Source organism: Natator depressus, chromosome 14 (genome assembly GCF_965152275.1).
Source record: "Natator depressus isolate rNatDep1 chromosome 14, rNatDep2.hap1, whole genome shotgun sequence".
NCBI classification, from domain to species: Eukaryota; Metazoa; Chordata; order Testudines; family Cheloniidae; genus Natator; species Natator depressus.
Window position 1 is genome coordinate 16,853,024 of NC_134247.1, and position 143,294 is coordinate 16,996,317.

The 143,294-nt window shown below is 46.0% G+C and overlaps 4 protein-coding genes across 7 annotated transcripts; 2 read left to right on the forward strand and 2 right to left on the reverse strand.

The window, feature by feature from the left end:
- Nucleotides 1-219: 219 nt before the first annotated feature.
- Nucleotides 220-21,500, reverse strand: JMJD6 (jumonji domain containing 6, arginine demethylase and lysine hydroxylase). Its single transcript, XM_074970559.1, has 7 exons — nucleotides 21,130-21,500; nucleotides 18,055-18,443; nucleotides 15,856-16,142; nucleotides 14,438-14,573; nucleotides 12,949-13,087; nucleotides 5,786-5,913; nucleotides 220-3,989 (listed from the first exon to the last, which is right to left on the reverse strand). Exons 1-7 carry the CDS (start codon nucleotides 21,256-21,258, stop codon nucleotides 3,953-3,955), a joined length of 1,245 nt encoding a protein of 414 aa, XP_074826660.1. The 5' UTR covers nucleotides 21,259-21,500; the 3' UTR covers nucleotides 220-3,952.
- Nucleotides 21,501-23,060: 1,560 nt separating this feature from the next.
- On the forward strand, nucleotides 23,061-29,178 carry METTL23 (methyltransferase 23, arginine). The gene is given in 6 exon segments (XM_074970560.1): nucleotides 23,061-23,430; nucleotides 23,433-23,549; nucleotides 25,335-25,439; nucleotides 26,260-26,497; nucleotides 27,854-27,938; nucleotides 28,523-29,178. Coding segments are annotated over 6 exon segments (789 nt in total). The 5' UTR covers nucleotides 23,061-23,355; the 3' UTR covers nucleotides 28,692-29,178.
- Nucleotides 29,179-29,779: 601 nt separating this feature from the next.
- Nucleotides 29,780-33,319, reverse strand: SRSF2 (serine and arginine rich splicing factor 2). 3 transcript variants are annotated; one of them, XR_012641793.1, is made up of 4 exons: nucleotides 32,659-33,318; nucleotides 31,939-32,249; nucleotides 30,724-30,835; nucleotides 29,783-30,209 (listed from the first exon to the last, which is right to left on the reverse strand). XR_012641793.1 is itself a non-coding variant. In XM_074970561.1 (3 exons), the coding sequence occupies exons 1-2, from the start codon at nucleotides 33,018-33,020 to the stop codon at nucleotides 31,946-31,948; spliced, it is 666 nt and encodes a 221-aa protein (XP_074826662.1). In that variant the 5' UTR covers nucleotides 33,021-33,318; the 3' UTR covers nucleotides 29,780-30,835; nucleotides 31,939-31,945. The 3 variants fall into 3 exon arrangements, 2 of the variants coding, with proteins under 2 accessions (XP_074826662.1, XP_074826663.1); XM_074970561.1 differs by having other exon boundaries at nucleotides 29,780-30,835; XM_074970562.1 differs by lacking the exons at nucleotides 29,783-30,209; nucleotides 30,724-30,835 and adding an exon at nucleotides 30,891-31,630 and having other exon boundaries at nucleotides 32,659-33,319.
- A 7,319-nt stretch (nucleotides 33,320-40,638) lies between these two features.
- On the forward strand, nucleotides 40,639-69,772 carry MFSD11 (major facilitator superfamily domain containing 11). Of its 2 annotated transcripts, XM_074970557.1 has the most exons (14): nucleotides 40,639-40,805; nucleotides 41,171-41,341; nucleotides 43,403-43,458; nucleotides 44,344-44,451; nucleotides 44,926-45,005; nucleotides 45,116-45,212; nucleotides 45,666-45,724; nucleotides 50,075-50,219; nucleotides 51,616-51,656; nucleotides 52,814-52,879; nucleotides 58,718-58,843; nucleotides 60,488-60,662; nucleotides 62,106-62,241; nucleotides 63,685-69,772. In XM_074970557.1, exons 1-14 carry the CDS (start codon nucleotides 40,779-40,781, stop codon nucleotides 63,847-63,849), a joined length of 1,452 nt encoding a protein of 483 aa, XP_074826658.1. In that variant the 5' UTR covers nucleotides 40,639-40,778; the 3' UTR covers nucleotides 63,850-69,772. The 2 variants fall into 2 exon arrangements, with proteins under 2 accessions (XP_074826658.1, XP_074826659.1); XM_074970558.1 differs by lacking the exon at nucleotides 40,639-40,805 and having other exon boundaries at nucleotides 41,207-41,341; nucleotides 44,397-44,451; nucleotides 63,685-69,769.
- The last annotated feature ends 73,522 nt before the right edge of the window (nucleotides 69,773-143,294 follow it).

Here is a 143,294-nt window from a genome sequence, read left to right on the forward strand (position 1 = left end):
ACAGCACTGTCTCTGGGAGTCCAGCCTGCACAGAGGTTTCACAGTGCCACCCAAAAGGAAAAGGGCCTCTACATTAATCTTACCAGAGGCAGACATCTCTCTAGTAAGCAGCTGGGAGAAGAAGTTGGCATTAATCTGACCACAGTTAGAAAAAGGAGGAAGGGAAGCCACTACTAGCTTCTATGAAGCCACAGGCTTCCCCTGCCCTATGTTTATGGAGCAGGTATCTTCAAAGAAACATGCATCCTATGAACTGTAGTTATATTTCTGACAAGATTTCACCAGTCAGTCCCTTTAACCTGTAACAAGGGAAGAGGTGAACCTGGGATACAACTGATTCAGACCAGCTCCTAAACAGGGCTAGAAAAGCAGTGCCCTATCTCAGAAGAGAGGACAGCAAAGCTGACATGCAGTAGCAAACCTGGGATCTTAATTCACCAAGTTTAGGCACCAATACATTTTCATCTCAGAGCTCAATGAAACCTACCCCTACATTTGGCACAGTTCACGTAGGGTGAATTGGTTTTGAATTGGGTACTTCTGAAGTTATCGCTGAGCAGGTGCCCAGAAGCACTGAACCTTTGTGACTGTAGCACTTGTTAGTGGGAGGACCTAGTGCCAGTTTAGAAAGAAGTGTCTAGCCTGCTTAATAGGGGCTTAACCATAGTCAGTCATTTGTAACATCTTTTGCGGAAGAATCAAAGTGTTTTACAACCATTAATTCAAAGTAGCCTCACAACGCCCCTGCAAGGTACATATTATTGCCATTTTATAGCGAGGACACCAAACACAGAGAGGTTAAGCTATCTGGCCAAGGTCACACAGCATGAAAGTGGTGGACCTAAGAAGACAACCCAGCAGTCCTGAGTAAGGTTGGCTGGAAAACAAGAATTCTGTTTCACAAAAAATGCTGAGGTTCACATTCCAGCAGGCTAGTCAGTCCCTTTCGCTCTGCTGCTGAAGCTATTCCACTTTGTATAAATCATAAAATATTCAGCAGATTAGTGTCTGGTGCTATAGGCATGTGATTAGGGCACTTACCTGAGATGCAGGAGACCCAGGTTTAAGTCCCTATTATCAGGCATAGCAGGGATTTAAATCTGGGTCTCCTGCATCTCAGGTGAGTGCCTTGGCTATTCTGGGTCTGTCTCTCTGGTTTTGAGTAAAAATTCCACCCTAGACTTGAGGAACCTTCCCAATAAAGTTTTCATGAAACCCAGTATACCTCTATGCAAAGTCAACCTGTTCCGATAAAGAACATTCGAGCCGCTCTAGTTCAGAATCCCAGCCCTTGTACCAGACTGCCTGAACAGAGCCATTGCTTCTCAGGTGAGGCAAGGGATGGCTTTGTGGAAGTCATCTTATAGTTGCTGACATTACCTTTCCTATTGCTAGTTTCAAATGTTATCTTATAGACCATTCAATACAAGGAGACTGTGTCCATTTTAAATGACATCTTTATTGTCACACCACTGATACGTTCGTAGGCATGGAGAAATGCTCTGCCCTCTGGAGCATCAGACTGCTATTGCTAGAAAAGGAGCAGCTTTCTTGGCAGTGGGAGGCAGGTTGGTTTCCCCACAACAGATTTCAAGTGCTCAGGCCCAGACTTCTTTCATACAGTAAAATAATAAGATGAGGCACAGCTGTAACCATGCTGATGAAGGCAACGGCTAGCCACCTCAGAGCCAGGCAATGGTCCAAACCACAGCCCTGAGAGCCTTATAATCCAGGTTAACCCTTGCCATTAGGAGGGGGATACTCTAATCCTGTAGCCACCGCAGCCCCCTATCTCATTCTAAGTGATAGCAGCTGCAGCTTGCTCCATTTTATGAAGATAATGTGCAGCATGCAGGCTCTGGGCAAGCTGCCAATGTACCCCCTGAGCTAGGCAGACTACAGGCACCCTCGGCCAGGGAATCTGGATATTTTCACACAAAACCGTCTTTAGATCTAAGCAGCCTTAAGGAAGGGTTCCCCTGCAGGAAAGACTGCAGCAGTTTTGGAGAGAAGTCTGCGCATTTGTGTTCCATTGCCACAAATGCACCCCTTGGATTCCCTGCTTAGGGATGCACTGATGAGCCACCTGCCTCACACCTCCAAACTCCCTCCCATTTCTCTGCTACATAAAAGTGACTGGCACAAAGGAGACTTGGAAACAAAGGTCTGTACTGCTGATGAACCAAAATAAGTAGGGCTCGCTTTTACAACAGACTGAGTCATATCCTGAGACGGAAGAGGGAACACAAATAGTAAAGGACAAGTTAAAAACCAACATTCAGGGGATCTACTTGATACACTGTATACAGAAAATTCACAGTTAAGGTTGCCAATCTGCATTTTAATTCAGCCACTAGTGCAGTGATTCCCAAACTTTTTACCTCATGCCCCTTTCAGCCACGGCTGGGCCGGCAGCCAGGACCCCGGATGTGGGGCCGGCAGCTGTGTCTGGGAGCGTATCCCCAGGCACAGGGCTGGCAGCCAGGAGATCCCCAGGCACGGACCAGGAGCAGAGCTGGGCAGCACTCCCTCCACACCCCCTGTGAGGGTTGGACTGGGCCCCCACTGCACCCCCCGAAACATTACTCTGCATCCCCCCGCCCCCCAGAGGGCGTGCCCCATGACTGAAGACCTCTGCACTAATGCCTAGGCATTGCAGCTTATATGAGAGAAAGTGCACTGCCCCTCTGTTTTCAGTTCCCCCTCCCAAACAGCAAAACTGAAATGAGGGTGCAAAGAGAAACAGCCCAAGTAGCTGGCTCTTGGGTGTGGTGTTCTTTGTATCAGCGAAAGATGTTATTCCCCGCTCCCCCACAAGCACAGCCTCTAAGGTGGCTGGGAGCAGGCTATAGGAAAGCTTTAACGCACAGGCCCTGGTAAATTAATATCAACCATCCTAGTAGATTGCTTGGGGATGAGAGTTTATCTTGGCACAATACCACTGCAGCTGTGTGAACCCAAGCATCACGTGTTATTTTAAAATGTTTAAGACAAAATACTCACCCCTCCCGTACTCTTTTACAGATTCCAGAGCAAGTGCTGCTCAGCTCCTAAACACATGATCTCAAAGAGACAGCAGCTTTCTGGGGCTGAATGAAGTCTGTAATTCAGTTATGTAGTTTTCCCCCTACACCTAAGGTTCATGGGTAACTGCTGATAGATGGTGACTTTCAGTGGCTTCTACTATACAAGAAGCCACTCATCTCTTGTTCCCTCAAGCCCCAATACTACACCCAAGTGCCAGTTCATCTTTTTTATACTTAATATGGCAGGTACCAAGCAGAAGTATGTATGATCATTGCTGGTTAAGGTGTCACATCTTAGACTATTTGGATTTAGTCAGAGCGTACATAGATTAATATGACCACAAAAGATGCTTCTCACAGATAGCCATTTCTAGTCATTTGAAGTCACCTCGGTGTTTAGAGTACATAACAGAGTTAGTCTGCCTTCCAGCACTCTGGTATAATATACACTGGATGTTTGTGTAGAGCAAAGGTGCTGAGATCCTCTCCTAGTTTCAACATGTGCAGTACATGTAAATGTATGACAGTGTCAAAGCACGGTAGGTTTCTGGATGTAGCTGCTGGTTTTAAAACAGTTCTTTAAAAACAGGTATCAGACTGTTTTCCTTGCCAACTTCATGAACTGTAAGACACATGGCATGTCCTTGCCCAGAGCTGGGTTATTTTCTGATCATATAGTGCACTTTTTTTGGGGTACAGAAGGGCACTAAGCATTGCACAGTCATTTAGACTTGGGAATTCTCCCCAATAGTTAGCAAGGAGTCATCTTTAGTCAGCACATGATGGAAGATAGGAGTTTGGATCAAAGTAGCAGTGAAGACTTGAGAAGGATCATAAGAGTAGATAGGAGCTGAGAGGGGTAGAACAAAGCTGGCTGCTAACGGAGCTTCGAGTGGCAGCTGCCTCTAGACGGTTCTTGTTATCTCTCAGGGGTGAGTGCGGCTTCCGCAAGATTCCCTAATCCTGTCAAAAAAAGTACAACTGCCTGTCATGACAATAACCTTTCCTCCAGCAACACAATGCAAGACAGCAGGATGCTGCCAAAGCAAAGGACTACATTTTTTTTTTTTTTTAAATAAAGCTGCTGAGGTGCTTGACAAGGCTTAGAAACAATTCTGCTTATATTGATGGTATTCCTCAACACAACTGCAGCAGAAACCCCAGCCAGCACTACAATGTCATCTAAGGAGTTGGCAGACGTAACAAGCAAATCATGAGCTGCAACACAGAAAGGCCTGGAAGAGACATCTGGGAAACAGAGAGGGGCTTTTGGACAAGGTGCTAACTTATTAGTCTTTTGTAATATATACCAAATATTAAAATGAATGTTTTCACTGCAGGAGGCTGAAAAAAATGCAGAAAGGATGGAGCTCTGCAATATAGCTTGCATTTCTAAGAGATCAGGAAACCAGGATCTGTGTTCATTAGCTTCTGCTGCTCATTCTCAGCCTGAAGTCAGAACTGGCTGCTAGAACTGAAATGGACAGTATCATAAGAGGGGATTAGAACCTCAGCTGGGAAATAAGATGCTTGTTCAGTTAACTCCAAATGTTTAAGGATAGTTCGGTGTTTTGACTCTATTCAAAGACTGGAGAAATTGAGTGCTGTATCCCTTAAAGTTAGATAGCCATATATACACCAAAAGAGCAGACAGGGGCCTACATGGGCACATTACACTTGCGTCTCTGAAGCGAGGCTCCTCCAGCTGGGTCAGTACTATGTGCATCTTTTTGCTAATTCATCACAGAGATTACAACCAAAAGACAGATTCAGAGCAACCCAAGGTCTGTGATGAATTAGAGCATGCATAAATGAATGTGAGGGGGTTGATACAAGCAGCACTTTAGTGTGGTTAGCTTGTACCTTCTACCCAAGGGAATCAGGAACAACTGCTCAGAAGCAGGATGGTTTCTAAATCCAGCATTTTGCCACAGCTTCTTAGTAGTAAATATCTCCCAAATGCCTAACACTTTCCGATCCTCCTTACGTTAGAGCCCATGGATGGGAGAAAGGACCATGTCTCAATAAATTCACACCAAGTGAATTCTGTTGTCATTTATTTAAAGTGTCCCCCTCCACAAATCAGCTAAGATCTCAGTCTTGGGCACAGCTCCTCCCCCCCCCCCCCCTTTTTTTTTTAAAAAAAGTGTTAAAGCAACAAGGCCTTAGAATGAAGTTTATAATCTGTTAATCCTTACAAAAACAGAATAGTAGGCAGAACTGAAGTAGTCCAGGCAACAGTGAAGTAGGAAAAACTAAGTATATAGTTGCTTGAAGCTTTTCAGTTTGGACAATCAGGTGATCAAGACTTGTTCTACGCTGGTTATTCCTCCCTTTACCAATTTACCACACAATTATGCTCCTCAGTGGCACAGAATCGGACATTCCACTTTCTCCACAAAATGTCCCGCTACTCCCAAGGCCACCCCCAGCAATTGGAGCATTCCTTCTATATTAAAAAATGATTAGAAAAAAGTTATAAAAAACTGTTTATTAAATAATGTAAAATTTCTCCATGGCACTTTCTTTTTTAAAGAGAAGATCTTAGGTTCCTGTTTGGAGCAGGCCAATGTAATTAGAATTGGGGAAGGAGGGAGAGGAGAGAAGATATCACCAGTGGCAAGCTGTTTCACAATCTAGATAGTCCCCTCATCCTCCCCCCAATCCCATGCATGATGGAACAGCCTAACCTAACCCTACCATCTCTGCATTAAAATGTCTTTTGTTTGGAAAAAGAAAGAGCTGTCACATCTGGTCACCTGGAGGAGCTGCGCTCTTTGCTCACACAGTCATCTTGAGAGGTAGTGTCACCATTACCCATCATGCTGCAAGTCCTCCTCTTTTTCCGCCGATGCATCATCCCTTCGGTCTCAGAGCCAGAATCACACTAAATACAGAGAAAGATAAAATGAAAAAACTAATCAATATAGGGAAATACAAACCTTCAGTTATTACTCAGAAGATCTGACAGTGAACCACACCTGTGCTAGTACAGTCACCAGAGAAGTTATCGTGCATATTCTTCCCTGAAATATCAAAAATTCTGTCCAAGAGAGCATGTTTAGAGTAAGGGACTAAGAACTAGGACTTCCAGATCTGTTCCTTGCCCTGCAACTCACTGCAATACACTTAGGGTAAGATTTTCAGGTATTCCAATCAGGCACCCAAAAGCCCCTGATTTTCAGACTGACTGCTCAGAACTTTCTGAGAAGTCAAGTCACTTAAGGTGTCTCAAGCTGGGCAACCAAAATCACTAGTCACGTTTGAAAAAAAATCTTGGCCCTAACTCTGCGGCCTTGTTCCCCATTTATAAAATAAGGATAGTTTTACTTGTTTATTTAAGGCTAGATACATGTTTGTAAAGTGAATAAAGAACCTCAGGTGAAAGGTGCTGTGCAAGTACTAAACTAGTCAAATTTTCTCAAAGACTGTAAAGGTTGGTGGGAACTCAAACTCACCCTCCCTCCCAGTAAGGATTTTTGGACGAGAATCTCTCATTCAGTTTCCTTTGAACACCTGAGAGAATTAGTTATGACATTTAATAAGAGTCAGTTAATAGATATAGCTACTGAGTAGCAAAAGAAGAAAGTTTGAAGGATGGGAGAGAAAATGAGAAGAATGTTTCCAGGTGTCAGAACGTGACACTGTCTGGCCGGAGAGAGGCGGCAGGGCCTACACGAGTCCCTACTCATGGGAGTGACAAGGTCTCAAAGAAGTTGGGAGTACATCTGTGCAACTTAAAAGCAAGGGAAGAAGATCTGCAAGGAGCTGGATGCCAAAACAAATGGGAAGCCAGTGGAGCCATTGGAAGATGGTGAAAGCAGCAGCACAAAGTACATTAAGCATAAAAGCATAAAGAGTCTGTGGTCCCGAGAATCAGGAACATCTCATAGCCAAGTTTGTTTTGGCAAGAGGAGTGGACCACCCCTCACAGAAGACTAAAGCTTTCACCAAGATCCCCACTGGTCCAGTTCTTTGCTTTATACTTGCACACTATTAGCTTCCTCTGCAATTTCGGATTTAACTTTGGAGTCTAACATTTATTCAACAGTTATCTTCAAACCCACTTGAGAATTGTGAGTCAGGGAGATGTATGTATTTTTAGAAAAGAAACAGACATGACTCCTTCGACAACAGGTGTGACGCAGCAGGGAGGAGGGAGCGTTGACCTGGGAACGTGGCAGGGGAGTTTCACTGGGGATAGGAGACCTGAGATCCTGTAACCTGAGCCAGGAGGGGGAGGCAACACCTCTGCCCGGGAAACTGGACAAAGGCTGTAGGAGAGAGCCTGCTGGGGAGGGGAGAGTTTGGTTTCAGTTTGGTGCTGGGTGGTGGAACGCAGGGAACCCCAGGGCTGGGGTCTAAGCTCCCTGCCCCTCCAGAACGACTTGACTGAGGAGTCCTGGTTGTACCCAGGAGCTTTGTTTTAGCCTGTGTTCTTATTGTCCAATAAACCTTCCGCTTTACTGGCTGGCTGAGAGTCACGGTGAATCCTAGGAACAGGGGTGCAGGGCCCGGACTCCCCCACACTCCGTGACAACTGGTGGCAGAAGTGGGATGTACTGCACCCCGTGAATGGCGCTTCCTGCAGTAAGTGCCTGGGGAAGAGTAAAACAAAGGGGGATTGATGGGGACCAGGCGTGCTGAAGATTCAGAGAGAGACGGTTTCAGGGGGTGGTTAACCCCTGGGAGTGTGTGACCAGAGAGAAGGACTTTTGCAGTAACAGGGTCCGCTGGTGGATTGCAGCGAGCGGTCCCAGGGGCGGAGGAGTCTGCAGCTCGACCCTGGCAAAGAGGTGGTGACCTCAAGAAGGACTGGCACCCTAGGAGTTCTTCCTGGAAACCGTGGAAAGCTGCACAGGCCTGCGAGTGGCCAGCAGGGAGATGTATGCTAAATGCCTTAAGAGTGACCTGGTGGAGCTGTGCAGGCAGAGGGGGCTGCACACTGGGAGGTCCACCAAGGAACAGCTGATTGCCCAGTTGGAGGAGAAGGATCACTTGGATGACCCGATCCTTGTCCCTGAGGGAAGCCGCCCGGTGGACGCAGTGTGGGCCCTGGGGCCTGACCAGGCTGAGAGGGGTCAGACTGCTGCCAAGGACATCCCGAGACCCTTCCTACCTATGCCTAGGGGAGGGGTTATGGGAAACCCAGTGAATACCGAGGGCACCCTGACCCCAGCAGCCAGCAGGGGATCCTCCCGGCGGAGCTCCCCATCCCTGGAGCGGAGGCGGCTGGAATGGGAGAGGGAGATGAAAATGAGGGAGCTGGAGGATCATGAAAAACAGTGTCAGCAGGAATGGGAGGAGAAGGAGAAACAGGCAGCATGAAGAGAAGCAGAGACAGCATGAGCTGGACCTGGCCAGACAGGAGTAGTGGGGCCCCGGCTGCGGTGAGTGAGGGGGGACCCAAGACTGCAAGGAGCTTTAATAAGTGCTTCCTGGCCCAGCGTAAGGAGGGGGAGGACATAGATAGCTTCCTGACGGCCTTTGAGAATGCCTGCGAGATGCACAGGGTTGACCCTGCAGACAGGCTCCAGTTTTTCACCCCCTTACTGGACCCCAAATCCGTGGAGGTGTACAGCCAAATGAAAGGGGCAGATGCAGGGGACTACGAACTGTTCAAAAAGGCCCTGCTCCGTGAGTTTGGGTGGACCCCCGAGATTTACTGGAAAAGGTTCCGGAGTCAGCGTAAAACGCCTGAGGTCACATACCTACAACCGGTCAACTGAATGCAGGGATATGTCCGCAAGTAGACAGCTGGGGCCCAAGCTAAAGGGGACCTGCTTGACCTAATTGTACATATGAACAGTGCCCTCCCGATCTGAGGCTATGGTTGGTGGACAAAAAGCTAGAGAACCCACAGCATGCAGGGCAGCTGGCCGACGAGTTTGTGAACAGTCGGTCAGGGGGTAGCAGGGAGGAGTCCCAAAAGAACAGGCCCCCCACGATGTAGAGAGAGAGTCACCATGGGACCTCCCAGCGGGGAAATATGGAGAACCCCCTCCCAAGGGGAACGCATGGCGTCAGGACCATCCGACCCGCTCGAGGGGACCAACGTGACATGAGCTGCTATCACTGTGGCCAGAGAGGCCACGTATGGACCCAGTACCCCAGGCTCAGGGACAGACTGAGCAGACCCAACCTACACAGGATTAACTGGGTAGGGACCCAGCTGGACGAGGGGCAGACGGCCCAGGCAAGGGGGGCTGCCAGCTTACCATCTGCTCAGGAGGGAAGAGTACCCCAGGCCAGCTCCTCCAGAGGGCTGGATGCTCTGGACTCAGGGTTCTCAGTTTACAGGGTGGGCGAGGGGCTGACCCTCTGGAGAGAGTGCCTTGTTCCCCTGGAGGTGGATGGGAGGAAGGTCAATGGATAATGGCGCTGGCCCGGCCCGAGGTGGTGGCCCCAGATCGGGTGGTGCCCAATACCTAACTGACCCTGACAGGGGTGGGCGGGACCCCATTCAAGGTGCCCATGGCAAGGGTACACCTGAAATGGGGGGCCAAGGAGGGCCCCAAGGACGTGGCGGTGCACCACCATTTGCCCACTGAGGTTTAGATGGGGGGAGGGACCTAGAGGACTGGCCAAGCAATCCCCAGAATGCCCTAGTTGTGACCCGTAGCGAGAGCTGGTGAGGGGCACTTCGCCCCAACCTTGAGAAGGGTACCACACCGAAGGCGCAGGACTCTACACTGGTGGGGAGGAAGCACAGAGGGGCCTGGCTCAGAGAGGCTGTAGCCTCAGACCTGGCCAGCGAGAGGGAACCGGTCCCCATCCCTTCCCCAGCCGCTGAGTTCCAGGCCGAGGTGCAGAAAGATCCCTCCTTGCGGAAGCTCAGGGACCTGGCCGACCTCAGTGTGGTACGGACCATAAGGAGAGGTTGCCAGGCCCACGACATCCCCCTCTCAGGGCACCAGGGAATCCGGCACACCCGGCAGAGGTTGCTACAGAACTTTTACTGGCCTGGGGTCTTTACCACTGTCCGGCAGTATTGCCGATCCTGCGACCCCTGTCAGAGGGTGGGGAAGGCCTGGGACAAGGGGAAAGTGCCTTTGAGACCTTTGCCCATCATAGAGGAGCCTTTCCAGAAGGTGGCCATGGACATAGTGGGACCTCTCAGCAAGACGACCCGGTCGGGGAAGAAATACATTCTGGTGGTGGTAGATTTTGCCACCCGCTACCCCGAGGCAGTGCCCTTAGCTTCCATTGAAGCAGACACTGTGGCAGATGCGCTCCTGACCATTTTCAGCCGAGTGGGGTTCCCCAAGGAAGTCTTGACAGACCAAGGATCCAACTTCATGTCGGCCGTGCTCCGGTGCTTATGGGAGAAATGTGGGGTCTGGCACAACTGGGCCTCAGCTTATCACCCCCAGTCCAATGGGCTGGTGGAGAGGTTCAATGGGACGCTAAAGATGCTGCTGAAAACCTTTATGAACCAGCACCCGCAGGACTGGGACAAGTACTTACCTCACCTGCTGTTCGCGTACAGGGAGGTACCCCAGGAGTCTACCGGATTTTCGCCTTTCGAACTGTTATATGGAAGGAGGGTAAGGGGCCCCCTGGACCTGATGAGAGACGAATGGGAGGGGAAGGCCACTCCCAATGGAGAGTCAGTGGTGGAGTATGTCCTGATCTTCCGAGAGAGACTTGCTGAACTCATGGGCCTGGCCAGGGAGAATCTGGCCAGAGCCCAGAAGCAGCAGCAGGTCTGGTATGACCGCACGGCATGGGCCCATGCCTACGCCACCGGGGATCAGGTGATGGTTCTCATCCCCGTGAGAAAGAATAAACTACAGGCTGCCTGGGAAGGCCCTTTCAAGGTTGTCAAGCAGCTAAATGAAGTAAACTATGTGGTGGAGCTGTCTAACCGGGTACACACATTATCCCAGGGGGAATGTGGTTTTGGCCGTGTGTGGACATTGGGAGGAGCAGGGAGATGACCCGTTAGTAGATCTATTTCCTGGGACCAGAGCTGGTTCACCGTTGGAAACAATTCCTCTCTCGGATCAACTAACCCCTGCTCAGCAAGCTGAGATCAGGGGGGTGCTGCATCCGTACCGACAGCTGTTTTCCAACCAGCCTGGAGGCACTAATCTGACTGTCCACCAGGTGCAGACAGGATCGCACCCGCCGATAAGATGCTCCCCCTTCCGAGTCACAGGGAAAACTGCTCAGGACCTGGAAAGAGAGGTCAGGGACATGCTGGCTTTGGGGGTGATCCAGCCATCTGCCAGCCCTTGGGCCTCGCCGGTGGTGCTGGTCCGCAAAAAGGACAGGTCGATCTGGTTCTGTGTGGACTATCGGAAGCTCAATGCCATCACTGTATCTGATGCCTACCCCATGCCCAGGCCTGATGAGCTCCTAGACAAATTGGGAGGAGCTCGATACCTTACCACCATGGACCTTACAAAGGGATACTGGCAAGTGCCGCTGGATGCAGATGCCCGGCTGAAATCAGCCTTTATCACCCCTCTGGGGCTCTGTGAGTTCCTGACCCTGCCTTTCGGCCTCAAGGGAGCGCCGGACACCTTCCAGTGCCTGGTGGATCAGCTACTGAAGGGGATGGAGAGTTTTGCCGTGGCATATATTGATGACATCTGTGTCTTTAGCCAGACCTGGGAGGACCATGTGTCCCAGGTTAGACAAGTGCTGGACCGACTCCAGGAGGCTGGGCTGACCATAAAAGCTGAGAAGTGCAAGGTGGGGATGGCTGAAGTATCTTACCTGGGCCATCGGGTGGGTAGCGGCCACCTAATGCCAGAACCAGCTAAGGTGGAGGTGATCAGAGACTGGCCCGCTCCCCACACCAAAAAGCAGGTCCCAAGCCTTTATTGGGTTGGCAGGATACTAACAAAGGTTTGTGCCCCGCTTTAGCGCCATAGCCACCCCCATCACTGAGCTGTGCAAGAAGGGGAAGCCAGACAAGGTTGTCTGGACCGAGCAGTGCCAGGAGGCCTTCCGGGCGCTGAAGGAGGCTCTAGTCAGTGGCCCAGTTCTGGCAAACCCAGACTTTGACAAGCCCTTTATGGTGTTCACCGACACCTCAGACACGGGACTGGGGGCGGTGTTAATGCAGGAGGATCAAAAGGGGGAAGAGACACCCCATTGTGTACCTGAGCAAGAAGTTGCTACCCTGGAAGCAACACTACGCGGCCATCAAGAAGGAATGCCTGGACATGGTGTGGGCCTCAAGAAACTAGAGCCATATCTCTTTGGGCAACACTTCACCATGTACATCGACCACGCTCCCCTGACCTGGCTGCACCAGATGAAAGGAGCCAACGCCAAACTCCTGAGGTGGAGCCTGCTCCTGCAGGATTATGACATGGATGTGGTCCATGTGAAGGAAAGTGCCAACATGGTAGCGGATGCGTTGTCCCAGAGAGGGGGCCCTGAACTTCCCCAGGTCACTGGTCAGAGTGACCCCGCTCAGTTCAGTCTCGAAGAGGGGAGAGATGTGACGTAGCAGGAAGGATGGAGTGTTGACCTTTGAATGTGGCAGGAGAGTTTCACTGGGGATGGGAGACCTGAGAGCCTATAACCTGAGCCAGGAGAGGGAAGTAACACCTCTGCTTGGGAAACTGGACAAAGGCTGCAGGAGAGAGCCTGCTAGGGGGTGGGGTGGGATGTTGGTTTCAGTTTGGTGCTGGATGGTGGAACGCAGGGAACCCCAGGGCTGGGGTCTAAGCTCCCTGCCCCCCCAGAAGGACTTGACTGAGGGGTCCTGGTTGTACCCACGAGCTCTGTTTTAGACTGTGTTCATATTGTCCAATAAACCTTCCGCTTTACTGGCTGGCTGAGAGTCACGGTGAATCCCAGGAACAGGGGTGCAGGGCCCAGACTTCCCCACACTCTGTGACAACTGGTTGAAAAGGGTAGCGTAGTCATGGGATAAGGGTCATTTGCAGTGGCAAATCCTTACCTCTGAATCAGAGTCTGAGGAGCTGGAGCTGGAGGAACTGGAGGAATCACTGGAACTATCAGAAGCAATACCTGTTGATTCTTGTAGATCAACTGAATCAGCCAACACTGCCAGCTCAGGATGCTCTTGTTTTAGGATCCTAAACACAACCATCATGATTCGCATTTAGAACACATAATGAGAAACAAAAGAATGTTTTAATTTACACTAGCATACTCCACAAAATCTGTCCATTGCCACATTAGTAAAAAAGCAGCAGATAATGATTCGCTAGCAAGGTGCAACACCTAACATTGTGCAACTTCCTGCACTCTAGCTTTGATGGCTTTTTATATAGTTTCCATAGTTATTTTATCTCAATTTAATATTCTAACACAGAATATCAGAGTAGAGGACATTAACAAGGTTTTGATATCAATAAGGTCCTCCTGAAGGGAGGATAGAATTAGCAGTGGTAACGGAGTTGCTTTTTAAAAATTATTCTTAAAGTAGTTAGAAGTAAACTGTGCTTATATTCAGAGGTTACTGGGTGAGAAAAATACCTTGAATTTAAAGGTTTCCATAAGATGCTAGATCGGGCCACTAGACAGCTCTAGAGATCAGTAAGACATATGAAGCCTTTCACTTCTAGATTAAATGGATAAACATGAGTCACCTCAACAGTGATCTAAAGTTGTTGCTACCTGATGGCTAGTTAGCAGAATCTCAGCTCCTCCCACTAGAGCAGCGTCCATGTCACAAGAACCACATCACAATTAGCCTCATTGATGGTGGTCTCTGCAGAGCCAGAGAGCGAATGGAAAGGGAGAAGAAGATACTCTCACCATAGCAGTAATCTCTTCAGATCAGGGGAAAAGATGCATCCCTTCCAGGGGATAGCGGACTTCCATCTCCAAGGCAAACAACAGAACTCCCATCTCCACGCCCGCTAACGTAAATCCTTTCACCAGTACTACATTCCCCTTAAATGCTTAGAGCAGTAACTCCCAGTACATTGGATCACGTACCACCTTAAAAATTGTGAAGTAACTGATGGAACATCAAACACACGCAGCACCCGTGGAACATGAACCACACTTTGGGAATCCCTGACTTAGAGCATTAGTTTACTAACCTACTGCCTCTACAATTTATCATGCTTGGCAAAGAATTTTCAGATTGCATCGTCTGAGTTTCATGCATATCACTTGAATGCATCAAGTCAGCTCCATGAGAGGTGAAATCCAGATCAGATCCTTCCCCAAACAGCAAGACTAAGCTACCAACTCACAGGGGAGGGAGCCAAGAAAAGTTGCTCTAAAAAGCAGGGCACAGTTTAGAAAACATGTCTTTAAAATGACACAATGTGTTTTTCCCCCAAGAAAGTCACACGTGAGTATGTACTGTTAGTGTTATTCCAGCTGCATGTCTTGCTTTGAAAGAAGTGTTTGGACTATCCCTTCAACTACCTGGAAATTAGAAATAGGAACAGAATTTACTGCACCGTTACCTGTACCACTTCCTTGATAATTTCGGCCTCCCTCTTACTGTCTTGTGCCATACCACAGGGAAGTTGGTACAGCTGGCAAAGTTCTGTGTGATGGCAATGGTTGTATCGAGATTGAGAACTACGTGCCACCAGCCACCTACAAAATGCAATGCAAGAGCAACTTTTAAATACACTTTTTCTATTGTTTACCTAAAGTACTGTAGATACATCTATCTAAGATACTTAATATGGCTCCTATCGCCACAGTATCTGAGCATCTCGCAGTCTTTAATACATTTTCCCTCAACACCCCAGTGCTGTTATTTTACAGATGGAAAACTGATGCACCAAGAGACTAAGTGGCTTACCTAAAGTGACACATGATGTCTGTGGCAAAGCAGGGAACTGAACTTGATTCTCCCAAGTCACAGGCAAGGGCCTTAATCACTGAAATATCCTTCCTCTGCAGCTAGAATCAGCAATAGCTAATGGAGCCCATATTAAGAGGTGGGGTTGTATGTACATTAGACCTTTCTGTGGTTATGAATTTATGTGCACATTATAAAGTCATAACCACAGTTGTACACATCTCATGACAATCAAGTTCAGAACACTACAAGCCTCCATAAAAGGCCTTACTGACATACTTTTATAGTACAATAATACAGCATACAATCAGTTGGTTCAACCGCTCATTTTAGGGATTTAAACCTTCGGTTCTTCTTTTGAGTTTCTGAACCCTGATTGTCAAACCTTCATACTAGGGGGTCCCTCCACTCACACTCTGACATCTTCCCCATATGATGACCAAATACAGAAGACTGCCTGCAGGCTTTTTTCCTAGCTCTCTTATTCCAGAATTTCCCCCCATACATAAGCCCCTATTGGAAAGCTGTAATCCTTTGACTCAGTGCAGTATTCATAGAAATGCTATGCCCTTTTAATAGAGACACTTTTAGAAGCTACGGCATAATCTTTCATTTGAAATTAAAGTTGTGGAAAAAATAAGATGGATAGGGTCTGTCTGCATCTTTCCACAACTCTTTCCTCACACCTCACAAATCCTGTCATTTGTTACACTGTCAGTAACCCCAAGAAAACAAACAGAGAATAAGAGAAAGTTATTTGTCTTCAAAGGCCTCTATTCTTTCATGCTTTGATTACTTCCTCACTGTATAGTTTAGTTCAGGATCACTTTCCCAAACACACTGCATGTTGTGTGTCTCATGTCCTGCTTGTTATGCCATCAGTCCCCTGTAACAGGGGAACATACTTCACATTTATGTTTTGGATATTCAAAGAGCAACATGAAAATGGTTTGAAACAATGTACAGTTTGGAAAATGGAGGACAAGTGTGTATACTTTTTCAACAAGGATACATCTAAATATGTGTTCTCCCATACTACTACAGATTTCCATTGAAGACAGCCACACATACCTGGCACAAAGACGGTCTCGCCTGGTTTTTGCACAATTTCCAGAGGTTTGAATTCAGGGGGCCAGGTGGGGAGCTGCGTCCTAGGGTATATGATACTGAACCAAGTGATCGCCTCATCCTGCTGGTTCCCTCCTTCTTCCCGCGTCACTTTGATCAACTCTCTGGGAGTGCTGGTAGGGAAGAGGCACCAGCGCTTATGTCCGTGGACTAAGGCATTCCAAGCACTGGTTCCCAGAGGGTCAATATGAATTCCTGTTCCTGACCGAGGTGGGCCCATTACAAACCATCTGCACATGGGGGAAAAAAAACATCCAGGTGCATTACAAGAGATAATTACTTTCTTCTATGAACTTTCCTTTCCATTAAGCAAGCATGTTTCCCTTCCATTTCTACCACAGCCTGAAATTAACATGGCTCTCTATATATTTCTTTGTGCACCCGAAGCAGAGTTTGCAGCAAAGCATTGACTATAGGGATTGTTAGTTTAATACTGCAGCAAAAGGTGCATAACATTTTTGCCTAGGACCTATACAAACAATGGCAATTGTTTTCTTAGTTTCTTGGAGCAAGGGTTTGTTTATATTACAATAAAAATAGTTTAGAAACCAGAAACTGTTTCTCAGTAGATTAGGATTATATCTATTTTAAGGGCATAAACCACCTGGTGTATAAGATGGTAATTGTGTTTTTCTAAGCTTTTTCTTGGTTGTGAGTAGCATCTATAGATGTACTGTTCTACAATTCTTGTTCCAATGAGGAATAAACAAAAACCATCTTCAGGTAAGGGATAAGAAGATGAAGTTAAGACAGCTCCCATCACCCACACACTGTTCACTTTTGACTTTCTATTCACTACTGCATCATTTACCTGGTCATAGTTAATCCTCCAATAGCCTCATTGGGAGGATATGCAAGTGTGCAAGTCATTTTTCTCCATGCAGAGAACTATTGCTTCGAAGGCTTAAAGTTACACCCATCCTTAGTGATCTCAATTGGTCTGGGACAGTATATGAAAATGTACATAAGAATGTTATCATACTAGATACTGATATCTTAAGTGTGGTTAATTATTACTAGATGTCCACAAGAGAAGGAAATAAATGCAGGTATCTACTTCCTGTGTGGGCAGAAGAGAGATTATGAATTCAGCACTCAAACAAGGGAATTGTGAGGACTATTTCAATAAGATGCTTTGAGATCATCAATTATGACTAGCAAAAAGAAAAGGAGTACTTGCGGCACCTTAGAGACTAACAAATTTATTTGAGCATAAGCTTTCATGAGCTACAGCTCACCAGGTGACAGTGCTGGAAATGGCAAATACCCCCAACACAAGAATTGTTCACATCCCTGAGCTACATAGTTGGATCGATGTTAACTTTGTACTGCAGGCCAGTCCAAATGTGTGTGGGGCATCTAAATCAGCTTTCAGAAAGACTTTGCTACTTTGAGACAATTACAGTTAATTGATAGGCAGTTAAGGTAAAAACTCTAATGTAGAAGCCCATTGACTTTTCAGAGGCAGAGCTTATATGAAGTATGGAGCTAACATGAACTAGCTAAGTCTAACCTAAACCTGACACTTTCCTAGGACTGGTCTACATTGAAAACTTACATCCACAACCCTGAGACACAGTTATGCTGACCGAACCCCTGGTGTAGGCAGCATTAGGTTGATGGAAGAATTCTTCCATCAACCTACCTACTGCCTCTCAGGGGAGGGTGGATTACCTCTGCAGACAGATACTGTCTACATTGAAGAGCTACAACAGCACTGCTGCTGTAGAGTTTTAGCCCTAATCTATACATGACCTAAAATACTGCTTGCTTTAGCAGGGCTGGACTTAAGCACAACCAAAGTCTCATTGAAGACTAATAGTAAATTTGACCCCAGTAACATAATTTGAAAATTCAAAGGCACTTTACAGCCACAAAACATGGCTCTGGGGTAGGCATTATTTTCATTTTACAGATGAGGAAACTGAGGCACAGAGCAACTTGTCTAAAGTCACAAAGCAAGTCTGTACCAAGAGCTGTTAACAGAACTCAGGAGTCCTTATTCTGAGTTTTCTCCTCTCTGTTCTGTATTTGCATGATAATCTTGAGATATTTATAATCAAAGTAAATTTAGTCTGCTCATGAGCAAGTGACAGAAGAAATTGGAATCCCCATCTCATCGCCACCCCATAGATACTGTACCTATAAGGTGGTCTGCGCTTCTCTCCTGCATATTGGAATAGATCATCAGTGAAGAACGTGGGCACTTTGTAGTCTTCCAGAAGTTTCCTACGCTTAGGGTGCTCTCCATAGCTGCTGTCGAAGATGTAAAGGGGGCTGTCATCACGTGTGTTCTCCATATACTCTATGTAATATTTCATCTTCATCTTCACAGAGTACCCATCATTGTCCTCACCACACTTGAACTTCTGGTTCCTGTACTTGCGTTTCAGGCGTTCTAGAGTCCACTTCTCTTGGGCAGACCAGCCCATCTGAGCATTCAACAGGACTACAGGCTTATAAGGCTTTTCATACCGCTCAACAAATTCTTCCACCGATAAGTGGAGTGCATCTGCCCTTTCCACATTATCCTGTAAAATCAGAGAACAGTTGGGAAAAAAGAACTGCAATGCACCACAAACTGTCATCACCACCACAGGCCAAGTTTCTAAAGGTCGGTCCCTAAAATTATGTCTACGCTATAGCTGTAGTACCATAGTGTAAACACTTCCTACAGTGACAGAACAGGTTTTTTCCATTGCTGTAGGTAGTCCAGCACCCCAAGCAGCAGTAGCTAGGCTGATGGAAGCATTCTTCCATTGACCTAGTTGTGTCTTCACGGAGGTTAAGTTGGCATAGCTACAGCACTCTGAGATGTGAATTCTTCACACCCCTGAGTGCTGTAACTATGTCAACCTAACGTGTAAATTTACCAGATGCAGCTTAGGCCTGGCCTACGCTTACATGGGCAAATCTAGAGGATACACTTGCATTCAAATCTAGAGGATATGGAGACATTACACAGACTGCATGCCATTTTAGGCTTCGCCTGCACAATACTGCACTGTCAGCTCCCAACTGTAATAAGCCTCTGTCCCTGCTCCTACACACATCACTATCATGAGCTATATGAGCATATTTAAATTTTGCTTAATGCTCTTCACTGTAGAGGTGACGCAAGATGCACTAGAGGTAAGGAAATCCACAGCCTGCAGCCTGGCAAACAGTTCCCCTTGCACAGCATTTTACTCTGCTATTTGTGATGTGAGAATTTATTTTTTCCTCCCCCTGATACCATGGGGAAGGGATTTAGAAGCTACCTTTGAATTCAGTAGGCATGCCTGTGTTAAGTAAAAATACACAGCACTATAGAAAACAAGTTTTCCCAAGTCCCTTGTCAACAATCCTGTTTTTATTATTTTGTTTCATTTTGTATCATCCTCTGATTCCCCCATCCTGTCTTCGTCAGACGTTTCTATGTATCTCCCAGACTCTCCTTTCAAGTCACCTAGTTAAATATTGTAGGAGCAACAATCATGCAGCACTAGGGCAGTTAACCAAATGACAATAGCTTTTTTCCATTTCCAAGCATTTTCCTTTCCTTTAATGGGCAATATGTGGACTTATCTACAGTTCCTGCCCCCTTCCCCCACTCATATTCCAGCACCAAAAACGTGCTTGACGAGCTTCTGGGCAGGGGAGAGCTCCACCCCTGAATTCTAGGAGTCACACTAACTGAAGAGCAGCAGGAGGCGCTCTCTCCCTCTCTCAAGTAAGGAGGCAGCTACTTCTTGTAAGAAGGCAACACTGCCCTCTGCCATTATCTGGCCAGTCCACTGCTCTCCTACAGCTTGAACGATGCCCAATTTAGACTAAAGCTCTTTGGGCCAGGCACTGGCAATTTCTTAGCTGCCTGCAAAGTACCAGCTGTACCTCTGGCTGTGAATAATTTGCTGGCTTCACAGTACTAGACCACCGGTCCGACAGCACTGCGCTGCTCTCCCAGTACAACCTCCTGCCTCCAGGTCAGTGGTTCTCAAACTTTTTTACTGGTGACCCCTTTCACATAGCAAGCCTCTGAGTGAGATCCCCCCCAACCTTATATATTAAAACCACTTTTTAATATATTTAACACCATTATAAACGCTGGCGGCAAAGCAGGATTTGGGGTGGAGGCTGACAGCTCATGACCATCCATGTAATAACCTCGCAACCCCCTGAGGGGTCCCAACTCCCAGTTTGAGAACCCCTGCTCTAGGGAACCACAGAGCCATCTGTGCCCTCCCCCACTCCTCTTCATATGTGGGGCAGTTAAAGGGGACAGGGGGAGTCTCCCATCTTCCCCTTTGCGAGCTCCCACACACACCTTGGATGGTTGCTCTGGGGACACACCAAGCCCCTTGCTAGGTGCTTCTTCCTGGAGCATCTTGGAGGGGGGGGGGCACTCCACCATTCCTTTACCAGAGACTCTAGGCTCTTTACCCCAAGATCCGAGTTCAGCCTGGAGATCCCATTGCCAAGGAACCAACACCCCCGGGCCAGGCTGCACCGTAAAGCGCCCCCCTTCCCCCTTTTGGAGCTCAGCTCTGGAACTGAGCGTCCGCGCCCCCCCCCTTCCCCCTTTTGGAGCTCAGCTCTGGAACTGGGCGTCCGCGCCCCCCCTCCCCCCCCCTTTTGGAGCTCAGCTCTGGAACTGGCCGTCCGCGCCCCCCCTCCCCCCCCCCTTTTGGAGCTCAGCTCTGGAACTGGGCGTCCGCGCCCCCCCCTCCCTCCCCCTTTTGGAGCTCAGCTCTGGAACTGGGCGTCCGCGCCCCCCCTCCCCCTTTTGGAGCTCAGCTCTGGAACTGGGCGTCCGCGCCCCCCCCTCCCCCTTTTGGAGCTCAGCTCTGGAACTGGGCGTCCGCGCCCCCCCCTCCCCCTTTTGGAGCTCAGCTCTGGAACTGGGCGTCCGCGCCCCCCCCTCCCCCTTTTGGAGCTCAGCTCTGGAACTGGGCGTCCGCGCCCCCCCCTCCCCCTTTTGGAGCTCAGCTCTGGAACTGGGCGTCCACGCCCCCCCCCCCCCTTTTGGAGCTCAGCTCTGGAACTGGGCGTCCGCGCCCCTCCCCCCCCCCTTTTGGAGCTCAGCTCTGGAACTGGGCGTCCGCGCCCCTCCCCCCCCCCCTTTTGGAGCTCAGCTCTGGAACTGGGCGCCCCCTCCCGGCCGGCCCCCACGTGCACCTCCCCAGGCTCGGGTCTGGCAGGAGCCGACCCCCGGGCTCCCCCTAGCCTGGTCCGCACCGTGCAGGCCGCCGGGCTCAGCGGGAAGGTCTCGCAGTAGTTGTGCCGGGTCCAGTCCAGCGAGTCCTTCAGCTCGGGCCGGGCGCTGCGCTTCGCCTCCCGGATCCGCTTCTTGCTCTTGTGGTTCATACTCGGCGACCCGGGGCCGGGGCCCGCCGCCTCCTCCGCTCCCGGACGGGCCCCGACAGCCGCCTCCTCCGCTCCAGGCCCCAGGACCCTCTGCTGCTGCCACCGGCACCGCTAGGGAATCCCGGCCCCGTCGCCGGCTCCGTTCCTGGCCAGGGCCCAGGGCCGCCCGGGACTCCGCCAAACCTGCGGCCTGGAGGCTTCGAGAAATTTCACCCCTGCCGCTACCTCGACCTCAGCCAGACCGGAGCCCCGCCCACGAGCGCCGCGGCGCGATCCTATTGGTCATTGCCGTGTCTTCCGCCACGCGCCCCTGCCCATCCCCAGCAATGATTGGCCGTGGTGGACCCGGAGAGGTGGGGTCTTTGCCGCCATCTTGGGAAGGAAACGTCAGAGGTAGGGAGGGGACAAGAAGGGAGGCAGCTAGGGCTGAGCAGGGGAGCTCCCTCCTTCACCCATCCTCCTTTCTTGTGCTTCTCTTCTCCAGGTTCCCCCGCGCTCCACTTTCTCTGTGCTCTCCCTGATGTCCTTCCCTTCTTCTCTTCATCCTCCTCCACTTCCACTCACTCCCAGCCCCTTGACTTTTCAGACACTTAAATGTACAGAGCAGCACTCTCAGTCCCTTTCCTCTGACTCCTAGGGGAGCTCAGGTGACTCAGCTTATCATGGGTTGGGGCTCTGCAGGGTTAAAATGGGGGGGGGGTCTGTAGCCAGTGGAATCACCACAGTGACAGATTAGCTTTTACCTTTTGTAACAACTGTTCATCTGAGTTGGTCTCTATTGTATTGTTTTCATTGGTTCAATGACACAACACAGTCAGAAACATGGTAAAGAAACCCAAACTTTTTCAACAAGCCATCATCCCCATAAGAACAATATTGATTTGTGCAAAGCTCCCAAACACTGGGTTTTTGGAAATTGAGACTTCTAAAAAAGATGGAATGATGGAAACCAGGGTAGATCCTGAGATCATGGGTTGCAGGAGGGAATTCCAGACAGAGTTCCATTTAACATAAATTTCAAGAGATAGTTTTAAGTCCTACTAGATGGAAATTTAGGGTAAAATTGTACAGTGTTAAAACACTGCATTGGCAAAACTCCCACTGAAATCAGCATGAGTTTTAATGACAGCAAGAAAAGGCTTTCTGTCTTCCATATGATTCCACTAAGATCAGCAGTTTTCAATCTTTCCTATTTTGTGATCCCATGTTACAAGAGAAAATTTCGAGGTTCTCTCTCACCTACTCATGAAGAAAGGGAGGGTGGCCATGACCTTCAGTTTGAGTGAACATTTCTTAAACCTAATTTAAGGCTTGATCCTGCAAATTTGCTTATTGGACTAAAAGACTTCTCACGATTGTCATAGGATCAAACTTCTTAATTATTGTAACGTCCCACAAACTGAGACAGTAAACTCTTCAGGGCAGGTATTTAGCTAGGGAAGAGATCATCATACACTAATAGCTCATTCTACCTCTCTACGGTGCCTAGAAGAAATCAGGACCACAATTATGCAATAATCTATGGGTCAAATCCTGCATTCCGTATGCCTGCAAATCTTCTATTGACTTCAAAGGGAGCAGGATCAAAACTCAGAAGGTTTAGTCTGGAGTGGGAGTACAGGATTTGGACTTCAAATGCCCACTGCAATTTAAATCTTTGCTGTTTTCCTAAGGAAAGGAGAGGGTGGTGTGGGCCTGGATAATAGCCCAGAAATTTACTGTGCTTTATTCTCCTGCAAGGCATAGGGTGATCAGACCTCCGGATGTTATCGGGATCATCACCCAATATTAAGGTTTTGTCTTATATGGGCAACTACACCCCCCTCCCCAAAAAATCCCAATTTGTCATACTTGCTGTTGGTCACCCTAACTTCAGAGTCACGCTGCAGCAGCCGACTCAGAGCACGTGCGCTGCTGCTGGGGAGGAGCTAGGAGACTGTGGGAACGGATTAAGGGAAGGAAGGGGCTGGACCTTTGTGCCATTTTATCTTCCCGGGTCTCAGACTCCCCCCTCAGCCAGCTAATGGTGGTTGGATCTTGACAAGACGCTGCCTTAAACGTTCCTGCCTGTGATTGGTCTGTTATGGTGTCAGTCAGATGATGGGTGAAGTCAGCACAGGGGAAGAAAGAAGTGCGTGCATTATTGTGGCAGCAGCCGCCTGGCGGGAGAAGGGGTTCCAATGTGCGAGGAGGGCCTGCAGGTCAATATCAAGGCGTACAGGTTTGCGGAAGAGCAGGACAAGCGAGAAAGAGAAGAGTCGAGGCCAGAGTTGGTGGTGCTGATTCCTGAGGTGCTGATACATTTACACCTGTAGCCCTTCAGTTCGTTTGTGAAGCCTGATTTCCTTCCTCCCCTGATCGGGGCACAGAGGCCAGGAGGAACGCTGAACCATGTGGGAATGGAAAAGAGGGGCAGGATTTTTTTTTTTTTTTTTAGAACAACGAAAAGGCATAGATTTTGTATTCTTTCCCTGGATTTCTTTGTATCCTTTGTGCTTATCCAGTCCAATAAATTCAGACTCACAACATGCTCCTGTATAGCAGAATGACAGGTTTCAGAGTAACAGCCGTGTTAGTCTGTATTCGCAAAAAGAGAAGGAATACTTGTGGTACCTTAGAGACTAACCAATTTATTTGAGCATAAGCTTTCGTGAGCATCCGATGAAGTGAGCTGTAGCTCACGAAAGCTTATGCTCAAATAAATTGGTTAGTCTCTAAGGTGCCACAAGTCCTCCTTTTCTTTTTGTATAGCAGAAATCACTGTATGCCCTTAGCATAAGGAGGCTCCAGCCTAGACTGGGGCCTCTGGGCATTACTAGAAAAACTAAAGTGGGGGATGGGGATGGGACATTCTAGGAAAGTTGAAAGTAAATTTTACAAATTGTTTGGCTCATAACTGCAGGTGTAGTTCTAGCACAGAATTTACTATACTATTGTGCTGGATGCTTAAAGATGAAGTAGTAACAAATCTATGGAATGTAATGATCAAATAGTAGTTTTATTTTTGAATTTCTACATTCATTAAATTTGAACAAATAGTTCACATCTGAGGTTTCTAACTATTGCAAAATTTGAATTGGTTGAAAATACTTTTTAAAAAAATGTTATTTGTGAGAATGCATTAAGAAAACAAAAAACTATTTAGTGCTCACTTTTTTAGAAGCCCGGCAAGTGAGCTGCCTTTTTGACAATAAGTGCCTTAGGCCCTATCTCTACAACTCAGTCAAATTTAGCTGTTGCTGAAATGCACCATATAACCTGTTTGTTCTCACCTGTATAGACTCCTCAGGGCCATGTAATAATTAGGCTAAAACCATTATTCAATCCCAATCATTTGTAAATTCATTTCTTTCGACTGTGTAAACCCAGAGGGCCTTCATTTTCTTTAAATTGTGAAGAACTGATATAGACATAATTGGGTCTAAATGCACTGAATCACCAGATCTAGGCACAAATTGACTTTAAGAGGAATTTTGCCTGAATAAAGACTACAGGAGAGATCTTTCACCACAGAAAAATGGGATGAAATCAAGAAAAAGTAACTCTAGGCTAAATTTCAGGGGAAAAAAATGTAACAGATTCCCTTTGATCCTGAATTCCTTACTAATGTGTGCCCTGCCTATGCTCTTTTGCTGCAATAGGACTACTTAACTGAGTGAAGATTCCAGAACCAGACCATTAGATTGTGGAATAATATCCCAAAGCAAGATGACAGAAGTGTCATTGCTTGATGTATTTCAAATTTGTACTGATAAAGCACAAGACTGCATACTTAAATCTTTACTGATCTAGAAAAGTTAACCAGGAGTGTGAGGCAAGAGCCTTAGCTAATCAAGTGGGAAAGCTCTAGCCATATGCAAAATAGCTTACTTAGTTGTAGAGATGTGCAATTTGTTTGCAATTACATATGAGCAGAAAATAACAGGTCAATTGAAGTAGGGATAGCTCAGGATGAGGCTCAAAATGAGTGACTAAAGCAGGACTAGAGTAAAAATGCACATATGTAATATTTTTCTGCCTCTTTCAAAGTGTTTTGTGGTGCTGCCAAAGATCATAGAAGGGTCTTATTGTTTCAGGTCCTGGATTCCCAATATGGCATGTATGTTTGGCCCTGTGCTGTGGTTCTTGCTCAGTACCTATGGTTTCACAGAAGAATGCTACCTGGCAAGAGAATTTTGGAGGTAAAAATAGTCTTGAAAGATTTCTGATCATACAAACTTACCTTTAAAAAAATTAGTAGGCTCAGGGTTACTGTGTCTTAACTCTGTTTTAGTTTTGATTTCCTTTTTTATTTAGGTCAGCGGCAGGATGCTTTTTTCCTATTTCTGCTTCAGTATTATCATAATTCTAGATGATCCTCCTTAGTGATCTGCTTTTTGGTTTTTCTTATTTTCTGTTCTGCCCATGTGTCTTAAAATGGTGTAATCTCTGATCCAATTTATGTAAAAAAAAATTACTGTGGTAACTTTTTTTGTGGTTGGAGATTCATGAAGCAGTTTGCAAGTTCTTTTGGTCAAACATTAGAAAAGTTCCAAAATACTCAAAGGAGTGATAAAGTAAAACCATAATTAAAGGAGAGATTTTTGCAGGCTGATTTATGGAAGCAGCAGTTATGAGCCATTGAAAGGGCTTCCTGTTAAATATAAGTTTTACTCATCTATGAACTTCAGGATTTAGCACTGTGAATAACATGTTTCAGCAGGTAGGATTTCATCCAGTTCACTATATTTACAAGAACAGAAAGAGGTAAGATACATGACATTCTTAAATTTGTATCTGTGGTGTACCACTGCTGCTACAGATCAATTACAAATGTCTTATTCTTCTGAGGAGGGCAGTTCAGAGGTGAACATATAGTTTTAAAGTTACCATGAATTCAACTAAGGAATGGCATAATTAAACAGCTTGAGACAAGATACAGAATATACTCCCCCATCCTTCAGTTATCCTTTGCATTAAATATAATTTATGAATGAGATTAAAGTCTTTTATTTTGTTTAGATTGGAGCAGGCGTGAGCCTACCTGGTATAGTAGCTGCTAAATGTGGGGCTGAAGTTATACTGTCAGATACTGAAGAGCTGCCTCAGTGCTTGAAGAACTGTGAGCGAAGCTGTCGGATAAATAACCTTCTAGGGGTACACATTCTAGGACTCACATGGGGCCAAATATCTCCCAATCTGCTCTCTCTGCCTGAAGTAGACATTATTCTAGCCTCTGATGTATTTTTTGAACCAGAAGGTTAGTGACTATTCATAAACAAATAAAAGGGTCTTAAATGTATAACAATAAGCTCTAGAAAGTTAAGTGATAGTGGTATTTAATTTAGTCATGGCAGTGTCACCAACTCCACATAGCAGGAAGTCACCAGCCAAACCCTGAAGTTGCTAGATGTAGCTGTTTTAAGTACTCAAAAATGTCACTGAACAAAATTTCCAGAGTAATAATTTATATATGTATGTATGTGGTATAGTCACAATAAGTCACAAGTGGCTCAATAGTGTTAATAAAATCCATTCCATGCTCTTATTACACTCTGCACACCTGGAGCAACTGCCAACAGTATTCTGTCATCAGCAGGAGTGTGCCCTCTGCTCTCTGGGAAGGGCAGTCTGTACACTGCAGACCAGGCTGGCTAGGGTTAGTTAATTTCAGCTGAGCCTTGCTTTCTTGACAGCCTGGATTTGAGCCACAGGTTAGTCCTGTTGGTATCCAGGTGAGCAGCTAGAACCAGGGGGAAGAGGGCATTCACCTGACCTTGGTACTACCGTGAGTCAAGAAAATAGATTTAAAAACTAATCTACTAGCCAAACCCCTTTTCCCCCCATTTCTGAAAATAGCTGGGCAACTAACCCCAAGCCAGGGAAAGGAGTAAAGGGCAACTAAAAGCAAGACAGCTCCACCTGTGATCCTGTAGTAAGGGCTTCATTCCTGGAGGCACAAGGCCCTGGAATAGGATTTCTTCTAAGGATATGCTCAACTGGGCCATGACAGTGACTTTGTGTGTAACAGAATGTAATAGGAAGAGTCTGAAAGGGATTTTAACAACACTGTTGAGCTACTTGTGAATGATTGACTATAGATGTTGGTGACTTTCTCTGAATGTCACTGTAATTCAGAGTGAAAGTTGCTAGATTTGTCACTTTGACACTTATTTTCTTGCTAGGGAAACTAAAAAGTCACTCAATCTAGTGACAAAGTTACTAAATTGGTAACACTGGATTTCTGAGGAAGCAAAAAATTGTGACAGCACCAAGAAAACACACCCTAATCAACTGCAAATTAATGCATGCTTGAAGTCACTTCTGGGTGCTTAATTGACTTTAATAGTTCTGGGGGAACAAAACTCCATGGTCAAAAAAATCAAAATATTAAAGGGGATGAAAATTAAGTTAACAGCTAACCGAAAATTATCATTCCTAACTTTAAACTAAAACAGTTGTTCTAAGGCTTACTCTAGAACTATGTTCCAAACATAGCTCTCCTTAGACAATTGTAGCTTCCTGAAGGTATTCTAATCATTAGTGCAGTTAATCTGCCAACATATTTCAGCATGCACATAACCAGAAGATCAAATTGTTTAAAATCTATATGCAGATTTTGAAGATATTATAACTACAGTGTACTTCTTGATGAAAAGGAACCCAGATGCTCAGTTCTGGACTACGTATCAGGTCCGAAGGTAATCTCAGAAGAAATTGACTTGTTTGCATTTTGTTTTAAGGCTCTAAAGTCAACAAAATTAGTAATCCAAACTTGACACTCCTTTAAAAGTTATAGTACTAGATACTCCAGTCAGGTTCAGGGCTTCTCCTGTTAGATTGTGTTCGGACAGGTTTCCCCCTAACTTTCACAAGTTTACAAAGCAACACTGAGGTACAGCCTGTTACATTAGTTGTTTGCAGTTATATAAACTACCTCAACTCCCTTGCCTCCATACTGAACATTGGCCTCCTCTAGGCATCACAACAGAAGTGATATTAGAGGCATTATCAATTCATAGATGGCATCACTGGCAAAACAAAAGTGCAATGTAACAGTAGTTATGTAGGAAAGGGCAGAGTTTTGACCCAAAAAAGGCCTTAAGCCATTTAACTGAATAAGAGAAACACATGGGTAGATGTGCAGTTAAGGTTTTTGTATTTTAAGTTTGTCACTTCTGTAGTTACTGTACTTGTTCATGCACTATAGGTGAATGATAGAAGTACAATCATAGTTCAGTGCTTTTTCTGTCAAAACAGTACATCTGCCATTTCTTCCCTTCAGTTCTAACTGGTCTATTGAAGCTTTGCTGTACAAATGGAAGCTGAAGAATGTTCATGTTCCCTTACGGTCTTTTAATGCTGACAAGGAACAGTTGGCTAGCTCGCCTCTCCCAGGAAGACATACCATTGAAATGATGATCATCTCACTAGCAGGAGCAAGCTATACTTAAGTTTATTCCAGTTGCTGATTTAAGAAAGTACCTCAAAACTGACTGCACTCCACTTCAAGCAAGTTTTGGACAAACAGCATTTCTTTCCGTTGAGTAAATAAGTTTGGGGAAATTAATGCCACTTGATCAAGAAGCAGGGAAAATATTTGCTTACAAGCCAGAATGCATTTCCTCCACAGATCCATGCTATTAAGAAGTCATTTATCATACCCCTAATGGCTTTAGTGTAATTTTTGGGAAAGCAGGTATACTGATTACTACAGTAATCTTAATTATTTCATCTTATCTTACATTGAATGATACATTGAATGTTTGGTTGTGACTTCTAAAAAGTTGTGTTCATACCTAGAGAATAAAATTAAGAGGATTTTTACATCTACTTTAATTGCATCACAGGAATAGGAGAAAGACAAACTTGTGAAATTCTAGCAAAACAATCACATTTATAAATGGCCAAGTTGTGGTTTTCTTCAAAGTTCAAATTAGGGACTTAACTTTCAGGCTGAACATGTAATCATTTCTTACCTGTTTTCCAGTTTAAGATCTAAACATAGTGGCACTTTCAAGATTGCATTCACTTTAAAGTATAGACAAGTCCTGATATTCATATATCTCTTTTAAGTCTGAAGATTAGGTAATCAAGATCTCTAAAGTGCATTGAACCAGTATTTTGACAAACAGATTTTTTTTAATGTAATGTTTGCAGGTTGAAATTACAACTCCAGTGGTGTCTAGCTCAAAAATACTATTACTTCTCACATTATCTACCTTCACTTTTAAGCTGGCACAAAGGCAAATCCAACAAGTACTGTTGTTCATTGCTTGTTCTTTTAACAAACAGGACGTCAAGCAACCAGGTCTGACACTTGGCACCTTGCCTAAGCAATCAATATTTAAGGTTTGTATTGTTCAAAAAGAAACGTTTGTTACTAAGATGATATACTAAGATTAGTGTTGAAACAGCTACTCCCTACTGATACAATTTAAAAGCCGTAGACAGGAATAAGTTACTGAAGAGACCTTAAACATTCACAATATAATTGAGATTTACAGGCTAAAAATAAATGCTGACTCAGACATTGATTGAGAAAAGTTAACACCAAGAAAAATGTTTAATAGTAACTACAGGGACAGTGGTTATAGTACATAATGTCATAAGCAAAAGATACACCAATCAGTACTTACAAAGGAATGAAACATTTGCTCTTAACATTACATTTCTTATATGCAAGTTCATAAATGTAGATGGTAAGATTTTACCATTCTGGAAAAAATAAGGTGTGTATATCATCAGCTAGATGTGCTCACTGTATGCTCCATTATTTTTATGCAAGGCCCGGGTGACTGGAAGTGCAGTTGTCAGGCATTTTAATTAACTGGACAGCCATTTGTTTCTGCACGACAAGGCATCGTTACACAGGAGCAATCAGGAGAAAACAGGAAACAGCCAAGCACTCTGCACTGCAACACGCCACCTTAACAGCTAACCAGCATTACTCAACTGCTACACAACTGCGCCTAGTGCACAAAAATACATAAGAGAAGAGATTAGAATTTAGTCTGATAAAACAATCCTTTCAAAATCAATTGTCACCTGAAAAGTTTTATACAAATTTGGAATAGACAATACTATTTAAATTCAAAGTAAATAGCATTTACAAGAAGTTTACATTTGAAGTTTTGAAGAATTTTATTTAAGGAATGAAGGCAAATTGAGACCACTTCCTTGACAGTCAGCTACTCGGCATGTAATGGCTGCATGTTTCCTCAACATGAAACTGAGGCAACAAAGTAAGTTACCATCAGTTTTGTTTTATTTTTTAAAAAGTCAAACAAAAGTCAGTACTATATAAACAAAAATGAAAATTTACCTCAAATATCCAAGCCAATAATGAAATCGGTAGTCGTTCACTTCACTAAATTACAAGAAATTTGAATAACAGCAACAAAATGGCACATAAAATGTAAAGTCTGCCATTTGAGGCTCAACTTAAACAAGTAAAAAGTTAAAACAAAAATGTTACAAAATAACCTTTTCAACAGCTGGTTGCTTGCGCCTGGGGTCTCTCCAGTGGACTGAAGATGCATAGGATCTTTTCCCCCAGTGGTGTCCTTTATGTAGATTTCTCATTTATCTGATGCATCTAGGTTTGAAAAGAGTACAATTCAGCCACATTTCCACCATACACCTTCCCAATTACGTGGACGACTTCAAGTATGCTTCTGGTTGTGATTCAACTGGCCTTGCCTAGTTTAATTAAGTTTTATTAAGGATTATGTATAGTGCTTCACATGCCGCCCCCCCCCCCCTTTGTCACCACATTACCTCTATGTCAAAGGCCAAATTTGAAATTCGAAGGTGATAGTGAAGAAGCGTTTAATAGTCACATTAGTTTAAACTTTGAGTTAGTGAAGAGCAAGCATCAGGCTGCAAATCATACGCTTAACCTGAATTCAGCCCATATAAGAAACTAACATTTTTGTAATACTTTATAAAGACTTAATTTTATCTTCCAACTGGCATTCAATACAGTATCACTAATTTTAACATACAATTATTTAACCTTACAGCTATCTTAGGCCCATTTCCATTTTAAAAACAGGACCAAACAGTTTGAGGGGTTAAAGACACACTATCCTTTCCCCACCCAGTATATCCTTAGTCTCTAAAGTTCATTTGAGGAAAAACTAGTTTCCATTTTTATTGGATTGCATTTGCCACTTCTATAAGAACTTTATTTTATTTTTTTTTTTTACCTCCAGTCAGTACAATGACCACTGAACTGATTTTCCATTATAAAAAGGATAGTGTATCTTTAACTTTTAAAGACAAACCTGCTCCAAAACACGCCCACAGAAACTGGTCCCTGGAGGATCAGCCAAATCAGTTAAAATCTGCAATACTGGCCAATATTCTTTTAGCAAACAGGAGACCGCAGCTTTAAAGGGGAAAATGCAGATGTTGGATAAAAAACAGCAAGAAATAGTCATTTTCATTAATAGGATGCGTCTCATACAATATTTCATTAAAACCAAACCATTAATCTCTAAACATGAAAATATGTCCTTTCCAGAAATTTATTTCCCTAGCCAAATAACTGAAAAGTCTGCTCAAAAAGCTAACAGTGTGTCCCAATAGGATTCACTTGATTCAGGTTGTTAATATGGTAAGAACTACCCCTATACATCCCACTTAAGTGTTATCAGGAAGTAACATGCAAATTGCATAGAGTTCCAACTACATTACCATTTTCCTAAGAGGATACAGCTCCTTCCTCTTCAGGAGATTTGGGGGGACTCTTAGACCTGGATCTGGATTTAGATTCCCTCTTTGAGACTGGTGGGGGGCTTCTAGATCTGGATCTGGATCTGGACCTCGACCGGGATCTGGAGACGGATGACGACTTGGATTTGGATCTCCTGGCAGACCTAGACTTAGAGGTGGAGCGAGATCGGGAGCGTGTGCGGGATCTGGACTTGGACCGACTGTAGCGGGATCGACTGCGGGACCTAGAGCGGCTCCTGCTCCTGGATCGGCTACGGCGGCGTCTTCTGGGGCTAGAACGTTAAAGTCACTCGGTTAGACGCAAGAAAGTCGTGATGCGCTGGGCCGGGCAGGGTGGAAGTGGAACAGGTGTCCCCCCACCCCCGCGGCGGTTACAAGACGCCATTATTCCGAGGAAGCGGTCTGGGGCTGAGCCTGCCATCCGCCCCCGGACGCTCCCCGCCGCCATGGACACCACGTGGTTCTGTAAGCCTGCGTTTTCGCGCCGATCCTGCCTTCCCAACCAGGAAACACCCTTCCCCCGGCGCGTCACGTAGGGGCCACTGGTTCCCCCAGGCTGCACCTCCGCTGCCCCCTGAACCCATGGTTCCCACCCTCAGCCCTGCGCCTCCCAAGTCCTCTATGGCCCCGGGAGAGCAGCCCCTCCCCCCACCTAACCCTCCTGCCTTGCCGGTCTCCCACCTGCGGCTGCGACGTCCGTAGCCGCCACCTCCGTATCGGCGCGGCGGCGGCCCCCGGCGGCTGTGATGTGAGTCCGGGGGCCTCCCGTAGCGGGCCATCTGGACGCGGAGCTCCCGGCCGTCCAGCACTGCGCCGTCCATGGCGTCCATCGCATCCTCGGCATCGCGCTTGTCGTGGAAGCGGACGAAGGCAAAGCCGCGGCTCTCCTTGGTGTAGCGGTCCCGGGGGATGTAGACGTCCCCCACCCGCCCGTACTTCTCGAAGACCCGCCTTAGCGTGTCTGGAGACGTGCGGTAGGTCAGGTTATCCACCTTGAGGGAAGTCATGCCCTCCACATCAGGCGGGGGGCGCCCGTAGCTCATGGCGGGCAGAGGCCCCCGAGGGGCGGCGAGACCGAGAAGAGAAACCTGGCGAAGAGATCAGCAGAGTCGGGACGCTCACGCCAGGGAATGGACGCCGAAGTGGGCCCCGAACTTTAGGCCAGAAAGGTGGAAAGCTATAGGCCGTGTGATGAGTCCGCAGAGGCGACAGACGGGCACCCAGCCCGGGGAGGCGGCCCGGTGGAGATACGGTCGAAAAGGGCGAAGGGCAAATGCAGCGCAACGGTCACCCGCCACTTACCACCGCTACTAGCAAATGAGCGAGGTGGAGCCCGCGCCCTCCTACTTAACGCCACAAAATGGCCGCTTCTGACCCGGAAGCGAAGGTGGTCCGCGCGCGCCACCGCCGGGCCCTTTCCGTAACCGACATTTTCAGTTCATTATTTTTCATCCCTTTGCGCGTTTTACAGAAGCGGCCGCGAAACATCCGCGGCGAGTAGCCTCTAAATAGATATTTCGGCTATCCGAGAAAGTGGCCGTTGGGGCGGCCGGGCCGTGACCCCGGAAGGGATTGACTGAGGCGGGGAAATTTTGAACGAAATGTGTCCCGAAAATCGAGACAAAGATCGAGGGTGAATGTTCGCCTATTTGAGAAAGGAGAAAAAAACCCCTAAACGTGAATTTTCTGGGAGGAGCCTGCCGTGGCGAAGCAGGGGGAGCAGTTGAGGAAGGAAACGAGTCAAAATGGCGGACGATCAGCAGAAAGGGCTGGTGGGTGTGAGGGGGGAGGGAAAGTGTGAGCCAGGCTGTGTCATGTGTGAGTGACAGGGCCAGAAACACGGGCACTGGCGGGAGGGAGCTGTAACAACGTTAGATAGAAGCTGGGCACATGACATTCACCAGTATCGTGGACTAATCAGTGACGAACCTCTCACTTCAGAGATACTGGGGAGGGCACTTTCCCCTCCCCCCATGCACCGTGTAGGCTCCTGTTCACCCCCTCATGCGGGATGGGAACCACGTCGTATGACCCTCACAGGCACACACACATGCTGCTGTTGTGCTGGTCAGTCCCCATTAAAGTCCCATTTCTCCCTCACACCTACATCGCCACAATATGGGGTCCATGCATGAAGCCCCCCCACTCGCCCTGCCATGGTGCAGCAGATGCCACGTGAAGGTCCCTACATATATGTAGGCACTTCCTTTTCACCCTGCATTCACGCCCACCTAGATGCAAAAGGTGGCATTTAACTCCCCCCCCCCCCCCAGATCCACAGTGGGGGATACAACCTGAAGCCCTCAGCACATCCATGCACACCTGCTCTGTTGTTGTAAGGCCAGCATGAAGCCCTATGTCAAGCTGCCATGTGTTTCAAGTGTAGTGTTAGGGCATTATGTGAAACTCCTTCCCTTTCTCTCTCCCGCCAAACACACACTCCCTGCAATTATGCTGGGGTGTCCCATGCAAGTGGCACCCCCTCCTCCTGCCAAAGTGCTGGAGGCAGTTTGTGAAAGCAGCGCTCCCTCCCAAATACATCCTGCCACTTTGCTTGGGGTGCCACATGAAAGCGCCTCACATTTACACACATTTTTCATCCTGTGGTTGGGAATGCTGCACACAAGCTCCTCACACATATATACATTGCCACACTACTGGGGACATGGTGTGTAAAAGTGCCACAAACATTCATGCACTTCCATAGTGCTGGGAGTGCCATGTGAACTCTCCAGGCATGTATATACCCTCTCCGGCCATGTGAAAGCTCCCCAAGGATACCTCATATTGCTTGGATTGCTGTGGAAAAGCCCTTATAAGTGATCTGTGACAGTATTGCTGCTGTTGTGTGAAAGCTTACATGCACATTGCCAAGATTTTGGGATGCCATATGAAAGCTGCACAAGCACACGTATGCTGCCATGTTGCTGCTGGCATCGTATAAAAACCTCCCTGACCCCAAGGCATGGATATCACCTCTCAATAGGTTCCACATCTCCACTCCAAGGTGCTAGGACATCACATATACGCTTCAGTGGCACAAAAGACTGCTAGCATTTTTTTTCAGATTTCCCACTGCTGCACTGCCACAGTGTAGCTCCACTAGTGGGATTGTAGCAATAGTGGGAGTACTAGGGTAGACTGGGATTTGGAATTGTTACTTTTCTGTTGTCTACACCTGCTCAAATTGGTGCAGAGGAGATACAATCGGCAGGGACCGCTCTAGAATTTTTGCTGTCCCAAGCAGTGAAAAAAACCACCACCGCGGACGGCAAAAGGGAGAAGCTGCCGCCGAATTGCCGCCGTGGCCGGCGGGACAGAGGGACCACCGCCGAATTGCCGCCGCTGTGGAAACACTGCCGCCCCAAGCACCTGCTTGGAACGCTGGTGCCAGCCCTGACAATCAGCCTATCCATACTAGCGCTGTGACCATACTCCACTAACGAGTGGTGCACCACTCCTTATTTTAAATTAATATTAATATTAATTTAAATTTCCTTAATTTAGATTACTCATGCAAGGTATTTCCTGCATGAGTAATCTAAATTAAGGAAATAATGTCTCACTTCTTGTTTTTATGTCGGTTTTATTGCTTCTTGTTATTTATTCATTTCACATAGAACAGTGAGATTTAAAATTTCTCTTTGAATCACACCACAAAAATCATTCATATCAGGAGAGATTTAAAAATCTGCTTTACAGTGAATCCCTCAAAATGGTAGAGGGAGTCTCCCTCCTATGTCTCTTAGCTCTGGTCTACCCTACGAGTTTAGGTCGAATTTAGCAGCATTAGGTTGATTTAACCCTGCACCTGTCCACACAACGAAGCCTGTTTTGTTGACTTAAAGGGCTCTTAAAATCGATTTCTGTACTCCTCCCTGGAGAGGGGTTTAGTGCTAAAATCGACCTTGCTGGGTCGAATTTGGCATAGTGTGGATGCAATTTGACAGTACTGGCCTCCGGGAGCTATCCCAGAGTGCTCCATTGTGACTGCTCTGGACAGCACTTTCAACTCAGGTGCACTGGCCAGGTAGACAGGAAAAGCCCCGGGAACTTTTGAATTTCATTTCCTGTTTGGCCAGCATAATGAGCTGATCAGCACAGGTGACCATGCAGAGCTCATCAGCACAGGTGATCATGGAGTCTCAGAATCACAAAAGAGCTCCAGCATGGACTGAACAGGAGGTACTGGATCTGATCGCTGTATGGGGAGAAGAATCCGTCCAGGCAGAACTCCGTTCTAAAAGACGAAATGCCAATATATTTGCCAAAATCTCCAAGGGCACGATGGACAGATGCTACAATAGGGACACAGCAGTGCCGCCTGAAAGCTATGGAGCTGAGGCAAGCCTACCAAAAAACAAAGGATGGAAATGGTCGCTCCGGGTCAAAGCCCCATACATGCACTTCTATGATGAGCTACATGCAATTCTAGGAGGGGCCCCTACCACTACCCCACCACTGTCCGTGGACACCTGCAAGGGGGGAGTCTCACACAACAGGGATGAGGATTTTGTGGACGAGGAGGTTGAGGATAGCGCACAGCAAGCAAGCGGAGAATCCCTTCTCCCCGGCAGCCGGGAACTGTTCATCACCCTTGAGCCAATACGCTCCCAACCCTGTCAAGGCGGGCTCCCGAACCATGAAGCCGGAGGAGGCACCTCTGGTGAGTGTATCTTTGAAAATATAATACAGGGTTTAAAAGCAAGCATGTTTAATGATTAATTTGCCCTGAAGACTTGGGAAGCATTTGCGGCCAGCATAGCTACTGGAAAAGTCTGTTAACATGTCTGGGGATAGAGCGGAAATCCTCCAGGGACATCTCCATGAAGCTATCCTGGAGGTACTCTAAAAGCCTTTGCCATGCGGTGGCAGGAGGCCCGTTCATGTTGAGCTGTTCGCGTTTGGCTAAGAGGGATCTTCCCTGATAGTAGCCACGCGGGGGTGGGAGGTGCGGGGGGGGGGGTGAAGCACATGTGCTGTGTAATGTGAATCGCTTGATTCAGTGTAAAATAGTCTTCCCTTTGTTCTCTAAAATGTATCTTTTAAAATACTACTCTCCCTTTTTTTCCTCCCGCCGCTGCAAATGTTTCTACGCTCCCCCTATCATCTCCATCCCAGAGGCTAGCACAGATTAGAAGGCAAAAAAAAAAATGCACTCGCGATGACATGTTCTCAGAGCTCATGCAGTCCTCCCGCACTGAAAGAGCTCAGCAGAATGCATGGAGGCAAACAATGGCAGAGTCCAGGAAAGCGTTAAATGAAAGCAATGAGAGGAGGGAGGAGCACGCTGAGAGGAGGCAGGATGCAATGCTGAGCCTAATGGGGGAGCAAACTGACATGCTCAGGCGTCTGGTGGAGCTGCAGGAAAGGCAGCAGGAGCACAAACCGCCGCTGCAGCCCCTGTATAACCGCCTGCCCTCCTCCCCAAGTTCCATATCCTCCTCACCCAGACGCCCAAGAATGTGGATGGGGAGGCTACAGGCACCCAGCCACTCCACCCCAGAGGACTGCCCAAGCAACAGAAGGCTGGTATTCAATATGTTTTGAACTGTAGTGTGACCTTGTCCTTCCCTCCTCCCCTCATCCCCACCCCACCCAGTGCTTCCCTCCTCACTCACCCCTCCCGGGCTACCTTGTGAGTTTTCCCCCTATTTGTTTGATGAATTAATAAAGAATGCATGATTTTGAAACAATAATGACTTTATTGCCTCTGAAAGCGGTGATCAAAGTGGGGAGGTTAGTTGGTTTACAGGGAAGTAGAGTCAACCAAGGGGGCGGGTTTTCATCAAGGAGAAACAAACAGAACTGTCACGCCGTAGCCTGGCCAGTCATGAAACTGGTTTTCAAAGCTTCTCTGATGCGCGGGGCGCCCAGCTGTGCTCTTCTAATCACCCTGGTGTCTGGCTGTGCATAATCGGCCACCAGGTGATTTGCCTCAACCTCCCACCTCGCCATAAACGTCTCCCCCTTACTCTCACAGATATTGTGGAGCACACAGCAAGCAGCAATAACAATGGGAATATTGGTTTTGCTGAGGTCTAACCTAGTCAGTAAACTGCGCCAGCGAGCTTTTAAATGGCCAAATGCACACTCTACCACCATTCTGCACTTGCTCAGCCAATAGTTGAACTGCTCTTTACCACTGTCCAGGGTGCCTGTGTATGGCTTCATGAGCCATGGCATTAAGGGGTAGGCTGGGTCCCCAAGGATAACTGTAGGCATTTCAACATCCCCAACGGTAATTTTCTGGTCTGGGAAGTAAGTTCCTTCCTGCAGCTGTTCAAACAGACCAGAGTTCCTGAAGATGCGAGCATCGGGCACCTTTCCCGGCCATCCCACGATGTCGGTGAAACGTCCCTTGTGAACCACCAGTGCTTGCAGCACCATTGAAAAGTACCCCTTGCAGTTTATGTACTGGCTGTCAAGGTGGTCTGGTCCCAAGATAGGGATATGCCTTCCGTCTATTGCTCTACCACAGTTAGGGAACCCCATTGCAGCAAAGCCATCCACTATGACCTGCACTTTTCCCAGAGTCACTACCCTTGATAGCAGCAGCTCAGTGATTGCATTGGCTACGTGGATCACAGCAGCCCGCACAGTAGATTTACCCCTTCCAAATTGATTCCCGACTGACCATGAGCTGTCTGGCGTTGCAAGCTTTCAGAGGGCTATCTCCACTTGCTTCTCAACTGTGAGGGCTGCTCTCATCTTGGTATTCTTGCGCTTCAGGGCAGGGGAAAGCAAGTCACAAAGTTCCATGAAAGTGCCCTTACGCATGCAAAAGTTTCGCAGCCACTGGGAATCGTCCCAGACCTGCAACACTATGCGGTCCCACCAGTCTGTGCTTGTTTCCCGGGCCCAGAATCGGCGTTCCTGTTCCATGGCAGGAACCTCCCCATTACCACCATGATGTCCAAATTGTCAGGGCCCATGCTTTGAGAGAAGTCTGTGTCCATGTCCTCATCACTATCCTGATCGCGCTGTCGTCGCCTCCTCAACTGCTTTTGCAGGTTCTGCACATACTGCAGGATAATGCACGAGGTGTTTACAATGCTCACAACAGCAGCGGTGAGCTGAGTGGGCTCCATGCTTGCCGTGGTATGTCGTCTGCAGGGGAGCAGGAGAGCAGAGTTGCAGCGGAAGCGGTGGATGATGACGGATGCCACAAGAACAGATATTTATACAGAACGATGAGAGGACCTGCGAGGTGGATTCATGGCACCAGGAGAGCAGGAGAACAGAGTTGCAGCAGAAGCGGTGGATGACGACGGCGGTTAGCAGTCCTACTGCACTGTCTGCTGACAGGAGTGTGGTGTCTGCACGAAAAAGAAGCACGAAACGATTGTCTGTCATTGCTTTCACAGAGGGAGGGGCGACTGACAACATCCAAAACCATCCACGACAATGTTTTTGCCCCATCAGGCATTGGGAGCTCCACCCAGAATTCCAATGGGCAGCGGAGACTGCGAGAACTGTGGGTTAGCTACCCACAATGCAACACTTTGAAAGTTGACACTAGCGACGGTACTGTGGATGCACTCCGCCGACTTAATGCTCTTAGTGGGGACACACACAATCGACTGTATAAAATCGCTTCTTAAAAATTGACTTCTTTAAGTTCGACCTAATTTCGTAGTGTAGACATACCCTTAGAAATCTCCTGTTGTAAGTGTTCATAATGTAGAAATGGGGGGAAAGAGCTACTGTTCCCAAGTACGTAACCAAGGCTTTGCTCCTGCAATGTGATCCATGCAGGCATCCCCTTTGAGCCCTGGCTCTTATTCCAAGTCAATACTCATAAGAGTAGTGTTATTGACTAGCATAAGTAACAAGAAAGCTCTAGTTTCAAATAAAATGCTGTACAATTTTGCAAAATAATTGCTGAGAAATCTTTAAAATACTTAATAAGTAATACAGTGGTTTTGGCTGTTGTTGGAATGGTAGGTTGTGGATAAGCCTTTCAGGACAGGAAGAAATGCTGGGTGAAGCCATTGGACTTCAATGAAGTCCATGGGAGTTTTGTCACTGATTTCAACTTGGCCAGTTTTACCCTATGTCTTTGTATGTGTTTGTGCAGCAGTTAGCACAATCCTGATTGGCGCCTCTAGGTACTCTTGTAATACAAGTGCTAAATAATAATAGCAGGAAGTGGGGGTAGAGTTAACATGAGATGTCTGACTTTCTTTTTCTGCTTTACTCACTTTTTAAAATAGGGATCTTCTGATCTTGAGGATTACTTACTTTAATTTTTTTTTACAAAACTCAATACATAAATATATTAGCAATTAAACAGGTTTTTTGTTGGAAGGATTTCAAGGAAAAATATTGAATGATGGTAGAGGCAGCTATTTCATTTCCTTTTCAGAGTGAATGAGTGATGCACAGAAACAGTGAGAGAGACTGTGCATGTGTGTCAGTGACAATGAAATGTTTCCTTTCCTTTCTTTTCTGCTGTATTATTGAAAGGACGCCCTGAGCTTTTCAGTCTTCATTTATGAATGCTCTTTGCGTGACTGAAAGCAGTAGGTGACAGTTTTCTTAAAAGACTTTCTGAAAGATTTGGTTTCTTGCCCAAAGTATTATTGTCTAAAGGTTACAGAATATTATTTACAGTAACCACAAACATACTATTGTTATTTTAAGTAATATTCTAGATTTACTCTTTTTTTAAGTCAGAGAAATGCTGAAACTGCATTTCCCAGAGTGCATGAGGGTGTTCTAGCCTGATTAGTCAGCTGACCTGGATTGTGAAATATTCCTTATTTCCTGTTCAGCATTAATGGACATGGCTTGTGTGTATGAGTGTCCTTTCTTTCCTTTGTCAGGTGATTTAATGTCTTTTGACTAAAATCTTATTCAGAGCAATGGTGGCAAGGAAGTGAGCTGATTTACTAACTCAGCAGGTCGGAAACTACTTCTAGGGGGAAGGGATGTCATGAAGAAATAATATACTGCACTCTGCATATCTTCATATGAAAGGATCTAAATAATCTTCACAACGCCTACTAAACCGTTGACTTGGGTTTTTTTCAGTGTTATTGTTTTTTTAATTTTCTTTTCTTTACAGCGGAGACTAGACCTCTTGACTTGCCAGTAAATACAGTACTTCTTAACACTTAACAATTAGTTTTAAATAACCTGTTTGTGAAGGGTTTTTTCCTTGTGGTTTTTTTTTTTTTTTTTTTTACAGGACTTAAAAGGGAGCTTTAAAAGGAAAACAGAACTTCTTCAGACTGAAGAGGACAACTTCCTAAGAAAAAACAAAATGTCTCCTAAATCGAAAAAGCTTTTTAACATAATTATTTTAGGAATTGCTTTTATGTTTATCTTTACTGCCTTTCAAACGTGTGGAAATGTTGCGGTAAGTGCAAATATCAAAACACTCCACATCCTCACCTTTCTTTCTGACACCCCAATTTTAAGGATTATTTTGTTTTGGGATCTAAGAAGCATGATAGCATTACATTTTATCTTTTTGTGTTTCTCTTGATTTAGTATTTGCACAGGTACTTAAGTAATCTGTTTCTTTAAGAGAGTATAGCAATGAAATAATAATGGTATGGGACAACATATGGTTGCTTAGAAAAAAATTAAGTTAATTAAACACATTCATCTTAATAATATCTGCTCTGGCAATTATCTGTCTAGCAATTGAATTAAACTGGATCTTGTCATGTTTCTGAGCTTTTTTATAATTTCGCTGTAAAACACATGACCACAATGCTATTTTTTGTAACTTTGTCACCTAATTTCTCCTGGTTAATTAATCTTCCTTAATCTCACATTTTCTCTGTGTAATGACAAACTGGAGATTGAAGGGGTATGAATACAATATCTGGCAAGTGGTCATACTGTCACAACTGACAGAACTGCCAAGTCACTTTACATCTCACTAAATAATTTACTGCCAGTCTCTCTCTCCTTTACTGCAGGCAAATTGGACATAAAAATAATTCAATTTATCTTTAAAAGCAGACTGCCCTTTTATTACTTTTATTATTATAAACCGGTGTTTGCCATATTTAGAGACTCTCTTTTCTTATTTTCAGGAGGAATTCCCTGTTTGTAGGTGTATAAAGGTTGCTTTACAATGTTGTATGATTAATTTACGGTGGAGGAGTCTGATCTTGTGGTTAAAGCACAGAACAGAGCGTTTGCAAATAGAGGTTCAATTTGTGATTGCTACAGACCATGTCCATGTCTCAGTTTCCATTTCTGTAAAAATGGGGCTCATACTGTTTTACATTAAAGAGGTGTTGGGAGGCCTAATTTGTTAATGTCTGTTAAATTCTTTGAGATCTAAAGGCACTATAGAATCACAAAATACTAGTTATTGTTTCAAATGGACAACTTCACCCCAAGCATCTTTGTGGGGTGAACTTTTATAAATAAAAGCTGTATACAGTTTTGTTGTAGCCATGTTAGTCCCAGGATATTACACTAAAAGATGCACAGCATAGCCGCTCTTTGTTGGCAGGAGAGAGCTCTCCCACCGACAAAAAACTTCCACCCCCAATGAGCAGCGGTAGCTTTGTCAACAGGAGAGCTCTTCTGCCGATAAAGCACTGTTCACACCGGCCCTTTTTAGTCGGTAAACCTTTTGTCGTTCAGGGTGGTATTGTTTTTTTCACACCCCCGAACAACAAAAATTTTACCAACGAAAGTCCAGTGTAGACAAAGCCTTAGAGAGAGAGACAAGGTAAGTGAGGTAATATCTTTTATTGGACCAACTTCTGTTGGTGAGAGAGAGCTTGTCCAATAAAAGATACTACCTCACCCATCTTGTCTCTCATAAATAAAAGTGTCTGCAAGAAATATCCATTGTCTGGTAGTGAATGAATCAGGACTTAGGTTCCATTGTTCAAATTGCAGTTGCCCCGTGACCAAACCAGCATACCAGAAAACCAGTAGACAGAGGGAGAGTGTAGGAAGGAAGGCCTAGATCCACAAAGGGGCTTAGTCTCAGATCCCTCTAAGGTATGTAGGTGCCCTAACTTCTATTGAAATCAACAGAAGTTGGGAGCCTAAAAACCTTTGAGGTTCAGGGCATTAGGCTGTAATTAATAAATATGGTTTTCAAAGGCTTGCGTACTGCTCATTTGAAAAGAGAAGGGAGTGTAGAGTAATTAGAAAAGGGGGATGGAAGTCAAAATTTTGATGTCCAGTCCTTGACTCTGCCACTAAATCTGAACAAGTTGCAGTTCAGTTTCCCTAACTGTACAATGGGTGTAATAGTTACTTCCTCACATAGGTTTTACAAGGTTTAACGGCCATTTCTAAACTACTTTTAGTTCCTTGGGTGTTGTTATTAACAATCAGTTCTAACTTTGCTCTCTTATGCTAATCTGTCTGTAGTTTACAGATTTAAAAAAAACTATAAAATGTACTTTCTGTATTATTATTTATAATTTTCTCTACACAGCAAACCGTTATCACGAATTTAAACAACACAAATTTTCATGGCAGTGGCTATACCAGGTAAGTTACAGTGATATTTTTGTCCTTTTGTTACTTTAAGAGGCATAGCTAGTCTTAGTGAAATCTTATAGGGACATGCTTTTACGTGATTGTATTGTTCTGCTGAACTTACACATTAAAAACAAAATTATGTTATCATACTTAAACACAGCTTAATTTTGCATGTATATCTTTCTATTTAAATGAACCCCATTAATGTTTTGCACTTTTTCTGTGTAGGGAGAAACAATGCCGTACTTTGCTTTTTATCTTGGGTCATGCAGTCTGTGGTGAAATTATTGAAAAGTAAAGCAGCTAACTAAGGCGTTGATCCTACAAACTTATCTGCATGTGTGGACCTTTGTACAGGGTCTGCCTGTGCAGATCAGCTTGCAGGAGAGATTTCAACAGTCACATGGAAGGGAACACTCTGAAAGATAGGAGGAAAATCAGGGTATCAGAGCTGTGGAAACCAGTAAGTGAGCTGTAGCTCACGAAAGCTTATGCTCAAATAAATTTGTTAGTCTCTAAGGTGCCACAAGTACTCCTTTTCTTTTTGCAGTTTTTTAATGTTTATTATTTTGCCATAGCAACCAAAGTCCCTAATCATGATCAGGGTCCTGTTGTGCTGGGACTCTGCAATCATTTAGGAAGACTTGGTTGCTGCCCTGAAGAGTTTACAATCTAATTTAAGATAAGGTGCAACAAACAAGGGTAAATAACAATAGAAGGGAAAGAGAGGCTAGAATAATAAGATCATGCAGTTACATAGGCTAGCGATATGTTTGATGTAATAGTTTTGAATCATCTGAAAAATGTCCTTAAATAAATAAAATTGGCTACACTATCCAATACTCTTGAATTTCATTTGAAATGCTTATTTATCTTTATTATTTATTTGTGTAGCATGGCCATTATTTATGGGGTGTTCTCTGCATCAAATCTTATTTCACCTTCAGTGGTTGCTGTAGTGGGACCTCAGTTATCCATGTTTGTTAGCGGTCTATTTTACAGGTAAGTAATTCATTTAAATCTGTAGTTTCTGCTTCTTATGTATTTCCTCCCTTTACTTCAAAAGGTACCATGTCATGCATGAAGTTGTACTGGTTGAGGAAGGCAGGGTTTGGCTTCTTGCAATGATACTAGTGTTGCTCTTGAGTCACTTGGAATGTCACTTCAGAGCACTCCCTCCCCCAGAGACAGTGACCGTGTTATTTCCACAGCTTTGGCAGGCCTGGCTGACCTTGTAGTAAAGACCCAAGATCAGGCCTCAGTCTAATGACTGTATTAGAAAAATAGCATTAAATGTTTAAGGTAATAAAAAACTGTTTTGTTTCAAATCTTATTGACTTGGAGTCTTTTCAAAATGAGTTTAGGAATAAGTACTTGATTTAGAGGAAGCTAAGATGCAAATCTGATTGTTAAAAAGCATAATCAGCATAACATTGCGCACATTCAATTTGAATATAATACATTGTTATATTTTAGCATATACATTGCGGTTTTTATCCAGCCTTTCACATGGTCCTTCTACACTGCTTCTGTTTTCATTGGGATAGCAGCTGCTGGTAAGTATTGCACTTAGTGTGTATCTGCTTGTACTTCTTCACTACATTTGTCTCTCTCTCTCGAAACTATTTTTCCTCCTTTCTCAGCAACCTTTTTGCTTGAATTTCAGTACTTTGGACTGCGCAGGGAAATTGCCTGACAATAAATTCAGATGAAAACACTATTGGGAGAAACAGTGGAATTTTCTGGGCACTTTTACAGTCCAGGTAACTTTCCTTTATTAAGTCTTTCCCTGTGGTTACATGCACCTTGTACTTGCTGTGTTGTTCAATGAGAGAGCATGGAAGACTTTTGTCTCCAATACTTCAGAGTGATGCTCCACAGACTATGAAACGAAAGGAAAAGCTGGAGGTGACAATTGTTGCTGATACTGAGCAATGCTTAATGGTAAATAGGAGTTATATACTGCAGGTCTTTCCTCCTGATGGACTAAAGTTAATGTCATTTCTGATATCTTGGATCCCTTTGAAATGTAGAGCTGGCCTTATGAAGGTGAATCCTCAATTTTGTTTTACATTTCTATGGGGCTAGCAGTTTGACTTGGACAGTGTGAGGACAGGCACCCTCTCTCTCTTTAACATTTACACCATATTCTTTTATATATAATTTGTTACCATAATAAATACTATATTCCTGTGTTATCCCTCTTTTGTTTGCAGCTTGTTTTTTGGAAATCTTTATATATACTTTGCTTGGCGTGGGAAAATTCACATATCAGGTTTGTATTACTTGCTTTGTGTGTAGAATACTTTGATGTATCATAATGTATGAAAAAATGGATAAAACAATGAAGTAGGAAGCAGCCATAGCCTATGTCTACATTACGGACCTTACAGCGGCACAGCTGCACTGTGCTGCTGCAAGGTCTCCTGTGTAGTCCCTCTATGCTGGTGGGAGAGAGCTCCCCCACCGGCATAATTAAACCACCCCCAACCCAAGTGGCGATAGCTGTGTTGGCGGGAGATGCACAGTGGTGTTTTTGTCCGTGAAACTTTTGTCAGGGTGTTTTTTGCACATCCCGACTGACAAAAGTACTAGTGTAGACATAGCCATAGTTGTGACAGCTAGAAACATAGGGAACAGCAGGTAAAATTTGTGTTTGTTTTCTGGGGAGTATTTTAGTTTTAGGCTTTGTCTACACTAGCAATTGAAAGACAAAACGTTTGTTGTTCAGAGGTGTTAAAAAAACACCACCACACCCCTCCCCCCGAAAGAAAAAAGTTTTGTCGACGACACATGCTGGTGTGAACAGCGCTTTGTAGTCAGGAGTGGTCTCCTGCCAACAACACTAATGCCGCTCATTGGGGCTGGAAGTTATTTGTTGGTGGGAGAGCGCTCTCCTGCCGACAAACAGCGGCTACACTGTGCACCTTTTAGCGGCACGACTGTTGCTCCATAGCCGTGTCGCAAAAAGCTGCGTAGTATAGACATAACCTTAGTATGTAAAGCCATGTAATACAAGAGCTGTGAATATCTCCAGTGTTCCTGGCTGCTGTTCCCTTTGCCTTCTTTCAGGACTTGTGTACAGAGGGAAATTGATCAGAATAGTTGTCACGGAGTCCCAGGGCAATGCTCTGGAACTGCTCCCTACGAAGCCAGTCAGGACTCTGGGGAAGTCTCCTTTCTGTGAGCAGACTGTCTGCAGGACACACAGCTCACACAGCTTCCACCTTCCTGGGTCTGACCTTGGAGCATTCAGCATCCTCTCTGCTCCTCCGTGCGCTTCCCACAGCGAGTCCGCCCAGGCGGGGTCCTGGGGAAGCCAGAGCGTCCTGCACCCCAACTCCGCAGTGAGACGTGACTCTCAGCGAGCCAGTAAAACAGAGGTTTATTAGAAGACAGGAACATGGTCTAACACAGAGCTTGTAGGTGCAGAGAACAGGACCCCTCAGCTGGCTCCATTTTGGGGGGCAGTGAGCCAGACAACCACGTCTGCACTTCACTCCATGTCCCCAGCCAGCCCCAACTGACTCTCTCCAGCCCCTCCTCCTCTGGGCTTTGTCCCTTTCCCAGGCCAGGAGGCCACCGGATTCCTTTGTTCTCCAACCCTTTAGCTCTCACCTTGCAGGGGGGAAGGGCCAGGCCATCTGTTGCCAGGAAACAGGGTGTTGGCCATTCTCTGTGTCCAGACCGCTGCACACACCTGCCCTCTAGGGCTCTGCAAGGATCATACACCCTTATCCCACCACCTAGATACTTGAGAACTGCATTGGGGAAACTGAGGCACCCGCACACTATTCAGAGGAAACATTAAGAACAGTCCCGCTTCATCACAATAGTTTATTGCAGAATTCCATAATAGCTTCCCATGTGAAGACTCTTATTCTGAAATAAGAATGTCTAGATGGGGAGCTGTTCTGGAACAGCTATTACACTTTAAATTCACATCCTGCCTGTTCCAAAATAATATCCTGGTGCAGACAAACCCTCAGTGTCCCTGTCTTGATCCAGATAATCAAGGTTAATTTCCTGTTTGAATTATAATTAATATTGTGGCTGGAGCCTTCCAAATCTATTGCACTTGGAGCAAAGTGCACTCATATTCATAAAGAACTTGGAGCAAAGTGCACTCATATTCAGTGGAGAAAGTGACAGGTGGTCAAAGCTGTAGGGCTCCATACAGAGCATCTGGGACCTGAGTTGCTCTGAAAAGGGGGAGGCAGGGACTGATATGTGGGTAGTGGTTGTCAACTCAGGGCTTGGCTACACTTGTGAGTTACAGCGCAATAAAGGAGCCCCGGGCGCACTAGGTCACTACCCGTCCACACTGGCAAGGCATGTAGAGCGCTCTGACTCCGCGGCTACAGCGCTGCTGGTACTCCACCTTGGCAAGTGGAATAATGTTTGCTGCGCCCCCGGTGGAGCGCCGCGGCACCAGTGTGAACGAGGTGTTGCATTACTGCGCTCTGTTGACCTCTGGAAACGTCCCATAATCCCCTTAATTCAAGTGACCGCTCTTGTCATTGTTTTGAACTCGCTGTAGGAATGCGGATATGCCCTTTCAAAGCTTGGTTTCTGACAGCTGGCTGCTTATTTGCTCCGGGACAAAGGAACCATTACTGAGGAATGCTGCTTGCTTTGAGTGAGTTAGAGAGAGGCGGGGCGGGGGGGGGGAGGGAGGTCTGCTGCTGTCTGAATTTACAAGACAGCATGCTGACACGCTCTCAGCCCCCCAAAAATCCACTCTCTCTCCCTCCACATACACACAAAACACTCCCTGTCACACTCCACCCACCCCCTGCATTTGAAAAGCATGTTGCAGCCACTTGCATGCTGGGGTAGCTATCACAATGCACTGCTCTTTGTGGCGTTGCAAGAGCTGCTAATGTGGCCACGCCAGTGCGCGTCCAGCTGAGAGTGTAAACACTCGACAGCGTTTTCCCTGTTGCGGTCTCCGAAGGCTGGTTTAACTCCCAGCGCTCTACAACTGCAAGTGTAGCCATGCCCTAAGAAGCCAACTGATTTATATGGAAACTGTGACAAAGCTTGTGTTTTAATATAATCAGTCAGAAAACCCAGAAAAAAAACAGAATTGTAATATGAAATGGAGTTGATGATCCTGCTGTAAGGTGTATGTGAGGAGGAGGCTTTCCTATATTATGTACTAAAAAAGAACTCAAATATCTGATAGACCGTTCAACTATTCACATCTTTAAAACATGAAACCTTTTCCCTGTAGGACATCCTTCCAAATAAATGGAATTTTCAACCTCATTTGATAAACATTTTAGGAGGATGTTTCTGCTAAAGACAATTTGAAATGTTGACTTTTAAATGATCATCTCAAACTTTGCAGTTAGCACCCTCTTGTGCTGAAAAGGGCAGTTCACAGCTCTGTTACTGTACTATTGATTCAGGCTCTTTGCAGACTGAGTAGCACAGCCTACATATAAAAATAAAAAATTCAAACATCCAAGAATTAAAGTGAAAGCTTAAATTCTGCCAAAACCATAAATCTGTGGAATCTGAAATTCTGTGTTTCCTGATTTACATTGCTCCTGCTAATCACCTCGGATTACAGCATTTAGCAGAACTCACATTGAAGTTTTCCTTTAACTTTAAGTGAATTAAAGTCCCTTGAAGCATGTTGAAACAATTTAGGAGTCTCCTTCCATTTCATTAGAAGGTGAATGTTCCTACATTTGAACATCAGTCCCTCCTTGCCACACTTTATTTCAGGTTCTCACAAGAGCTGTTTGCACATGCACATAAAATACTATTTTTAAAATGACACACATACAGACACATTGTTATTGATTTGGAATCTTACACAGGTTTTTTTTAAAAATGTATTTAAAAAAAATTCTGTTCACCTTTAAGCCATTGGAGAAGTAAATATAAGTGTGTAGGCAGTATCTTTAGGGTTGAGAAGTGGGAGCCCAAAGGTTAGTTTGTCTCAGCACAACTCATGATTAGCTGCTTCTCAGCAATTTTTCTGCCTGATGAATAGGGGAAGCCTCTGCACAAAAGAGATTACTGTGCCAAGCAAGTTGGTTAGTGTAGAGGGACTGGTGCATGGAACATCAGGTACCTTTCCTCCAGATGCTCACTGTTATCTTTTGTCAAATTGTGAGATTTCATGAGCCTATGGCTTTTGAAATGTATAGGTCTACCAGTTTATAGTATCACATGATGTAACATTGGTTCCTGGGGCTGGAGAGGAAGGCAGTTTTTTCTAATTAGTGTAGGGAAGGTGATGTAGCCTCTGCCCTGCAAGCAATACTGGATACTGTTATTGAACAGACTCTGCACTTTCTCTTCCCTTTTATTTACCCCCACTTAGCCATAGCCGAAAGTGGTGGTGATATTCTTTGATCAGCCAGTATTCCACTGGCATATCAGCAATGACAAAGGAACTTGCCAAACCTGCGGGACACTTTGCCACACGGGTAGTAAGTCAGACAACACCACTGAAGTTAATATGTATTATATACACCTCTTTATAAACTATACCTTGCTTTAGCATGGGAACTTCTTAGCTATCTGCACCGTTATTTGTGGAGATAGTTTACTAGACTTGAATCGTTTTATGCAGACCTGTGTGTGACACCTTTTTGATTTTCCACAGAGAGTGATCGCAGGACTGTCTTCATTGCCCTAACTGTCTTCAGTCTCGTGGGCACATTTCTGTTCTTTCTGATTAGGAAATCAGAGGAGTCAAACACACTGGAGGAGGAAGTCTCCTCCACTGATGAAAGCACTGTAGACAACTCGTAAGTGCTTATGGCAATAACACATTACCATACAGCCAAGCATGTGTGTACCTAGTGCATAATGGAAAACTCCTTATTTGCTTCTCCCTCTGAACCAAAAGCATCTAGAATTTGAATAAAGTATAGGAGAGTCCCTGGAGCCATTAACTAGTTGATGCAATCCTTACATGTTCTCCTCATAGGTGGTACACTTGAGCATGGGATAGGGCATAACAAATAGTGTTTTTTCATGGTGAGTAAGGGTCTTTGGGGAGACTTCATTTATCTCCCTCCTCTCACTATTAAGCGTATGTATGTTCTTTCATATTTTTCCTTGCCCTTATCTCCAAACAGTTACTATTGGTCTCCAACCATGGAAGTGATTTGGGGATAGAAGCAAAACAGAGGGGGGTTTATGAAGGTAAAAAAAGACCTGGGGTCAGATTGGGATGAGACTGTTTACTTCCCTTCTAAAAGCACATTCTCAATTTGTGTCTCTGCAATAATTCTGCAAGAGAGGGCTGACTTCCTTATTGAGCAGCACAGAAAGAACCTTCAGAGCCTCTCCGAGAATTATAGGAAGCTTGATTCACTCTTATCAGAATTTGTATCTGGTAGTCAAGTGCCTTTGTAGTTCTAAGAGCTTTGTAGGTTTCTAAACCCTTTTATCCACACTCCTTACCTTAAACAATTCTTCCATTGTCCTTTATTAGTTATTTGAAGCTAAGTGGTTTGTAATTTTGGTTTGCTGGTGGAGATAAGGCTTAGAATTCTTATTACTTTGTCCTTTTGGCAGGTGCTTTGTGTATGGGTCTGGATTTTCAAAAGCATCGGCTCAACAAGGCCTGTCGTATCAGTGGCAATGTAGGCTGATTATCTGGCCAACAGTTTTAAAAAAATATCATGCCACAGTGGTAGGCAAGGGTTGTTTGGACAGATTTAATAACCTGTAGAGATCTGTTCAGCTATCAGTTATTATTTAGCTGCAGATCACACATAAATGACCTAGGTATCATGCTGATGTGCACATTAGAAATGCATAGCTATAAGCACTAAAGTCTCTCTGAAACAGTATTTGCAGATACAGTTATTTTATAGCCAGCTGTAGGATGATTAGAAAGACGAGAGCACATGTAGTGGAGAGAACAAGTCTGATACAGACAAAGCCCAGAGACATAGTGCTATAAAAGAGGATACTCTGTGAATGACATACACCCACACTAAAGGCAGATATCTTTTTCAACTAGAGGATTATTTCACAAAAATGTTTTATTAAACATAGTGTGTTGAAATTGCTAATTATGGGCAGGAAAATGTACAGAAAACTAAAATATGAATTTGTCTATTTTCCATCATAATGGTAAAAGCATGGTTATCTCTGGTTCATCTTTCTGATCTTAAAAAAATATTTACCCAGGTCTGTCCAAAGCAAAGCGACGAGGGCAGTGGATGCATTTAGTAAGTATTATTGCACTTTAGAACCATTTCTCAGAAATATTACAACAGATCTATGAACTGTCAAATGATCCTATTTGTACACAACCATATGTAAATAATTTTAAACAGAAATTTGGCTTCAATAATGCAGGGCAATAGACCTGCAGTCTCCCCTTCCTTAATCCTGAGACACTTAATCTTCTTTGTTTATCACTCAGCTAAACAACCCTCATAGTTCCCTCCTCTGTTCTTCATTCAGCCAATGTATCATGTAGCCCAGATCCTTCATATCCCAGATCAGTCCAGGATCTTTAGAGTCTTCAGCAGTGGTGCCTGCTTTAAAGTGACATGACACTGAGGCAAAGAGTAGGCTGCATTTGTGTTTTGAAGGCTCTAGGCACCTCCTGGTTCAAGGCTCAGTGAAAAGAGCAAAGATCTCATTCTGTGGAGATTAAAGAGGTCTGATGAACAATTGTGCGAGTTGCTGAGTTGAGAGGGAAGCAAAGGATATTTGACAGTCTCAGGACAGAAGTGAAAAAAGTCTAGGGAGGTGAAAAAGAGGGTTAACACTAGAAAGGGAGGACAGGATGTGAGAGGGAGAGATCATGGGGATGAGGGGAGGAAAAAAGGAAAAGCCACTCTATGAAAGTAAAAATGTTTCCCATTAAAGAAAGAGCAAGATGAAGTATAAGTTACCTTTTGTATGAATTTACATCAACATTTACAATAAAGTTCAACAATTTAAAAAATAAAAATTCTTCATTTGGATACATGTGTGCAGCTCCCATTGGAGCTTGTAAGTAGTGGCACTTAACTGTTGATATCTGAAGGCAGAATTTGGCCCAAAAACATTTAGAAAAACTCAATTACTTTAAAATAAAAATATTCTGAATTGAGATTACAAGAGTACAGTACATAAAACCACTCAGCCTTTAGTCACTGGAAAATGTATTTGGTTGATTTCCCTCTCTACCCTGCCTTCCCACAATAAAACCCATTCAGATTGGCCTTTTAAGTTAAAGGCCCCCTTTGTAGCAGCCTTATTTAATCAAAGAGAGAAAAAATCAGTGCATGATTTGCATCACTTTAACGTATTTGTGCCTTTGGTAAACAGCAAAAGAAAATAAATGTACCCTTAATGTCAGTGAATTTTATTCATTTATATTTTTTCTTTGCAGAGAGATCTATTAAACTGTACTTCACCAAAGAGATTTTGCTCCTTAGTGTTACAACAGCTTATACAGGTAATGAAACAGGCAAAAGGATACAATCATTTGCTAGTGCCAGGGCATTTTATGGGATACTAAATGAGTACCCCTCAATCAGGATTATATTCCTGTATCCCAGTATATATTACTTTAATGTATTGGAGTTTATTACCCTTTTGTAGTATTTTTGTACTCTGTTTCTGAAAAATGTTCTTCTATAGATTAATTTTTTTGTACCCAACCCTGCCAAAATTATGGGATTTAATAAGAGTTGTTAAACCCAGTTTAAGGTCAGCCAATTTATATCTTGGCTAGGGCATGGTTTATGAATCTGCTTTATTACACAGTTTGTCCGTGTTCATACTGGCCAGATTGAATCATGTTAGAACACAATTAAACTGCAGTAAAGTCTAATAATGGTAATTAAACTCATTTTTGTAGATGAGGTATTTAATATCAGCTCCATCAGACTTGCAATGAAGTATAGGAGACTTTTGTAAGAGCCCTTGTCCTAAAACCATGTGTGCATTAGGAAAATGTTGCAAAGACTTCCTACATTGCAATCACTGATTTGACTCTGTAGTAGGGCAGCCCCCACGTGGAGTGCCCTCCTGAGGCAGGTCTCTACACAATAAAAACATAAGAATGGCCATATTGGGTCAGACCAAAGGACAAGGTCCATCTAGCCCAGTATCCTGTCTTCTGACAGTGGCCAATGCCAAGTGCCCCACAGGGAATGAACAGAGCAGGTAATCATCAAGTGATCCATCCCCTGTTGCCCATTCCCAGCTTCTGGCAAACAGAGGCTAGGGGCACCATGCCTGCCCATCAGCCATTGATGGACCTGTCCTCCATGAATTTATTTAATTTTTTGAACCCTGTTATAGTCTTGGCCTTCAGAACGTTCTCTGACAAAGAGTTCCACAAGTTGACTGTTCATTGTGTGAAGAAATACTTCCTTTTGTTTGTTTTAACCTGCTGCCTATTTCATTTGGTGACCCCTAGTTCTTGTGTTATGAGAAGGAGTAAATAACACTTCCTTATTTACTTTCTCTACACCAGTCATGATTTTATAGACCTCTATCATATCCCCCCTTAGTCGTCTCTTTTCCAAGCTGAAAAGTCCCGGTCTTATTAATTTCTCCTCCTACGGAAGCTGTTTCCTACCCCTAGTCATTTCTGTTGTCCTTTTCTGAACCTTTTCCAATTCCAATATATCTTTTTTGAGATGGGACGAACATATCTGCACACAGTATTAAAGATGTGGGCGTACCATGGATTTATATAGAGGCAATATGATATTTTCTGTCTTATTATGTATCCCTTTCTTAATGATTCTTAACATTCTGTTCACTTTTTTGACTGCCACTGAACATTGAGTGGGTGTTTTCAGAGAACTATCCATATGAAGCCAAGATCTCTCTCTTGAGTGGTTACAGCTAATTTACACCCCATCATTTTATATGTATAGTTGGGGTTATGTTTTCCAATACATTACTTTGCATTTATCAACATTGAATTTCATCTGCCATTTTGTTGCCAAGTCACACTGTTTTGTGAGACCCTTTGGTAGCTTTTCGCAGTCTGCTTTGGACTTAATTGTCCTGAGTAGTTTTATATCATCTGCAAATTTTGCCACCTCACTGTTTATGCCTTTTTCCAGATCATTTATGAATATGTTGAATAATACTGGTCCAAGTACAGATCCCTGGGAGACACCACTATTTACCTTTCTCCTTGCACCTGCCTCAGTTTCCCGTTTGTTTGCCCATGACAGACTCTCAGGCTTGGTCTACACTGAAAAGTTATAGCTGCATGCCTGTGTCAGTCACAGGTGTGAAAAAACTACATCCCTTACTGACTTAGTTATGCTGACAAAATATAGTCACAGCTATGTCGATGGAAGTGGGCTTCCATTGACATAGCCAACTTTATTCAGGGAAGTGGTGTTCCTATGCTGACAGGAAAACCCAAACTGTTGTTGAAGGCTGGATCTACACTACAGGGCTATGCTGGCATACCCATGCCAGTATAGTCTCCGTAGTGCAGATATACCTTTACTGTTTGATACAAAACCTGCCTCTGGGCATAATTTGTTCATATATACCAGTGCAGTAATTCCCCTAAAGCCCTTGCAACAAAACTGTTCTTGACAAACTCACAGTAAGAATACTAAGATACAACAGCTTTTCCAGTCCTCTCTTCAGGGACAATGCCTCCAGATCACCCACCTGAGAGTCAATGTGGCACGGTGTTCCCATTTCCTTTTTGCTCTACTCTCCAGGCTGTCCATCTGAGTGCCCAGTCTCATGAACTTTACCACAGTCCTCAAGTCAGGTTGCCCACAAGAGAGCTCCTCACTATGTTCCACACCTCAGGACTCCCTGCCTAAGTCCTACCCATGCTGAGAGCCCAACCTCTTGCTTCGAGGCCCAGCTTCTTCTCACCAGGCTGGATAGGGGTCACTGGCCAAGCCTTCTGCTCATCAGAGGCTCCCAGTTAGGTCAGGTCTCACCAACAGTTCTGTTCCAGCTCTCTGCAGAACTCAGCTCTCTCTACCAGGTCTCCTGTAGCTCTATCCAAGGAACTTTTTGCTCACTCTCTCTCTTTAGATGCTTCTAGTCTCTGATTCTCCGAGCTTTGTCTCTCATGTTCTCAGACAGTTGAGCTTTCATCTGGTGATCACCTTCCTCTAGGGGCCAGGACAGGTGCCCTGTTTTAAGACCAGTTGGTGGTCAGCTGACTAGACACATGTCCACACCCCTGAGCAACGTAGATAAGTCAGCTTAACCCCTAGTGTAGAAAGTGCTGAGCTGATAGAAGAAATCAATGGGAGTTTTGTCAGGTTTCAGAGTAGCAGCCATGTTAGTCTGTATCTGCAAAAAGAACAGGAGTACTTATGGCACTTTAGAGACTAACACATTTATTTGAGCATAAGCTTTCGTGGGCTACAGCCCACTTCATCGGATGCATAGAATGGAACATATTAATTCAAGCTCAGCAGTTTCTCATTGGAGTCTGTTTTTGAAGCTTTTCTGTTGCAAAATTGCTACCTTTAAGTCTGTTACTGAGTGGCCAGAGAGGTTGAAGTGTTCTCCTACCGGTTTTTGAATGTTACAATTCCTGATGTCAGATTTGTGTCCATTTATTCTTTTGCGTAGAATTTTTTCTCTACGCAAAAGAATAAATGGACACAAATCTGACATCAGGAATCATAACATTCGAAAACCGGTAGGAGAACACTTCAACCTCTCTGGCCACTCAGTAACAGACTTAAAGGTGGCAATTTTGCAACAGAAAAGCTTCAAAAACAGACTCCAACGAGAAACTGCTGAGCTTTAATTAATATGCAAACTAGATACCATTAACTTGGGTTTGAATAGAGACTGGGAGTGGCTGGGTCATTACACATATTGAATCTATTTCCCCATGTTAAGTATCCTCAAACCTTCTTGTCAACTGTCTAAATGGGCCATCTTGATTATCACTACAAAAGTTTTTTTCTCCTGCTGATAATAGCTCATCTTAATTAATTAGCCTCTTACTCCACTTTTTCATGTTCTCTGTGTGTATATATATATCTTCTTACTATATGTTCCATTCTATGCATCCAATGAAGTGGGCTGTAGCCCACGAAAGCTTATGCTCAAATAAATTTGTTAGTCTCTAAGGTGCCACAAGTACTCCTGTTCTTAATGGGAGTTTTGTGTAATTCAAGCCGCATTGGGCTCTTAAAGTAACCATGTCAGAAACTTAGTCTAGCTTGAAATTTGTTGCTGCCATCTGGTGGCTCAAATTCACCATTACCATCTGTATTGTAAAGTGATTTGGTACAATTCATTGTAAGAGCTCCAAAAGCAGATAGTGATTCTGAATTGTTGTGGTCTGTTATTGAAACTGTTCAAAGTTTTGTGAGGCTTTACTGCTCACATGCCATGTAAAATCACCTACTATTACTAGATCTTTATATGGTGTACTATATTTTCTGCAATAGCAAAGGCCAAAGAGGTTTACTTAAGAGTTCATTTTTGGCCTGGCTTTGCACTGTTGTAAATATACTTGCTATGGAAGAGCTGAGATTTATAAAATGGACTCTATATATTGAAAAGTCTTATTGCATGACTCATGGTTCTGTGGTCACCCTAGTTGGGACTCAGCCATGTTACCTTCCCTCATGTTAATGACAGTACCAGGGTAGAGAAGTACCAAGCAAAACATTGGTCTTATCTTAGAGTTTAGTTTTACTTTTATTAAGTTTTAGTTAATTATAAGTGTATTGAAAGTAGTAGTACATATTAGGAGCTTAACCTGGAATCTGTCATTTCCTTTATAAGTCTTTGGACAAGGGCTCTTTTTCACAAATGCCATCACTGGACCAAAAAAAAGAAGAATTTTTTCCTGCATTGAAGTCAGGCTTTAAAGACTTGATTATTTGACTGTTTCCCTGAAATGATATTTATAATAATTCTGTGGCACTTTTCATCTGCAAGAATTCCCAAAACAGTTTGAAAACTGAAATACATATTGTCTATAGGGATCACATTGCTCATCACTAAAATAGACCTACCTCTGGGATGGAACACAGCAGCTGGTCAACATTCCGCAATAACAGTACATCACAGGTTAGGACAGGGCATGAAAAATACCATATCTTATTAGAACGTTAGGGAAAGTGTATTAATTAAACACAGCTATTTATAGAGCACCTTAGGTATTTTTTTTAGCTGTGAAATATATAAAGTTTACGAAACAAATAACAAAATTTGTGTAGGAAAGTATTAACAATCCAAGGGCAGTTTGTCTAGTGGTTAGAGCATAAGACTAGTAGTCAGAAGCTCTGAGTTCTATTATTAACTCTACTTCTGACTGCTATGTGGCCTTGAGTAAGTCACTTAGCATTTTTGGGCTAGTTTTTCCCTCTGTAAAATGGGGATAGTAATGGTTACTTACTTCATGTTAGGGGTGTTATGAGGATTAGGGATTTTTTGTAAAGCACTTTGAAGATGAAGAGTATACGATAAATATTATGAATGGATATAATACACAAAATAAACAAAGTGGTATATGGTCACCACAATAGTGATGCTTCATGGTATAGGTGAATATTCGTGCAGAATTTAACAAGTCAGAAAAGAGTTGCCCAAGCCGAGATCTAGCCAGAAATGACCAATGTCTTTCTGTGTTGTAGTGACCTCAGAAACATAGCATTAGTGCAGCCCATGTTGCAGTACCTATTTTTGTGAAAGCCACTACAAGTCTTAAGGTTCTCACAGGGTTCCAAATTTTGTAATGTGCTTTTCTGAAGTATATGTAAATGACTGAAGCACTGTTTTGGCTGCTGCTGGCAGCAGGCCTACTTAATATAATATTAAATGATCACTCTAGGTGTGTCACTGGGGCTATAGGTTTGACATCCCCATTGTATAATCTTATAACCAACTTCCAGTTATATATTGTTCCACAATATCTGAAAGTAGTGATACACAATAGGTGTGTGGTAATATTGTCATACATTTATTAAGTGGTGGGAGGTCAAAGACCCATGGTAAAATCTTACTCCCATTGAAGTCAATGTAACTTTTTCCATTGACTTCAATGGAGCCAGAATTTCACCCCAGCTGCAGATATGACACTAACTTCTCATGTCATGGTGTGTGGGTTTTTCTAAAATTGTTTATGTATTCTGACTTATGAAAGTCATATAATTATATGGCTTGGAATACTCCTAAACTAATGTGATTGCATCTACAATCTTCATCTTTTAACCATGTATTTGTGAGAGACAATGGTTAGACAAAATGAACTTTTGCATAATGGTGTCTGAAATAATGCATAATACTACAGCTGTCAACTTTTGTCTGCCTTTCCTTAAAGGTCTGGAATTAACATTCTTTTCTGGAGTATATGGAACCTGTATTGGTGCTGTGAATAGATTTGGCACTGAAGAGAAGAGTCTTATTGGACTCTCTGGTATTTTTATTGGCATTGGAGAAATTTTAGGTGAGTCTAAAGAAATTAAAGTTTAAGTATAAAAAATGAAGTTGTTGAGATTATTGAAAAGGTTGTTTCTACACAAATGTACAGTGCACTACACATGTCAGACTTGCAGCAAAAGTTGCATATGCAAGAAGTAAAGTACAACTAAGATTGCTACAATACTTGGCGGGGTTAGACTAGATGACTTTTGCGGTCCCTTCTAACCCTGTGATTCTGTGATTCATTATTGTGCTGCATCTTGTGTAGTCATTTACACTAGTACAAACTGAATGCAGAGAAGGATGTGGAATATTACCAGATAAGAGTCTTAGCATTTTACGCCCACTTTGCATTGGTATAAATGACTATGTAAGACGACAACAATAGTGAATCCAGTCTATAGTGTTAATAGGCAATTTTTAGCATTTGTACATCATGCTTTTATGGTTAGCTGCGTCTAATTTACATTTTTGTATTGGCAAAAAGAAAAGGAGGACTTGTGGCACCTTAGAGACTAACAAATTTATTTGAGCATAAGCTTTCGTGAGCTACAGCATCCGATGAAGTGAGCTGTAGCTCACGAAAGCTTATGCTCAAATAAATTTGTTAGTCTCTAAGGTGCCACAAGTACTCCTTTTCTTTTTGCGAATACAGACTAACACGGCTGCTACTCTGAAACCGATTTTTGTATTGCTAAGTCTAAACCTTCTTTTTTATAATAAAAAGCTAAGGTTGTATGCTTAGAGATGAAAGACTAAACATATACCAAGGGTAAACTTAGTACTCAATTAAAATGACTGAATACAAATCTCAGTTGACTAAATCAAAATCTCCTACCCTTTGCTTACACTAGAGCATTTTGGTGTAGCTAACACCATTGAAATCCCCCAACTTGTGAAACACCCTGAATCCACACAGGCATTCACACCATGGTTGTAATAGCACTTGCTCTGAATGAGGCTAAGCACAGTATCATCCACCACTATTACCCTTCAGCAAGGGTTCTCAAACTTCATTGCACTGCAACCCCCTTCTGATAACAAAAATTACTGCATGACCCCGTGCAGGGGGACCAAAGCCCAAGGGTTTCAGCCCCAGGTGGGGGGGGGGCTGTAACCTGAGCCCCACCACCCACAGCTCAGGTCTTGGGCTGTGGCCCTGGGCAGTAGAGCTCAGGCTTTGGCTCAGCAAGTCTAATGCCAACCCTGGCGACCCCATTAAAATGGTGTCACAACCCACATTGGGGTCCTGACTCACAGTTTGAGACCTGCTGTCCTTCACCATTGCAGTCCCTCTGTAGATAGTAAGTACTGGCAGAGCAGCTGCAACAATACAATTAGCGCTTTCAGTACTGTTCCACAAAGCTCTTGCCCACCTTTCACTGATGGCTCTGACAGCCCAGAGAACTCACCTCTGTTACCTGTCAAGTTGCATCCCTCCCCCCATGGAACCAAGGTACCACTTGGTTGATCTCAGCTCTGCCAGTCCCTCCTTCAGGGTCTATCATAGATAAATTTCTAATGTACATTTTCAACATGTGCTGCCATATCTGAAGTTTGGATTCTTTCTTTACACTGTACATATATGATTAAATGGAAACTTTTTAAACATGTTTCTTTCTTTTTGTCATTAATCCTAATAATTATGTATTCTTTTCCCCTCCTATAGGTGGAGGATTCTTTGGCTTAGTGAACAAAGATAATCGCTTTGGCAGGAACCCAGTTGTGATGCTTGGCATTGTGGTCCATTTTTTAGCCTTTTATTTAATTTTTTACAACATACCAAATGATGCCCCCATTGCTTCCTTCAAAGGAACCGATAATAGGGCTTATATGAATCCAAGGTACAAAGTGTTTTGTTTCTCTTGATCAGTGTAATTTGAAAGCATAGAAATGTAAGGCTGTGGTATGGGCCTCAAGAGGTCTTCTAGTCCATCCTCCTGCACTGAGGCAGGATTAAATATACCAGGACCATCCCTGACAGGTGTTAGTCTTCCCTGTTTTTAAAAACCTCCAATGACAAGGATTACACAACCTCCCTTGGTAACCTGTTCCAGAGGTTAACTATCCTTATACAGTAAAAAGAAAGTTTTTCCTGATACATAATTTAAATCTTCCTTGCTGCAGATTAAGCAGATTACTTCTTGTCCTATCCTGGCTGGATGTGGAAAAGAGTTTATCGCTGTCCTCTTTTTAACAACCTTGGAGAGAAGCAGCTTGTTCTTCTGTTGGAAAGGCAGCTTCAAGCTGTTTTCATTGACTAGTGATCAAGACCCTAGAGAAGGTTTCCATCCACAGTTCTCCATTCTCAATAGCTTCAGATGTTATAGCAATTCATACCAAAATGTAGGGGGTTAAATGGCAGGTCAGAATGGTGTCAGTTCATATTAAGTGCATTGTTTGTGAACATTATTATTGATGGTCTGAGAAATTACTTTAGTTATCGTAGATGCCAGTGATTTCCGTTATTCTAATATACCAGAGGGCACAACTATACCACACACTATGACAGCAATTTCTAAAGCCAATTGAAGACTCATTGTCCAGGTCCACTCCATTAACTTGTGGCCAGATTCTGCCTGTCCATTACATGGGTGCTCAGTTTGGGGAGTGGGCATCAGAAGCTTTCTTGCCTTGTGCATGCATGACCCACGTAAGGGCCAAGAAGAATTCTAATCTCTGTGGTCAGGATATTGCAGGGATTACTCTGTTTCTGTGCCCCCATTGTTCTACCATCTTGCTTCCTCCACACACACATATGAAGGAGAATGAGTTGGAAGGCAGCAATCCCATGTTTAAATACAAGTAACTGCTAATTTGCCAACGTAAGAAATTGTGAACATATTAATGGACTTGTGTTAAGCATTATATCTGAAATTTTCTGCAATTTGAAAGGTGCTTTTTAAGCCTCCCGTATTCATACAGTTTTCATGCTCTCCATATCTGGTGGCTGCAGGCATTAAGATCCAGATATGCTTGCCCGTTAACAGAAGAGGAGTCCCAAAGTGAGGTAGTTGTTTTAGCAGCTCCAATTCAGTGTAGGATTGACTGGCTCTAGCACTGGCAGAAAATTTAGAATTTCAGAATACAAAAATCCTGTAAGGAAATATATCTACCACCCACATCAGTAGTTTTCCATCAAAATTCAAACCTGAATTCAATTTTCTACTTTTATTTCCAAGACAAGTCTGACAAAACACGTTGTTTATATTGAGAATCTCTATGGGTACTAGCACTAGCCAGTAGCTGAATATCCCTATTAAAGTTGGTTTCATTTTTCCCTGCAGCAAAGAGTTGGCAATTTTATGCAGCTTTCTGTTGGGACTAGGAGACAGCTGCTTTAACACCCAACTCCTCAGTATTTTGGGGTTCCTTTATTCAGAAGACAGTGCACCTGCCTTCGCTGTCTTCAAGTTTGTCCAGGTATTATATTGCGTCAAATAGCAAAGTCACTGTGTATGTGAAGATGTCTTTTGGGTATATGAATAATTAGTATTCTACTGAAATAATGCAGATTTTTTTAGTGAGCTCAATAAATTTAATACTATCCTTCCCAGAAAGGATGGGAGCCTGTTCTGTCTTCTAAGCAAAAACTGGTTCAAGTAGTAGCCCTTGGTTCAGGAGAACAATATAAAAGTGCTGTGTTAATGTATTGAGCAATCAGGCACTCTCAGGTTTTTGAGTGTGAGCTATCGATAATGGTGGGTTCTGCTTTAATGTCTAAAGGCATGTTCAGATATGCAGATTCTGGTTTTTGGTTTAAATATTTATTTACTGGAAGAAGTCTTTGGAGATTGGGTAGTAGGTAACAGCAAATGTATTGGTTAAATGTTGGTTTCCAAGTTTTTTAAAGTTTGTACCACATGTCACTTGGAGTTACCAGTTGTGCCCAACACTTGGTGAGGGGAGCCTGGGCATAAGAAGAATTGAAATGGTCATTTCACATGTCTTAAACCAAACTATTTATAATTATGTGAGTTGTGGACTAAATTAGAAGCCCTTCTCATAAATGATTGCTTTCTCCTATTCTGAATGGGTTGATAAATAGCAGACATGGAGCCCAGGTGGAAACCTTTGTGGTTTTGAGCTTTCCCAGATCCTGGATTGTGATGATCAGAAAACCGAGGAATGAAGAGGTGACAAGATTTGCCCAGGGTCACACAATAAATTGGAGCTGGGAACAGAGCCCAGGTGTTCTGACTCCCAGCCATGTGCCTAATCCACTAGATCACAGCTGCTGTGTTTGTAAGGACTTTATTATTTCCAGTGATTTCCCCATGCACCATTCTGTTTTGATAACATTATCCAAGATAATTAAGTATTTAACGTGATGATGGGTCAGCCTAATTATAAAAGTTCTTTAATCTAGCTGGGAGCTAATGAGTATTGTAGGTTGAATCCTTAACAAGGGTGGAGTGCATTTAAGAGCTACACTTGGTAGAAATGTGCAGTTATGTCATACATGCATGCCTCTGGTTCTGTAGTAAAGTGCTGTAATACTGTGAAAAGATTATTCAGGTTATTGTTTTATATACTGTACTCATTCCTTGGATGTGTTGTGCATGAGACACAGTGGTTTCAGTACCAGAGAATTGCATATAGGATACTATAAACACCCTTGTGTGCGGTGTTCAATTCATCCAGTGAACTTAAATGACAGAAGTTAAAACTGAATTTTCTGTGTATCAGACCAAAATAAATATAGTGAAGCCTTTTTACATTTAATATCTGATAAAGGAGTATATTTCTAAGAGAATTAAAGGCTAAATATCATTCTGTATGCATGTCAGTAATGATAATCTTTACATAGAACAGCTAGACTGCATACCTGCAGTGATAGCCTGTGTTTTGTGTTTTTTCTTTCAGTCCATCTGTGCTGCAATCGCATTTTTCTACAGCAACTACCTTCTTCTTCAGTGGCAGCTCCTGATCATGGCAGTGGTTGGGTTCTTTGGAACAATCTCCTTCTTTACTGTGGAGTGGGAAGCAGCAGCATTTGTCGCCCGTGGCTCTGATTACAGGAGCATTTGATTCAGGTGTTCCATCAGCCTGATGCGAGGAGATGCACAGAAACATATTTATTGAAATGACTTGAGAAGGTGAAAAGATCACATTAGAGAGGCCGGGATGAAGGAAGCCTCTGTTAAAGCCCTTTCAGTGTAACTGACAGGAACAGTCATAATGAAACGTAGAAAAACAAAATGCCAAAATTAAAAGGCTTTCTTTCTTATTTTAATTGACATTGATATGCAGAAATCACATATTAGAAAATGGAAGGAAAATGGGATCTGTACATTGAACAATTTTATTCGGATACATCCCTTTGCTGAGTGCCTATTTATCTTAATTTCTCTCTTTGTGATCAGGTACGATAGAAATTCTAGTTTCATTCCTCTCAAATAGTTTTATTTTTACTTAGATCCAAGCTCTGCAGACTCTTATCTTGTAAAAATTCCTTCTGTGTATGAGGATACAGTGTGCTGCAGCATGTCTACATATCCGAGAAGCCAATCTAACCCATGGACTTCTGTGGCAATAGAGGTGTTTTAAGGGGAATATTTTGTGATGCTGTGCCCCTCCATCCCTTGGTTCCTAAGTATATAACATTGTTGATACCCTATTTTATAGCTTAAAATTTTATCTAGGATCAGTTTTTAAAAAAAGAGAGATCGTAAGTATTATGGGCTGATGTAAAGTATATTAGATAAATTTGGACAAGATTTTCTTTATTTTAAGCTTATCAGAAGGCTAAGTAAAGTCCAAGATGATTAAGGGCCTGAACCTGAGAAGTGTGGAGCAACTGAATCCCCATTTATATCAACAGGTATTGTGAGTGCTCAGCACCTCTCAGGATCAGGCTATAGATTAGGTTGGCTGCCAGAATGTTCTCCAGGAAATGCTATACAAGGAGTCATAAAGACACGGCTCTCAGCCTGCAAACATTGGGTTCACTGGCATTACTCATGCTTAAAGTTACTCAGGTGTACAAGTATTTACAAGATCAGGGCTTACATTAGTTAGATGTACATGTTAGTAATGGCATCTTGTGATGGGCACGCTTTCCCTTTCCCTTTCACGCTTTAAAGCCTGCTTAGAGGGGAAAGAGGACTAAAAATTGTCTCTTGTTACTGTACATACAGTGTCTGCTCCATGTGCATCATCTAAGTAATATATGAATAGCTGATTGACAAACGTATTTTATTACTCAATAGAACATAGGAAGAACATGCAATAATTTATTCTGCATCATCAAAAAAACCTGGCAGCTAAATTTTGGATGCAGAATTGTTATACTGTAATTGGTGATAATGTAGGCAGCAGATACAACGCACCTAGATTTTGTTTACCTAGTTGAACTTCCAGTGCTGGCAGTTAGGTTTTGACTAGTAAGCAAATTGATCTGAAGCAACTGAGAATAGATCTGAACACCGAGGTGGAAACTTTTTAAAACACTTTATGAGAAACGTTCTTGGTTCGATTTTTAGCAAAGTACCATCCTTTGTTAGACTGCAAACCTTTGGATGAGCACAGTTGGTATGTTGACTTCTTGTATTTAAAGATGATTAAGAAAGAATTAAATGATGTTTCAGTTTCTCATACTATGTCATAACTACTTAGGTGAGCATGGAGGATAAATTTGGTATTGAATTAGGGGAAACCTGTGTCTTTCTGTATCTCCGCGCCCGTCTCAAAGTGGTGCATCATGTGAAATCCTCATGTGGCATGACTAGGGTGACTAGATGTCCTGATTTTTAGTTCTTTGTCCCACATCCCGACCGATGCACGGTCGGGACGCCATTTGTCCCGATGTTGTGGCTTTGGCCACTCCGGCCGCCTTTTTTTTTTTTTTTTTTTTTTTTTTGCTTCCCCCATGTGTCCCGATATTTTGTCCGTTTCATCTGGTCACCCTAGGCACAACCAAGCCTGTGCATAGTAAAATGGCACTGTACACAAATTTAGGGGTATTGGCTTTGGGTTCACTCCAGGTTTCTGCTGTGAGGTCAGAAAGGTGTTAGTGAGAGAATTATTGAAACCCCAGATACTGAGCTGGGAAGAGGATAGGTGAGGGAAACTCAAGGAAACCTTATTGGTCAGCAGGAGTTTCATTGAATAAAGTGTAAAAGGGAGTGAGATGGAGAAGAAGATGAAAGGGGAGAAAGGGTTAATATAACAATTCTACTTTGTCAGTCAAACTAAAGGGGAAATTCAGGGCATGGAATCAAATTGAATCAATGTATATGATGTAGCTGGCTGCACATCAGTGCCTCCCATCCACTTCTTTTATTTCGTAATTTCAAATATAACGACAGGTTTCAGAGTAGCAGCCATTTTAGTCTGTATTCGCAAAAAGAAAAGGAGTACTTGTGGCACCTTAGAGACTAACAAATTTGTTAGTCTCTAAGATGCCACAAGTACTCCTTTTCTTTTTTCAAATATAATATTTTTTATATACCGTTCATGAGGGGAGAAAAGTAAAGACATTAGGAAATCCTTCAGTGATTAGGTATTTTCCTACTGCATTCTTTTTTATATTTTCTTCAAAGTACCAAAAGGCATAAAGAACTTTAATTAAGAGAGAAAAAAAATCAAGCTTCATACTATTCTTGGAGTCTGTTCTCCACACACCAGTGAGAGAAGATTTTAATTGCTAAAAGATCACAAGGAGCATTCTGTTTGGTAATACATGGGTGAACAAACTGGTGCTTATGGTGATGAGTGACTTGCAAATGCATTAAAAATAATACAATTTCATTTTAGAAGGTAATACTTACAATGAGATTGCTTATAAAAATGGTGCTATATTAATGGATGTCTGTGTGCAGTGTTGTTCATCTGGGATAACAGAAGTATGCAGAGTGCTTTAGTAAAATCTGTAGGGAAAGATTTTCACCTCTAAATTTTCACAATTTCAGCAAGTATTTTGGATCTGATTTTCAGAGGTGCTGAGTACCGACCTCTCGCTGCTGACAATTAGAGTTGGGGGTTCTCAGCACCTGTGAACATCCAGAGCCTTTGTCTTTTTCTATTCTATCTGGTTTGACTCAAAACCAGATAATGTAAGGCACAAGGAAGGCTCAGAATTACTTATTAGGTTATTAAAGTGAACTAAGTTTTCTTTTTTGAGCCAAGTTTGATAAGAAAGTTACACAATTCTTCATTATGAATATCAAACATTTTAAAACTGCATACTCTATAAATGTATGCACTACTGTTGTAGCCCTGTTGGTCCCATGATATTAGAGACACAAGGTAGGTGAAGTAATATCGTTTATTGGACCAACTTCTGTTGGTGAAAGAGACAAGCTTTTGAGATACACAGAGCCTGACCTGAGGAAGAGCTCTGTGTAGCTTGGAAGCTTGTCTCTCTCTTTATCATGTTTTAATTTGAATTTTTAAGAAAAGTAGAAAAAAAAACCTCAATTATCCAGGCAATCATATAACTGCATCTAAACTTGCAGACTTATTCCTGTGGAATGTCAGGACATGAAAAATACATTCAGCTGCACAGGATAAAGAACATTAGTCAGCTGTTTTGGATACGATGATCAGCAGTAAAAAGGTTAATAATGTTGACATCTAATTATGCTCCCATCTCTGTAAGCATTTCTAAAGCTCCTATCACCATATCTAAGCACTGGCAGCAAGGGCCAATTGAGATGAATGGAGTAAAGTCACATTTCTCTTGGCATTTGAATCACTGCCCACTGAATTCAGTTGTGGTCTTTCCATTTTTTTCAATGTGAATTTGATCAGGGCCAGGCTTTCTGTGAATTTGTTGTAGTCTGGTTTGCATGCTTCAAAATCACTAGTGCATTGGTTTATATTGGGAAAATTATCTCCAGAAGCAAAACTATAGATAGAACTTGGTTAGCTGCAAAGACATATATTTGTTTGTTTGTTGTACCCTTTACTCTTAATGCTGTAATGGTTTCAACTTCCTGTGATGTTACTTTGTGAGTCCTCTAAACAAATGGCAAAATCCTTTAGGAAGAAAGAGGAAGTAAAAACTGATATTCCTGACTTTTGAATGCAACCCCCTGCCCCCTTGATTTTTTTTAAAAAAATAGGCCTATATTCATCAGAAAAAGCATAAGGGTGTATGTAAATTTCTCTTCATTTTGCAGTTCTCAAAAGTTTAGATTCTTATGAAAACAGCAAAATGTATGGAAAGATGTTTTGCAGTCTGGATGTCTATATTCCTTGTTCTTCACTAATTGATATGTTCTAATTTGTATTGTTTTAATTTTGAGTATAATCTACACTAGTAGGTTGGGATGAGAAGGGAAACTCTCATAGTGGTTTATTTTACAAAACCAGGGCCAAATGCTCAGCTGGTATAAATTGGCAAACCTTCAATTGACTTCAGTGAAGCTATACCAGTTTCTATCAGCTGAAGATCGGGACCCAAAAGTTGTAGTGATCCGTGGCTACTACTCTGTTTGAATGTTGCGAACTATTCTCACAGAAATTACCCAATGAGTTTGTCTTCACTAGAAAATTAGGTCATGTTTGAAGAGTTGTGTTAAGTAGCACAATGTTAAACACAACTTTGCAGTCAATATAGATAGGGACCATTTTGTTTAACATCATGCCAGATGGACATGGGTATACCCAGCTCGAACCATAGCTTTAGCTGTGATCAGCTGTCAGAATGCTAATCTTGATTTTTCTCTCTACAACGAATGCAAAATCACATTTAACATGACCTAATTTTCTAGCAAAGATGAGTCTTATAAGGCTGTGTCTACGCTGATTCTTCTGGAGTTCTTGCAGCTGTACCAGTGCTAGCAACGGTGGAAGGAGTAGCAGAGACCAGCTTCCAGTGTATTTTTCAACATGTCTTCTAACCTTTTGTAGGTGACATGGTGGTAAAATGTCAGCCCTAGTAGAATTTCAGAGAAAACACAGGTTTCAGAGTAGCAGCCATGTTAGTCTGTATCCGCAAAAAGAAAAGGAGTACTTGTGGCACCTTAGAGACTAACAAATTTATTTGATGCATCCGATGAAGTGAGCTGTAGCTCACGAAAGCTTATGCTCAAATAAATTTGTTAGCTTCTAAGGTGCCACAAGTCCTCCTTTTCTTTTTTAGAGAAAACACAGTGTAAGGAACGTTTAAGGGCTAGTCCACACTAGAAGGGCTAAAGTGGCTGGGCTGCAGTGTTGCAGCTGTAGTACTTCAGCATGGACACTACCGACACCAATGGGAGAACCCCTTGCATTGGTGTAGGTAATCCACTTCCCCAACAAGCAGTAGCTAAGTCAGTGGAAGAATTCTTCTGTTAACCTAGCGCTGTGTACACCGGTGGTTAGGTTGGCTTAACTACGTTGCTCAGGGGTGTGAAAAATCTACACCACTGAGTGGCATAGCTGGGTCGACCTCTTTTTAGTGTAGACCAGGTCTAAGAGATCTCTGTTTTACAAGACACTCCACAATGACATGTCACCTGTTTGGTTCAGTGGCTGAGGCTCCTGTTTTTTACAATTTCCATTAGCACACTCAACTAATGTCATTTTAGAAACTGTATAGCACTACGTAAAGTGCTAATGAGCAAGCAGTGAAAGAAATATGCTCAGAGCTATAGGAGTGCAATGGAAAGGACATTTGGAAGCAGAGAGAGTGCGTCAGAAAGAGCATGTGAACGGAGAGGTGGTCAGGGTTCAATGAAAAGGATGTTTAGGGAATTAGTTGTTGGCATTAATTCAATTTCTGTTCTGCTAAATTATTATTTCAGTATTGACAAGCCCTCCTCCAAGCCATCTTTTCTGTTTTGTTTACATTTTGATGTCATGCAGAAGTCTTATTAAAATAGTTTTAAGCCTTTTTTACATTAAAAAATGGTGTCTTTGGTCATAATTGAGGTCACATTAACTGAAAGCGGAGCCATGTGATGACTGTTATAATGAAGACACTGATCGTATGCAAGTGTTTTGAGTAAAAACAGACTCCTTACTATATTTCTTTTGTGGTTACAGCCACACAAATAAAAGTGAATCATGGCCTGTATTTTTGCTAATTTGCTTATTAAGTTGTCGGAATTGTTGTTGTCACTGTTTTAAGCTGTGCACTCATGCCAGAGGCTTTGTGAAGTTAAGTCAAAATATGTGGGCTGATTGATCTCAGAAAGTCTTTGCATCACCTATATTGGCTTGCTTTAGAAAATGAATGTGTCCTGGAACACCAGCACTCCATTTCAGTCAGGAAGGATTTCACTTCGTGCTAGTCATCATGGCACAGAGAGTAGAATATTGAGATGTCTGTGGAAATACAGATCTGACTTCCACTCCCTGATCAGTTTTCTCATCTCACTCCATTTGCAAGCCCATTTTATGAAGACTAGACCCAATCAGTGAAAGGAAGATTTGGTTCCATCCAGTTTTATAGCATGGGATTTATCTACCACCCATAAACATATTTCTCAAGTTCTGATATTCCCTTCACAACTCCTTTCACATGTCCCTGTGATATGCCCTTATAAAATCAATGTAGTTGTAGCCTTGTTGGTCCCAGGATATTAGAGAGACAAAGTGGGTGAGGTAATATCTTTTCTTGGACCAACTTCTGTTGGTGAGAGAGACAAGCTTGAAAGCTTGTCTCTGTCACCAACTGAAGTTGATCCAAGAAAAGATATTACCTCATCCACCTTGTCTCTTGTAAAATCAGTCAGTTTTATGGGCTCCATCTTTGTGGTGCTTTGGAACCTATTTAAGAGTCAGATTAGATGCAAGTGAGGAGAGATTTTTGTTCAATCTGATAGCTAGTTGGCTAGAATGTACCATTTGGACCAAACACAGTTTTCTTCAGGTGATGAAGAACTGAAAGGTGATGGTTCTAGTAAACTAGAAAAGTAGCAACTCGAGTAACAATTCTGTTGGCTGTCAGATGCCAAAACTGTGGATGATGAGTGAGAGCATATGGACAAAAATCTGAAGACTGCAGTGTGGGTAGGAAGCACCTGCACGCAGAAGGACCAGCACAGAGGAAGCTGCTCTGCTGCATTTTCCTCTGAGGATGCTGCATATCCCACATCCACAAAATTCAGTGTGTTCCTACTAGTGTGAGGATTGGATCCTTTCAATATTCTGATTTCTGAGGAGATAAGAACATAAGAACAGCCATACTAGGTCACACTAAAGGTCCATCTAGCCTAGTGTTCTGTCTTCTGACAGTGACCAATGCCAAATGCTGCAGAAGGAATAAACAGTTGAGCCATTCCCTGTCATCCAGTCCCAGCTTCTGGTGTTTGGAGGTGTAGGGAAACCCGGGGCGCACGCGTGCGTGTGTTGTATTCATGACTATCTTGGCTAACAGCCACTAATGGACCTCTCTTCTATCAACATACCTTATGTTTATTTAAAATCTGCTGCCTATTAATTTAATTGGGTGATCAGTAGTTCTTGTGTTATGTGAATTACATACACTACCCTATTCATTTTGTCTACATCATTCATGATTTTATAAGAACATAAGAAAGGCCAAACTGCGTCAGATCAGTGGTCCATCTAGCCCAGTATCCTGTCTTCTGACAAGGGCCAATGCCAGGTGTGTCAGAGGGAATGAAAAGAACAGGTAATCATCCAGTGATCCATCCCCTGTTGCCCATTCACAGACATCTATCATATCCCGCCTTAATCATCTTATGTTGATCTGTGTGTCTGATAATTCTGTTCTTTACTATAATTTCAGTCAATTTGCCTGGTACTGAAATTAGGCTTACCAGAATCACCTCAGGAGCCCTTTTTAAAAAAAATCAGCAGTAGATTAGTTACTCTCCAGTCATCTGGTAAGATGCTGGTTTGAGCAATGGGTTACATACCACAATTAGTAGTTCTGCTGTTTCATATTTAAGTTCCTTCCTTGAATCTCTGTATTCAAAACAGTTACTTTTTACTTCTTTTTTTTTTTTTTAAAGAATTGGAATTAACAAAATAGACTCAGATTTGTTTTCTTTCCAAAAAGCCATTTGTGTCTCAGGACATTTTGGAGTTCGCACTTCACATTTATGGCATGAGGGAAAAAATATAGAAAGAAGGTTTGTGACTCAAATGAAAAATTAGTCATTCTGTCATATTAAAGGAAAATAGCCATTTGTTAAGGTCACTTATTGACATTAGCTCCAATTAAGCAAGCATAGCAAATGTAATGGTCTCTGCTTATTGTCAGGGCCATTCATCTTATGGTAATGGCTGCCCTACATGGGTTTGTTTCTAATATTAATCTTTTTAAAGAAAAAAATACATAGATAATAACCTGTTTGAAAGAGCCTCATAGTTATACATTATTTATTTCATGATTGCAGGAGAAGGAATGGGATATACAGCTCTGTTAACTGTTCCAGTGCTAAATGATTGTACCAGGGAAAGCTGAAATGTGTTTTCTCCCCCCACTGCAGGCGGGACATTCTCACAGGCAAGTCATTCAAATGTACATTCAATAGAAATGTGCTTCACTGGGACCTAAGTGTATTCTGGTAGCAGTGAATGAAGTTTCTAATCTACTGATTTTCCTCCTTTTTAATATAAGCAGCCGTTTTAGAAGCAGATTTAATTGCCGGCTCTGGGCCTTATAGGACTGTCTGCACTGTCACACGGGGACCAAGCTTTTGTTCTTTGGGCCCACGTATGGCTACTTCAGCCAACAGGGGCTGATCATCTTTGGAGTGATGGGAATTAGTTATTTATTCGTGTCACAGTAGCATCAACAGGTCCCAATGGAGATTGCTACGGAAGAAGGCTGGTTAGTGGATAGGGCTGTGGGAGATATGGGTTCCATTTCTGGCTCAGCTACAGACTTCCTTTGTGTTCTGCTGTGACCATTTGTTTGACTGGAGCTAGTTGCGGGGACTGTTTGGCCCTGAGGTTGTTTGTTTGAAAACTGTGAATTGGGAGTGCTTTCCTCCAGGTAGGCCTTGAGTGGTTGATTGGAGGGAAGGCTTTGATCCGGGCCAACTGCTTTCGAAGCCAGCAGCCTTATAAAAAAGCAGCCAGTTGCAAATCAAGTGAGCAGCAAACAGAGGACAGGCAAAAAGGTTTGCCTGGGAGTTCGCCTGGGGGGAGTTCCCCCAGAGTGCTTTTGCCATTCAGGCTTCTGTGAGCAGTAAATACAACATCTGAAGAGGCTCCGAGAAGGAAGACATTATGGATAGTGGGCAATCAGCTGTTGTGACCTGCACAGGATGTGCCATGTTCCTCTTTCTCCCAGAAGATAGAATCAACTTCGTCTGTATGGAGGGCAAGCTGGTCTCTATATTGGAAGAGAAGGTTAAAGGACTAGAGACCCAAGTAGCAACTCTGTGTTGATTCAGAGAAAATGAAGACTTTCTGGATAGAAGTCAGCGTTTGGTACTGCAGGCACAGCATGTTGAAGAATCAGAGAGGGCAGTGCAGAACGGGGAAGAAAATTGGCAGCATGTGATCTCCAGAAGAAGAAAAAGGAGAAGCCATGTACCTCCAATGCAGATAGAGGTAAGAAACTGTTTTCAGGCTCTCTGCACAGGTATTATGGTGGAGAATGGTTTGGAAGAGTTATCTGAGGGAAGGAATCAGAAGGAGACCCCAACAACTGGAAGGTATGGGATACATTGTCCTAGGGATGGGGGTTCCACAACTACCACTCCCAAGAGGAGATGGGTGGTGGTGGTCGGAGACTCCTTCCTAAGTGGGACGGAATCATCCGTCTGCCGTCCAGACCGGGAGACTTGAGAAGCGTGCTGCTTGTCTGGAGCTAGAATTCAGGATGTGACGGAGTGTCTGCCAAGACTGATTAAGCCCTCGAACCGCTATCCCTTCCTACTTCTCCACGTGGGCACCACTGATACTGCCAAGAATGACTTTGAGCGGATCACCGCAGACTACATGGCTCTGGGAAGAAGGATAAAGGAGTTTGAGGCGCAAGTTGTGTTCTTGTCCATCCTCCCTGTTGAAGGAAAAGGCTCAGGTAGGGACCATCGAATTGTGGAGGTAAATGCATGATTATGCAGGTGGTGTCGGAGAGAGGGCTTTGGATTCTTTGACCATAGGATGTTGTTCCAGGAAGAAGGATTGCTAGGAAGAGATGGGATCCACCTAACGAAGAGAGGGAAGAGCCATCTTTGCAGGCAGGCTAGCTAACCTAGTGAGGAGGGCTTTAAACTAGGTTCGCCAGGGAATGGTGACCTAAGTCCAGAGGTAAGTGGGATACCGGGAGGAAACATGAGAAGGAGGTTGCAAGAGGGGAGGTCTCCTGATTCATACTGAGAAAGTAGGGCAATCAGCTAGTTATCTTAGGTGCCTGTACACGAATGCAAGAAGCCTGGGAAACAAGCAGGAACAACTGGATGTTCTGGCACAGCCAAGGAACTATGATGTGATTGGAATAACAGAGACTTGGTGGGTAACTCACATGACTGGAGCACTGTCATGAATGGGTATAAACTGTTCAGGAAGGACAGGAGGAGGAGAAAAGGTGGAGGAGTTGCACTGTATGTAAGAGATCAGTATGATTGCTCAGAGCTTCAGTGTGAAACTGGAGAAAAGCCTGTTGAGAGTCTTCAGGTTAAGTTTAGAGGCAAGAGCAACAAGGGTGATGTCATGCTGGGTGTCTGCTACAGACCACCAGACCAGAAGGATGAGGTAGACGAGGCTTTCTTTGGACAACTAGCAGAAGTTTCTAGATCACAGGGCATGGTTCTCATGGGGGACTTCAATCACCCTGACATCTGCTAAGAGAGCAATACAGCAGGACACAGACAATCCAGGAAGTTTTTGGAGAGTGTTGGGGACAACTTCCTGGTGCATGTGCTGGAGGAAACAACTAGGGGCCATGCTCCTCTTGACCTGCTGCTCACAAACAGGGAAGAATTGGTAGGGGAAGAAGAAGTGGGTGGCAACCTGGACAGCAGTGACCATGAAATGGTCAAGTTCAGGATCCTGATAAAAGGAAGAAAGGAGAGTAGCAGAATATGGACCCTGGAATTCAGAAAAGCAGATTTTGACTCCCTCAGGGAACTGATGGGCAGGATCCTCTGGGAGAATAACATGAGCAGGAAAGGAGTCCAGGAGAACTGGCTATATTTTAAAGAAGTCTTACTGAGGATGCAGGAAGAAACCATCCCAATGTGCAAAAAGAATAGCAAATATGGCAGGTGACCAGCTTGGCTTAACAGAGAAATCTTCAGCGAGCTTAAAAACACAAAAAGGAAGCTTAAAGAAGTGGAAACTTGGACAGATAACTAGGGAGGAGTATAAAAATATTGCTCAAGCATGCAGGGGTGTAATAAGTAAAGCCAAAGCACAATTGGAGTTGCAGCTAGCAAGGGATGTGAAGGGTAACAAGAAGGGTTTCTACAGGGATGTTAGCAACAAGAAGAAGGTCAGAGAAAGCGTGGGACCCTTACTGAATGGGGGAGGCAACCTAGTGACAGATGCTGTGGAAAATGCAGAAGTACTCAATGCTTTTTTTGCCTCGGTCTTCACAGACAAAGTCAGCTCCCAGACTGATGAAACTGACAGTATGAGTGGCCTTCAGTGGTGAAAGAACAGGTTAAGGACTATTTAGAAAAGCTGGACATGCACAAGTCCATGGGGCCAGATCTAATGCATCTGAGGGTGCTGAGGGAGTTGGCTGTTGTGATTGCAGAGCCATTGGCCATTATCTTTGAAAACTGGTGGCGATTGGGGGAGGTCCCGGATGATTGGAAAAAGGCAAATAAAGTGCCCATCTTTAAAAAAGGGAAGAAGGAGAATCCGGGGAACTACAGTCCAATCAGCCTCACCTCAGTCCCTGGAAAAATGATGGAGCAGGTCCTCAAGGAATCCATTTTGAAGCACTTGGAGGAGAGGAAGGTGATCAGGAGCAGTCAACATGGATTCACCAAGGGCAAGTCATGCCTGACCAACCTGATTGCCTTCTATGATGAGAGAACTAGCTCTGAGGATATGGGGAAAGTGGTGGATGTGATATATCTTGACTTTAGCAAAGCTTTTGATACGGTCTCCCACCGTATTCTTGCAGCAAGTTAAAAAAGTCTGGATTGGATGAGTGGACTATAAGGTGGATAGAAAGCTGGCTAGATCGTCAGGCTCAATGGGTAGTAATCCACGGCTCGATGTCTAGTTGGCAGCCGGTATCAAGCGGAGTGCCCCAGGGGTCAGTCCTGGGCCAGTTTTTTTCAACATCTTCATTAATGATCTGGATGATGGTATGGATTGCACCCTCAGCAAGTTCACAGCTGACATTAAGCTGTGGGGAAAGGTAGATATTCTGGAAGATAGGGATAGGGTCCAGAGTGATCTAGACAAACGGGAGGACTGGGCCAAAAGAAATCTGATGAGGTTCAACAAGGACAAATGCAGAGTCTTGCACTTAGGAAGGAAGAATCCCATGCACTGCTGCAGGCTGGGGACCAACTGGCTAAGTGGCAGTTCTGCAAAAAAGGACCTGGGAATTACAGTGGATGAGAAGCTGGATATGAATCAACAGTGTGCCCTTGTTGCCAAGAAGGTCCAACGGCATATTGGGCTGCATTAGTAGGAGCATTGCCAGCAGATCGAGGGAAGTGATTATTCCCCTCTATTTGGCACTGGTGAGGCCACATCTGGAGTATTGCGTCCAGTTTTGGGCCCCCCACTACAGAAAGGATGTGGACAAATTGGAGAGAGTCCAGCGGAGGGTAACAAAAATGATTAGGGGCTGGGGCACATGACTTACCAGGAGAGGCTGAGGGAACTAGGCTTATTTAGTCCGCAGAAGAGAGGAGTGAGGGGGGATTTGATAGCAACCTTCAACTACCGGAAGATGGGTTCCAAAGAGGATGGAGCTAGGCTGTTCTCAGTGGTGGCAGATGATAGAACAAGGAGCAATGGTCTCAAGTTGCAGTGTGGGAGGTCTAGGACAGATATTAGGAAAAACTATTTCATTGGGAGGGTGGTGAAGCACTGGAATGGATTACCTAGGGAGGTAGTGGAATCTCCATCCTTAGAGGTTTTTAAGGCTTGGTTTGACAAAGCCTTGGCTGGGATGATTTAGTTGGTGTTGGTCCTGCTTTGAGCAGGGGATTGGACTAGATGACTTCCTGAGGTCTCTTCCAACCCTAATCTTCTATGATTCTATGATCTGAGCCAAGTTGCTCAGTGTACTTTGAGCTTCGTTTTTACAGCTGGGGATAGTTCCCTACCTCACAGAGGTCCTCTGAGGATACAATTCATTAATGATTGTGAGGTGCTCGTGCTATAGTGATGTTGGCCACATATGTACATAAACAGAATGGCATTACAGTAGCACCGAGACACCCCAACTGAGATCAGGGCCCATTGTGGTAGGAACTTCGTGGGTCTGTTGTCTATTTAGACTGTCCAAGAGCGGGAGGGAAAAATAGGTGAATCCACACTAGGAAAAAAAGATGGTAAAAACACGCTTCTTTTCCCAGTGAAGACAAGGCCAGAACAGTGAAGTGACTTTCTTAAGGTCACACAGTAAATCAGTGACGGAGCTGGGAACAGTCTGCTTGTCAGCTATGTCTGGCCCAAAGCATTTTAAACAATGTGTCTAAAAATCCCTTACTCTCTCAGTTGCTCAACTCTCACTCTTGTGTGATGCTTTCACTTCACTAAGTCTCCAGTCACCAAAGAGTCAGGGCAAACCAACCCAAAAAACACCCAGGGGAAGAAATATCAGGCTTTCTTCATATGTCACGGGCACATGCCCAATTTTCAATTTCCATCACAGGTCCCTTTTTGCCCCTTTAGTCAATTACAAAGAAATGAAGGGCTCCAAAGGGAATTTATGGGTGCCTTCCTGCCTGGAAGTTTGATGGCTGTAATGTGGCAGTGCTCTGAATACATAGCATAGAAGGAATCCTCCCATGTACGCAACATGCTTCATCAGCGATGGACTGAATGCATTTGTCTTAACGGTGGAAGTTTGAGACCCCACCTAAGAATTGGGTTGAAGTTTCTGAAACTGTGGGCTGCAGCTCTGTTATTTCTTTAAAACACACGTACATTCCCCACTCAACCAGGAATGCCTGATAGAGAAAAAGGCATCAAGAGGATAGCAGTGGACTCTTAAATATTTTCCCCCATGATAAAATTTCCACATTGTCTGATCCTAAATTTATAGACTGCTGCTTTTCACAGTATGCATTTTATAACAGCAGCAGCAAAAAGAAATGATAGAAACAAGTACTGTATCACAATGTCAGTAGGCCCAATTTAATATAGGCTGGGGACTACACGTCAGTCTGCTCATGTTTAACTTTCAGGTGTCTGCCTCTATGTGGGTGTCAGTGCCTCAAACTTGAAGCATAACAAAATTTGTCGCTGTTCCCCCACAGTGAAACAGCAGTGAGTTGCAATTCCTCATCTGTAGTTGGAGCCAACAGCCTGTGTGTGGTGGGAAGCTGACACTTGTCATTACCTTGTTAGATCACGTCGGACTTAGGACATCAGTCAGTATTAAATCCACCAATGGGAATGACAAATTATCCCATAATTTAAAGTTTTAAAAGAAAATACTACAGGAGCGAAATCCTGGAAGTAAAACTGAAACATACAAAGTGTTACCATTGGATTACAGTGTATATTATTGCAGAGTGAACACACTGAAGTTTAACAGCAATAGCTCTAGTTAAACCCAGTAAAGCCTGTGAATAATAATAATCATACTTTATGAGGACCTAATTCTGGAAGGTACGGAGCATTCGTTGTACAGTGCTGAAAGTGCTCCCTATTCTCATTAACATCAGTGGCAGTTGAGGGCACTCAGTCCCACTCACAAGGTACTCAGCACTCTGCAGGATTAGTCCTTAACTCCTCCCTTAAGGCTCCTTGCTCATATCACTGTGATTTGATTTTAGATCTATGACCCTGAGGGGGCTGCAGGCTGAGTTTCATTTCATACAAAGAAAAATCAGATTTAAAAGATTACAAGGCAATAAAATGCTTTTAAGAGTCGGCAGTGAACAAATAAGCCTCCATCATAGGTATTGGGAGGACATGATGGCTTCAACTGGTGCAGTATAGAAGCCTGAGGTTCCAAATGTGCTACCCAGATAACTCACCCAAGTGGTGAGGAATTCTCAGACACTTCATATAACACCACTCATTAGTGAAGCTGCCTGTCAAACTTTGCTGGAGAGAGGGCAATTACTATAGCTAGCGCTGCAGTGTGCAAAGAGTGCTTTTTTCCAGCAGTCTAGCCAGACAAGCACCTTTCACACACACTCCAATTTTGATGCCTCACATCCCTCCTAGCCAGTAGACTCCTGCTCTTAAACTCTTTTTTTTGGTGGGGGGGGGGGGGAATTACAACATGTCAGTGATAGGCAACAGAGCTGCTCTGGATCGACCCACTGAGCAGCTTGAGGGATTTAGGCAAGGAGGCTTCACATGTCTGCAAAAGCTTCCTGATATATTCTTAAAAACATAAGAAAAGTCAGACCAATGGGCCGACTAGCCCAGTATCTGGTCTCCAAGCAGCCGGGAGTGTATAGAATAGGGGAACTCTGGAGAAATCCATGCCTGTCTTTCCTCCTGGCTTCTAGCAGTCAGAGGTTTTTAGGGTCAGCCTGAGCATGAGGTTGCACCCCATTCTTGGCTAAAGGGATAGTGCCTAAACTGTTGCCTCTTCCTTGATATAATCTAGGCTGATACATCGACTTAGTTATTACATAGTCTTGATTCTAAATAGAAGTTTCATTTTAATCAGCTGTTACATTGTTCTGAGACATTTAACCACAGGATCATACATACCATCTTTTCCTGGGAATGCATAAAAAAAGATGTGCGCTTCTCCTTGCTGACTCTGAGGCAGCGTTTTATCACAGCCCCCTACGTTGTGTACACCCCTGGTGCCATCATGAATGGTGCACAGGCACCAAACAGGGAGACAGCCTGGCTTCTGCTGCACAGAAGTCAGTGGGGCTCAGGAAGGTGCAGGAATCTCCCAAGCTAGAATACTTTACGACAGGGGTTCTGAAACTTCATTGTACTGTGACCCTCTTCTGTCAACAAAAATTACTACATGACCCCAAGAGGGGGGACCAAAGCCTAAGCCCACCGCCCAGGGTGTGGGGGGGGGTCGAACAAAGCTGAATCCCAAGGGCTTCGGCCCCAGGCAGGGGGCCTATAACCTGAAACCCTCAGGTTTTGGCCCTGGGCAATGAGGTTTGAGCTTCAGCCTCAGCCCCAGCAAGGCTAACGCCAGCCCTGGTGACCCCATTAAAACAGGGCCGCAACCCACTTTGGGGTCCCGTCCCACAGTTTGAGAACTGCTGCCTTTTGAGATCTGTGCCTAAAAGGTTAGCCTGTGCTGTGGGTATAGAACAGAAGGGTGGGGCAGGGGAAGAACGAAGCTGGCAAACAGATTCCTGGGGCTTGCTGCCTGGGAATCGAATCAGATGGCTTTGCAGGAACACCAGTTTTTCTTGAACTATCCCTGTTACAAGGATCTCATCTGTTAGCCACTGCCCCCTGGAAAAACATTTACAAATAGGCAAGTCCATCTACTGAATGGTTTTAGTTTTCCTCTTTTTAAATTCCCCACTTATGGAACAGTGCAAAAGGGAAATTTGAAAAACGCACACATAGTTGCAAAGAAAATTCCATTTTACCTGAGTCTCTCTGAACTGATCCAGTCCCGCATCTGGCCAACTTTGTGACAACCCAGGATGATGTGCTCAGGCGAGGCTTAAGTGAACCCAAAACCAGCCCAGTCATTTTTGTGAAACACCGTTTTTCTTTAAAAGCTTATTTTGACAGTCCTTCTGTGCTGCCTGAGCCAAAGCCTGGTTAGCTGGGGCTTCATCTCCTATGTCAGTGGTTCTCTCAGTGTTTAGGTTTTATTTGTAGGTGACCCTTAAACTTCTAGCTTGCTCTATCCCATTCTTTTCCAAGTCTCTACTACTTGACCTAAAGGACTATAGGCCTGATCCAACGCTCATTGAAGGTAATGGCATGACTCCACCTGACTTTGGATCATGCCCTGAGGTCCCTAACTGGTAGCTGCAGCAAACTCATTAGCCTCTTCTGTGGATCAGCCGCTAGGACTGTTGAAAGACCACCACCACCACCAGTCAGCAGGGTGAAATCGATTCTGATGCTTGGGCTGATGAATGAATAGCTATGGTAGTTTTGCAAAGCTGCTCTCATGGGTCAAACCCAAATCTTTCATCTGTGCTCTAAAGAAGTCTATGTTCTGATCCAAACTTTCAGGCTTTTCCCATCTCCAATTCTGGCTTCACTTCCGGATCAAAGGGAAAGACAAACTTGGATTCACAAGGGCGCAAAGCCTTTGGTTCAGCACTACTAGCTGGGGCAAACAGCAAATATGATGAAAAAGTATCATGGCAGTAAAGGAAAATGGATTTAAATTCATCAAAGATATTTGAGTGCTCCCCACCTGTTACATAAGCCCCTCTTGCAACATCCATAGTGCAGTACTGGAATGAGGCCGTCTCCAATTCCATGGCCAGAGCACTCCCTTGAAGAGAGTAGAGCAGCTGTCTCTGAATCTGAGATTTCTGGGTACAGGCGGCTGCAAGCCAGAACAGCTCAGGGCTCACTCCAGTCTGGCAGGTAAATGCGTGTTAAACATGCTTATTTAAAATCATATGGAATGTACAATGCCTAGCACAACTGGGGCCTCTGGGTGCTAGTGGCACACAAATAAATATTATAAAGCAGAAGATTATTTTTCCTATTAAAACAACAGGTCAGTTACTAAATTCTAATGCACTGTATTAAAATAAAGAGATGGCAGGTGGAAACAATTTGGCATAATGCAAAGATAGGACCTGATTCTCCAAAGAGCTGTGTGTGTGTGTATGGCCCACTGTGCCTGCCTGAAGCCCCTTTTCTTCAACAGGCCTCTGTGTGGGTACAAGGGTTTCTCTGCAGGGAGCTTGTTGCAGGACAGGGGCTGTATGCAGTAAAAAATTATTCTGTTACCTTTTAAACTCATGGGATGTGCTGGGGTGGGTTTTTCTCGCCTCTTCATCTTATTTTGAAATGAGTGGAGGATAACAGTGTACCATGAAAGATTAAACCCTGTTTCAAAAATTGACAAGGTTGGAGCATTATGGGATGAGCTAGAATAGTGTCAAAATAGAAAGAAGCTGGAATAGCCAGATAAATTACAACCAACTAAAAGTATGGTGTGGTGGCCAGGAATGCAATATTCTCCTGCAAGCCACTGACTATTTTTAGAAACATAAAGAGTAATAGGGATTATTTCCTGGTGAATGACTGAAGTGCCTGATGAACATGTTTTCCTCTATTGGAATTAAAGGGTTAATATAGCTCTAACAGCTTATTGTGCTTTCTACAAAGCACTGTGCACAGGCATTCGCTGACTCATCTTCAGAACACCCTTCTGAGGTAGGGAAATATGACCCCATTTTACAGACTGGGACAATCTGGGAGAGAAGGTGAAGTGACTTTCCCAAGATTGCTAGCAGAATGAGGATTAGAACTTATAACTACTTGCTGCCTAACCCCGTGCTCAGGCTTCTGGATCATGATGCTTCACAATAATAGTTTTCTGTATGCAGATAGCACTTTCTATCCAGGGCACTGAAAGCACAGTGAAGTCTTATTACTTCCCCTTGTGGCACTAGGTCAGTGTTATTGCATCCACTGTAGAAGGTGGTAAACTGAGGCAGAAGGCAAGGGTTCAAGCCTGTACCAAGTGCCCTGTCTACTTGTGTATCTATGCCATTCTAATCACTGTGGTAGCTGAGTGGTTCAGTAGGTCACTGTGTGGTTTGTGGATTGCTGCAGGGTAGCGATGGGTAATTTTTGGTGGATATTAGGGTTATCACTGCTGATGGGGGTGGAGATAGGGTATGGAGAGAGAGGTTTTGCATTTGGTTCTGAATGAACTAAGATCTCTTCAGGGAGGGGGTTCCACACTGGGAGACAGGGGGGCCAAGAAAAAAGTTGCCAACTCCATGGAAGCTATTAGAGGGGCTGGTATCTTGGGAATGCAGACTGGACAAATACCCTGAACTGGGTCCCCAAGTCTAAAGCACAGCTTGGAGTTAAGACTTTTGGCCTAGCAGCCCTGGCAGAGCCCCTTGAACGTGGAGTTTGCAAGGGCGCTGGAACAATTTGTATAGTGAGGATGCTGAGAGCCATTGAACCAAACTGAAAACCCTCTATATGATGGAAGCTGCTTCAAGCCAGGGGTGCAGCAGCACTCCTAGTTCCAGCACCTGTGGGGGTTTGTTTGCAGAGTTTGTTCATAGGGTAGTTGCCTTTGTGCATTTTAAACTGAAGAGAGCTCAATGTTTTAGAAAGCTGACTGCTGAATAGTGGATCGGGGTTAATTTAATTGAATAAAATCTAACAGGCACATTTTGAGCTTGCTGTTCCTATTCATTTGGAGTTCTGGGCACACAGCACCGCGTCTCAAGGTAAACTGATGCCTCCAAAATTACTTTTGAAAATGTTGGCTCCCACCGTTGGCTGCTTTACCCGGATTGGCCTGTAGAGGGTGCTGTTCACTCACTGGAGTGTCTGTCCTCCCATTCCAGAATACAAGGTCTGGCGTGTCATTTCTAGCTGCTCTTTGTATTAAACTATGCCATGAAAGTGCCCTTTCAACTATCTCACTCCCACTGCCAACAGCACACTTTCAATTAAATCCAACTCAGGTCACCTCTGACAAGAAGCCTCCTTTGTAACTCGGGGAGGTTATCAACCAGCATATTCCTGAAATGCAACTTTAAAAAAAAAAAAAAAACCTTTTGCTGGAACCCAACCATGTTCTATTTGATATTTTTTCCTCCTTGGCAACTTTATTTGCAGAGGCATTGGTGTGGAGCTTAGGTTACGCTTGGTTTAGTAAGCCAGTTTTTCAGTGCACCAAGAGGTATGGTTTCCAAGCCTCCAGGATTGTCCTGGAGTCTCCAGGAATTTAAAATTAATCTGCAAGTAGAGATTGTGTCATGGGAGGAAACCTCCAGGAATACATCCAACCAAAATGGGCTACCCTACCAAGAGGTGGTAAGAAGTACAGAATGTTAGTTATTAGCTGCTGCCTGCACAGAACTTAGAAAACATAAACGACCATATATCCAGAGTTATCATAATTAATGACAACAAAAACTTTGGAAGGGATATTAAACCTTAGAGGCTGGGGTTTAAACCCTGGAGCACAACTCTGTGAGACCACAGTGGAACCTATAATGGAGGGCAGATTGTCCCACATGTGCCTACTATGAAGTTTCTTGCCCCTTCCTCTCAGACATCTGGATCTGGCCACTGCCTGAGACAGCATATTGGTCTTGATGGACCTTGGCTCTGATCCAGCCTGGCAATTTGTATGTTCCCAGATACTTATATAGGTTGTTAGTAATGATGATTGTTACTAGTTAAGGTAGTGTGTGTGATGCTGTACAATAGAGAGATGACGATAAGGCCCATGGCTGAAGCTGGAAGTTTGATTTGTATATTCGGGGTCCCACTAACAAACTCTGCAGAGAATATAGACAAATTGGACAGTATGGTTATTTATTTGTTTTGATGTGTGTATAGTCAGCTACAGCCATTAACAGCATCTGGGGAATCTGACCTACTGCCTTCCAGTGGCTTTTCCCACAGTGCAAATGCATAAGACTCCAACGCCTTTTTCCACTCCTTTAAGCCCCTGCAATCAGTGAAAAGGCTCCCATTGATTTCTGCGGGCTTTGGATCATACCCTAAAGCAGCATTGCTGTTTGTTGCATCTGTGCTAGGGGGCACTCATTATTGAGCTGATGCTCAGGGGGATAAGCACCCACCACTCCCACTGACTCAGTCCATGGGAGTTTCAAGTGCTCAGCAACTCTACAAACCAAGTCAGACATCCCTGCACCAAGGTAACAGGGGAAATCTCTGCATTGGTTCCCATCTGTGCCCACTGAAGTCAATGAAAGTCTTCATTTAGTGGCCTTTGGAATGGGCCTTTAATACCAAGGAGAGGCAGAGTGGACTAGTGCATAGCACATAGGAGACCTGAATTCTATTCCTCACTCTGCCACTAGTTTGCTGGGTGATCTTGAGCAGGTCACGTCTTTGTGCCTCAGTTTCCCTATCTGTAAAAGGCATATGATGATACAGACCTTCTTTGTGAAGTGCTTTGAGGTCTACTGACGAAAAGTGCTGTCTCAGAGCATAGGACTCAGGAAGAGAGAGGTGGCTTTTGCCATATCTAATCACTCTGCTGCAATTGGAATTAATGTCCCAGAATGCAACATGCTCCATGAACAGCTGTGCTTCTCATCCTCTAAATTATCCTGATACCACTGACCAACTCAAGTCCCATTCCAGCTGCTCTGTGAGTGGCAGTCTGTAAGGAGGGATTAGCCGAGACTGGCACAGTCCTGTTCTCCCCAGCTTGGTGTTTCTTTGTGGCAGCCCTCACTGACTGAGGTTAATACTCTGTGGGGTTGATAAAGCTGCTGGGTTACATTAGCCTCCCCTCTTATGTAGTACAGAGATAATTGCAGCCATTTGAATTAATGAGCCTGTCCTGCCAGGCTCTAGGGTGAAGCCTCAACATAGGAGATTGGCAAGGCTAAGTGGTGTTTAAGTTTGGATCCCAGTTTTAATAGCAAAACTTTGTCGCTCAGGGTGACTTGTGAATTCTGTGCCAAACGCCCCCTTCTTCTGGGATTTGAAAGCAGAAGCAAGGACACACATCCAGAATACAAACAGATGACATGCTATGCTGCTGCCCAGAGGGCGAGCCCTGGGCATCGCCAAGACACCAGTGATGAATGGAGGGGAGCTTGCTAAGGGTTGTTGAGCTGCCTCAGAATGAGAGGAGTGGTATGTTAGGGAGGCAGGCTGTTTCAACACCTTCCCCCCACAGGAGAGATACAGACAAGACCAGTGATTACAGCTACCTGAGACAGATGGGTCATTGGGAGCCAATGCCAGAGTAAGCAGGCTTAATGATTCTGAAACCAGTTTGAATAGGGTGGACCACGCTGGGGAGAAGCCATTTTGAGAGACATTGTCACAGACAGGAGGTTTGGAGTTGACGGGAGAGAATGTCTTTTTGTGCTGTTCCCCTCACTTTAGAGGAAAGCCCATTTAATATAGTTTGTAGTGAAGGCTAAATATGTGAGTAGGCTGCTTTCCTACAACGTAAAACCACTTTCTCTGATATTTTGTTCAGAGTGCTTAATGAATGTACTTTCTCAAGAAAGCGGATAGTCAATCTCACTGGTCACAGGCTCCCAAAGGGCAGGAAAGGCAAATGCCCCAAACACCATTGGATCTGCAGGATGGTAGGTAGCAGGTACATGATGCAGCATGACCAGGCCTTGGTCTGAGATTCCACCCCAGACAGGTAAGGGGAAGAGGCTCAAAACCTACTATGGGTGCACTCAGAGAAAGCAGAAAGGGGCAGAGACGCTACTAGCCCTGTAACCATGACAACATCCCAATGGGAAGCTGAGTGGCAGCCCAAGGACCAGCAACCTAAGGAGTAAATAGGTGTGACAAAATGATTTCAGAGTCCTCCAGCCTTCGGGGCTCAAACCCATTCAGATTTGTGTTTAGCCCCACCTTCTAAGGCCCGGTCTACACACAGATTTTGTACTGATATAACTGTGCTAGGAAAGGGTGTGATTTTCTAACCAATGTAGTTATTTCAGTACAACCCCTAGCGTGGACACAGTTATACTGCTAGAGAGGTGCCTTATGCCAGTACAGCTTATTCCTCTTCCCATACAGAAATCATTTTTCTTTATCAGCATCTTTAGTCTGCAAAAGACAGTGGGAATTGCAGCCTATGACATAGATGGTTTGCAATGTCTCATGTGACTGACTAGTCCAATCCAAGATTTGCATGACCTTTGGCAGTTATTGCAAATGTATGTATCTTGGTTGGGAGCTGCTTGCTCTACCAATACCTTTTATACCACTATAACAGTGTTCACACTAGGGGTGGTGAACCGCCCCAACTGTACCGGTATAGTTAAAGCAGTACCACATGTGCATACAGACAAGCTCCAAGAAAGGATCAAATAACACATCCTTGCAGGCAAAACTCACCCTAGCACAGTGTCTCTCTCTCAGTCTCTCTACTGGGCCATCTAAGGAAGAGAATACCAGTTAGCTCAAGCAATAGATCTATAGATTTTTAAGGCCAGCAGGGATCAGTAGAGGCTTACACTTTCAGTGTTGAACATCCTGGGTTCAAACCCCACTGACAAGCCAAGTGGATGGTAGCTTTATATAGACACTCTTTTGAGCAGCTGCCTTGCCTTCTTCTCCATACTACACAGCCCCAAGCATACGGAGGGCACTCAATAAATGACAAGATGGCCAATGTTAGTATGGTGGGTCCTGCACTTTTCTTGGCAGGGAGGCTAAGACACCACCCCTTGCCCCTGCTCTTGGGCCACCAAGGTCCCCACTAGTGGCCCAGGAAGGTGGTAGAGGAGGGAAGCAGGGGAGAGGTTTGGGTTTGCTCTCACTCTGAGCCCCAGCCCCTCTCAACTCCTGCAGGTTCTTACCCTCTTCCCCCTAGGGTGGGGTACCTTCAGTCCTTAGACACTGGGGAGGGAGTCTCCCTCACTTCAGTTCTCTGATCTTTGAAGTCTTACAGCACACCTCCAAGCTCCAATCCTCTCTCCTCCCTGACTGCCTGAAGCAGGGGGTTTTATTAGGTTCCTGACAGGGCCTTAATTGACTGCAGGTGCTCTAATTAACCTGTAGCCACCCTTCCTAGTCTACAGGGAACCATGCCTTAATTTGCCTTGGGCTTATATATTTCCCCTCTAGCACTCTACCACTGCTCCCTGGTCCTCCTGTATCACACAAGTAATAAAGAAGTATTTCATCACACAACACACACTCAGCCTCTGGAACTGTTTGCCAGAAGATGTTGTGAAGGCCAAAAGTATAACTGGGTTCGGAAAAGAATTAGAAAAGCTTGTGGAGGACAGGTCCATCAATGACTATTAGCCAACAGGGTCAGTGATGCAACCCCTTGCTCTGGGTGTCTCTAAACTTCTGACTACCAGACGCTGGGACTAGGTGACAAGGGACGGATCGCTCAATAATTACCCTGCTTTGTTCATTCCCTCTGAAGCATCTGGCACTGGTCCCTGTTGGAAGACAGGATACTGGGCTAGGTGGACAATTGGTCTGACCCAGTATGGCCGTTCTTATATCCTAGTTAATTGTTCTTCTTCCCAAATGCTCATTGGCCCCAAGTGTTTTTTGCTTTGTTTTGTTTTTTGTGGGTGGGAGCATTAGGGGCTTATGACAGAGATATTAGAACACCCATCTGTGGAGATAGGAGAACAGGGCAATCACTTGTGGTAATGGGAAGATGGCAGTTTATTGGCCATGGAACCTGAGAATTCACCCCCATCTCCAAGAGGAATTAGAGTCCAAGGATCTGTGGCCACAGGGCCCAAGAATCCCTGACAGGTCACAGGAGCTGAGAATCTACATCCCCAACAGGCCACAGGAACTGAGACTCCACAGGCTGGGGGTCACAAGAGTCCCCTTTTCCTTGCCAGGCCTCAGAACCCCCATCTCCCTCACCCAAGACCCCAAAATCCATGCCTTTCCCACAGAGAATCCACAGGACAGCCCCCATTCCATTGTACCAAATGGAAACCTGATGCTGGAAATGAAGGGGAGGTTGAAATTCCTGGTGTTTGAAATGGAGGCAGGACGGACACAATTGGTTTGGCCTGTGAATTGATGTGCAACAGCAAATTTTTTACCTGCATGTATGGTATACGCTGCTTCCCTAATGGGCACAGATGTCCATTCCTGAGCAGCCAGGCCCGCTTTTTAATATTTCTAAATGCAGTTAGAAGCTGGATACACTTTAATGCTGATCTTTAGATTATAAAGTGTAAAAATCACATCCCCAATGAGCAAGCAATGTGCCCAGTAGGCACCTAGTGTGGATGCAGTTATAAGCATCTGGGTTTCAGACAATTGGGGCCAGTAGGTTATATAACAAGTACCAAGGCCGATATACAATGGGCATGGTGTAAGTGCCTGGGGACAGACGAGATTAGATATCAGACATGTGGGACCGGACACAGCCCTGGTGTGAGCCAGTGGCACTCTGTTATGGAGTCAGTGGACTGGCATTCACTGATTTCTTTGCTGATGGGATCTCCATTGCTGCCATATTTCAGTCTGAGCCACTGTTGGCTCCTGTGGGGCACCAAGAGAAGGGACCAGATACTTTCACACTGTCTTTGCAACCAGATGTTTTCAGGCACAGAGGTAAGGGAACACCACATGTTACAGAATGATTTTTTTTCACCTCAATAGCATTCTGATCAAAATCGAGTCTTGGGTGTCTCCCCAAGTGTGCTCTTGCCAAGGTCCCTCCCCAGCCTGAGCTTTCATGCAGCTGGGGAAGGGAAGGCACCAAGAAATAAAACACACTCCTCTGTGTGCTTGAGATGTATGTGGTAGGCCTTACAGTCTTTTTCCATCCCTCCCTGCATGCTGGCAGTGAGGAGAGTATCACTCTGGACAGCTTTCTGCCTGCCTTTTTGTTCCAAGGCTAGCAGTGAGTTTGTGTGATCGGACAGTCCGCCTCAGGGGGCCTGATCACTAGAGTCCAAAGTTCTGGCAAACAGCGGGAAAGACCCCCCTCCCCCTCACATTGTCTAGCTTTGGCCTGTCAGCTCCTAAAATGCCTACCATCGTCTGACATAGACAGTTCTGCCCCACTCCGCCAGCCCCACTGCATCCACCCTTCAAATGCAGACACTGGCATGCAGCAGCAAATGCCGGCTGGGCCCCGGTGGAGAGTTTCTAGCAGGTTGAGAGACTCAGCTGTTCTCCCCCAGCATGGAGAGTCACTGGGCGGGATTTGTGCTGTTCTCCAAGTCAGGAGCTGCTGTAACACACCTGGGCACGGACAGCGCTGATTGCATTATCGACCTGGGAAATGCTCCCTGGAGTGAAAATGAGAGGACCTAGAGATGCCCCTTTCTCCTTCTAATCTGATTGGTGATGGCACAGGCCCCATAGCCCCCTACCTTAGCTGAGCTCCCTGAGCTAGGCACCTGGCTAGAGAGCTGAGCTCCCCTCTTTTGCTGCAGGCTGGAACTGTATTTGTGTTTATTAGTTTCATTAGTGCCCATGGGGACAGGGGCTAAGCCGTCTCCAAGCCACCCCAGCCTTCTCCCCAGACCCATGCAGGGTCTCTGGGACTCTCCAAAGATATGTCCGTGTCTAGTCCTTTCGTTCCTCATTCTCTCTCATTGTTTCCGACAATGGCAGCCGCTCTCTGTCTCCAGTGCTAATAAGAAGCCTTTCCCACAAGCCATTGCTGTTTATTAACAGGAGATACCCTGGTGCAGCCAGACAGCTTGTCTAGGCTGGATTCCTGCCCAAGGCTGCTCATATCATATGACTTAACAGCTCACTTTGAAATGCCATGACGGGCATAAAGCTATCTGCTTCTCATAGTAGCTTAGCTCTGCAAGCTGCTAAATGCAATGCCCTGGATGTACATGGCAGATTGGAATTCTCCAGATGGTGCTAAAATTCCCATCACAGAAGCGCTATCTGATGATCTCAAAGCACTGTACAAGCACTGATGGGGGGGGGGGAGCACGATCTAGTGGATAGAACATTGACCTGCAACTCAGGAGACCACGTTCTATTCCCAGCTGACACTGGCCTACTGGGCAAGTCACTTCACTGCTCCGTGTCTCAATTTCCCTACTTATATAATAGGAATAATGATGCTTACCTCCTTGTCCTTTGTAAAGTGATTTAAGATCTATAGATAAAAAGTTTTGTATAAAAGAGTTACTTATTATTAAATGAAACTTCACAATTCCCCTAGGAGATAGGTACAGTAGAACCTCAGAGTTATGAATACCCCGGGAATGGAGGTTCGTAACTTAGAAATATTCATAACTGAACAAAACGTTATGGTTGTTCTTTCAAAAGTTTACAACTGACTATTGACTTGATACAACTTTGAAACTTTACTATGCCGAAGAAAAATGCTGCTTTTAACCATCTTCATTTAAATGAAGCAAGCACAGAAACAGTTTCCCTACCTGGTCAAAAATTTTTTTTTTAATTTTCCCTTTATTTTTTAGTGGTTTACGTTTAACACAGTACTGTACAATATTTGCTTTTTTGGGGGTCTCAGCTGCCTGATTGTGTACTTCCAGTTCCAAATGAGGTGTGTGGTTGACTGGTCAGTTCGTAACTCTGGTGTTCATAATTCTGAGGTTTTACTGTACAACTATCCCTGTTCTACAGGTTGGGAAATGGAGGCAGAAGGATTTTGTCCCTTGATGAAAGACAAAGAGAGGTTAAATGACTTGCTCAGAGTCACAAAGTGAGGGAGTGATAGAGATAAGAACAGAGCTCAGAACTCCTGATTTGTAGTCTCCTGCTTTAACCAGTAGGAAACACCTTCCCCCACTTCCCACCCTCCACCCCCCCTCCTCTCTCCAGACCGAAAATAGCTGAATTTTCAAATATTTTGGGACCTGAGTCTCAGGCTCCATAGGCAGGGAGGTATTTGAGGTGGGGAAATTGGTTTTGAAATGAACAGAATATCCCAAGCAATGAGAGGCCTGTCATGATGTTCTGAGGAAGGATCTCATGCAGAGACAGCAGCCCTGGCCCAACAGAATGTCCTAGACCCAGAGTGTAGTTTCCCCTTGAGATCGTTAACCTCTCTGAGCCAAGTTCACCATAAGCAAGAGCGACTCTAATGACATCTTTGACATTGCACCTGTATGCAACAGCAGTAATTCAGCCCTTCAGGTTTAAAGTGAAGACCCCCTGTTGGGATGTGGGAAAGAGACATTTTAAGAGGGGCAGAGGAAGGATATTTTCAGGAGTTTGTCACTTTTTCCTACCAACAATTGACATTTTGATGAACGTTTTTGCCAAAAGTTTTGAAATTCAATTTTTTCCCCAACCAGCTCCAGAGACTATACAGTGGGGGGAAAACTCTTTGAGAACAAAGCTGCATGGTGGTGTGTGATGGCATCAGAATCACCTTCATTGGCGCTATAACCTCGTTGTTCAGTAATAATGTGTGGCTCTTTTGATCCGGAGAAATCAAAGCGCTTCACAAAGGAGGGAAGCATCTTTATCATATCCATCTTGCAAATGATGCACAGAGCAGTGACATGGCTTGCCAGAAGCCACCCAGCAGCAGAACAAGGAACAAAACCCAGGTCTCCTCACTCCCCAGACAATGCTCTAATCCATTAGCCACTCTGCCTCTCCAAGTTCAAGTGATCCACGGGGGCTTTAGGGAGATCATGAATATTATGGTGATGCGGCCCTTATAAGTATCTGGATAGATCATGAGTGCAAAGCTCAAAGCAAAGCCCGGGCTGGTACAAAGCCAAAGCAGATAGGAACTGAAGGAAACATTTGCCAGTGAAGTAAAACAGCCCCATCAAGCTACATGGATGAAGAGGCACAAAGCAATCGGAACACCAATTTGCCCCCACACTTGGTGCATCATCAAACATTCATTCAGCACTCATCATCAAACATTCATTCACTCTAGCACCGCGGAACTCTGCTATTGCTTTTAATAAATATTATGTTAATCAGAGCTGGTCCCTCCTGGGACTGTATATATTTATACAGCACAGGCACCAGACTTGAGGGCCTGAGAGAGTCTTACAAATTACTTATTTAGTTAGTTAAATTATAAGATCTTTGGGGAAGCATTTCCTGAGTGCTCAGGACAATGAAGTGCCTGGCTGAGGCTTCTAGGTGTTACTGAAATAAAAGGAATTATAAAAATATTTTAGCCCCATACCGTATTGAGGCAGAAGATGGGCATACACTTCAACTGGTAATAACTCAGGAAGGATTTCAGTTTCTATTCAGAACTAAAGTCTCCAGATGTGCTGTTTCATCAGATGAAGAGAAAGAGGAATTTGTAGATCATCAAAGAAAACCCAAAGTCACTATGGGAGCCTATAGGTGATGGAAATTGCTGGCTAGTCAGAGATGTGACTACTGATTCTGTGGATGAAGGGAAAGCAGTGGATGTATTGTTTCTTGACTTTAGCAAAGCTTTTGACATGGTCTCCCACAGTATTCTTGTCAGCAAATTAAAGAAGTATGGGCTGGATGAATGTACTATAAGGTGGGTAGAAAGTTGGCTAGATTGTCGGGCTCAACGGGTAGTGATCAATGGGTCCATGTCTAGTTGGCAGCCGGTGTCAAGTGGAGTGCCCCAGGGGTCGGTCCTGGGGCCGGTTTTGTTCAATATCTTCATAAATGATCTGGAGGATGGTGTGGATTGCACTCTCAGCAAATTTGCGGATGATACTAAACTGGGAGGAGTGGTAGATACATTGGAGGGCAGAGATAGGATACAGAGGGACCTAGACAAATTGGAGGATTGGGCCAAAAGAAACCTGATGAGGTTCAATAAGGATAAGTGCAGGGTCCTGCACTTAGGACGGAAGAACCCAATGCACAGCTACAGACTAGGGACCGAATGGCTAGGCAGCAGTTCTGCGGAAAAGGACCTAGGGGTTACAGTGGACGAGAAGCTGGATATGAGTCAGCAGTGTGCCCTTGTTGCCAAGAAGGCCAATGGCATTTTGGGATGTATAAGTAGGGGCATAGCCAGCAGATCGAGGGACGTGATCGTTCCCCTCTATTCGACATTGGTGAGGCCTCATCTGGAGTACTGTGTCCAGTTTTGGGCCCCACACTACAAGAAGGATGTGGATAAATTGGAGAGAGTCCAGCGAAGGGCAACAAAAATGATTAGGGGTCTGGAACACATGACTTATGAGGAGAGGCTGAGGGAACTGGGATTGTTTAGTCTGCAGAAGAGAAGAATGAGGGGGGATTTGATAGCTGCTTTCAACTACCTGAGAGGTGGTTCCAAAGAGGGTGGTTCTAGACTATTCTCAGTGGTAGAAGATGACAGGACAAGGAGTAATGGTCTCAAGTTGCAGTGGGGGAGGTTTAGGTTGGATATTAGGAAAAACTTTTTCACTAGGAGGGTGGTGAAACACTGGAATGCGTTACCTAGGGAGGTGGTAGAATCTCCTTCCTTAGAAGTTTTTAAGGTCAGGCTTGACAAAGCCCTGGCTGGGATGATTTAATTGGGGATTGGTCCTGCTTTGAGCAGGGGGTTGGATTAGATGACCTCCTGAGGTCCCTTCCAACCCTGATATTCTATGATTCTATGTTATAACCCACATGGGGAGGGACCTGTGTTTTTGTTAGGTCTTGACTGTTTTCCTTGGGAAGGAGCAGTGGGAAAAGTAAGTGCACCTTGAGAGGCACAGCACAGGATCTGGCCCGAAGTCCCTGCCCAATGTTTCCAAGGACAAGCACCTGGCCCACCAGCTGCACAGCCCTTTGAGGCAGCTGTACCATTTTGTTTGTGCCAAAATCCTTTGGAAGTTTTGAGAGTGACACAAATACAAACAGGGCAGTTTAGTTCCCTAGCGGCAAAAAACAGCATTGCTGAGTGGTGCCTGTAAAAACTCCATCTGGACTCAAAAGTTCATTGCACATTTATCATCCTAGCTTTCCTATCTCACTCCTCCCCCTCCTCTGCTTCTTTCCTCCCTCACCCATCACTTTCTCTCTCTCCTCCCCACCCCTCTTCTGGCTCCTCCTTTTTTGTAATGCTTAGTAAATAGCTAAGGGACACTGCCACCTTTTAAAACCAGGGCTGAAATAAAAAGCAGCAAAGCTAGCACTTTCAGGGTGATTGAGTGGCACAAGAGATACAAGTCTGGTGGTCTGAGCCTGGAACTCTCAAGTGCTTACCCTGACTCCCTCTCTGGCCTTAAGTGAGTCACTGTATCCCTCTCTGCCTCAGTTCCCCATCTGCAAGATGGGGATATTGCTAAAATCCTCATGGTGCACTTATTGCTGCTTTCGAGAAAAGTATTAATTATAATTAATATGTAGTTGCAGCTGTCTGTGACTCTTGTTCTGGTTTAGCTTTCACCTTTATGGGGAGCTGCTCGAGTCTGACATGGGGTACCCACAGCATGCTAGCAGGGTAGCATTTAGGACTCTGGAGGGACTATAACTGGGATATTCTGGCTGTAAACAGATGTGCTGAGAACTCTACTACCAAGTTTAACTCTTAAGGAACTGTCTGCTCCCCGGATGTAAGGTTATTAAGAACTGATGGTTTTCCCAGGGTTTGTGGGAGCCTCTAGGGGGTGCTGTACCAAGTAGGCAGCTGGGAAGAAGGCTTAAAGCAATGTATATGCTTCTTATTGTGAAAGGTCTGGAGAGATTTGGGGTGTCATATGTCAGGAGGGATTTGATCATGATGATTTACCCCTGTTCATGCATTAGTGCTCCCGCTGGAGCAGGAAAATAAGGGAGATTCTGCAGTCTGAGTTTTCTTTCTCCTCCCAACTTCCTCTGGGCTGAAAGGGCTGATCTGTGCGTGTCTCATCTCCCTATAATGTGGTAGATTCAAGGGTACCTCTTATGGTAAGAGAGCATCATCTTGTGAGCACACAGCGAAGAGACACACCTGGGGGCCTGTGGCCATTTCCCATTGTTGCTGTTTTTGTGACCGCTCTCTGGAGACGTCGAGCTGTGCTTAGGTCCTAGGATAGGTCATCTGGCACAAAGCCCCTGGAGTTAGAGAGAGCACTGCTGCAGACAGTGAGCAACATTTTCAAATTCAGAGGGCTAAAGCTCCGCCCCTAAAGAACACTGGGCTGATTTCCCAGGGGGCAGAGCGCTTGGCAGCTCCCCGCTGATTTCAGGGGGAGCCAAGGGTGCTCAGCACCTCAGAAAGGCCAGCAGCTGTTATTTAGGGGTCACAGTTTCCAAAGCGCCTCAGTGACTTATGCGCCCAAGTCCCATTTTCAAAAGTGACTTTGGGCCAGACTGTTTAAAGGTATTTAGGCACCTAACTCCCATGGGATTTATGCACCTAAATGTGTTTTAGAAATCTTGCCTTTAGGCACTAGAAGTCAATGTCTCCTTAGAAGTACATAGGACTTTGGCTCCTCCCTGCCTAACTTGAGGCACCTACGTTTGAAAATGCTGTCAAATACTCTTAGCGGGGCACAACGGGAAGGGAGAAGGCAGGGGGCGCAGCCCCCCGACACACACACACACCCCCACACCCACCCTGTCTGGCTCTGAGCGGAGACCCTGCAGCTGCAGCCTCCCCTCCCAGACATGCCTGAGACAGCAGTGCAGGGCAGCCCTGTTACTGGGGACCCACCACTTGTACAGAAGGTAGCAGGCTGGAGTCCCCGTCAGAATCCTGGCGCTGTGGGCTGGGCTGGGAGGCCTCAGCACTTCCCCAAGTCTCCTGCCCTGGGCGGGGCAGCAGCAAGGAGTGGGGTAGCAATCCAGATCCTGGGGTTTCCATGGGCAGTGGGGTGCTAGGGCCTGTAGTACCACATGGCGCCTGCCTCTGCACTCTCCAGGCTGTGCCCTGCCCTGGCACTGGCGGCCTGGGCTCAGCAAGTCCCAGCACTTTCCTTCCCTGGCTGCAGACCCATAAGCCTGTCCAGGGCTGGGTCTGCCCTCAGCAAGCCATGCACCAAGCCGAGCCATGCCTGCGGGGCATCCAGGGACAGGTGCCCTGCTGGGGAGGAGACTTCTCCCTGGGTCCCCTCCTAGGAAAATTCTGGTTGCGCCTCTGACTCTTGGAAAGTTGTCTAGGACGTTGAGCGATCCAGGCAGGGGACTGGCTGGTAAGAAAACCACATGATTGATAATTTCCCCCAAAAGCTCTGCCCATCCTCAGTAGGGAGGGAGCAGCTACTGTGAAGAATGTCCCTTAAACGGTGCCCAAGAATGTGGGGTTCTGGCTCTATTCACATGGGCAGCTCCCACCCCGCCCCACCCCAATCCTAAGCGTGCATCAGGAGAAAGGGACTTTTGCAGAAGTCATGCCCATTGAGTTAATCTTAATAAATGTAATCTAACACCTCACTGCAGAGCCCCTCAGGAAATCGGCTAACCAGGAGAAAGCTGAGATCAAAGATAAGCCTCTTAATCCATTATCAGCAAATGCAATCAGATTCCCCATCTGCTATCAAAGGCCCGACAAGCCAGCCACACTTAAGAGTCAGTAATAAGCTAGCAGTATGCACAAGGGCCTCATTTCCTCCTCACCGTCTCCATCTCCCCCTTGAATGAGGACACGTGCTGTCTTGGGTTATTGGCCTTGCCGAGAAGTCTGCGCCTCCCCTTTGAAGGAGCCAGGGGATCTGGTGGGCTGAGAAACATGTACACAAAACTCGGATGAAAAACAAGCACCGGGTGGTTTATGTGCCCACGTAGAATGGAGTGCCGTACACTCTAGCACACAGAAGGGTGAGTAAGAGGCACCCTTGGCCAGGAGTAGCTTTGTGTGCCATCTGCAGAAGGAGGCGGCAGATGTAGACTGCTTACATTCCATTTTATTTATAACAGTTCTGCCGCTGCTGGATGGGAAGAGCAGGATTTTATTAGCTGATTTATGAACCGGTTCTGAACACAGCATCCTTCCACTTTAACCCTTAAAGTCCAGGGGCTTTGCACATACAAAAGCAGAGATTTGCAGCTCATGCTGGCCCTGCAGTCACTGTGCATCCTAACTGATTGCATTACTGTGCCAATGGGGCCACCAATTAGGCTAGAGGGCCCCTTGTGTTAGGTGCTGTTCATGGACGTAGTAAGGGACAGAGCTGGCTCTGAAGAGTTTACAATCCGAGTAGACAAGGGTTTAAGAATGTGCCTGCAGGATTTTTCAGGAGGCCACGTTCATTAGCTGACTCGGCTGAGGGCAAGGAGCTGGGTCTGGGTTCAGCTGTGGGGCCCTGGCAGAAGGGGAGGTCTAAGAAATGTGCCTTACACTTGGAATGGAGCTAGTGTGACTTGGGCTGGCCCTTCGTTCCGGGTGGAGTTCATGCCACAGTCTCAGACTATCCCCCAGGAAAGTTCTGACTGCTGCACAGTTGAACTTTACCCTTCGTCTAGAAAGTTCCTTTGAGCCTGAGTGAAGGTGTTGACCATGGTCTTCATCCCAGAGCTTTAGCCGGTCTTCTAGGTATTGTGAGCCCAGGCCATTGAGTGCCTTGAAGATAAAGACTGAGACCCTGATTTGATGGTCTATGGGAAGCCAGTGTATAAAGGGGAGATGCAAAATTTGGATTTAAATTCAAATTTAAATTTAAACCGGAATTTTGCCACACTTTGGAGGGGTTGGGATCCGGGTGGCACATTTGCTGTCTCAAGCAAGATGCTGCTGCTGCCTGGCAGCACTGCATTTTATCCATTCAACAGGTCAGATTTTCAACAGAGCTCAGCAACCAGCAGCTGCAAATGAGAACAGAAACCGCTACGTGCGGAGCGCTTGTGAAAACCTGGCCATTTCACTGAGGTGCTGAAAATCAAGCGAGGTCTTTGGGAAGTCTGGTCCCACCTGGGGGTTTTGAGAACTTGTAAGCCTCGTTGTACACATGCCCTGGGCTGCTAGTGCAGGGAAAGCCTGCCAGCAGCCACGCTTAACAGTGGGGAGATGCAGAATGCACAGTGTGCTGATCACCACTGCGAGGTGAGATCGCACCAGAGGCAGCTGAGTTTGTCCACCGAGGGAGGAGAAATGAATTCAACAGGATGACCCCCCACACACACACGCACACCCCACTCTTCCCCAGTGTTCGTGGGATCTGGCCCTAAGTGTTCAGTAAAGATTTCAGGAGGGATGGAGTTCATAAGGACCTTATGTCACATCAGAGCTCTCAGGCGCCTTGTGGGGTGACATGAGGTGAAGCAGGAGGACACATTTGTGTGTACAGAACTGGAATGATCGATTCTGTTCACTGTTAACAAAAGAGCAGGTTCTACGATGCTGCAGGTTTAGGTATGTCTGTGCAATGGAGCTAGGCTGATCTACACCAGCTGAGCAGCTGGGCTCCGTGTTTTTAACTATTTTATACTCCGTAGCAATGGACATTTGTAGGTTGACTTATTTTTCATAGTAAGTTCTGTTGCAGAATAATAGGCTAGTGTTGTAAGGCCAGACTGATTTCAATAGAGATACCTTGATTTACACCATCTGAGGAGCTGGCCCCCATCTATTGGAAATAGATCCTTGAATAGGAAATGGGACTGCTCAGTCTCCTGCTGATTTCTTATTTTGATCTCTGCATATATTTGGGCCCATTTCAGTGGTCAGAGTGAAGGCGGGGCAGGTGGGGGAGTTGGGATAGGCAGAGAGGGGGTGATGCAGCCTCTCCTGTGGGAGGTGATGAGGCGGGCCTACGTTCCTTTCACTAAACAAAATCAAGGAGTCGGAAAGGAAGCCATGGAGTCTGAAGTCCTTCCTCTCGCTTCAGAACAGTCACCTCAGCAAGGCACCCCAGCTCCATGCCTCCGACCTAACCAGGAGGGCCCATTTTGCAGGGAGGGAGCGTTCCCTCTCCATGGCCCACTTAATCTTTGCCCTCTTTGATGAGCTGGCCAGCCAGTGCCCATGAGTGCCACGTGTGACAGTGGCTTCGGTAGGCAGGTTTTCTCTGCTGGCCCTTTCACTCCAGCGCTGCAGTCCCAGTCTGAGTTCCAAGGGAAATCAGGACAGGCCTGGTACATTTGGCAGGTAGTTATGGAACCAACCTGGGTTTAATTCCTGTTGGCTCCCTACCCCAGGCTAACTCTGAAATGGTTCATTCACAGATCTGCTCCTGACTGGCTGGCTGACTTTGGGCAAATCAGCTAACTGCAATACACTTCCAGTTTCTCCTTTCTAGGGGTACGTCTTCTGGGCAATTCAGGTGATCGGCACCCGGGCTGGAGCACTCTGGCTAGCCGAGCCCAAGCAGGGTGTAGTCGGTCTGTAACAGAAATCACCACTGAGCCTAGGTGGGCGAGAGGGGGCTGAATGGCAATGACTGAGTTAACACAAGTGAAAGAAAAAACAACAACCCCCCCCCACATACCCCTCCCACAATAAAGGGTGGGTATAAAATGGTTTAATTTAGTAACTCATTTCCTATTAAATTGTTTCTTAAAAAACGGGCATTTGCCTGAACTACCTCTATTTTTGCAGAATAAAGTGGCTGTGTAAATTAGTAAACGTTTGGCATGCTTGTAAATAGGGTTTTTAATTACATTAAAAGGCTCTGTCAAGGTGGTTTTTATAATTTTTAATAGGATGTGTTTCCCCCCCGCCCCGCCCCACAGTTGGATGCAACCCTTTTGGTTTGATGGTTGGCTCGACAGGAGCCAGCGTCCTGGAGAAAGGAAAAAGCTCATTTATAAGTTTGAAGTCTGCTCCCCATTCCCATATGTTTTCCCCTTCATTGCTGCAGTTCTCTCTGGTTGCTTGGGCTCCAGCTCAGCAAAGCACTTAAGCATATGCTTGAATCCCATTGAATTCACCGTGGTTGGAGTTCTGGCCTCGGATTTAGGAGACGTGGCTTAAATTTCCTGATCTTCCACAGACTTCCTGTGTGATCTTGATAAAGTCATTTAGTTTCTCTGACCGCCACAGTGTAATACTGGGTACTAGAAGAGATGGGCAGATTTTTTTCAGCAAATAGTAAATTTGCTGAAAAATGCATTTTGGGGGAGCTGGAAAAAAACATCCTGAAAAACAAAAATTTAGGAAATGTCAAAACGTTTTGATTTGACACGTCATTTAGAAAATAGCGCTCTGATTCGACGTGAACAGACTGCTTTTGTTTTTCGTTTTGTCAAGAGAAACCCCCAAAATTTCAGTTTCAGTCTGAAAAATTTTTTATTTTAGTTCAGCCACCACACCAAAAGGTCAATCATTTGCTCAGCTCTAGCTGCTACTGCACCCCACCCTCCCCGGGGTGAGGAGTATTAATGTTAAAGAGCGTAAGGTGCTCAGATGCTCCAGTGATGGGGGCCAGAGACGTACCTTAGATAAATAAACTTCTTACATGCTTAAAGTTAAACACATGCGTAAGTGCTTGGCTGAATCTGCGCCTTTGTGCAGGTCTAATATGTATGCAAATGCCCACTGACCTGTCTCATACAGGGAATAACCTTAAACATTACAAAAAATTGCTAGGAAATTTCCCTAGTTTTTTGGGGGGTTGGAGTGGGGTATTTTTTCTACTTTGGCCCTGTCTACACCTCTGACTTGATTCTGCTTTTCAGGAGTGCCACTGAAATCAATGGAATCAAACCACTAGCCAACCTAGTGTGAAGTGTGGCTAGGGCACTAGCCTGAGTTAGGCTCCTGGGGTCTATTCCTAGCTCTGCCTCTGATCTTCTGGGTGACCTTGGTCAAGTCACCACCTCTGATGCTCCTCCCACATTTAGGGTTGCCATCTCCGAGACGCAGAAAAAACAGACTCTAGCCCCGCTCCCACAGCCTGACCTTCCTTTCCCCTCTCAGGCACCTCCCCCACCCAGGCCTCAAAATCCCTGGCCCATGAGCCTCTACACCCATCCCATCCAAAGAACCTCAGCCCAAGAGGGAGCCCCAGTACCATCCTCTCCCAGGAGCTCCTGCCTCCCCCACCATAGTCCTCTCTCCTTTCCCCTCCCTGCTGGCGAGCCTCAGGTTCATCCATCTTGCTTTTTGATCCCTGGCACTGAGACGAATAGGAGCCTGAGCTGCCACTGTTTCGTCATGTTGAAGGCCTAGCACACAGAGCAGGACCTGGGTACTGTGCCAGCAGCGCTCCCAGCCATGTGACCGGCGCACCATAGTTAGAAGATGGCTGTGCGTCTGCTGGCGCCACCATGCATGTGTGCAGCTTACACGTGGGAAAACAGCCCGCCACCCCAACAACAAAAAAACACCCCCAACACACTGCAACCAGCAAAGCAGTAGAAAAGCCAGCCCTGCAGCAACCCTACACCCATTGCCCAGACCACAAGGAAAGCGGATTGCAAAGGCAGAAATAAGTATCTTTATGGATCGATAATTAGATGGCAGTGAAAATGACAAAGCCTGGATCCTCTCAATGGGTGCGTGAGCAAATACAGCAAATATCTGAGCACCCCTCTCTTCCATGCCATGCTTTCTTGCCTCAGTAGAACCAGATCAGTATGTGTCACATTAGACAGTATCTGTGACAGGGCTGCTTAGCAGTCGGTGCTGCTAACCAAGGGTGCTGGAACCATTTTTATAGTGGGGGTGCTGAGAGCCATTGAACCAAACTGTAAACCTTGTGTAATGGAAGCCACTTCAAGCCAGGGGGTGCGGTAGCTCCCCCAGCATCCCTAGTTCCAGCACCTATGCTGCTAACCCACAGAAGCATCTTTTCTGTGGGAGAGAACCTCCAGCAAGCTGCACAGGAATAAACCACCTTTCAGCACCTGGCAGCAGTAAGCAGGAAGAACAGACGTGTCCTTAACACCAAAAATCAGAGCTGGCCAGAACTCGGCATTTCCATTCAGTGAGAAAGCCCGACAGTTTGAAATTTCCTTTTGTCCCACATGGGAACAAAAAGTCAAAACTCCCCCCCAAATTCTTTAGGAAATATCGAAACAACTTTCCTCTGTTTTAACTTGATTGTTTTGATGATCATATTGTAAAAGGCAAAATGAAGCACTTCAACTGTATTAAAATGAAACATTTTGATAATCTTTTGCCCAAAATGTTGACAAAATTGATACATTCCTGCGAAACATTTTGGTTTAGTTGACTCAGCATTTGCTGACAGAAAACTGTTCCGTTAGAAAATGTTCAACCAGGCCTACAAACTATGTACTATGAAGTCACTGCTGCGGAGAGCAAGAGACCTGCAGTGCCAGGCTCAGTCCCAGAGCAGGCCCTTTCTGACTGGACAGAGCTGGATTTTAAGGGCTACATCCCACATCCTGAGAGCTGATGAGCATCTGTGGGAGTTGTCTGTGTGCCCAGCATATCTCTGGATTGCAGCCCTAAGTGAAGGGCCCCCTCTTAGGGTGACAATGCCAGCAAACAGCTGGGGACTTGTCTGGGAACAGGGAGAAGGGAGGCTGACCCCAGTGCCCCCTGGAGGCGGCATTCACAGGTGTAAATTAACAATGGCCATGACAGAAACTCTGTCCCTGCTGTGTTGTTAGAGGGGCAGTTGTACAGTGGCAGCTGGAAGATCGCGATAAGGAGAGGCCGGAATGATGGTGGAGGCATCGTTTTCTGCCATCCAGAAGGACAGCAGTGCCACAAAACAGAACTGGACTACACTACACATGTGTTTAGTCTGAGCCCTGCACCGCCGACGGTCATGTGTGAAGCGTCATGTGCAAATTATTTACTCATAAACTACAGTAACATCCGACAGTTATAAACCACAAGCTACAAGAGCCGGTAACCATATAAACCCCGTGCTATATTAACCCACGTCAGTCTGTCTGATCTAGCTGCTAATCTGTGGTTTCTCTTTAATGGTGACCGTTACAAGAGGGGTCTGTAAAAAGAGAGGTCGGATGCCCTGTATGTGAATAGTTACCAGGTAAAGTGCCAGTAGATGGCACTCAAGAACATGGTCCTGGGATTGGTTTTGTTGTTATGGTGCAATGCAAATGACTTCTTGTGTGCAGCTCCTTACATCAGCTTTTAATACCCACCAACAGAATACTCCAAAGACTATCAACTTCCTACTATGGCTGCGTCTACACTACCAGCGAGGGGTGGGATTCCTCTGCTCACGCGAGCAGGATGCAGCCCCGCTGAGCCTCCACTGTACCTAGCCTTGCTACCATGGCTACTCTGCTGTTTATACTCACGCCAGCTCAAGTAGAGCTCAGCGCAAGCAGGGAATCAAACCCCTAGCTCGTAGTGTAGACGTAGCCTATCAGAATGCTACAAGTGTACTCCACGCACCGGGCAGGCACTCTGTGTGGCTCGGTCTCTCTCTCCGGTCGTTAGAGTATGTAGTAGTTTATGAGTGGACGTGGTCCTTCAGCTCAAGCAAAGGTGTCCCACGCTTTGAGGTCCCAGGTTCAGTGCCCATACGTGACCCATCTGGGGACGTTACACAATAATAAACTACGAGTGAAATCTGGATCCTATTTAAATCAATGACAAAGCTTCCACTGATTTCAGTGGGGTGAGGATTCCGCCCCATGTCATTATAAATCCCCGGTGATATAGCAAGCTGTACTCTATACAAACGACACGCTATAATTAATAACCCATACCCTTATAAACCAGAGGCTATAATGATCCATCTCCTTAGAAGCCGCAGCTTCTGTACTAACCCTATCACGGATGCCGTGATGACCCATCTCCATATAAACAACTTGAGGTGACTTTTCTCTGGATAAACCAAATGCTATAACTCATCACTGGGTAGACAACATGCTCATTAAACATGGCTACAAGCCATTTCCTGATCAATGCCATGCTGCAGTAACGCTGTTCGGTTAACACTTACTGATGGGAGGATGTTATCTACTACTCTCCTCCTCTCTGTAGGCAAAGCTCGGCACACGTGCAGATGGTTTGTAAATGACAGATGAGGGCTGGGGACAGCGTCCATGTACAGCAGCACTACTGGCCTTTGTCCTCCTAGCCGGCAGCATCTCAGGAGCTCAGGTTTCTGGCCTTCCTTCTGAGGAAGGCTCTGTAATTGAAATGTCTGAAACATGCTGCAGGCAGAGATGGCCTGGCTCAGTTGAATTTTCCCTGGCGTTCTTTAAACAAACAAAACAGTGAAGGAGGGGGCGTCAGAGTCTGTCAGAGAGAAAACTTGATGGAGTCAGGTCCCTCCAGCCTTGTCTGTGCTACTGGCATAGCTGCACGGTGCAGCTGGGCTTTGCTACCCTTAGCGTAGACACGTGGCACTGGTGTAAATTGTGACTGCGTTGATTTACCCTGGTGAAATTACCCTGGTCATTAGCAGAGGGACAAACTGGAGGGACTGGGACGAAGGCTCTGGTTCAGCTTACAAGCACTTTTCGGTTGTGATACTCTCTTCCGACTCAGTTACAACCAACTCAGCTGAGCTGTGCCCGTGCCCCAGTTTTTCCGCACACCGCAGCCACGTCGCCACTGTGTGTGTAGATTCATCCCTGCCTCACTGTATTTGTATCAGTGCATTCTGGGAGAAGCTGGGCCGCTGGCCTGCAATGCTTCAGCAGGGGACGGAGAGCTCGGAGGACACGCACACAAGAGCGATGCCTCCAAGCAGATGGGACAATGCGCCCTGAAACGTCCCACTGCACAGACAACTGTGAGGAAGGAGAGCTGACACAGGCAGGTACATAGGCCTGGGAGTCCTCTTTGAAAAAGTCTTTCCACCATAAGTGACACTCACAGTTTCAACACCCCTTTTATCACCAAACTCCCACCTCCCCAAAAAGCCCACCCCAGAGGTTTGACCCCGAGAAGGAAGGAGAGCCACAGACTCCAGGAAGTCTACTAGAGGCTTCACTACTCCTATGCATTTTATGTGGAAGGCATTCAGATACTACTGTGATGGGCTTCAGTGTAAAACTCTAAGATAGATAGATGCCATCCACACTGCAAAAAAGCCAGGCTATGATCTGCTTCAAGGCAACCACCATTTGCCAGCCTAGGCCCGGACCTCAACTCAGCAAAGTGCTTAAGCATGTACTAAACATTAAGCACAAGTTTGGGCTGACTGGCAGCACGTGTTTCAAGCAGAGTTGGTTGAAACCTTGAATTTCCATTTCACAGTATGTTTTGGAATTTGTTTTTGGTCCAAATCAGAACAAATCCAAACATTGGCAAAACTTCCCACAAAACAAATTAAAAAAAAATCCATTCTGAAAATTTTGTTTCCAAACAATTTCATTTCAAAATAAAATTTGTTTCAACTTTTTAACTTTTGTGGGAAATTTCATCAGAATAGATATGATTTCAGGAAAGAAACTGGCTTAGACAAAAACAGCATTTTCCAATGGAAAATGGTTTAAAAAAAAAAACAACCTCTCTGACCAGTTCTAGCTTCAAATTAAGCATATGCTCCAGTGTTTTGCTGAACAGGGATGGACTGAAGCCCGCACTGAAAGTTGATGATTTGCCAAACGGGGGTCATGGTTAGGTGGCACAGTTCCTAGCAGGGGATTTATTAGCTATGTGCAGACACAACCACATTTAGCGCCAGTCTTGCCACTAACTGGTTACCAACTTGGCTAACCCCTTCCTTAGATATTTTTAAGGTCAGGCTTGACAAAGCCCTGGCTGGGATGATTTAGTTGGGATTGGTCCTGCTCTGGGCAGGGGGTTGGACTAGATGGCCTCCAGAGGTCCCTTCCAACTCTATTATTCTATGATTCTATGATTTTAAAGGTTGTAGTGTGGACAGGGCCGTATTGGGTACATTCAAAGCCTCTTTCCTTGCATCAATGCAGGAGGGTCTTCCCACCCCATCTCTTCAGAACATAGTGGTGTTGATATTGCAGGGTACAGGTCGGAAGATCATGCTGTGTCTCTGAGAAACCCTTTCACCCCTGCTGTCTCCCGCACATCCTGTGTTGAGAAAGCCACTGCTCATTTCAGACACAAGGCCACCTGCCCCCTCATTTAGCTTTTATCAAGGGAAATTAATTGTCAGGACTGTTGAACGAGGAAGTGGAGATCAAAGGCAAATCTGCCCAGGATAGAGAAATGTTCCTCTCTGCTCTTTAATGTCGTGTCCCTTATTGGATGTCCTTCTCACACATTTTAAAGGGCGCCCTCACACGTTTATCTTTTGGCAGGTTGAGTCCTTTGCATCAAGAGGAAAAGCCTTCATGAATGTTAATGGTACTACTAACATGCAGTAGCTGGGGTGGCAGCAGGATGCCCTTGTGACAAATCCCCCTGCACTATCCTAACATAAAAACATTGCTGCATTTCATCAGCCTTTATTATCCCATGAGGAACAAAATAGGGAGTGACATTTTTACTTCACAGTCTTCAGCATGGTTCACTGGTTTCATGTCACCCTGGTAGCTTCCAAGGAGGGTGCTCACTGCCCTAAGCCATCAGACGATAGGGGACTATCTTCCCACTGCCTTTGGGACGTTCAATCCCTCCTTCCTCCTCCATGCGGTCTTCCACAGCTTGCTCTTCGGATTCGCCTCCTGTCTACCATCTGTCTACCATCACCATGTCCTTTAGTGGCTTCTCTTCTAGCCTCTCCCACCTTTCCTGGCCTCTGTTCTCAGCTCCCTTCTTTTCTCCCTGTATGCTTTCCCTAGGCAAAGTCTTTTGATCCTCTGGCTTCACCTCTCACCTCTGTCTTGCCTAAGGTCATCACTCTGGGTCTGCTTAAATCCTGTCCCAGATTCACTGGTCATGAAACGGACTACTAGCATATTGCAAGGGCGTCTGAGAAGTTTGGATCTGGAATGGAGAGTCCCTATGGTCAGGGGATATTTGTCCACATCCAGCTCTTTGGTTTGGGCCCATTTCTAGTCCCTGCAGTAAACCCTTGCCCTGAGGATCCGCCATGTAAGAAAAAAGAAAAGGAGTACTTGTGGCACCTTAGAGACGAACAAATTTATTTGAGCATATATTTGCTCAAATAAATTTGTTCATTAGTCTCTAAGGTGCCACAAGTACTCCTTTTCTTTTTGCGGATACAGACTAACACGGCTGCTACTCTGAAACATGTAAGAAAAGTCATTTTCACTGCTGGTGCCATTCATTGCCTGGCACATCAAGGCTGGGAGCACTTCCTGGTCTCTGTCTGCCTGCTGAGGGATATCAAGCGGGAAGATGAACACGGAGGGACTCAGAACTCATCTTCACATGTCTTCTAAAGGGAAATAACAACCCCCCCCTTGCCAGTTACTGCAGCTCCGTTTCCAAGGAGACAGAGGCTCATGCTTATAGCACGCAGTAGGTGAGCATCCTTCCCAATCGCACATGAAAGGGCAATGCCAGCGCTAAAAGCATTGAAGATTGCACATTTCAACATCAAAAAAGATGCTCCAAGAGCCCCCGCCCATGTGTTCCTCCCCTGGAGTGAGAAAGTCACCGTAGCCCAGCCCCCCAGTTCCTGGACGCTGCCATACTCCTTAGTCCTAGAACCACAGGAAAGCGGAGAAAACCAAGGAGGGGGCCTGTGCAGCCTCCAAGCCGGGAGCGAACGCAGCACTCATGGCCTCGCTCTATGGCTGTCTCTGCAGTCAGGCTGGATCAAAGCTACAGACTTCAGCCGGCACAGCTACATCTGTCCAGGGCGTGGGGAGGTGTGATCCCTGAGGGCGTAGCTGCGCTGGCTGCCGGAACAGCTTGTTTTACTTGTGCGGCACTCTCCTGGGACAGAGCGCAGCTTTGCCGGAGGAGCGGCGCCCGCACTGGGAGTGCTGCTGGAAGAGCAGACTGGTATCCCCATGCTGGCAAAGTGCTTCTAGCGTGGACATGGCCTAAGACAAATGGCCTCCTGTCTGAAGGCAGCTAAGAAATGGGCAGTAGACACGGTTGCCTCTGTGCCTCCATGCTGCATCTGGGTGACCCATGGGGAAGGCTCTAGGCAGTTCTGGGTTTAGTGCTTAGAGCAAGAGACTGAGGGCCTGACTCTCAGTGACACCAAAGTCCCCTGATGCTGCTCTAGCCCCTTTAAAATATCCCCTATATAGGGAGGCTCCCCATCCACGGATAACTAGCATACGGGGTCCCAGCCAGCCCTGCTCCGAGCCCCTGGCATAGGGGCCATGTTGGGGGTCTCCTGGAAGCAGAGTATAAGTTAGAGGCACCCTGAAGGGGCTGAACAGGGCCCAGAACAGCCCCGGGACACAAGGAGCACTCTTTGCTCCCACCACAGCACAGGAGTAACTGAGAATCACACCCTGGAAGTCAGAGTTCCTGAGCTCTGACACTGACTTTCAGCATGACCATGGGCAAGTCAAGTCACCACTCAGTGCCTCGGCTTCCCCATATGCAAAATGGGGATAAGAGTACTCGTCTACCTCACAGGAGATGTGAGGCTTAGCTATACAGTGTCTTCTAAGTACGCTGAGATCAGTGGATAGAAGGTGCTTTTCGAAGGCTATTTATTATCATTATTCAGCCGCGTGCATGTGTGTTCTAGCAGCGAAGCGGGGGCACTGTTCTCCAGTGGGAAAATGTGTGTGTGGTGGGAGAATTGACGCTCACTTTGATTCCCACTGATCAGCACCTTATGGGGCCATGCACATGTGCTCAGCCTCCTTGCATGAGAGGGGCTGGCCTCGTGGCTGTTTGCACATAGCTCTAGGTCATTTCTCCCATTCTGATGAAAGCAAGTTCCTAGGGCCGGGTGACCAGAGCAGATATTAACTGAACTTATGTGCTCTTTGCATGGGAGCCTGGTGCTACAGCCCTGCGCTATGCGCCACATGCTACAGACACACTGGAACCTGTGTCTTTACGAGGGAAAATGAGGCAGGCAGTGAAAGAGTTGGAGCATGTGGCTGAGCCCTCCCGATTTAGCGGGTGTCTGGCATAGGTGCTGGAACTAAGGGTGCTGCCACACCCCCTGGCTTGAAGTAGTAATAACAACCCAAATACAGGGTTCCTGCCTTCAGCATCCCCACTGTAGAAATGGTTCCAGCACCACTGGTGGGTGGGACCTGTCATGACTCCCCTCAGCCCCAGAAGGGCCTGTGCACACACCACACCTGTGCCTGGATTTTCAAAGGGCCTAACTGAATGTGCTCTTTGAGCCCAATGTCCTTGAATCCCACTCATACCTAAGAGCATCCCAGGCAGCTCACGGTTTTATTCATAGGCATCTCCAGCTATTTCTCATGCTAGAGACTAAGGGTATGTCTACACTACGGAATAAGGTCGAATTTATAGAAGTCGTTTTTTTAGAAATCGGTTTTATATATTCGAGTGTGTGAGTCCCCACAGAAAATGCTCTAAGTGCATTAACTCGGCGGAGTGCTTCCACAGTACCGAGACAAGCGTCGACTTCCAGAGTGTTGCACTGTGGGTAGCTATCCCACAGTTCCTGCAGTCTCCGCTGCCCATTGGAATTCTGGGTTGAGATCCCAATGCCTGATGGGGCTAAAACATTGTCACAGGTGGTTCTGGGTACATATCGTCAGGCCCCCGTTCCCTCCCACCCTCCATGAAAGCAAGGGCAGACAATCATTTTGCGCCTTTTCTCCTGAGTTACCTGTGCAGACGCCATACCACGGCAAGCATGGAGCCCGCTCAGGTAACCGTCACCCTATGTCTCCTGGGTGCTGGCAGACGTGGTACTGCATTGCTACACAGTAGCAGCAACCCATTGCCTTCTGGCAGCAGATGGTGCAATATGACTGGTAGCCGTCATCGTCATGTCCGAGGTGCTCCTGGCCACGTCAGCCAGGAGCGCCTGGGCAGACATGGGCACAGGGACTAAATTTGGAGTGACTTGACCAGGTCATTCTCTTTAGTCCTGCAGTCAGTCCTATGGAACCGTCTTATGGTGAGCAGGCAGGTGATATGGATTGCTAGCAGTCATACTGTACCATCTTCTGGTGGGCAGGCAAGAGATGAGGATGGATAGCAGTCATATTGCACCATCTTCTGCCAAGCAGCCATGAGATGTGGATGGCATGCAGTCCTTCTGCACCGTCTGCTGCCAGCAAAAGATGTAAAAGATAGATGGAGTGGATCAAAACAAGAAATAGACCAGATTTGTTTTGTACTCATTTGCTTCCCCCCCCCGCCCCCATCTAGGGGACTCATTCCTCTAGGTCACACTGCAGTCACTCACAGAGAAGGTGCAGCAAGGTAAATCTAGCCATGTATCAATCAGAGGCCAGACTAACCTCCTTGTTCCAATAAGAACAATAATTTAGGTGCACCATTTCTTATTGGAACCCTCCGTGAAGTCCTGCCTGAAATACTCCTTGATGTAAAGCAACCCCCTTTGTTGATTTTAATTCTCTGTAAGCCAACCCTGTAAGCCATGTCGTCAGTCGCCCCTCCCTCCGTCAGAGCAACGGCAGACAATCGTTCCGCGCCTTTTTTCTGTGCGGACGCCATACCAAGGCAAGCATGGAGGCCGCTCAGCTTACTTTGGCAATTAGGAGCACATTAAACACCACACGCATTATCCAGCAGTATATGCAGCACCAGAACCTGGCAGAGCGATATTGGGCGAGGAGGCGACGTCAGCGCGGTCACGTGAGTGATCAGGACATGGACACAGATTTCTCTGAAAGCATGGGCCCTGCCAATGCATGCATAATGGTGCTAATGGGGCAGGTTCATGCTGTGGAACGCTGATTCTGGGCTCGGGAAACAAGCACAGACTGGTGGGACCGCATAGTGTTGCAGGTCTGGGACGATTCCCAGTGGCTGCGAAACTTTTGCATGCGTAAGGGCACTTTCATGGAACTTTGTGACTTGCTTTCCCCTGCCCTGAAGCGCATCAATACCAAGATGAGAGCAGCCCTCACAGTTGAGAAGTGAGTGGCGATAGCCCTCTGGAAGCTTGCAACACCAGACAGCTACCAGTCAGTTGGGAATCAATTTGGAGTGGGCAAATCTACTGTTGGGGCTGCTGTGATGCAAGTAGCCCATGCAGTCAAAGATCTTCTGATATCAAGGGGTAGTGACCCTGGGAAATGTGCAGGTCATAGTAGATGGCTTTGCTGCAATGGGATTCACTAACTGTGGTGGGGCCATAGACGAAACCCATATCCCTATCCTGGCACCGGAGCACCAAGCCGGCGAGTACATAAACCGCAAGGGATACTTTTCAATAGTGCTGCAAGCCCTGGTGGATCACAAGGGACGTTTCACCAACATCAACATGGGATGGCCGGGAAAGGTACATGACGCTCGCATCTTCAGGAACTCTGGTCTGTTTCAAAAGCTGCAGGAAGGGACTTTATTCCCAGACCAGAAAATAACTGTTGGGGATGTTGAAATGCCTATATGTATCCTTGGGGACCCAGCCTACCCCTTAATGCCATGGCTCATGAAGCCGTACACAGGCAGCCTGGACAGTAGTCAGGAGCTGTTCAACTACAGGCTGAGCAAGTGCAGAATGGTGGTAGAATGTGCATTTGGACGTTTAAAGGCGCGCTGGCGCAGTTTACTGACTCGCTTAGACCCCAGCGAAACCAATATTCCCACTGTTATTACTGCTTGCTGTGTGCTCCACAATATCTGTGAGAGTAAGGGGGAGACATTTATGGCGGGGTGGGAGGTTGAGGCAAATCACCTGGCTGCTGGTTATGCGCAGCCAGACACCAGGGCGGTTAGAAGAGCACAGGAGGGCGCGGTATGCATCAGAGAAGCTTTGAAAACAAGTTTCATGACTGGCCAGGCTACGGTGTGAAAGTTCTCTTTGTTTCTCCTTGATAAAACCCCCCACCCCTTGGTTCACTCTACTTCCCTGCAAGCTAACCACCCTCCCCTCCTCCCTTTAATCATTGCTTGCAGAGGCAATAAAGTCATTGTTGCTTCACATTCATGCATTCTTTCATTCATCACACAAATAGGGGGATGACTACCAAGGTAGCCCAGGAGGGGTGGTGGAGGAGGGAAGGAAAATGCCACACAGCACTTTAAAAGTTTACAACTTTAAAATTTATTGAATGCCAGCCTTCTTTTTTTGGGGCAATCTTCTGTGGTGGAGTGGCTGGTTGGCCGGTGGCCCCCCCACTGCGTTCTTGGGCGTCTGGGTGTGGAGGCTATGGAACTTGGGGAGGAGGGCGGTTGGTTACACAGGGGCTGTAGTGGCAGTCTGTGCTCCAGCTGCCTTTGCTGCAGCTCAACCATACACTGGAGCATACTGGTTTGGTCCTCCAGCAGCCTCAGCATTGAATCCTGCCTCCTCTCATCACGCTGCCGCCACATTTGAGCTTCAGCCCTGTCTTCAGCCCGCCACTTACTCTCTTCGGCCCGCCACCTCTCCTCCCGGTCATTTTGTGCTTTCCTGCACTCTGACATTATTTGCCTCCATGCATTCGTCTGTGCTCTGTCAGTGTGGGAGGACAGCATGAGCTCAGAGAACATTTCATCACGAGTGCGTTTTTTTTCTTTCTAATCTTCACTAGCCTCTGGGAAGGAGAAGATCCTGTGATCATTGAAACACATGCAGCTGGTGGAGGAAAAAAAAAGGGACAGCGGTATTTAAAAAGACACATTTTATAAAACAGTGGCTACACTCTTTCAGGGTAAACCTTGCTGTTAACATTACATACATAGCACATGTGCTTTCGTTACAAGGTCGCATTTTGCCTCCCCCCACCGCGTGGCTACCCCCTCAACTCTCCCCCCTCCCCGTGGCTAACAGCGGAGAACATTTCTGTTCAGCTGCAGGCAAACAGCTCAGCAGTAACGGGCTCCTCTGAATGTCCCCTGAAGAAAAGCACCCTATTTCAACCAGGAGACCATGAATGATATCTCACTCTCCTGAGGATAACACAGAGAGATAAAGAACGGATGTTGTTTGAACGCCAGCAAACATACACTGCAATGCTTTGTTGTACAATGATTCCCGAGTACGTGTTACTGGCCTGGAGTGGTAAAGTGTCCTACCACGAAGGACGCAATAAGGCTGCCCTCCCCAGAAACCTTTTGCAAAGGCTTTGGGAGTACCTCCAGGAGAGCCACGAATGCCAGGGCAAATTAATCCTTTCACATGCTTGCTTTTAAACCATGTATAGTATTTTAAAAGGTACACTCACCGGAGGTCCGTTCTCCGCCTGCCGGGTCCAGGAGGCAGCCTTGGGTGGGTTCGGGGGGTACTGGCTCCAGGTCCAGGGTGAGAAACAGTTCCTGGCTGTCGGGAAAACCGGTTTCTCCGCTTGCATGCTGTGAGCTATCTTCTTTGTCCCCAAAACCTGCTTCCGTGTTGCCTCCATCTTCATTGAAGGAGTCAAACAACACGGCTGGGGTAGTGGTGACTGAACCCCCTAAAATGGCATGCAGCTCATCATAGAAGCAGCACGTTTGGGGCTCTGACCCGGAGCGGCCGTTCGTCTCTCTGGTTTTCTGGTAGGCTTGCCTCAGCTCCTTCAGTTTCACGCGGCACTGCTTCGGATCCCTGTTATGGCCTCTGTCCTTCATGCCCTGGGAGATTTTGACAAAGGTTTTGGCATTTCGAAAACTGGAACGGAGTTCTGATAGCACGGATTCCTCTCCCCATACAGCGATCAGATCCGTACCTCCCATTCAGTCCATGCTGGAGCTCTTTTGCGATTCTGGGACTCCATCATGGTCACCTCTGCTGATGAGCTCTGCATGGTCACCTGCAGCTTGCCACGCTGGCCAAACAGGAAATGAGATTCAAAAGTTAGCAGTTCTTTTCCTGTCTACCTGGCCAGTGCATCTGAGTTGAGAGTGCTGTCCAGAGTGGTCACAATGGAGCACTCTGGGATAGCTCCCGGAGGCCAATACCGTCGAATTGTGTCCACAGTACCCCAAATTTGAACCAGCAAGGCCGATTTAAGCGCTAATCCACTTGTCAGGGGTGGAGTACGGAAATCGATTTTAAGACCCCTTTAAGTCGAACTAAAGGGCTTCATTGTGTGGACGGGTGCAGGTTTACATCGATTTAACGCTGCTAAATTCCACCTAAAGTCCTAGTGTAGACCAGGGCTAAGGAGGGTAAATGTCCAGAGCCAGCCTCAGCATCTAACATGACTTTCTCCTCTGGGATCAGCAGGCCCTATTCACACCCAGGTAGGCTGAACTGCCCCTTGGGCCCTGGACCTGGCCACGTAGCATCCTCCCCATCACCCTGCCTCTCAACAGCCCCACCCATCAAATCCACCCAGCCATGATCCCCATCCTTCTCCAGTAGCTGCTCGCCAGAGGGACTGATGGTTGGCTCTAAGAGCCATTTCCAATGCTGCCCCTGCCCAGCAGAGCAGACAGCCACCCCAGAGAAGCTGCGAGCACCTGCCCCCTTAGCTGGTGAGAGCTGGCACTGAGAGCTGACTCCTCATGTTCCCATGGGATCTCCAGCAGCCTGTGAGTGACAGCAACAGCCCCTTCTCATTACAACTTCTCTTGTCCATTATACCCTTGGCTCTGCAGTGCTCTGTAATTAAGCACAGCCTCTGCCTTCCATCCAGGAGGGTCAGCCCAAGAGCATCTACTTCCTCTATTGGCATCTCCCTCGTGCCTGGGCGAGGGCTACAGGTGCTTGCTCATTCTGGGGCAGCTGGGAAACATTCCCTGAGTGACGATAGTCACTTTGATTTCCTTCCTGCCCCTCAGCACCTTGTCTTAGGCAGCAAATGGGGGAAGCTCTCGCATGGGAGGGCTAGGGTGACAAGATGTCCCAATTTTGTAGGGTCAGTCCCGATTTTTGGGTCTTTTTCTTATCTAGGCTCTTATAACCCCCCGCCCCGTCCCGATTTTTCATATTTGCTGTCTGGTCACCCTAGGGAGGGCAGGCTTAACCGGGAGATATCCCAGGGGCAGACGATTTCTTGGAGGGTTAGCTTTAGTTCCCTCTTCCCTTGCAGTGCCAGGTTTTTTGAAAATATAATTCTAGTGTTGAAAATAAATAATTTCATTCTGAGCAGGGATGTGACGAGTTTTCTATTGGGATTATTTGTTACGATTAATAGGAACATGAAATCTTAATGTTTCCATGGCCCTTTTCATCCACAGATCACACAGCGCTTTTAACAAGATGGTGAAGTGTCATCATCGCTATCTTTACAGACAGGAAAACCGAGGCAGAGAGACGTTAAGGTGGCCGCTGAAGGTCACAATGTCAGTCAGTCGTACTGTATCCTGCTTAGTTCACAGAATGCTGTTTTCCACCTCCCCTCCACACCCCCCCCCCCACCAATGAACAAAATCCAAGTCATCCTGGCTAACAAGAGAACATTAAGGGATGGATTTTGATACCTTTGCTTGTGTTGAATAGTACCATACTGCACGTGTAGTTCCAGTTTTCTTCAATGGCACCACTTGTGGACCAAGTCACTAGTCAATGAGAGCACAAGGATCACAAGGTGGCTCCAAATGTACAAGTAAAATGGAAAGACACATGCCTGGAAAATATCCAGGTTAATTGTTTCCCCTTGACGTCACTGCAATCTACAATCTCTGATTTAGAAAAAAAAAAAAGCACGCCCCTGGCACTTTCCTTTGCTGTGGTCAGATTTTCACCTTTAGGTATTTGTGGTTCAAACTGTGACATTCTTCCCTCTGAGGTCCGCAGTACTCCCATGTGCCAGCATGGGGCTAAGGGTCCGCCACTTGGATGAGTTATAAAACCAATGTCCTGACCACAGAAGATCCAGTGACAGCACTTTGTGTAAAAGCCAGGGCACGAATGATAGCACCAGGACCCTGGGTAATTAAACACTGCCTATCTCCACCCTCCCCACCCACTGTGGTTTCAACTGCACCTCAGAGGATGCCTTGGGAGCTTCTGTCCTTCACTGTCCTCTGCTTTGATTGAGTAGCAATTCCTTTGCCTACGTTAAAGCTCTCTTTGATCTTGAGGGATGCAAGGTGCTGCACAAACATGAGCTCTGCCAGTGCACAGATTTACCTGGGGATTGGATAGTATCCTTTCTCTCTCTTTTCTGACGCCTGCATAGCTGCACTTTGAAGACTGGAGGAAGGTGTTTTATGGGGGAAGTGCCACAAAGAGGCAGGGGTCAGTCACACAGGGTCATTAGAAGGAGCGGTGCATGTGTGTTTTTCTGCAGGATGTAGTGTGATACCAGAGCATTGGCCCAGCGGCGCAGGGAACACTGTGCAGAACAGTAAGGACTGGTTCACACCTGGCTTTTCAAGCTTGATTTGACAACCTGAGCGGTGCTTCTTTGCATCTGGCTTGCCCACTGGATGGCTGTGTTAGAAGTGCCAGCCATCACCAGGCAGATGGAAAGGGAGGAAAGCAGGGAAGTTAGAGTGCATGGTCACAGCCAATACTCAGTCCCTTGGTGTCCTTCACCAGAGCGAAACGCCGTTCCCAGCGTGGTGCCTTTGAGCCCACGAGCTTCTGGCCTCTTTGGCCTGCCAGAGACTTCCGCTCGATTACCACTTCATGGAGCTGCCTGAGGTATCCCTGGACATCAGTGACTCTCAGCTGAAGTATACATCATGGTCAGGCCTACTAGTCTCTTCCCCTCCCTCCCCACTAGACAAAGCTCTAGGGCCGGATTCTCCCTGGCTGTGCAAAGCAAAGACTGCTGGGCTCCAGGTGGGGAGCGACTGCAGCGAGGGCCGGCTGCGTTCCCACCAACACACTCCCCCGGGGACAGCTGTTATTTCCATGGAAGCCCTCCCTGCTGATGGAGGCTGCGGAGAAAATGTGCCCTCCCTGACACAGCCTGCCCTCTAGTGGACAGGGCCACACAGAGGATTTGGGGCTCAGGGTAAAATCTGAAACGGAGCCCCCTCCCCTTACAAAAAAATTACCATTGAGGAGAAGCTGGAGCAGGGGGGATTGGAGAGCGAGCCCACGCTGTGCTCACCCCACAGCGGCAGCCCAGCTAGGCCTAGTTCCTGGCTCTGGGCATTGCGACCTGGCACCGGGGTCACAGCACTACTCAGGTTTGGCCCAGTGACGGAGGGGCTGCCAGGCCAAACAAGGGCCACCAGGGCAAACCTGTTTGGCACTGTGATCCTGTGTGGCATAGGGCTTGGAGACCAGATAGAGTAGCCACCTGGCCAGTTTTTGTACCGACTTGCCAGTTTTTGGTGGAAAGATTTAATGGGCTGTTCCCCCCCCCCCCCCCGTCACTTATCCCAATGTTGCCTCTAAGTTGTGTGTGTGCAGGGCACCTTGTAACTACCGTGCATGTCACATGGCTGGGAATGCAGCCAGCACCCAGGTCCTGCTCAGCATGCTAGGCTCTTGACCTGCAGCAGCATTGCTTGGTGCCGGAGACGGTGGAACCGGATAGACCCGAGGGAAGGGTAAGGAGCTAGGGAGGGGAACTCCTGGGAGGGGACAGTGATGAGGCTCCCCAAGGGCTGGGGCCGGGGCGGGTGGCCAGCTGCCAGGTTTTCTGTATCTTAGAGGTGCAATTCTAAAACCAGAAGCCAAGACTGTTGGGTGTTTTCCTAAACTCAGCTGCTGATTCCCTCTGTGACCCTAGGCAGGTGGCTGACTCACTCTGTGCTTCAGTTTACACAATTGTAAAATAGTCTGAGGTGCTGGTCCAGGAGTCAGGAACAAGCAAGTTGTAATCCTGGCTCTGACACAGGTTCCCTCTGTGGCCTTTGGCAAGTCACTTAAGGGCCTCAGGCCCAGAGAACAAGGATTCTGCAGATCCAAATGTCTGTGAAATAGGAGAATGCATGGAATCCACAGAGATCAGGAGAGGGTGAACCCAGGCAGACAGCTGCTCTCCAGGGAACTGTTGCCCCATGGGACTAACCTAATCAGCATTAAACTACTCAGTTTCCCCCTCTGTGGTCTGAACCCCCTTTGTGGAGGTTCTCGGGGCTGTGGATGGTTGTGGGGATGGGCTGAGGGGCTCTGGAGAGAGTCAGGAAGGAATCCTCCCTGGGGATCCCCCAAGGCCGGCACCCCTTCTCTTACTGAGATCCCGAGGGGTTCGTTTTTGAGGCAACTCTTTTATTGAACAACAAATCTACCTGTCCCAGCCATGCAGGAAAGTGCATCTCCTTTGACACGCACCCTAAGAGAGTTACAGCCAGTGCAAGGTCTCAGATACCTAGCTCCAGATCCCCTCCTGAGCTTTGTACCGCTTCTTCATAAGGAATCTTTCCAGGAGGTGGTTTATGATCACAAGTGGTCAGGGCCTTGGCTTTATGGTTCATCCATAAAACATGAATGTATGCTAAAACCTGCATGAATTATTCAGGATAACCAGCATGGGGTTTACATTTCCCTGGCAATTACCCATGGTCTCCTAGGGCTTCATTCACTCACCCGCTGGATATGAATGACAGGAAAAGAGGGTCCCGAGAATCCTGTTTGGTCTGGCCCCTCCTCTCACCTTGGATTGCAGATTTCTCTCCCTCTGCTGTGATGGGCTACCCCACGGTCCCACTGCTAATTAAAGCTACTTATTGATGTACTGCTGTTTGTATAAGTGTACCTGATTAAGGCAAAAATGCCATGGAGCCTAAGCGAATCACACCTCGGTGTGCCCCAGTGCAGCAGAATGCGGATTGAACTCATGTGCGGATCCACAGCAATGAGCTTCAGCACACTCGAAGAAAAGATTTCAACAGGGGAAAAAAATAGCAGGACAACTGTATCCTGTCAATCAGCAACGTCTGTGCAGGTGAGCTCAGATGGCACCAGTCTTGTCATTCCTGTGATTCGTTACATGGGCATGCCGTGCATACAAAGTCTACTGGGATACAGGTTCTCTCTGTAATGCAGTCTGTAACTGGGTCAACCATCTCCAGAGCATTTCCTCATCGCTAGGGTGGCTCTGCAATACCCTGCCTCAGTTTTCCTTCTTCCAGGCACCTCCATAAACTTCACACACAAGCTTTTCTCCATTCAAACATCCCTCCTTAAGTTCTGGGTTTATTAATACCAAAGTCCCCAAACAAAGTCTACAAAAATCCAACTCCATTCCCTGTTTTTAGCCGGCCACTCCCAGCCATTCCTAGCTGGAGTGTTCTTTCAGGCCCAAACTCTTCTTCTACTCGTGGGCCTCCTGCAATAGCCTCCTACAGCTTTTCTACAGTCTCTGCTAGCGCCTCCTCCTCCTGTTCCCTGCTCCTCTCTGGCCCTTTACAGAGGCCACCTTCCCTCGATCAGCTCTATCACAAGTGCAGGTGGGCTTGACCAGTTCCCTCTTAAAGGGCCCAATCCACCTGTGACACAGTCTTAGGGCCTGGTTCTCTGTTGCCAAGCACCTTGGGTGGTCATTTACATCAGTGAGAGTTGGGTGCATATATATAACCCCTCTACCAGGCATTGTTGGCAACAAAAAAGGGCCAGGTTCAATTATCTAGGGCTCCCTCCTGAAAATTCATACAACACCAGCTGAGCCCCAGCCAGAAACCAGAGAAAACTAAATTACCTCCCCTGAGCATCTTAGATAGGTCATACTTCCCCACTCTGATGCACTGAGTCCAAGGGTCTCAAACAAAGAGAACTTTATGTGGTGAAGGGGGCATGGAATCAACACAGGAAAGTCAGCAATTAATAAATCAACACTTTCTGTTAGGTAAGACCCTCCCACCTGGGAATCTTAGCAATAGCTTAACCCTCAGTCTTGCTCTCATGGTTGTGAATGGCTGAGACAATATGTTTTAGTGCTAGCCACTCCCCACTGCTGCATCTCTGCTGCTCCCTACTCACAGTTTGTTGTCTAGTGTTGGCGGAGTCTAAAATCCAGGCAGGTCCCTCTGCAGAACCTATCACCTATCCCAGCTGAAGTAATTACAGCTTGGATCGGGAGGCCTCCCCACAGTCAATCAGCAAGGATAGCATGCTTTGTAGTGTCAGCACAGTTACCTAAGTAGGACTCAGTAATGTCCTTATCACCACTAAAATACTCCTAATAAAGAATAACATCTCCTTTCTACCACTTCCTTTTTAGGCTGTCCAGGCTCCCTTACACAACCATGCCAGACTAAACTGCTGGTCAGGGTGACTCCTCACTCCAGAAATGCTTGATACAGTTCACTAGTCCCTTAGTTTTCCAACAAGGATAATAAAGTTTCATCGCCTCCAAACTTAAAACTTAACTGAACTTATACCAAAATGTCCCAAACTGTCACATAACAGAAATGCAAATGAGGCTTGGCCCACTCAGTCCATTCCCCTTGCTTGCCAGCAGAGGCCGGCAGAGAGCTCCCTCTCCTACGGAGTCCCTGTCCATCTGGAGTCCTCAAACAGCTCTGGGCTTTTCTTCTTTCTTTTCACCAACAGGTGTCAATACTCTCTACTCTCTAGGGACTTCAGGCCACAGGGCTTATGTATAGGTGTTGGGCCACTGAGGATCAGTCCTTTAATACTGAATACTGATTGATGTGGGGAGGGATAGCTCAGTGGTTTGAGCATTGGCCTGATAAACCCAGGGTTGTGAGTTCAATCCTTGAGGGGGCCATTTAGGGATCTGGGGCAAAAGTTGGGGATTGGCCCTGCTTTGAGAAGGGGGTTAGACTAGATGACCTCCTGAGGTCCCTTCCAACCCTGAGATTCTATGATTCCCCCTGAATCTTGGGTCAGTCAATTTCCTCCTTCATTTCTTAGTCCTTTCCCACCCTTGAGACCCAGTGTGACGGTTCCTCTCCCCAACAGGCAGGGCTTGGATCATTCCCGCCAGACATTTTGCTCACGGATATGGTCTGTTTGGCTGGTAGCTTTTATACCTCTGTTTCTACCGTGCTGCACCTTTAAACTGCTAAGGACTCTGCTGTCAGCAGCTGTGTTGTGTGGTTTCCTGGAGACTGGTGCTCTCTGAGGGAGACTATACTTTTGTTCTCTGGAAACAGCATCGTCCGGTGCAGGCCCCTCTTGCAGCTATCTGCCTCTGCAGGCAGAGGGGAGGAAAGCCCAGTGGACCCGGGTGTGGGGAGTTTCTGTGTCATGGTTCCCAATTCTCACCACGCGGTGGGTTCTCTCTAGGGTTCTGCACCTGGACAGGGGGCAGGACAAGCGTGGGCAAGTCTGGGGGTAGGGTGGCAGCTATCCTTCATGGTATCATGCAGGCCAACCTGCCCGAGATAATGCTGAGTCAGCATTACATTAGGTGGTTTCCCTCTGTGATGTGGAACTGCCCCGTATACTGGGGGCAGTGTCCTCAGATGAACCCCTAGTAGCATTACTTCATGGCTGTGATGCCCTAGGGACTCTGGTGCCATGCAGAGGGATGTGGGGTCTGTTCCAATGGCTCTTGTCTGTAACAGTTCTGCTAAGATCTGTGCAGATCTTGTGAACTCTGTGGGTTTTGGTAGCTGAACCCCTGGCTGTTCTGTGCATGGGAGGGAAGTGCTGGGGGGGATGCTGGAACCCCTGGCTGTTCTGTGCATGGGAGGGAAGTGCTGGGGGGGACGCTGTACCCTCACACCCTGGACAAATGAGCTAATGGAAACTCCTGGAGGAGGACCTCACGGGGGTTCCTGTCCCTTATGTGAGGCTGTTCCCAAGCTGGGAACAATCTACCCCAGATAGATGGCCAAGGGCTGATCTCTGCACTCCCACTGGACAGCATCTTACTCCGCTAGAAATACCATTGACATGGGAGTACAGGGATCGGAATCTGGCCCTTAGTAAATTGCCAACATTCACTCTCCTTTCTAAAGCACTGACTGGCTGTTTTCAAACCCCTGATAGTTCATTGTATACTTATTTTGGAGAATAAACAGAATAGGGATTGAATTTTGGGTGCACTTAGTCAGCAGTTCTCAACCTGTGGGTTGGGACCCCAAAGTGGGTGGTGACCCTGTTTTAATGGGGTTGCCAGGGCTGGTGTTAGACTTACTGGGGCCCAGGGCCAAAGCCAAAGCCCAAGTCCCACCTCCCAGGGCCTAAGCTGAAGCCTGAGGGCTTCAGCCCTGGGTGGTAGGGCTCAGATTACAGGCCCCCTGCCTGGGGCTGAAGCTCTTGGGCTTGGGCTTTGCCCCCCCCCCCCCGCCTGGGGTGATGGAGGTTAGGTAGGCTCAGGCTTCAGTCCCCCATCCTGGAGTCATGTAGTAATTTTTGTTGTCAGAAGGGGGTTGCGGTGCAGTGAAGTTTGAGAACTGCTGAGAATCTACCTCATTGTTAAGACAACTAACGTGTATTAAATGCTGTCTGATCAATGATTTACTTGCCTTCCAGAGGCAAGGAGAAACCCATCATCTGTTATTAATGAAGAAGGTGTTTTCTGGATGCCAGAACACATGAATAATGCTGCCTGGGAATCCCACTTTGATTTGCATGATACAGAAACATCCCTCCCTTGCTCTGTGTGATTAACATAGAACCTTGATCCTGCAAGGTGTGAAGTGCTCTCAGCTCTCATCAACATGGACCTGAGTGAGTAAAAACCGAGGATCAGCTACTGCTGTCAGTTTCTCTGGAGTAAACTGGGAGTAATTCTTTTGAAGCTAAAGGCTGTATTATCTGTTCTGCCACTCCTGTGCTAAGCAAATCTCCTTGGGCAGAGTCTGGGAGCAGGGATAGCTGGGGGAATCTGCACTACCGGGGGGCCAGAGGAGGGTCCCAGAGTTGAGATGTTTCAGAGTAGCAGCTGTGTTAGTCTGTATCCGCAAAAAGAACAGGAGGACTTGTGGCACCTTAGAGACTAACCAATTTATTTGAGCATAAGCTTTCATGAGCTACAGCTCATTTCATCGGATGCATTCGGAGTTGAGATGGAGGACTGGAGAGCTCAGTACAAATGGATCTGGCTTCCGGCACATCTTGTCCATTTTGGTGGCAGAACCGCTGCCCATTCCAGGCGAGTAAACCCTCTTCCTTCAATAGATCATAGGGAAACTCTGCAGGGGGAATCTTCAGTTCTCCCAGAGCACTGTGTCATGGATCTCAAGGAAGGATGGGTTTGTGGGTAGGGCAGTAACCTAGCATTTGGAACATCCAGGTTCAGTTTCCTACTATGCCACAGACAGTATGTGTTCTTGGGCAAGTCACTTAGCCTCTCTGTGCCTTAGTTCCCCATCAGTAAAACGGGGATTGTTATGAGCAGGGTGAAACCTTATAATGGGAGTCAGGGTAGCAGCTGTGTTAGTCTGTATCTGGAAAAAGAATAGGAGTACTTGTGGCACCTTAGAGACTAACAAATGCTCAAATAAATTTGTTAGTCTCTGAGGTGCCGCAAGTCCTCCTGTTCTTATTATGGGAGTGAGGCTGATATGCGTGAACTCACCCTGCACTTAACATAACTGTAAGCATAAGCCCCAACTAAGACAAAAGGAGACTGGGAACCTGCCCAGGAGCTATTGCTGTGTATTGTTTTGAATCAGGATGGTTGGTGTGAAGGCAAAACAAAAAGAAACCGAGAAGAGACAGCAAAAAGGAGCTCCTAAAAGCATGGTGGTTAACCCTGGAAGAAATCTGAGGAGAGATTTTTGGGCCACGGGTGCTGACTGAAAAAGTGCACTTGGCGCTGTGAGCAAAAGAAACTGTATCCTGCTATTTGATTCCTTCTGCGCTCAGAGGCACAGGGCTTTGTACTATCTTTGTAAATAATCAGAGAAATACCTGACTACAACCACTTTCTGCTCCTAACTGGAACACCCACAGGGTGACTAACTGCCAAAAGTATAATAGCACTGCCCTCCCCCACAGGGATGTTGTAAGAATAAATACGTTAAAGATTGTGAGATGATCAGCTATGACACTAATGGGGATCATACAAGTAACTAAGATATTGCCATGGAATATGCAATCTGGGCTCAGGTCTCCTGACTCCCAGGTCCCTGCTCTAGCCAGACCATGCATCCTTACAAGAGCCATCAGTACCTAGCTTGAGTTTAGAGACAAGCTTTGCCCCTCATATACTGCGTGCATTTCCTTACTTAAAGCAGCTTAACAGATTGCATTCTCTACCCCAGCTGAAATGAAAGTAGTAGTCTAATAATGGCAATGCACAATCTGCCGAATACAAACTCTCTGTGGCTTCCCCAGACCTTTGCCAAACAGGAAAGTGCATTGTCTCTCAGCATGAGCGGTCTCTAAAGTGTTATATTCTGAGTTTAAAACAAAGAGGGCAGCGCATTCTTAAGGGAGCATTTTTCTCCCTCTTATAGTCGGGTTTTATTAATTCTTCATAGCAATGAAGTCTCTATTAATAACAGCTCCAGGATCTGGCTGCTAAGCTCAGTAATGAGATTCTCTGTACCTGCTGTTTCCGGGCTGAAATGATTATGCATGGAGGACTAAATTCTACATGGATTAATTAAAATGAAAAACAAAACAAAAAAAGTTCTTTTGAATTATTTACCAGTTTCTAGGAGACAAAACAATAACTGCAGACGTCTTATTGCAGGTTTTTGAAGAACCCTCCCAACTCTATGCATGAGGGACTTAAGGGAAGATAGGTCTGGTTATTTACTTAATCTTTGTGCAGAGCTGGTGCTATTTGACTTGTTCTTCAGTTTGCTAATTCTCTTCTTTTCCTCTAGATGGCGTATTGTCATGCCCAGATGGACTCCTGCCAGGCAATGCCTACTCTGTTTTTCAGTGCCCTGCACAAAGCTGGGAGTGAGGCAGATAAGAAAGCAACAGAAGAGAAGGGAAGTGATCCAGATTGAACAGTAATAGAAGTGCCACGCTTGCCATCCTTTTCAGACACCAACAGGCTGGTGCCTGAGAGTTTGCTCCCCCTGAATGCAGCCCTAGGTTTTGGAAAGTCCATGTGAATTCAGATGTGCAGGGCTTCAAGATGGCTTTCGTAACCTGCATCTCTGAGTGGGTATCAAAGAAGGGATGGCCACTCTGTCAGTCATAGCAGCATCTACTCAAGCTTACTCAGGGTAGTTAAGTCCAAAGCTGACTACAAAGAGTTTCAAGGGGGTCTCAGTAAACTGGGTGACTGGGAAACAAAATGGCAAGTGAAATGCAGTGTTGATAAGTGCAAAGAAATGCACACTGAAAAAAATAATTCCAAGTACACATACAAAATGATGGGGCCTAAATTAGCTGTTACCACTCAAGAAAGAAATCTTGGAGTCATCATGGACAGTTCTCTGAAAACATCCGCTCAGTGTGTGGTGGCCGTCAAAAACTCTAACAGAAAGTTGGGAACTATTAGGAAAGGGAAAGAGAATAAAACAGAAAGTATCATAATGCTACTATATAAATCCATGAAACGCCCACACCGATTCTAATATATCTCTGTTTAGATGGGGCAGTTCTGGTTGCCCTGTCTAAACAAAGATATATTAGAATTGGAAAAGGTGCAGTGAAGGGCAACAAAAATGATTAGGTCATGGAACAGCTTCTGTATGAGGAGAGATTAAAAAGACTGGCACTGTTCAGAGAAGAAAAGAGATGGGAGATATGATAGAGGTCTATACAATCATGTTGGTATGGAAAACCATCTGGCCCTTGGATTTGTGTATTAGGAACTTTCATTCTCAGTTGCCCTTGGGGCTCTTTTGGACTGACACTACCCTCACTTGTTAGCCTCATGGTAACCTGGCTGTGTCCCACATAAAGGTCACCTCGTTTCACTTTCCCTCTTGTCAGCGAGGCACAGCGGGGAATGCTGAGCCAGGAATCTGAAGTGGTAGGAAATACTGTCTGTGAGAGAGTAAAAACATCCTCCCAGGCTGTCTGAACTCTCCTCCTTGGAGATTTTTTCCTGTCTCTCTTGATTTGGGGATCAGGGCCCCAAAACGTTGACTGTGGCAGGTTGAAAGAAAGTAGGAAAGGCTGTGTTGTGGCATAGTGCCAACTGTCGACACTGCATGTATCTAACAGGAAGAAAGGAGCAGGGAGTAAGTAGGCTTCAGAGAGACATGGAGGCAGATAGAGTCTCTCTGAGTGAGAAACTAAATCCAGTGTCATCCGTTATCTTCTGGATGTAATTTCACTGGAACCTGAGGCTACACTAGCAACAACAGCAGTCTCCCTCCCCCAGTACTGAGAAGACGTCAGATTTTGTCCCGGACTCCGCCTGATTGCTTAGAGAGAAATGTGACATTGTACGTTTGCAGAAGCGTTAGACCTGCTGCACTGGCCATATACCAATCTGGGAAAGGACATTTCCCTATGCCGTCAGTCGGCTCTGACATTCTTCATTCCCTCTCCCAGCACCTCCTGCTATATTCTTGATGGAGCAGAATGCCCATTGCATTCCATCCCAGAATTGCCTGCAATTCAGTGGTGATTGAGAAGCCCTAATCTATGCAATTTGTAAAGCGCTATAGGATTCTCCAGGTGAAAGACACTTCATAAGCATCAGGTATCATTATTATTTATTCCTTAATGATGCCTTTGCAAAACATCATTGGATGCCTGGTTCAGCAGTGTTTTAGTGAATCACTCCCTGCTTTTACCAGTGTTTAGTAAATTGCTCCTTTTCTAATGGCCTGAGTCTGTTCCCATTGAACTGAAGTCCATGGGAGTTCTGTGACTGACTTCACTGGGAACAGGCTTTGGTGTAAATGGAGTTTTGTGATCCTTTGCCTATCTCTTACAGAGTGGTTAGTGAATCCCTCTCTCACTCCTACAACAGTTTTACTGACATTATCTTGTTTAAAAAAAAATCTAAATTGCAAAAAAGAAATAGAAAAATCCCATTTAATAATCTCCAGGATGATCAATATTCATTTGTCTTCATAGTCAAATTGTGAAACCTGTAGAGAAGGAGCAAGTGGAGCCAGCTTGCCAGAGATGGGAAGTTAATCTTGAAAGCCAATAAAGATTTAGAGCAGTATAATTACTTTAAGATTTGATGCATTAGACTTTTCAGATTTTCAATTCTGAACCCAGTGTTTAGATCCTTGCACGGATGTGGAGAGGACTCAAACTTGGAAGCAATGCCAGGGCCCTCTGCCAACATTTTTGAAGAATAAGGGGGATGATGAAATGAGCAATGCCGCTGCATCCAAATAACGCCAGACCACGGGGAAATTTATGTCCAGATCCCAATCCAAACTTTGCGATCGGTTCATCTCTCTGTATCTTTAGATACCATAGTGAAGGAGGGCATTGAGGTAACATAGGTAGGTAGCTTATTGTGATGTTTATTTGTAGTGCAGTAGTGAGGTGCTGTGCAAACACGTAGTGAGAGGCAGTTGCTGCCCTACAGAGCTTTTAATCTAAATAGATGAGGGAGACAGAGTAGGAAGGAAAACAGGCACAGAGAGGTGAAGTATAGGTAGGTAAGTAGATTAGACAGGTAAGTGGATATTAGGTAGGTGGATTAAACAAGTAGATAGATATTAGACAGGGAGAGAGATAGAGGTAGATAGGTAAAGTATAATGGGCCAAATCAAACTCCTGATCCAAACACCCCTGAGACTTGCGGCACTTCAGATTCACATCAGTGCCACTCAAGCCCACCTCTGGATGAGATAAAGTCCAAAGGACATCACGGTTGTCTCCACTGCCCATCCCCCAGCTGACCACGTGGTGGGAGCACAGCAAGGAGCTGACGGAGGAGCTCAGTACAAAGTGTTCCTGAGGCCGCTCCCTTCAATTGCTTTACGAAAGAGAAGGGCCTACAACCGCTTCCCTGCCTTTGTCACAAAGGATACATTTCCCACCTGTGCCCTGCCTGCTTCTCCGCAGAATGCAAAGGGTCACAGGGACTCAGGCAATGCATGCTTGTCGGCTCAGTGCACCAGGAGCTTCCCTTTGCTTACAGGGGAACAAGAAGGATTTCAATCCCTCTGCCGTGCTTCTACGCAGCTATCCACACTGGCCTTGTGTGTATAAAAAGATCTTCTGTACTTTCCACAGTATGCATCCGATGAAGTGAACTGTAGCTCACGAAAGCTTATGCTCAAATAAATTGGTTAGTCTCTAAGGTGCCACAAGTCCTCCTTTTCTTTTTGCGAATACAGACTAACACGGCTGTTACTCTGAAACCTGCTGGCAGTGTGGTTAAATAGCAGGTGAAAGTTAAACAGCTCCCAGCAAAAGGCAGTATAGTACAGTGGTCAAAGCACTGGATTGGGACCCAGGCCTTCCTGATTTCTAATCCCAGCCCTCGCACTAATCAACTGTCTTAACCTGGGCAAGGCACCTAGGGCTTGATTTTTAAAAGGTGCCAATTACCAATGAAGCCCCATTGAAATTGGTATCTGTGAAAAGCAGGTCTCACTTTTCAGCCCATCCTTAACCAAACATCCATTTTTGCAGGTGCAAATAGCGATAGATTAAAATTTAGGCCACTTCTCATTAAAAATAGAATTTTTCTCGCAAATTTTTCTCCCCAAAAGCCCTCCACTTCCCCTTGTGCCACCAGCCTACCCAACACACACCCTGGGAGATAAAGGTGATGCAATGCTTCACGACATCTCTTCCCAGAAAAGCTGGCTGCAGCCACGAGCTAACGTAACGTTGATATGTTCCACTTTCACAGACTCTTCCAATAAGGCTCTCAGAGAGCTTGGCAAAGATGTATCCAGATGTGTGGCAGGGAAGTCATATCTCCATTAAACAGACCGAGAAACGGAGACATAGAGGCGGGCAGTGACTTCCCCATGTTCACAAAGGGAGTGTGTGACAAAGCCAGTAATCCAGGCTAGTTAAACCTTAGGGCAATGTGCCAGGTAGACCAACCTGGCGACATAGGCCCAGCTCCCCAAAAGGCATTGAGGCATCTAACTGCCATTTGATTTCAATACCTTTGAGAATCTAGCTCATAAAGACTAACCCATGGATTTCCAAATGTTCCTCCTTTCAGGGCAAACCTGCTCAGGCCCCCATCCTGCCGCCATCCATTTCAACAGCTCCCTGGAATTGGGAGAGGCCCATTCCCAATGTTTTTGGCAGATTCCTGAGATTTCCTTTGATAAATATGCTCTTGCTAGATTCTTTAATCCATCTGGCACTCAGCCTCACTGAACCCTACTCCAGCTGCAGGTGTCTAACAAGAAATGACATCCACCCCACATTATCCTCATTTTATAGCTGAGTAAACTGAGGCATGGAAGGGTTATGTGATTTGCCCAAAACCCTGTAGTAAATCAGGCCGCCTCCCTGCCCCTGCTCCTGGGGTACATTCCCTTCCATATAATAACTAATAAAGCAGCTGTCACACAGGCAGGATTATTCTTTTCCTTAGCTACATGCTGTTTTATATTATTGCACCACAAGAAGGGGAGATTGGCGTCAGTACCCTTCAGCCTAATTAAGCTGCTGGAGGTCTGGCCAGCTTCAGAAGAGTGCATTCACTGCTGACATGCCCCCTCGTGGCTGGGCATGACATAGCAAGCTCTCACCCCATCTGGCATGCCCTGCCCACAGCTGGTCTGGCCCTGCTATGGTTTTTCCTCCCATAACTCAGCCCTTCAGCCAGGTCACATTTAATTCCACCTCTTCTGGGGTAGCAGAGCCCCTCAAATACAGTCCTAGGCCCTTACTGCAGGTCTTCAGCCCTCACTCTACGCCCCCTGCTCCTTGCACGCTCTTAGCTCAGGATTTTGAATGTCCTTACCCCCTTATGTCTGGAGCAGAGCCTTCCTACCACCTTCTCCAGTGGCTGGTAGGGGAGCCCAGGTCCTCCTGCTCCTCTGGCTTCCAGCCCAGGGATCCTGTAGTGAACAGGCAAGGTCTGTCTATCCAACCTGCCCCTGCTGCCTCCCCAGGCTTCTTCCCAGGCCTTCTCCCTACAACCTCTCTAGGTTCACTCTCTTCTCAGGGCTCTTCAATAAAGCTCAAACCAAAACCACCAAAATTTAAAACCAACTTTCTGCCCTCCTCAGACACAACCTTTCATTCCTCAGTTAAATATCTCCCAGGAAGCTCTTTTGTCAGGGTTTCCCGCCACAGTCTGCTCCAACCCAGTGGCCACTCTGCCTGCCTCCCAGACGTCCCTATTCAGGAGAAGATTCCAGGGCCAAGTCCTTCTACTGCCCAACCCCAAAGAGTGACCACAAAACTCCTGCCTGGACCCACTTGTGATGGTGCCCCCCATAAGGCTTTATGGAAATATGCTTATGAATATATATGACATAACTGGAATACGTTCTATGCTACATATGCCATTTAACATATCTATGTAAAGGTTATGATCTACTGCATTTATTAATCCTATTTGTATGCATGTATCACTTTTGTATTTGAAGTTATGAATATTGGCTGTGTACTGGCTTGATTTCTACATAACCTTAGTAGAGCATTTGGTCAGTTCCTGGAGAAAGGAATTGGCAAAGTTAAGTGCCCAGTCAAAAAGCACTTAAGGAACAATAAGAAAAGGAGTACTTGTGGCACTCCAGTGAGAAACTGCTGAATTGCAATTCATTTGCAAATTGGATACTATTAATTTAGGCTTAAATAGAGACTGGGAGTGGCTAAGTCATTATGCAAGGTAGCCTATTTCCCCTTGTTTTTTCCTAACCCCCCCCCCCCCCAGACGTTCTGGTTAAACTTGGATTTATGCTGTAAATGGCCCACCTTGATTATCATGCACATTGTAAGGAGAGTGGTCAGTTTGGATGAGCTATTGCCAGCAGGAGAGTGAGTTTGTGGGGGAACGGGGGTGAGAAAACCTGGATTTGTGCTGGAAATGGCCCACCTTGATTATCATGCACATTGTAAAGAGAGTGGTCACTTTGGATGGGCTATTACCAGCAGGAGAGTGAGTTTGTGTGGGGGGGGGCGGAGGGTGAGAAAACCTGGATTTGTGCTGGAAATGGCCCAACTTGATGATCACTTTAGATAAGCTATTACCAGCAGGAGAGTGGGGTGGGAGGAGGTATTGTTTCATGGTCTCTGTGTATATAATGTCTTCTGCAGTTTCCACAGTATGCATCCGATGAAGTGAGCTGTAGTTCACGAAAGCTCATGCTCAAATAAATTGGTTAGTCTCTAATGTGCCACAAGTACTCCTTTTCTTTTTGCGAATACAGACTAACACGGCTGTTACTCTGAAACCTGTCATTATTAAGGAACAATGCATCTTGGAATGCTCCAATCCACATAAGACGTCTTCTTGGAGACATTCAAGATACCATGTGGGCAATGGCTGCTGCCTGTAAAAACTGTGAGTCATGCAGGGACATGTGACTTGCCCAGGTGACTCCAGAACTCCATCTTGGAGCTGGACTTTGCATAGGAGAGAAGAGGGGGTCTCCACCCACAAGAGAAAGTCTATTTAAGCCCATGGGAGACCTCTCCATTTTGTCTTCAGCTGGCTAAGGAGATAGCCTCTCCACCCCCAAGGATACCTGAAAGAAAGTGGAATGAAAGACAGTAACTACAGTGGGTGTGAGTGATTGCTGGACCTGGACTAGAAGGAGATTAGTCTGTAAAAGGAAGCTTACCGGAACTGGTGAGGTTTTGTCTGTATTCAGTTTGATTAGACATAGACTTGCGGGTTTTATTTTATTTTGCTCGGTAATTCACTTTGTTCTGTCTGTCACTACTTGGAACCACTTAAATCCTACTTTCTGTATTTAATAAAATCACCTTTTACTGATTAATTAACCCAGAGTATGTATTAATACTTGGGGGGGGGGGGGAGACAGCTGTGCATATCTCTCTATCAGTGTTATAGAGGGTGAACAATTTATGAGTTTACCCTGTATAAGCTTTATACAGGGTAAAACAGATTTATTTAGGGTTTGGACCCCATTGGGAGTTGGGCATCTGAGTGTCAAAGACAGGAACACTTCTGTAAGCTGCTTTCAGTTAAGCCTACAGCTGTTAGGGGATGTCGTTCAGACCTGGGTCTGGGTTTGCAGCAGGCTAGCGGGTCTGGCTCAAACCAGGCAGGGCACTGAAGTCCTAAGTTGACAGGGCAGGAAAGCAGGAGTGTAAGTAGTCTTGGCACATCAGGTGGCAGCTCCCAGGGAGCTTCTGTGATCCAACTCATCACACCACTTTCTAATCTGTGCTTCCTGTCTTAAACTAACCACCCAGCTGCTCTTCATGATCCCATAAACCTGGGCCACGCCCAAGGTACAGCCAGTATGTTAACTGGTGTCTGTGACCAACACGAACCCTTTCAGAACCGGTGTGGTGTGCCCACCCCCTGACAGTGAGCATACTCAGAGCTGCCCGTTGATGGCTGTTTAGTGTGGCCTATCAAAGGCATATTCATCCCACAAGGGTGATGAAAGCTTTTATACTCCTTTATAGCTGGTTTGCCCTTTAAAACCTGCAATAGTTTATGCCTTTCCCTCTCACAAATCTAATCACCAGAAAGAAAAGCCTATATGTTTTATTAAAGCTGGAGTACAAATGCTATGATTTCTCAATCAACAGGCACCCAAGTATACTGCCACACTCATTCTTCATGCTGTAATTTGCATTTATCTCCATAATGGAGGGGATACACGTTGGTATAAAATACACTGTTTACTGATTCTATCCCTCCCGGCCTCTGCAGCGGATGCCTGCAAGTGCCAAATGTATCCATTATTCATCTCGCAGTATCTTTGATGTAACACTTTCCTCCAGTGTCTCATTAACAAAAGGTTCATTGTGGAACTGGGTTGCTCAGAAGACTGGCAATAGGATATGGAGCCCCTCACCATTAGGCAACCGATCTGCATTCAGAGCAGGTTGGGAGTTACTGAAAGATATTCCCCTCTGATGGTTTTTGGGTGACCCTGTGTGAAATGAGTTTTGGGGTGGGCTCAGCCCAGTTGTCATTGGGCTGATGTCCAAAACCACCACCGCAGAGACAGCATGGGCTGGTGGACGGTGAATCTGGAGACTCAGTTCAATTTCCAGCTCTGTAACTTTGGTAAAGCCTCTTCAGCTCTCTGTGTTAATTCCCCTCCCACCCTTTGTCTATGTAGATTACCAACTCCTCATGGCAGGGTGTGTTTCCCACTCTGTGTTTGTTCAATGCCTCATGCAATGGGGCTCTTTAGGCCCAACTCTAATACAAATAATTCATCATACTAATTGCGACCCCTTCGTTAGCAATTTCTGTAGAGATCAAGGATTGCATGGACCATCAGGACAAATTAGAGACTGGCCACAGCTGGGGACGGGACAACGGACGGGTGAACTAGTGCTATGAGGTGGTACAGAGAATCCTCTTTCTTAGATACCTGGCTGGCGGGTCTTGCTCAGGGACACACGGATCACCAGATCTGGGGTCAGGAAGGAAATTCACCCTAGGTCAGACTGGTGTTTTTTTTTTTACCTTCCTCTGCAGCGTGGGGTCTGATTTGCCTCCTGGGATCATCTGGGCATATCTCCCCATATCAGTTCCCTGCCACTGGAGGGGCCTCAGGCACTGGCGGCCCTTCAGTCTCTCCTGTTCTCTGCCTGTGGCACACGCTAGTTTAGTCTCCTGAGGATTGAACTGCTTTAGTCTAACCAAAGCCATTGGGGTCATTATAGAGGCAGCTGGCTCCAAGTGAATGGCCTGTGAAATACAGGTGCTCAGACTAGATCAGGGGTTTTCAACCTTTTTCTTTCTGAGGCTCCCCAAACATGCTATAAAAACTCCATGGCCCACCTGTGCCACAATAACTGGTTTTCTGCATATAAAAGCCAGGACTGGCGTTAATGGGTAGGAAGCAGGGCAACTGCCCAGGGCCCCATGCCCCAGGGGGCACCGTGAAGCTGAGTTGCTCAGGTTTCTGCTTCAGCCCCAGGTGGCAGGGCTCAGGGCCCCAGGCTTCAACCCCATACAGTGGGACTTTGGCTTTTTGCCCTGAGCCCCCAGCAGGTCTAACACTGGTCCTGCTTGGCGGACCCCCTGAAACCTGCTCATGGCCCCCTGGTTGAGAACCACTGGACTCGATAATCTAATGGTCTCTTCTGGCCTTGAATTCTGTGAAACCCCCCTGACCTATCAGAGGCAGCACATAGGGGCCAGGATTGGGGCACCATGGTGCAGGGAGAGAAGCTTGTGTCATTGCTGCCCTTTGCTGTACCTGTTCTGTATGCAAATAGGAAATGTCAGATGCTAGGGATGCTAAAGGGGTGGTTTTCACCGGCACTAAAATTCAGTTAAAAAAAAGCCCTACATTAGAGAGGTTCATTTTTTTTTTTCTCTGAAAAGTCATAAAAAACCCATTTGGTGAGAACATGAATTTTTACTCCCACCCCAGAGTGAGCGCTCATACTGAATGGCGTGCTCTAATGAAGTGCGTACTGTCTAACTGCACAGGAACCAGGCAAGGAGTTTGCATACTTTGTTATTGATCCCTGTAGTGAGCTGGTGTGGCTCCCCGCCGCCCTGGAGAGGGATGGGCCCTTCTGGACACTGGATGACCAATACATACTGGTCCTATACAGCCTGGACTTTGACCGTGAGTTCATCCTCCACACGGATGGGAGGAGGCTAGGGGCCGTCCTGTCCCAAGAAGTTGATGGAGCCGACCACCCGGTCCTATACCTTAGCCAAAAATTATTCCCGCGTGAGAAGAACTACGCCGTAATTGAGAAAGAAATAGTTGCCGTGAAGTGGCCTGCGATGCCCTATGGTACTACCTCCTTGGGGCCCCATTTACACTAGTCACGGGCCATGCTCCCCTCCGATGGTTAACGAGAATGAAAAATAACAACACTAGATTACTGCACTGGTATATGGCCTTACAGCCCTAGGCTTTCACCATCCAGCCTAGGGCCGGCAAGGACCATGTGAACGCGGACTTCCTGTCCCGCCTAGGAGGGATGGAAGAGCCTGGCCCTGACAAAGGGGAGTCAGACTTGAGGGGGTGTGTGTGTAGTGAGCTGGTGTGGCTCCCCGCCGCCCTAGAGAGGGACGAGCCCTTCCAGACACCGGAGTGGGCGGAACTAGGGAGCTCTGAGCCCACCCTCAGAGGGTCAGGCGGCACCCCGGAAGTATAAAGGCTCGACCTCAGAACTCACTAGGGAGACAGCCGCCGGGGAGGCCAGACGCCTCTGACCTGCCCCGCACCCGCTATCCCGAGGAGTTGCCGGGCCTGCCTTTTGCCACCTACCCCGAGGAGCCCATGGTGCTGGACCCCCCCAGAGGACACCTCCGTGACCCAGGTACCACCCGAGGGCGAGTCTGGAAGTAGCCCCGGGGGCAGCCGACCCCAGTCTGGCTGCAGCACTGCCAGAGCCCACCTCAGTGTGTTGCGGCCAGGATCCCCACTGACACAGCAGCGGGTCTTCGGCCGCTGCTAGGGCCCTGGGCTGGGATGCAGTGGAGTGGGTGGGCCTGCGTCCCCCCCTGCCACCCACCTTGCGGGTGGCCGTCTCCCCCTCTCCCAGGGCCTTTGGGGAATGGGCTTATTGCTACTATTGTACTGCTACTGCTCAGCCCCGGCCTGAGCCCCTGACTCACTGGTGCCCCGCCCTCGCCTAGGGCCCAGGCTCACTGTGCTTATTTCAGTTGCCACAAGGGCTGCCGAGAGAGACTCCCGTGGCAGAACTAATTCCACGTAAACAGTGTGTAGCGAGCCGGTGTGGCTCCTCACCGCCCCGGAGAGGGACGAGCCCTGGCTAGCCTCTTTACAATCCCTTCCCTTTGAGAAGGAGAAAGGGGAGGGATGCAGGCTGGAGCTGCCTTTTACACAGCGAGATGATCTGCCTAGCATTTGATTCAGAAAGCCTCTTCTTGCAAATCATGATGTTATTGATTGGAGAATACTTCATGTTGGATAAAAGTCTTTTTCCTGCATAGGAAGAGCCATGTTGCTTAATTCAGCATTCGTCTGAGCAGGCAGCTCCGGCATGACTTGGCCTGGATGACGTTTAATAGTAGATAAGATCCATTATTATATATCTGGAGTTGGGGTCAGGAAACAGGAGAATAAACATTGATCAGTTATGACTTGTGGTAATTTATCACTGGGATTGAAGTAGGGGAGGTTCTGGAAGTGAGCTCTGGGACCCAGGAGATCTGGATTCCATCACTCTCACTGCCACAGGCTTCCCAGATGATGTGACTCCCGGTGCCACACACTAATATATCTCCCATTAACATGGAAGCTGTGGAATAGGTGGATGCTTTACCTGGCTTATTAATTATTTGTAATCCAGTAGCACTTAGAGGCACTAGCCAAGAAGCGTACAAATGCATAGACTGGCAATCCTTGCCCTGAAAATTTGCAATCTAAACAGACCAGAGAGATTAAGTGGCTGGCCCAAAGTCACAGGAACAGAAACCAGACTTCACAAGTCTCACTGCAGTGCTTAAGCCACAAGCTCATCCTTCTTCTCTGTGACCTTGGACAAGCTATTTCATCGCATTGTGCCTCAGTTTCCCCATCTATAAAATGGGGATAGCAATACTTTCCCAATAAATAAGGGCATGGGGAGGGTAAATTCCTTCATATATGTGGGGCACTCAAATCCCACAATGTTGGGGCTCCTATGAGTACCTGCACTGATAACCTGAATGTTTTCTATGTAGGTTGCTGTCCATTATGTATTCGATAACATCTGGCTTTTTATTCAGCTCTTCATCTCTAATTCCTCCATCACTGATTTGTCAGTTGCCAAGTGATTCTTGTAGTTAGGCCTATGGTTGTATACCTAAAACATCACTTTTTCTTTTTTGGTTGGGAATGGTGCAAAACTTAATAACCATCTTCTCCACTGTTGAGCTTTTACAATATTTATTTGCGAAGGGAACACATTAGCTGTGAGGTGTATCATTAGGCGGTTACATTATCTGCACTAAAGCAAAGTCGCTTTTAATTCTTAATATTGCCATTGTCTGACACATTTCTCAGCCTTTGTGAATTTTCTATTCATCCATATTTTTTTGCTGGGCCTCCGCTTGTAGAAATTGCTTTGTTGTTAAACTTAATTTCACTCTTGACTGGGTTGAAATATGCTTATTTCTTGCCTACCCTTGTCTAAAATAATAATAATAAAAATAATAAAAAATCTAAAATGATTTTCACTCACTGCATATGAAAAGTGAACATTTTCCTTTATACAGTCTATCAGATTTAAATGTCTGAGGGTCTTTAAAGCTCTTTAAATTTTTTTTTGTATAGTCTGCTTGTTTGATCTCAGACCACAGATTGGAGCTTTTATTTTGTTCCTTCATGAATTTCAGTAGGTCAGGATGTATATTATTTCCTGGGGTAATTTTAGAAAAAACAATTTTTGGGGGGGGTTCAGATGGGTTTTTTCCAATTTCCGTCACGTGCAGGAGCATTTAGTGAGCTGAATTTCATAGGTCAGGTCAGCCTTGTAAATAGCTAGCAGTCTGAGACTCACTTTGCTAGTGCTCCTACCTGCACTATAGCTATAGGGCTCAGTTTTGAGCTCATTTCACTGGTGCCCCTCATTTCACTCACGCCATGGCATTACTCCAGATTCACACTAGTCAGAGAGAGCAGAACTGGCCGGGTAGACAAGATTTTCCAAAGAGCTCTGCTCCCACTTAGGCACCTAAAAATAGGGAAGGATTTTCAGCAGCATGATGGGGGCTGAGCTCCTTTGCAAACCTGGCCCTACATATCCCCAAAATAGATGTGCCTTTGATACATGGATCAGTGCACATAGAGGACCAAAGCCCGATCTCATTCACGCTGGTGTAACCCCATTAACTCTCCAGATGTAACTGGATGTAGGATTTAGCCTGTGACGATCATTAGAAGAGCTGATGCCGTAGCACACTGACAAGAAATGCACTAAGAAAAGGCCCAGTGGAGAAGAAAACTATAGTTCCTGCTTATCTCTCTATCTGTGGCAGGGTACTATCCCATAGCATGCCCCCTCATGGCAGGGTCTGGCCCTGCAGGTATGCTACCCTCAGTTTCCTTTTGCTTCTCCCATATAACTGGTTCACAATCCAAAGGATGTGAAGTAACATTCCTCTTCCCGGGGGGGGGTCAATTTAGTAACTCCTCATAAAAATGTAGTCTCCGTTGTCCCTTGGTCCCAAATCCTTCCCTCTAGTTAAGGGATTCTACAGCCCTCCTTCCTTGGGCTGTGTAGTGGCTTTTATCCTGATCAGGAGGTAGCACCTGGACCCCATTCCCAGCTTGTCTGCTGCTATCTTAGGGTATGTCTACACTACGAAATTAGGTCGAATTTATAGAAGTCGGTTTTTTAGAAATCGGTTTTATATATTTGCGTGTGTGTGTCCCCACAGAAAATGCTCTAAGTGTATTAAGCGAATTAACTCGGCGGAGTGCTTCCACAGTACCGAGGCAAGCGTCGACTTCCGGAGTGTTGCACTGTGGGTAGCTATCCGACAGTTCCCGCAGTCTCCGCTGCCCATTGGAATTCTGGGTTGAGATCCCAAAGCCTGATGGGGCTAAAACATTGTCGCGGGTGGTTCTGGGTACATATCGTCAGGCCCCCGTTCCCTCCCTCCCTCCATGAAAGCAGCAGCAGACAATCGTTTTGTGCCTTTTTTCTTGAGTTACCTGTGCAGACACCATACCACGGCAACCATGGAGCCCGCTCAGGTAACCGTCACCGTATGTCTCCTGGGTGCTGGCAGACGTGGTACTGCATTGCTACACAGCAGCAGCAACCCCTTGCCTTGTGGCAGCAGACGGTGCAATAGGACTGGTAGCCGTCATCATCGTGTCCGAGGTGCTCCTGGCCACGTCTGCCAGGAGCGCCTGGGCAGACATGGGTGCAGGGACTACATTAGAAGTGACTTGACCAGGTCATTCTCTTTAGTCCTGCAGTCAGTCCTATTGAACCATCTTATGGTGAGCAGGCAGGCGATACGGATTGCTAACAGTCGTATTGTACCATCTTCTGCTGGGCAGGCAAGAGATGAGGATGGCTAGCAGTCCTATTGTACCATCTTCTGCCGAGCAGCCATGAGATGTGGATGGCATGCAGTCCTTCTGCACCGTCTGCTGCCAGCCAAAGATGTAAAAGATAGATGGAGGGGATCAAAACAAGAAATAGACCCCCCCATCTAGGGGACTCATTCCTCTAGGTCACACTGCAGTCACTCACAGAGAAGGTGCAGCGAGGTAAATCTAGCCATGTATCAATCAGAGGCCAGACCAACCTGCTTGTTCCAATAAGAACAATTACTTAGGTGCACCATTTCTTATTGGAACCCTCCGTGAAGTCCTGCCTGAAATACTCCTTGATGTAAAGCCACCCCCTTTGTTGATTTTAATTCTCTGTAAGCCAACCCTGTAAGCCATGTCGTCAGTCGCCCCTCCCTCCGTCAGAGCAATGGCAGACAATCGTTCCGCGCCTTTTTTCTGTGCGGACGCCATACCAAGGCAAGCATGGAGGCCTCTCAGCTCACTTTGGCAATTAGGAGCACATTAAACACCACACGCATTATCCAGCAGTATATGCAACACCAGAACCTGGCAGAGCGATACCGGGCGAGGAGACGACGTCAGCGCGGTCACGTGAGTGATCAGGACATGGACACAGATTTCTCTGAAAGCACGGGCCCTGCCAATGCATGCATCATGGTGCTATTCCTTAAAGGGGCCAGGTCATGCAGTAGGGTTGGCTGGATCCAAGCCCCACTACTTCTTAAAGGGGCCAGAATATCTATCTATCTATCACAGTAGTATCTGAGTGCGTAGTCCCCATGAGAAATATTGCCTCCCGGGAATGAAATTGTAAGCTGTGGTGTAAATGACATATGTCTGCCTTAGCCCATAAATTGTCATTAGCTAGCATGAGCTGCCATGTTGCAGGTAGCTTGCACAATCCTTGCTATACCGGCCCTGGAACCACAGAACTCTGCCAATGTGTCTCAGTCCTGATCTGCAATGCACTTCCTCTGCTTTTCCCCCTGCCATAGTTACTTGCACCTGCCACTAAGTTCTAGAAACACATAAACACAGGTCACATCGCTGTGTGCATGACCAGGCAGGCAGTGTCATCTGATGGTTTGATTAGGGGACTGGGAGCTAGTACTCATGGGCTCTACTCCCAGCTGACTCTCTGGGTAACCTGGAGAAAGTCACTCAGGAGTACTAAGTTGGAGGTTTCTCAGCTTTTGGGTGCACAGCTTGGAACATCTGGGACCTGATTTTCAGAGGTGCTGAGTGCCGACAGCTCATAGTGTGATCAACCACAAGTTGTGGTGCTCGGTTGGTCTCAGGGTGGGCACCCAATAAAGGAGTCACCTAAAATTCAAGGGCACATTTGAAAACTTAGGCTTTAGCTTCACTGTGCCTCATTTTCCCCCTGTGCGTAATGGGCATAAAGATACTTCCCTGCCTGACAGGAGCAGGGGAGGGATTGCTAGACTATGTTCACTAATGTCAGTAAAAAGAAAAGGAGTACTTGTGGCACCTTAGAGACTAACCAATTTATTTGAGCATAAGCTTTTGTGAGCTACAGCTCACTTCATCGGATGCATACTGTGGAAAATACAGAAGACGTTTTTATACACACAAACCATGAAAAAATGGGTGATTATCACTACAAAAGGTTTTCTCTCCCCCACCCCACTCTCCCGGTGGTAATAGCTTATGTAAAGTGATCACTCTCCTTACAGTGTGTATGATAATCAAGGTGGGCCATTTCCAGCACAAATCCAGGTTTTACACATTGTAAGGAGAGTGATCACTTTACATAAGCTATTACCAGCAGGAGAATGGGGTGGGGGGAGAGAAAACCTTTTGTAGTGATAATCACCCATTTTTTCATGGTTTGTGTGTATAAAAACGTCTTCTGTATTTTCCACAGTATGCATCCGATGAAGTGAGCTGTAGCTCACAAAAGCTTATGCTCAAATAAATTGGTTAGTCTCTAAGGTGCCACAAGTACTCCTTTTCTTTTTGCAAATACAGACTAACACGGCTGTTACTCTGAAATAATGTCAGTAAGGCTCTTTGCATTTCATAGCCCCTTTCATCTGAGGCTTTCACAATGTTATTACTGATGATCATTTCATATATCAGCTTTCCCCCCTCCAACCTTCTCCCCACCCTCCCACCCCCAAAGAATTAGCAGCAGCAACTTCAGAGGCCTTCCCTGTTATCTGAGAAAGTTTCTGATAAAGGAAATGAGGTGCTAAGGTTCACACTGCAAAGACGACACACATGAATGCCCTGCTTGTGTATAATGAACAAGGATTAATAAGCAGCACAGAAATGCAACCTGCTGAGCGCCGGCTGCAGGCGGAGAGCTTGTGTCACCTCATTTGAACGTTTGCTCTTGCTTCATAAAACTCCCAGCTCCCCTTCTTGGTGGGGGGGGGCAGGAAAGAGGCTGGGGCAGGAGGTGAGAAGAGAAATTAAATCTGAAGCGTGTCATTATATTGCTGCTTCTTTTTCCGTAGCTTCCTGCGTGCGAAACAAAAACCCAGGCTGGCGTGAAGCGGTGGTACATGGCTTTGTTAGCCAAATAAAAACAGAGGGAGCAGAACTGCATAATAAGACATGAAATTAAGATATATCACTCCCTTTGAATTGTGATGCATAGGGCTGTTCTCACTGCCTTCGCTTTGAATATGGCCATTGATGTATCCAAAGGCAAAGTAAACTACTTTGCATGATATACAGCAGTTTATTTTAGCACAAAGGACTCTATAACAGACTGGTAACAAAGAAGGTGGCAACCTAGGGCAGTGAAGCTGGGCTCTTGCTTTGCCAGGATAGTGGCAGTTCCCTCAGTGCTATTCCCATCCCACTGGAGGTGGGGAAGATGCCTATCTTTTCTTTCTGGAGATCTTGCTTCGAATCTAGATGTGGTCGTGTGTGGAGTGTTTGGCAGCCTCAGCCAGGCGTTAGCAGACATTTGTGGACATCACAATTAACCAGGACTGTCAATTTGTACTCACGATGGGTCTGCTCGTGGAGGGGGAGTGTCACAGGCCTGGATACCTAATGGAGTGTTGGAGGTCAGGACCGAGATACACTGGCAGAGCTGGGTGAGATGATCTTGCACAGCACCTGCCTACATGCTTGTCTCTGTGGTCAGTTTCTCACCCTCATTGATACTAGAGCTCACTCCAAAATGTCTTAACCCTCCTATGACGGACTGAAAGGCCCCACAGCCAGTGATGAGCTGCCAAAATCTTAACAATGGGTTCCCTCCTCACCCCACGAGGGGGTCGTTGCCCACCCCCGCACCCCAGGACTCCTGCCCCATCCAACCCCCCGCGTTCCTTGACGCCCCCACCCCAGAACCCCCGCCCCATCCACCCCCCTCCCTTGTCCCCTGACTGCCCCCAGAACCGGGCAGGAGGGTCTCGTGGGCCACCGTAGTGGGTGCCCACCTCACCCCTAAGAGCCAGAGGCACCTGCCGGGGGGCGAGGTGGGGAGTCCTGGCGGTGCTTACCTGGGGCAGCTCCCAGGAAGCATCCAGCAGGTCCCTCTGGCTCCTAGGGGCGGGGGAGCGTAGCTGGGGGGAAGCAGGGGGACTGGCCACACCCCCACTGATCACATCAAAAGTGGTGCCTTAGGCACCGACTCCCTGGGTGCTCCCACTGGCAGCTCCGCGTCCGGCCCCAGCTCACCTCCGCTCCTCCTCCGCCGCCCCCCCCACCCCTGGCTTCCCGCGAATCAGCTGTTTGGCGGGAAGCCTGGGATGGCTGAGAAGCAGGCTGCGGCTTCACACTCAGGCCGAGGGTGGCAGAGGTGAGCTGGGGCGGGGAGCGGTTCCCCTGCGCACCCCCCCCAGGTTACCTGCTGTGGCCCGGGCGCCCCGCCTCGCGTTCCCCCCCTCCGTCCCCCGAGCTCACCTCCGTCTCCCTGGGCCTGAGAGGGAAGCCGCCGCTTGCTTCTCAGCCTGCCCTGGCTTCCTGCGCGAACAGCTGATTTGCAGGAAGCCTGGGGGGGCAGAGAAGTAGAGCGGGGCAGCGCGTTCAGGGGAGGAGGCGGAGGCGAAGTGGAGGTAAGGTGAGCTGGGGCCGGGGGTGGGGCAGGGAGCTGCCAAATTTTCCCCTTTGGTGCTCCAGGGCTGGAGCACCCGTGGAGTCGGCGCCTAAGGCGCCACTTTTGGCTGGTTAAATTTAGAAGCCCTTTTAGAACCGGTTGTCCCTCGCGGAACCGGTGCGAACCGGCTCCAGCTCACCACTGCCCACAGTCTTGCTTGTTACCCGGGGTGAGGCCCGGAACCACCAGGTACTTGGATAACTGGACATAAGAATGGCCATACTGGGTCAGACCAATGATCCATCTAGCCCAGTATCCTGTCTTCTGACAGCGGCCAGTACCAGATGCTTCAGAGAGAACGAACAGATCAGGCAATCATTGAGTTATCCATCCCCTCTTGTCCATTCCCAGCTTCTGGTA

Bases quoted from the DNA above. Each gene is read 5' to 3' on its own strand.
- SRSF2 (XM_074970561.1), bottom strand. From the start codon at position 33,020: ATGAGCTACGGGCGCCCCCCGCCTGATGTGGAGGGCATGACTTCCCTC. The intron at 32,250-32,658 runs GTGGGAGACCGG...TTAACGTTCTAG, and splicing joins TACGGACGTCGCAGCCGCAG to CCCCAGAAGACGCCGCCGTA.
- MFSD11 (XM_074970557.1), top strand. From the start codon at position 40,779: ATGAGTGTCCTTTCTTTCCTTTGTCAG. The intron at 45,725-50,074 runs GTTTGTATTACT...GATTTTCCACAG, and splicing joins TGGGAAAATTCACATATCAG to AGAGTGATCGCAGGACTGTC. The intron at 52,880-58,717 runs GTAATGAAACAG...CTTTCCTTAAAG, and splicing joins TGTTACAACAGCTTATACAG to GTCTGGAATTAACATTCTTT.
- JMJD6 (XM_074970559.1), bottom strand. From the start codon at position 21,258: ATGAACCACAAGAGCAAGAAGCGGATCCGGGAGGCGAAGCGCAGCGCC. The intron at 14,574-15,855 runs GTATGTGTGGCT...TGCATTTTGTAG, and splicing joins CGAGACCGTCTTTGTGCCAG to GTGGCTGGTGGCACGTAGTT. The intron at 13,088-14,437 runs GTAACGGTGCAG...GGTTGTGTTTAG, and splicing joins TTATCAAGGAAGTGGTACAG to GATCCTAAAACAAGAGCATC.